General features: G+C 46.6%; 8 protein-coding genes and 2 long non-coding RNA genes across 25 annotated transcripts in view; 5 read left to right on the top strand and 5 right to left on the bottom strand.

The window, feature by feature from the left end:
- The window catches only part of IMPDH2 (inosine monophosphate dehydrogenase 2), a 20,440-nt gene extending 15,572 nt beyond the window's left edge, over nt 1-4,868 (top strand). For all 4 annotated transcript variants that reach the window (XM_083492501.1, XM_083492499.1, XM_083492500.1 and 1 more), the window contains 5 exons: nt 949-1,092; nt 2,222-2,366; nt 2,725-2,868; nt 3,118-3,201; nt 4,552-4,868. In XM_083492501.1, the coding sequence (XP_083348627.1) occupies nt 949-1,092; nt 2,222-2,366; nt 2,725-2,868; nt 3,118-3,201; nt 4,552-4,573 (539 nt within the window). In that variant the 3' untranslated portion in view covers nt 4,574-4,868. The remainder of the gene's footprint in view (nt 1-948; nt 1,093-2,221; nt 2,367-2,724; nt 2,869-3,117; nt 3,202-4,551) is intronic.
- Nucleotides 4,869-6,696: 1,828 nt separating this feature from the next.
- On the bottom strand, nt 6,697-18,445 carry NDUFAF3 (NADH:ubiquinone oxidoreductase complex assembly factor 3). Of its 2 annotated transcripts, none has more exons than XM_083493573.1 (6): nt 18,337-18,445; nt 12,794-12,990; nt 11,176-11,368; nt 10,859-10,925; nt 9,446-9,546; nt 6,697-8,254 (listed from the first exon to the last, which is right to left on the bottom strand). In XM_083493573.1, the coding sequence occupies exons 2-6, from the start codon at nt 12,868-12,870 to the stop codon at nt 8,162-8,164; spliced, it is 531 nt and encodes a 176-aa protein (XP_083349699.1). In that variant the 5' UTR covers nt 12,871-12,990; nt 18,337-18,445; the 3' UTR covers nt 6,697-8,161. The 2 variants fall into 2 exon arrangements, with proteins under 2 accessions (XP_083349699.1, XP_083349700.1); XM_083493574.1 differs by lacking the exon at nt 18,337-18,445 and having other exon boundaries at nt 6,697-6,885; nt 8,152-8,254; nt 12,794-12,963.
- A 3,706-nt stretch (nt 18,446-22,151) lies between these two features.
- On the top strand, nt 22,152-35,486 carry LOC310702124. Of its 2 annotated transcripts, XR_014523269.1 has the most exons (4): nt 22,152-22,375; nt 29,613-33,065; nt 34,156-34,263; nt 34,697-35,486. It is a non-coding gene; the product is annotated as an uncharacterized lncRNA (long non-coding RNA). The 2 variants fall into 2 exon arrangements; XR_014523270.1 differs by having other exon boundaries at nt 34,156-35,486.
- Nucleotides 35,487-42,439: 6,953 nt separating this feature from the next.
- Nucleotides 42,440-52,287, top strand: DALRD3 (DALR anticodon binding domain containing 3). Its single transcript, XM_083492531.1, has 13 exons — nt 42,440-42,887; nt 43,836-44,134; nt 44,853-45,121; nt 46,065-46,123; nt 46,218-46,340; nt 46,621-46,691; nt 47,121-47,179; nt 47,748-47,830; nt 47,907-48,030; nt 48,986-49,044; nt 50,018-50,131; nt 50,253-50,321; nt 51,696-52,287. Exons 1-13 carry the CDS (start codon nt 42,699-42,701, stop codon nt 51,813-51,815), a joined length of 1,638 nt encoding a protein of 545 aa, XP_083348657.1. The 5' UTR covers nt 42,440-42,698; the 3' UTR covers nt 51,816-52,287.
- On the bottom strand, nt 52,288-55,312 carry LOC310701875 (uncharacterized protein). Its single transcript, XM_083493357.1, has 3 exons — nt 55,046-55,312; nt 53,761-53,869; nt 52,288-53,338 (listed from the first exon to the last, which is right to left on the bottom strand). The coding sequence occupies exons 1-3, from the start codon at nt 55,307-55,309 to the stop codon at nt 52,860-52,862; spliced, it is 852 nt and encodes a 283-aa protein (XP_083349483.1). The 5' UTR covers nt 55,310-55,312; the 3' UTR covers nt 52,288-52,859.
- Nucleotides 55,313-55,506: 194 nt separating this feature from the next.
- WDR6 (WD repeat domain 6) lies at nt 55,507-66,741 on the bottom strand (the record flags this gene model as incomplete). 6 transcript variants are annotated; one of them, XM_083491194.1, is made up of 8 exons in its annotated part: nt 66,640-66,741; nt 65,209-65,335; nt 61,823-64,232; nt 60,830-60,925; nt 60,155-60,271; nt 59,914-60,032; nt 57,910-58,374; nt 55,507-55,817 (listed from the first exon to the last, which is right to left on the bottom strand). In XM_083491194.1, exons 2-8 carry the CDS (start codon nt 65,333-65,335, stop codon nt 55,507-55,509), a joined length of 3,645 nt encoding a protein of 1,214 aa, XP_083347320.1. In that variant the 5' UTR covers nt 66,640-66,741. The 6 variants fall into 6 exon arrangements, with proteins under 6 accessions (XP_083347320.1, XP_083347319.1, XP_083347318.1 ...); XM_083491193.1 differs by lacking the exon at nt 66,640-66,741 and adding an exon at nt 66,017-66,620; XM_083491192.1 differs by lacking the exon at nt 66,640-66,741 and having other exon boundaries at nt 65,209-66,619.
- Nucleotides 66,742-69,606: 2,865 nt separating this feature from the next.
- On the bottom strand, nt 69,607-100,740 carry P4HTM (prolyl 4-hydroxylase, transmembrane). 2 transcript variants are annotated; one of them, XR_014523038.1, is made up of 10 exons: nt 99,513-100,740; nt 97,536-97,617; nt 85,639-85,829; nt 83,996-84,092; nt 79,487-79,649; nt 77,581-77,766; nt 76,785-76,875; nt 74,470-74,593; nt 73,262-74,030; nt 69,607-72,861 (listed from the first exon to the last, which is right to left on the bottom strand). XR_014523038.1 is itself a non-coding variant. In XM_083492202.1 (9 exons), exons 1-9 carry the CDS (start codon nt 100,224-100,226, stop codon nt 73,813-73,815), a joined length of 1,866 nt encoding a protein of 621 aa, XP_083348328.1. In that variant the 5' UTR covers nt 100,227-100,740; the 3' UTR covers nt 69,607-73,812. The 2 variants fall into 2 exon arrangements, 1 of the variants encoding a protein (XP_083348328.1); XM_083492202.1 differs by having other exon boundaries at nt 69,607-74,030.
- Nucleotides 89,385-95,923, top strand: LOC310702035 (secreted frizzled-related protein 5-like). Its single transcript, XM_083493662.1, has 4 exons — nt 89,385-89,813; nt 92,860-93,029; nt 93,806-93,892; nt 95,327-95,923. The coding sequence occupies exons 1-4, from the start codon at nt 89,494-89,496 to the stop codon at nt 95,641-95,643; spliced, it is 894 nt and encodes a 297-aa protein (XP_083349788.1). The 5' UTR covers nt 89,385-89,493; the 3' UTR covers nt 95,644-95,923.
- A 649-nt stretch (nt 100,741-101,389) lies between the features above and the next one.
- Nucleotides 101,390-137,948, bottom strand: ARIH2 (ariadne RBR E3 ubiquitin protein ligase 2). 5 transcript variants are annotated; one of them, XM_083492751.1, is made up of 15 exons: nt 137,858-137,948; nt 127,988-128,334; nt 121,022-121,089; nt 119,162-119,225; nt 117,054-117,201; nt 116,247-116,368; nt 115,185-115,294; nt 113,093-113,210; nt 111,537-111,587; nt 111,396-111,417; nt 111,049-111,200; nt 110,050-110,193; nt 108,565-108,633; nt 106,747-106,830; nt 101,390-105,606 (listed from the first exon to the last, which is right to left on the bottom strand). In XM_083492751.1, the coding sequence occupies exons 2-15, from the start codon at nt 128,234-128,236 to the stop codon at nt 105,535-105,537; spliced, it is 1,473 nt and encodes a 490-aa protein (XP_083348877.1). In that variant the 5' UTR covers nt 128,237-128,334; nt 137,858-137,948; the 3' UTR covers nt 101,390-105,534. The 5 variants fall into 5 exon arrangements, with proteins under 5 accessions (XP_083348877.1, XP_083348878.1, XP_083348881.1 ...); XM_083492752.1 differs by having other exon boundaries at nt 137,703-137,918; XM_083492755.1 differs by having other exon boundaries at nt 127,896-128,334; nt 137,858-137,911.
- Nucleotides 106,837-108,657, top strand: LOC310702265. Its single transcript, XR_014523417.1, has 2 exons — nt 106,837-107,073; nt 108,365-108,657. It is a non-coding gene; the product is annotated as an uncharacterized lncRNA (long non-coding RNA).
- Nucleotides 137,949-139,328: the final 1,380 nt, after the last annotated feature.

Below are 139,328 nucleotides of genomic sequence, written 5' to 3'. Positions count from 1 at the left end.
TTTCTTGGTGAAGCACTGAGAGTTAGCTTTGGCGGTGCAGATAGCAACCCTGAAACCCTGCATTTAACAGGAAGTTTGCACTCTTTGACTAATCTTGCATGGTCACAATCTCATCTGGTACACTCTTCTAATCGTGGCAGAGAAAAGCCTCCCGGTTATTTGTGAAGTGTGGGGGAAAGAAAGCCCTCTTTGGAAGAAAGGGCGGTACACTTCTGGCAAGAGTTTTTGCATGTCCTTGGCTGTGCAGTATGCATCGCTTCCAGAACGCACATCCCAAGTGGCACGTGGGTGGAAACAGCTAGCAAATCCGGGACAAATTGATGAAATTGAGCACAGAAGAGCTCCTATTGACACATGGGGTGTGTTCTGCAGGAATCCTTCATTTGAGGAATGTTCACTTCCTGTGCCATCTTGTGCTTTAGATGGAAACAGTGAGGCCTATACACAGCCGCCCTGTGTGCCAGGAGATAGCTGGCTTGATAATAGCTCCCATGTGAGCCCTCATGTCCCCTCCACCAAGCATAAACAGGGCTTTTGTTATATTCCGAAAGTCTCTAGTATTCCGGTTGGATGCCAGATGCAAGCAAGGTCAGTGGGTCTCAAGACTGCATGGATTTTTATCTGCTCTATGGGCCATTCCAAAAGCCTTCCTTAGCCATTGGAGCAGCACACAGGTGCTCCATAGGTTAGTTACGTCAGGTTCCCCCCCCCCCCCCGTGCCTTCGCATCTCAATTTTAGTTGCATTCTGGGATGAAGATCTGGAGGGTGCTTCCCCTGCAGGCTGACTTTGCTTTACTCTGCCTCCTACTTAAAGGCAGTAGCTGAAAGAAGCCATGTGCCTTTCTAAAACTTTGCGTGCTGAAGACGGGGATTCCGTCAAAGGGCCTGCCTCGGACCAGACTCTGATTGTTCTTCTGCTTCTTCTTTTTCTGTCTCTCTGGATTTAGTCCTGGCATGTGGAAGGCCTCAGGCCACAGCAGTCTACAAAGTGTCTGAGTACGCCCGGAGGTTTGGCGTGCCAGTGATTGCGGATGGCGGCATCCAGACTGTTGGGCATATTGCCAAGGCTCTGGCGCTTGGCGCTTCCACAGGTGAGATGGCAATGGTGGTCAACTTGGATTTCACTGAGAGCTTGCAACGCTTGGTTGTGCACCAGGGAACTCTGCCACAGTAGTATCTCCAGATGTGCTGTACCAGACACATCTGCCCTGCATGGGGCAAGTGGTTACTAGGTGGAGCAGGTGAAACAGCTATAGGTTGTGTTAACACTGCTGTTAAACCTGTGTGTACCTCTGGGAAACCAGATTGGGCAAGATTTCCCGGTACTTGGAGGTGTGTGAATGCCCGTATAAGGTCTGCCCGGGATAATAGAGTGAAGGGCAGGTGATAAATGAAATTTTTAAAAAACATTTTCACTGAGAGAGAGGCTTGTGCGACACGTAAAAGTTTCCTCCAGTGATTGTAATGCCTTACGGCAGTGTTTCTCAACCTTGGGTCCTCAGATGTTGTTGGACTACAACTCCCATCATTCCAGAGCTCTGGCCTGCTAGCTAGGGGTGATGGGAGTTGTAGTTCAACAACATGTGGAGACCCAAGGTTGGGAAAGGCTGCCTTAAGGAATGTGTTTCCCTCCAGATTACAGGATTACAGCTGCTGTCACCCCTGATCGTTAGGCTGCCAGAAACATCTGGAGGGCCATAGGTTCCCAGCCCTGCTTAATAAAGCTGTAGAAAGATTTCAAAAATGGCAATAGAACAGGCAGCAGCAGCCATGCAGTTCACACACACAGCTTCAGTTCAGAGCTCTAATACTCTAAATAGCACAGGTACCTGCCGTGCAGATGTGTCCTAGGCAGCAGCAGTGTTTCAACATTGCTCAGAGTGGGCTTTCCTCGGTGAAGGAAGCCCCATTCCAGACTGGTGGCACACGAACCCTTGGGAGCTAGTGGGAGGCTGGATCGGGGCCAGGTTGGCTTGTGGTGCATGTAGCATCTCCTTAAGTACATAAAGGAAGTGGAGGTGGTTCTGTTGGATCCCAGCTCTAACCAAAACCACACACACACACACACGTGCGAAGGGGCTAGATCACATGAATGTTTTACCTAGCCAGCATCAAAGTTTACCCCTCTAGAGCGGACTGGAAGTGCAAGCCCAGTTCCCCGTTGCTTTGCTTTCCCTAGAACGTCACACCACTTGTTCTTGCTCTCTTCGTTGGCTTTAGTGATGATGGGCTCGCTCCTGGCCGCCACAACCGAAGCCCCCGGGGAGTATTTCTTTTCTGATGGGATCAGGCTGAAGAAGTACCGGGGCATGGGGTCACTTGATGCCATGGACAAGAACCTGGGCAGTCAGAATAGATACTTCAGGTAGGAGATGTGTATCCTTAACAGAGGGACTGCTTGAATGGTACCAGGCTGGGCTGCATAAACAAAATAATGCATGCAGATTGTGGAAGATAATAAAACTGACATTCGCCGCTGCCGCTTCACCTCCATGGAATATTCTCCCACTGGAGGCTTTTCAGAATCTTGCTTCGATGGCGTTTCAGAAGCAAGCCCAGATTTTTCTATCTGGGGCGGGCATCTGGTGACTTAGGCGGAAGACTTGCAGTGCGCCCTTCCTTGTTTTCACCATAAACACTTGTTTCTTGCCATCTCTGGAAAAAGCTTGCAAGCCCAGTTCTGCGTTTCTCACAAGCCTTTTCTTGTTCTTTGTGATTCTCAGCGAGACAGATAAAATTAAAGTGGCACAGGGGGTCTCCGGCGCTGTGCAAGACAAGGGCTCCATTCACAAGTTCATGCCGTACCTGATTGCTGGCATCCAGCACTCCTGCCAGGATATCGGAGCCAAGAGTCTAACGCAAGTGAGGTGAGAGCTTTCTGCGCCCCGCACCCTCCCCCAGCCAGTCTTGTATACTTTGGGATAACGTATGCTGAAGGCATGTGAGCAAGCCACACACAATCTACCAGGCAGACCATGCCTGCCCCTCACTTCCATGATTGGCCCACATGGGTTGGTCAGCCCACACCATGGTTCCCATCCTGTATTATTGCAAGAATGTGGCTCTTAGTAGGGGGACAGGAACACACTCTCACTCTCTTGACTTTTTATCGCCAGGGCCATGATGTATTCTGGAGAGCTGAAATTTGAAAAGAGGACAGCATCTGCCCAAGTGGAAGGAGGGATTCATGGCCTCCATTCGTAAGTTTTTATGTGCAACTGATCCATCTTGAGTAAGCAGAGCACTTAGCAAACAGGGAAATTAAAAAAGAAAAGAAAAGTGTGTCTCCTGCCTGCCAGCGTGAAAGCAGCCTGTGGCCAGAACCAATTAGGACCCCAAAGGATCCTGAGTGCAGGGAAGTAGCTGAGGCGCTTTAGACACTTCCAAGAAGGAACCAGCCCAGCAATTACTTTCAATTCTGCTGCTTCTTAATACCTTCTGAAGCAGAATTAGCACAAGGCCGTGTTTGCATCTATGGACAAATATCAAAGCAGAAAGGGGCAGTGTTTGTTAGAAAACACCCTGAACTGATCAGAGAGGGCGAGATAGTTTCTTTCCTGTTGAGGCTAGGTCCTTCTTATGTTTAGATTTTTTTAGAATTGTGGAGTATAGTGGTACCTTGGTTCATGAATGGCTTAGTTGTTGAACAAATCGGCTCCCGGACACTGCAAACCCAGAAATAAGTGTTCCGGTTAGCAAACGTTTTTTGGAAGCTGAATGTCCGACGTGGCTTCCGCTTGAGCACAGGAAGCTCCTGCAGCCAATCAGAAACCGTGCCTTGGTTTTCGAACGGTTTCAGGAGTCGGAAGAGACTCTTGGAACAAATTAAGTTCAAGAACCAACTTCTAACTGTAATATACAGTGGTACCTTGGTTTACAACCATAATACATTCCGGAGGTCTGGTTGTAAACCAAAACAGGTTGTAACCCAAGGTGCGCTTTCGCCAATGGGGCCTCCAAAAAAAGGGGGGGTAATCCCAAAAAAATGGGTTGTAGTCCAAAAAATGGGCCACGCACTTCCGGGTTTGACGTTGTAATCCAAAACGGTTGAAAACCAAGGTACCACTGTAAGTGGTTTACAGGTCTTGAGGGTGTTCTTCTTACACCCAGTACTAGTACGTAATTGGAGGTGGAGACCGTGTGAAGATACAGTCAAGGTTCATTGCACTGAAACAAGCCTACGGTCATGCTGCGACCATGCAAATGTATGGTAGTAAAAACAGTGGGGTTGTTTCTTTTGCTGCAGCAGCTGCTGCAGGGTCTGAATCTGGTGCATGCTTCTGCTCTCGATTGGAGCCCGTAGCAGGAGAAGAAAATATATTTAAAAATCATTGGGTTTGAGCAGACATTGTGAATGGAGAGTCGAGGACAAGGGCCAAGACTGCCATCCACTTCTTCCTTTACTTTAAAACGGCTCCTGAGGTTGTGAGCAGGGGAGTGGAATTAAGCAGGAGACCCCTATCTGATTCCATTTGGTAAAAGAGAGCAATAATTTGCTACTTCCGGTGAACAGTGCGCAACTTCAGCTTTCTTTTCCTTCTCTTGCCTAGGTATGAAAAACGCCTTTTCTGATGAAAGTCCCTTGCGCTTTCCTTGAGCCTCATTTTTGCCCTGTGGTGCCTGACCTTTGCTGCCATGATCATGAACTGCTCCCTTCACAGAAGTGCCATTTTGCCGGAGGGGAGGAGCTGCCTGCTGCTCCCCCTTCGCATTATCAGCCGCTTTGACCAAGGGGCTGAAGGTAAAACACATCAGCCTATTCCAGAAGTGTCAGCTGAACGAGGCTCTGGAGAGGGGTCCTGTGTCTCTGTCTCTGTATTTCTTTTTTACAATAAAACAAAGAGGCAAGAAGGCCTCTTCCAACTTCTTCCTTGTGCAATTACAGCTATCAGTGTCTTTTCTTTTGGCAGTCGTGGATTAGAGTATATAGCCTTCCAACTGTGTGCTGCTGGGCCTCTACATAGGTACATCCAGACATACCTTTTTATTTTTAGAAGCCCACCCCAGCCTGTGCTGTGCCACACATTATTTCTCTGCTAAAGTCACATTCCACTTGCTGCTTCTACCCAGATGAACAGGTCAGAAGACAATCGCTTTAATACATTCCTCAAACTATAGTTTCAGAATTATGGCTTAAGGGTCTCCATTCCGGCCCCAAACGTAGCTGGTATTTAAAACAGGTGTGGCTAACCTTTGCCCATCCTCCAACTGTTCTTGTACTCCTGCCCAGCAGGGCAATAATCAGAGATGATGGGAGTTGTAGTTCAATAACTGCTGAATGGACGCGGGTGGCGCTGTGGTCTAAACCACAGAGCCTAGGGCTTGCCGGTCAGAAGGTCGGCGGTTCGAATCCCTGCAACAGGGTGAGCTCCCGTCGTTCGGCCCTTCTCCTACCAACCTAGCAATTCAAAAGCATGTCAAGTGCAAGTAGATAAATAGGTACCACTTCGGTGGGAAGGTAAACAGTGTTTCTGTGCGCTGTTCTGGTTTGCCAGAAGCGGCTTAGTCATGCTGGCCACATGACCTGGAAGCTGTACACCGTCTCCCTAGACCAGTAAAGTGAGATGAGTGCTGCAACCCTAGAGTTGTCCGCGACTGGACCTAATGGTCAGGGGTCCCTTTACCCTACTGCTGAATGACCACCCCCACTGTAAAGGGGGCAAGTAAAGTTGGACTTGTGTGCCTTTGCCAAGAGCATGCAGTCTGACCTTTTAGGAGAACCAGGCTGCTCTTGCCAGAACTTGTGGAAAGATCTGCGGCTTGTTAAAAGGGGCCACCTGTTCAGAGGCAATGATGCTTAGATGTCAAGCCTTTTAAGGAAGCACAGGCACTCCAATCTTTCCGGGAAGGTCCCTTCCAGAGAAGCAGGTTCAAGGAGGTTAAACTTCTTTCCCCTCCATTCATAACAGTAGCGAGGATCTGCAGTTTCTGGTGAATTGCAAAGGGCCCTCATATTCAGAGAATGCATCATTGAGAGAAGGAATTTCTGCTCCTCTTGCCTGCTGCTACTGCAAGCTGCCAAGTGGGTTTGCATGTTTCATGGGGGGGGGGGAGAATTGCAACATTCAGGGGAGCTGCTGGGACTAAGACATGACATATCAAGAGCGCCAGCTCTGCAGAGAACAGCTCACATAAGTGTTTCCTTTCCCCTTTGTGACATATTTGAACTTCGAGAGGTGTGTGTGCCTGAAATGGCCCCAAGATCTCCTTTGAGTAGTCTAATGGTCACACCATTTGCCTTCCTTCCCCTGGCTTCCACACTCCCTCCCTCCCTCCCTCCCTCTCTCTCTCTCTCTCACACACACACACACACACGTGCAAGGTTGTTGGGCTTACACTTTTTCAGTTTCCTTCATAAAATTTGAGTGGTTCAGAAATGGGGGGGGGGGTATTGGAGAAAACCCAGGTTCAAATAATCTATCTGCCCCACCTCATAAGGTTGTTGTGAGAATAGTTTTTTAAAAGCACGCCTGCCAGTTCTGTGGCATCTTGGAAGGTGGGCTACAGAAATGCAATTCGCTGCTGGTTCCACACAAAATGCTTCTTAAAGCACACAATGTGAGGAGAGGCTGGATGGCTGGCTCAAAGCCTACACACCAGGGCTTCAAGGTCCCCACTACTTCTTCCCTTTGCGCAGAAATTTCCAACCCATAAAAGACAGTAGAAGGAGCTTCTTAAAAGAGCCACGTAACAGCTGGGTCCTTAACCCCTTTATACAGACTGGGAAAACACACACATATAGTTCCACGTTATTCTGTTTCAAGTATATTCTGGATCTTCGCCACTCTGGGCTAGTCCACGCTCAAATGCTAAGATTACACACTTTGCTCAAGGATGCCATCCATATCGCCAAAGGTCGGTCATTGGCTTGTCCTGTCTTCATTCTTAATTGATTTTTATTGCAAGATTATTAAGGGGGGAGACAAAAAGGAGGAGGAACACCTGTCAGCTTACATCAATTACATCTGTGATTTATATAGAGAGATTGAATATCCACTTGGGTGGCTGGGTAGAATATATCAAATGAAATTGATGTTTCTAGGAAAGTACGTTCAGATGCAGCAAGGGATTTAAGGTCTTTAGACAACTCTGTAATAGGTGGTGAATATTTACCCTTCCAGGCTTGAAGTATAAATCACTCGGTGACTCTCTAAAGGCTTGCAAAATCAATTTTTGTTGTCCTGCCATCAATCCCATACAACTGGAACATAATTTAAAAGCACACGAACATCCATGAATATCAAGGATTTTGCTCATGCAAAGTTGTTACATACAACAACTTCAGAAAGTCCAGTTGCATTGGACAATCCCACATCATATGCCTTAAGCAGATATTTCCAGCATTACACTTCAAATGTCCATCCGAGTTTGACAGCACCTTCTTGTAGAGTAGTTGTGGAGGCCAGTATATCCAAAAAGCCAATTTTTGCTGAATCAATCTCAAATCTAAATAAGTATTCTGTAGTATATTCCAATATATTTTCTATTGTTTAGGTTGTACAATACATTCTAACTCCCAGTTTCCATTCTTTCCTAAGTTCCTGAACCTTTTCAATAATTACAGGTTTTGTTTTTTTGTGAATATCCAATTATTCCTTCCAACTATTTGGGGGTGGTCTGCAGCCCTCAAAGCAGGCAGACCATAAACAGACACTGAGGAGTGCTATAACTGAAAATATTGCTATATCCAGCACTCATTGGTAGTATAGTATCTAGATCACAACACAGGAAACTAACAATCTCCATCGATCAGCTGATCTAATGTGCAAACTCCACAGTTCTAGATTTTTTTCCACAAGAAAGACTGCCTCTCTATCCTCAAATCCAGGTTGCCGCATGAAGTTAATTTAGCACGTGGATCAAACTGAAGGCGGTTCTTTCTTTTTTACATTTCTAGACCCCAGGGCCTCATCCCAAAAGTGGGTGTTAAGTAAGCTGTCTCTAGAATTAGCCATGCTGGGGTTCTTGTATTTAAAAAAAAGACTTGTCACTCATTCATACAGGTTGACAGATACGCCTTGGGGCACAAAGGCTTGTGTTGCTTTCAAACAGGAGCGTCCCTCAAACGCAGCAACGAAGAACATGGCAGGCGTGACAACAGCATCTCTTTCTTCGCCCTGCCAAAGACTCTTCCTTCCCCTGGGTCTTACCCTCAGAGATTCAGCCACGTGTTACACCGGGAGGTGGGATAAGGCCGGCAGCAGCCATACGCCGCTCACTTGTCAAGAAGTTGAACGTTGCACAGGCATTGGGCTGCGAAAGCAATGAGATGAAACAAGAATCAGAATTGTAGACCTGGGAAGGGACTGTGAGGGTCATCCAATCTGCTGCAATTCAGGAATCTTCTGCCCAATGTGGGACTCCAACCCACAACCCTGCAATTAGGAGTCTCATGCTCTACTGACTGAGCTAGAAGTTTGGGTTGGGGAAGGCATGGATCAAGGCAGAGTGCAAATCTAACGATAAGAGTGCATCTCAGCAAAAACAGCCAGTATGAACAGAGGGAAATCTTAGGGAAATCAGCCCTGAGTGCTCACTGGAAGGACAGATCGTGAAGCTGAGACTCCAATACTTTGGCCACCTCATGAGAAGAGAAGACTCCCTGGAAAAGACCCTGATGTTGGGAAAGATGGAGGGCACAAGGAGAAGGGGACGACAGAGGACGAGATGGCTGGAGGCAGTGGAAGACAGGAGTGCCTGGCGTGCTCTGGTCCATGGGGTCACGAAGAGTCGGACACGACTAAATGACTAAACAACAACAATGAACAGAGTGTATCTCACTGCAGCAAACGGCTCATGTTACCAGTGTAGTGATCAATACCTAGAAGTTCCTACTCTTTAAGGGATGAAAAATACCCACACCAATATACCAGAGGCCTCGCAGCCAGAAACCTGGTGTTGGAAAGAACAAATAGCCAAGGAGCTCTGGAGATAAGATTTGCCCCAAATAAAGTACATCTCCATACAATTTCAGTGTGGCGTAGTGGTTAAGAGCAGTAGACTCGTAATCTGGTGAACCGGGTTCGCTTCCCCGCTCCTCCACATGCAGCTGCTGGGTGACCTTGGGCAAGTCACACTTCTCTGAAGTCTCTCAGCCTCACAGAGTGTTTGTTGTGGGGGAGGAAGGGAAAGGAGCATGTTAGCCGCTTTGAGACCCCTTAGGGTAGTGATAAAGCGGGATATCGAATCCAAACTCCTCCTCTTCTTCTTCCTTAAGTTGTGGGCAGATATTGCCAACATTTCTTTGCCAGCAGGACTGGGAGCATTAGGCCCAAATCTGATTCCTAAGCCTATGACACCATGCTGCTAGCATGTCCCGTCCAGCTCCAGATTCTAAATGCTGAGGCTTCAAATACAGAGGTGAGAGATCCAAAGGAAGCAAGCACTAGTACTGAGGGAGAAGATTGTCTCCTTTGCTTCTCGTCCCCATTTTGGGCCTCTTACCGTATCTTGTACCTCCACAGAAATCCCACACTGACGCATTAACTTCAGGACAGCGGGATCCAGCCGCTCCACCTTGCTTCCCGTCCCCAGGACCAGGATTTCTAGGACAGCCAACAGATGAAACCACAGAAAGCGATTAGAATGGACACCAGTTCAACCTTCCTCCTGAGCATTCTTCAGTGGTATGGGCTGCGAGAGGCAAAGATGATCAGTTTGTGACTGGCATGCCAGCCGCTTCATTTGGCTCCGGTCAGCTGCTAGGAATCCTATTTGCAGCCTCAATTCCATTTCCCTTTTTAAAAAAAACTATTTCCCTGAAATAATTTAATGCAGCCCCCCCCCCCCCAGTAATAAAAGCTAACACAAAAACACTTTAAAAAATAATAATTATACAAGTCAAAGCAGCAAGATGCTCTCAGTTTCTTAGAGAGGGATGGGAAATTCCGTCTGCCACTCTTAAGTTTAATTTCATCATTTAATAAAAACACAATGGGGTTTTTTCCCCCAGTGAAGTTGTCCCATTATGGCAGCATAGGAAGAATGGATACAAAAACTTACAGAATATGCAGAAATGGCGAAACATACTGGAAGAATAAGAAATCAAGATAACAAACTTCTTTTTATAAAAGAATGGAAATGGTTTGTTGAATATTTACAGACAAACTGTAAACAGATAAAAACACTGGTAGGATTATTGTTATAACCTACAGCTGTGTGTGTGTGTGTGTGTGTGTGTGTGTGTGTGTGTGTGTGTGTGTGTGTAATATATATTATAAATAAATGAGCAAGTTAATTTGGATATGCAGAAGGTAATAAAAATAAATTTAAGGAACCGCAGAAAGAGGGGGAAGGAAGTCAAGTTTTAAAATGTCAAAATGAATGTAAAATCAGTGAAATGTATATCTCTGAAAAGTATAAATGAAATTTAAAAAAGAAGTCCCATTAGTGCAAGGACTTCCATCTGTGCAATGAAACTTCATTTTCCTGCACAACTGAACTTCCTCTCCCTGAAGGAGTCCCACCATCTCCCCTGGGGTTCCCAGGGGTCTACTGCTCAAGGCAAGTCAGGCGGACTGTGTACATCGCCTGGGAACCCGAGGCAAGCTGTTATTCAGAGGAAGAGCAGGCGACAAGCTTGAAGCACGTTTTGGGGCAATATCCAGGTGTAAAACTGGATGGTTACAACCAGGTTGCTCACAAACCGTCTTCCCAGCGATTTGCTTCCTTCCCGTCCCACAGTAAGTGTGGGTTGGCTGACCTATGGCTGTCTAGATATTGCTGGACCAGAAGAACTCCCCACCAGCTCCAGCCAGCATAGCTAAAAGTCGGGGATGATCGGATATAAAATCCAACAACATCTGGCAGGCCAGAGGTTCCCCATGCCAGGCGCAAGGGAAATTAGAGCACTTGTACCTATTCGAGGCTCCAGCAGGCGGAACAGGACGAGGCTCTCAGTGGTGATGTCCTTATGTGTGCCAACCTGGAAAGGACGGGTGGAAAAAGGAAGTCCTGTAATTAGTTTATAAGAGAAAAAATGCGCTACACAGCTCAGGATATGGTTGTGAGATCAATGATCTAACAAAGGATCTCAGGACTTGGAAAGATGTCTTCCAGGGTTGACAGTCCTGTCTGCAGATGAGGGAATCTCCTTCCTAGCACCACGGTCCGCATTTCCAAGCATCGGGGTGGATGTGGAGGAGTCGAAAGGCCCCACCCCGCCCCAAACTCACGTTCCACTGCAGGATGGCTCGTGGCAAGACTGCGCAAGGCCCCACCACCTTGTTCCCGCTGATGCTGAAGCCTCGTTCACTGTAGCCTTCTATGTACATGATGTCTTGGGATTCCTTCTCCAGGTGCTGGATCGTGGTCTTCTGGTAGAGCTCATCATCTGAAGGTGTCAGGCGGTGGCCTCGCTGGGGTGGCCTGGCGGTGGAGGTATGGAGAAGAAGACACTTGAGACTGTATCTAAATCACAGTGTGCTCAGGATCACTACTGTGAGGCGAGAGCTCAGAGGGTCCACCTCCTGTGCAATATAAGGGTTAAGGTCTACCCCTGATAGAGCTCTCTCTCTCTCTCATATCTCACTTTCTCATTTTCTTTCTTTTTTGTTTCCGGTTTTCCTCTTTATTTTTATTTAGATTAGTTTGGTTTTCATAACCTGCTGGAAGGTTTCAATAAAATTATGTTTCCGAGCACAATTCAAAGGGTTGGCGTTGACTTTTAAAGCCTTAAACGGCCTCAGCCCTGTTGTAAATGCATCTCCACTCCCATCGCTCAGCCTGGACACTGAGGTCCAGCTCCGAGGGTCTTCTGGCAGTTCCCTCACTGCGAGAAGTGAGGTTACAGGGAACCAGGCAGAGGGCCTTCTTGGCAATGGCACCTTCTATGTGGAACGCCCTCCCATCAGATGTCAAGGAGATAAAGAACGACACAACTTTTAGAAGACACTTGAAGGCAGCACTGTATCGGGAAGATTTAAATGTTTGACGTTTTATTATGTTTTTATATACATTGGAAGCCACCCAGAGTGGCTGGGGCTAACCAGTCAGATGGGTGGGGTACAAATAAATTAATAATAATAATAATAATAATAATAATAATAATAATAATAATAAATGTTCTGAGTCCCTCTCCGCTTTTTTATTAACTTGAAAAGCATATACCCCACCTTTTTTCACCAAAGGAACTCAAGAAGGCTTACAAAATACAAGATCATAACAATACAGAAGTCATCCCATTTCAAAAGCTTGGTTAAAAGCAGCTGCTTTATAGTATTTGTACTGTTAAAAAGGAAAGGGGTCAAACCATCACAAGAGGTGTTGAAATTTTGGGAGGTTGGATGGAGTGGTGTGGGGGTGGGGTGCACACTTTTATATATTATAATTAGTTTGAAATATATTTTTTAAAAATAAAATATATGGAAGGCACCAGGGTGGTGTAAGCTGACATCGTGCAGGGCGGGCAAGTGGCGACTCCAAGTCCCATCAGCCCCGACCTGCACTGCCAATGGTCAGAGATGGCGAGGGCTGCGTCCCAATGGCACCTGGAGGGCAAAAAAGTTAGACACCCCGCTTCAAGGCTCAGTCACTAACATAAAACATTAAGAAGCAGGGCTTGCTTCCTTGCTCCGTTTTTTCTTACTGGCAGAAAAGCTTCACGCCAGGCGGAAATTCAGCAGCGTTAGTTCCTCCCCCGCCCGGAGATGCTGTGAAGGGGTAGGCTTGACCAGTTGGGTTTCTGCCTGGCACGAAACCCAAGTCACGGGAATCCTTGACGGCGAGGGAGGCGGGCGGCCCCGAGCCATAGGGCACTGTCAGTTTCCTCCGCGGGGTGTAGATCCCGCTTACCTGCTGAGATAAACGGGCCTTGCCGCAGCAGCGAGCCTCCAGCCCAGGGCTGGCCCGAGCAGCCTGAGCGGAGCCATTCGTGGAGGAAGCGGCGCAAAACGCGGCGCCCTTTGCAAAGCAAGAAATCGCGCGCCTGACCCGGAGCGGCGCCAGCGGAACTTGCAGGCGGAGCCAGAAGAGGAGGAACCGGAGGTTGCCTGGTGGCGGGAGAAAGAGAGAGCGCGCAGCCGGTGATATAAAACTGCACCGAGAAAAATCACCACTAGATGGTGACAAGTGTATGACAGGCTCACATTTTTTTTTCCTTTCCACATGGGAGGCTCAATGAACAGGAGGCATCGTGCAACTTCTGTTGGGCAAAAGATTCCGGGATTGCAGCGGGTTGGACTAGATGACCCGCGGTACCCCTTCCGACTTTACGATTCTATGATGCCGCAGTCTTTGCGAGCGAGTTGATAGTCACTTTATTAGACGGAAAGCACACTCCTATGCAGATGTAAGGCCCATGGGGTTTACTCTGAGTAAGGGGTTTCGGCTTTACCATACATAAAATTTGTCTTGGTTTTTTTTTTAAATTTTAGTTGTGATGCTTTAGTTGAGATTCCTGCATTGCAGGGGGTTGGGCTGGATGGCCCTTGTGGCATGGCTGTCAACTTTTCCCTTTTCTTGCGAGGAATCCTATTCGGAATAAGGGAATTTCCTTTACAAAAGGAAAAGTTGACAGCTATGCCTTGCAGTTCCTTCCATCTCCGTGATTCTGTTACATATTTAGTCTTTGAGGATTCAAGTCTGCATTACAAGCCAAAGCATGACACTTCTAAGAAAAACCAGCTTTCTGTTTCCTCCCTATAAAATAGAGGATAAGACCCAGGGACCTTCTATTGCTGGGCTCCAACGCCTATCACTCATGACCATGCTGACCGGCGGCTGGTTTTATTTTGCACTATTTAAAACCAATTGTATGCCGCCTTCCATTCCAAATAACGTCAGAGGCACTTCACAGATCAATAAAGCAACATGAAACACTACAATAGAAACAGTCTGCAAAGCTCCCCAACAAACAGCTGGTTTGCAAGGAACGTTCAAAGCACTGCAGGAACAGGCGCTAAGCAGAATCATTCCCCCTTCACATATGAAGGGAGAGGAAACTCTTTCGCGAGCTCTGGGGGTGCACCCGAACTCAGCACTAAAAAGGAAGCGGCGAAGTCTCTCTCCTTCCCTTTTAAGCCCCATTTTGCTGCGATCTTAAGAGATGGAGACTCCCCAAGGCTTGTGTGAGTTTCCCTGCTTTAAGATTGCAGCAAGATAAGAGGGAGGTGGGGATTTTAAACCCAGTCTTGCTGTGGTCTTTAAAGACTTCCAAATGCATATTTTGGAATAATATATATGAAGAACTTAAAAAAATATTCAAATTTACATTTTAAAAAAGGCCAGAAATATTTCTATTAAGTATATTGCCAAAAGAAATAGGGAATTCAAAAAGAACATTGTTCATGTATGGGATAACAGCGGCCAGAATCTTAGTAGCAAGAAATTTGAAAAATACAGCAATACCTAACACGGCGGATTGGCAAATCTTAATGGTAGAATACCTGCAGCCAGCAAAGACGACAGGAAGGATAAGAAGCCAAACAAAATAAATAGTCTATAAGGATTGGAGAATTTTTAAAGAATACTTGAAAAATTATGATATAAAAGGAAACTTCTTGGGAGAATTACACTGAACTTTGCATTGTATAAATATAAGTTTGTAGGGAAGTTAACAGAAACTATATAAGAAATTTGTAACTGTGCGGTATAAGATAATCAACAGATAAAGTACAGTGAGACTAATTGGAAGTAATTTTTAATTTCTTGTTTTATAATCGTTCACATCATTGGTAGTACAAATGATGTTAGTTATAAGAATTGTGCTGTTTCATATATTGCTATTGTCTGTTTGTCAATTTATAGTTTATTTGTTTGTATGTCTGTTGGTCTGTTTGTTTGCTTTCCTGGCATAAATGTATCTATTTTAAAACAATAAAGATATATCACATTTAAAAAAAGACTTCCAAATGCTCAAAAAAGTCTTTGGGAGGCTTTCCCCACCTCCACTTTAGAATCACAACGGGACTAGCTTAAAAAGGGACAGGGAGCCTTCTCCCCCTCTTCCCTTATAAGCCTGATTTCCCTCCGATGAGAGCAAAAGGGATGTTGGCCACCTGTCACATTTGGTCTGTGATGGAGATCCTGATCAGGAAGTGGTCCTTAAGAGTCAGAAAGCTTCCTCTTGCCTGTTCTATGTAAACCCACCTAGTCAGCCTAGCTAAGGAGAGGCAGTCTGGATGGGCATGTTTCTTATGCATCTGAGAGGACGCTGGAAGGAGTTTCTACTGCTCATGCTTCAAGAAAAAGTGGGGCCTAGTCAGTGCCAGATTTACATATAAACTGTAGCTTAGGGCCCCACTCTCTTGGGGGGTCGCAACAAATTTAAAGGGAAAAAAACACTGGATGTACATTTCCAAAATATAATATAAAAAACAAAGAAAATAAAACCTACACACAGGAGCAGTGTTTTGTGTTGCGTAGGTTCCTATGATGTAAGAAATGGGTCCCACTTGCTAGCCTGATCCCTAAAATATCACTGGTTTGCTCATTTCTAGATATAGGGTGCCTACATTCTGCATGTGCAAATGGCTTTAGATACCTATTAGGTCCATAAATTACCATATAGCTTATTTTCAACACAAAAAACAGTGACAATTTGTTGGGACATACAAAGGGCCCCATTACCTTCAGTAGCTTAAAAGGTAAAGGTACCCCTGCCCGTACGGGCCAGTCTTGACAGACTCTAGGGTTGTGCGCCCATCTCACTCAAGAGGCCGGGGGCCAGTGCTGTCCAGAGACACTTCCGGGTCACGTGGCCAGTGTGACATCGCTGCTCTGGCGAGCCAGAGCCGCACACAGAAACGCCGTTTACCTTCCCGCTAGTAAGCGGTCCCTATTTATCTACTTACACCCGGGAGTGCTTTCGAACTGCTAGGTTGGCAGGCGCTGGGACCGAGCAACGGGAGCGCACCCCGCCGCGGGGATTCGAACCGCTGACCTTTCGATCGGCAAGCCCTAGGCGCTGAGGCTTTTACCCACAGCGCCACCCGCGTCCCTTTCAGTAGCTTAGGGCCTCATCAAACCTTAATCCGGCTCTGGGCCTAGTGGAGAAATAGAAATTCTACACTTTTCTAAAGCATACTAAAGTAGAAGTCTACTGAGAATTAGCTGAAGGAAGGTACCTGCCAAATATATTAATATATTATATTATGTTTCTGTTAAAAGCGATAGCAAATAGCTTAGTCTGACTTGCCTTTCAGATTGTGAACTTCTGGGGAGCAGGGACCCGTCTCTTTTTGTGAAACTTTCTAATATCCCCTACATTGATCGTATAATAGGCGTAATAATTATGAAACTCTCAGGAAGAATCAGAATCGTAGAGTTGGAAGGGACCCCGAGGGTCATCTAGTCCAACCCCTGGCAATGTAGGCATCTCAGTTAAAGCATCCATGACACATGGCCACCCATCCTCTGCTTATTATTCATGCTTTTATACTGTATTTTATATTGCTTTTGCAATTAAGTGTTTTAAATTTGTTGTTAGCCGCCCTGAGCCCAGTTTTTGAACCGGGAAGGACGGGGTATAAATAATAATAATAATAATAATTATTATTATTATTATTATTATTATTATTATTATTATTATTATTACAATCCTAAAAAGAGGTTCAAATGATGTACATGACAACACATTTGTGCTACCTAAGTTGCACATTATGGAGTTACGTTGGTCACAAGAAATGTTGCGTGTTAAACACATTTTGGGTAGTGTCCAACCACATTTTCTTAATGCTAAGAAACTCAAATAAGAGAATAAAGTTAAACTACGTAGATTTTTCTTATCATTTATTTGGGTGGAGTATGTGTTTTGTGACCAATGTAACACGCACAACCGATCTTGCTCCTAGCATAAAATTGCCAGTTCAGCAAATGAGAAAGCAGAACTATCACTACAATAAAGGGTCATTAACCTTTTGTCTGTTTTCTTGGAGAGCTCTTTATCTGAATTTTAGGGAGATGGAATAGAGATGTTCTGATTATCTTGCATGTGATGCTTCTGGTTGTTTTACTCACATCTAAAATGCCATTTTGAAAAACAGATCACAAAACTTTGGGAAATTATCTTTAAAATCATATTAAATTTAACGAGATATTCGACATTGGAACGGACTACCTCCAAAGATGGTGGACTCTCTTTCACTGAAGGTCTTTAAACAAAGGTTGGATGGCCATTCTGCCAGAGATCATTTGGCTGTGATTTTTGGGATCCCTCCCAACGCTACAATTCTATGATTCCATATATAACCTGTTAACTATATGTGAAGATGAAAAATGGCTCTCTAGGTTTGATGTTTTCATAGAATCACCTGCCACACAAGCAAACAAAACTCTGGCTATTAATTTGACAGCTTTTGGGTTATATTTGGCGGGGTGCCTTTGACTAATGGCAAGACGCACGTAGCCACACACTCACACAGAGTCTGTTCTTAGCCCTAGGGTGGCAAAAGGATGCCATTCGCTTATGGTTTGGCAAATATGATCCTGCCCATCTGCCACTGGGCAGGATGGGGAAATCTGCTAGTATCTCACCTTGTCTCCAATTAACATACAGGTGCTTGTGGAAATACCCTAATGTCCCCAAAGACCGGTGTTTTCCAGCCATTCTGGCTCAAATTTGAAGGAGGGGAGGGAAAACAGGTGCCAGAGGGTATGTTTTGAGGGGCAGGGGAAGTGCCAGGTGTCAGCAAAGGGAGGGGTGGGCGAGAAATTCAAACCCGTGAACTTGTATGTGTCCTGGAGACAAGAACAGAGCCCCTCACCAGAGCCAATTCCTCCTAAAGCCTTCCTCCTCCCACCTGAATCTAGGTCGGTTCTGACTCTGAAACCCACCTCTGTGTGATCTCCTGTTTGTGGGGAAGTTCCTAGCATCAGAAGATCAAAACAGGGAGAAAACTGAAGGTTCGAGGGCCAACTGCAATCTCTCCTTGACCCCAGGGATGCTTCCTGCTTGCCCTTTGCGTGCACACACACACCCAGGCAGCTGCCACAATTATTTGTCAGAAATGCTGGATTTTTAATTTTTTTGGTAATACTAAAACACAAACAGCTGTAAGATCCAAGTACAATTTGAAGTTCTGGTTAAAGCCGTATGCAGTAGGGAACCTGTAGCTCTCCAGAAGTTGCCGGACTATCAACTCCCATCATCCCTGACCCGGGGTCATGCTGACTGGTGCTGATGGGAGTTGGAGTCCAACAATATCTAGAGCAGGCATAGGCAAACTCGGCCCTCCAGATGTTTTGGGACTACAGTTCCCATCCTCCCTGACTACTGATTCTGTTAGCTAGGGATCATGGGAGTTGTAGTCCCAAAACATCTGGAGGGCCATTCCTTCTACCCACCAGTCGCTGCCCTATGCAGTCTGAGACAGGAGAGTAATGGTAAAGGCACCTACACCTATGGAGATCACTCTACTTTTCTGTGCTTTTAAAAAACGACAGTCCAAGAAAAGACAGAAGAATCACAGGAGAGTTACAGGATGACCTGAAGTTGCTGATGTGCGGATGTCCTGTAAAAAAAAATGAGTAAATGAAGTGGAATACAAAGAAGGGAGGTATGAGGAGGTCTGGGGAAATAAGCGTAAGGAAGATATATTATGGAAAATTATTTGTTTTTTAACTGTTTTTATGTTGTATTTTGTATTTTGTTTCTTTTTATTGATTATTTTTTTCATTGTTATATTTAGAAAAAACTTTAATTAATATCTTTTTTAAAAATAAAATAAAAAATGAGTAAATGAAGCATAGCAGGTTCCACACTGAATGCCTAACGTAGAAAAAACCTTTAATCTGTTTCAGATTTGAACATGGCTCCTGCTATCTTTATACCCTGCACAGTTGGTTTGTAGTCATTATTTTTGTAATTTTTGTGTTGCTGTTTTGAAATTGTTTTCTGTGCTGTTAGACCCCCCTAGAACAGATATATCCAACGTGGTCCCCTCCAGGTGCTGTTGGACTCCAGTTCCCATCAGTCCCAGCATGATCCATGGTCTAAAATCATGGGAGTTGTAGTCTAACCGCATCAGAAAGAAGCCACCCTGTCGGCTAGAAGTTTTGCTTTAAACTGAAGGGCATGGTTATTAGGATACAGTGGTACCTCAGGTTACATACACTTCAGGTTACATACGCTTCAGGTTACAGACTCCGCTAACCCAGAAATAGTACCTCGGCTTAAGAAGTAGTACCTCGGGTTAAGAACTTTACCTCAGGATGAGAACAGAAATTGTGCTGCGGCAGCGCGGCAGCAGCGGGAGGCCCCATTAGCTAAAGTGGTGCTTCAGGTTAAGAACAGTTTCAGGTTAAGTACGGACCTCCGGAACGAATTAAGTACTTAACCCGAGGTACCACTGTACTTAGAAATAAATAATGAAATAAGGGCCTCAAAAGGGAGCAGTGCCCAGTTAAAAAAAGGAAGGCACAACATGAAACACTAATTTGGCAACATACAGTTTTAGTACCCCCACACAGTCGCAATTGTAGTATCAGCTGAAGCAACTCTGTGAACTGCCCTCAAACCCTATCATTATTATGTTATTATGTTGTGTTTGTTTTGTTTTGTTTTAAGACATCTATATGCCCAGTGGCGTAGCGTGGGTTGTCAGCACCCGGGGCAAGGCAAGTAATTTGCGCCCCCTAACCCTAACCCCCAGATGTTGCGCCCGGTGCGGCCGGGCCCCCCCCTGCACCCCCCACGCTACGCCACTGTATATGCCTCATGAGAAGAGAAGACTCCCTTGGAAAAGACCCTGATGTTGGGAAAGATTGAGGGCACAAGGAGAAGGGGAAGGCAGAGGACGAGATGGTTGGACAGTGTTCTCGAAGCTACCAGCATGAGTTTGACCAAACTGCAGGAGGCAGTGGAAGACAGGAGTGCCTGGCGTGCTCTGGTCCATGGGGTCACAAAGAGTCAGACACGACTAAACGACTAAACAACAATATGCCACTTAATTTGCCTCTCTAAGTGGTGTACATAAAAGTGGGCATTCAGGGTGTTCAGGCATCAAGACCTGAAAGGCAATCAGCTGGGAAGAACACAAGCAAGAATAATCTTTCCCAGTGGGATTTTTTGCGCAGGGAGAACGGCTCAAGTGATAACATGGTATCACTTGATGTTGATGATGAGGGCACACATCTCCCAGGTTTGCTGTTTAATCCCTCTTGTAGGCTTTAAAAAAAACAACCCCAACAACAAATCTCTGATCGGGTGGGGAGGCAGCCTGCACACCTGCATGTTGAGTCAGAGCCACAGGTGAAACCCAATCCCAATAAGCTGCTTGGAGAGGGTCTTGGGTTCCCTCCTTCTCTACGTTAATAGGGTTGGAAGGACGCGCAGGCCTTCTGTTCCCCACTTGGCAGCGTTTGAAGCCATCTGGGCTCATCTGGAGGCTGAAGTCACTTTGGCGCCTCTCGTCTCCGCCTCTTCTCCCCCCCCCCCATACAGGCTTTGTTGCTGAACTGCCCCACCTACAACCAGGAGCTGCAATTAAGCAGAGCCCCCCACCCCACCCCTCTGCTAATTTATTTGGGGTCTGCTGTATTGTATTCAGGATGGAGGTGTGTTTGCGAGAGTGGCGAGCTCTGTTTTGTTGTGGCTGCTCTGATTCCCTGCAGCTGTGATGTCTGAAACCCAGGGATGTGGAATAAGGAAACCGTTGTGTGGAATCAGGATCCTATGGCAACCCAAACAGCAACGGGATAATAACTGGGCAGCAGTGGGAGGGGGGGGACGACACACCACTAGGAGCTTGGTCACAAACTGAGGCAACCACAGCCCCATAAGCTAACACCAGCTTGAAGAAAGCAGCCGAGCCTGATATCCAGGCCAGGGCAGCCCTTGAACTTGAATTTGCCATTTGACTTTACACACTGAGTAATCAGTCACAGGCCGCCATGCATTTAAAGCACATGGCTTTCCGCAAAGAACCCTGGGAAATGTAGTTTGTTAAGGGTGCTGGGAACCATAGCTCTGTAAGGAGTGAACTACCATTCCCAGGAACAGACACTGCTCAGTGGGATGTACTTCCTGGGGTGTGGATAGGACTGTGTCTTAAATACGGCTTTTAAATACAGTGGTACCTCGGGTTACAGACGCTTCAGGTTACAGACTCCGCTAACCCAGAAATAGTACCTCAGGTTAAGAACTTTACTTCAGGATGAGAACAGAAATCGTGCGGTGGCGGCAGCAGCGGGAGGCCCCATTAGCTAAAGTGGTGTTTCAGGTTAAGAACAGTTTCAGGTTAAGAACGGACCTCTGGAACGAATTAAGTTCTTAACCTGAGGTACCACTGTACATTTATTACCATTTTCTCTGGCTCCAGCTTACTCCCACTGCATGGCAAAGTGACTAACACTGCGTATGCCTCCAGAGAAGCGAGTCCTGCTGAGTTCAATAGGGTTTACTCCCATCCAGGGGGAAATAACATTGCAGCCTGACAGACCGAGGCATAATCCTCTGGCACCAACTGTCTGGGGTTTGCACCGAAGCACGACAGGCCTTACCATTACTATTTTCAATTATTATTACAATTTATACCGTGCCCTTTCATTATTCTCCTGCTCTATTTTATATTCACAACAACCCTGTGTGGTAGGTTAGGTTGAGAAACAGACCCAACCTAGCCCCACCCATTGACCTTCCTGGCTGAGTGTGGATTTGAACCCAGGCCCTAGTCTTGACAACCACCACACAACCACAAGCAGCTGGTTTGGGGCCTGTTGAGAAGCTAGCAAATGGTTTGCGATTCCAGTTATTATTTCGGGGAGGGGGCGGGGCGCGGCGCTTCTTGGATTGGTTTGCATCAGAAGAATTTGGGCACAAGACACTTTTGACACAGGTAGGTCTGCAGGCAGTGCCAGACGTCTTGGGGACGGAGTGTGTTTGCGCTCGCACGTCTGCGTGTCCGTCCTACTCTGGAGTAGGGTGAGCACTGGAAATGGGTGAGAGAAACCAGTAGCACTTGAGGCGGAGCAAGCAGCAGGCCCGGCCCGGGAGGGATTTAGCCAGAGCATAGCAAGACCAAAAGCGAAAGTGGCTCGACGGCTGCGAGAGCAAAGGAGAAGTTCGTTTGGAGGAGGCGAGTGTGTCTTTGTATGTGTGTACGCGCGCGCGCGCGGGAGGGGGGGGATTCCAGGCTTTCCAGAGCCCTGATTGGCTGCGGCGGCCTTCCCAGGAGAGGAAGGAAGGGGGCAATTCGCTGGTCCTCTCTGCATAAAGTAGCCTCCGCGAGGAGCAGCGCAGAAAGGGCCGGGGCAAACAGGCTGGCACGCTTTTCAGAGCTGTGCCCACGCAGCCTGGCCGGGCCGTGCCTCGACTTGCCCATTAGGCGGGCGGGCAGGTTCCCTTCCGACGTGCCTGGCTCTTGTGCCGTGGTCTGGATCCGCGGCACGCAAAGCTGAGCGAGGGCACTTGGTCGCCCCGCTTCCACAGACTGGCAGGTGAGAGGTGGGTGATGCGCGCCTGGGTGGGAGAGAGGGGGCACCAGGAGGGCTGGCACCTCACACCTGTTTCTGCACAGGTATATATATATATATATATAGGAGAGAGAGAGAGGTAGGTTAAACTCCACTGGAGTGTCTCCACACATTATTCTTACCCGGAGTAACTCAAAAGACTTGCACGTTCATCACAACGTTTTAATGGTCAGGCCAGAAATACACAGGTAACAGGATGGTGTGGCTGATCGGGGGCGGGGGGGGGGGTGCGAGTGGAGGAAAGCAGTTGCGTTGAACCCCACAGACAGGGTGTGGCCTGTGCTAAGGAAGCAGTGCACACAGTGAGGCCAAAGAACTAGGAAGAGAGCAGGATCCAAGCGAAAGCAGAGGCGAAACTAGGCTTTATTTCATCCTGGCCAAAGACCCAGTTTGCTGCCAGCCCCCTTCCACCACCCCCCCCCCCGTATACTATGCTTTTAAGAAATGCAACAGGCTGAAATGCAACAGGTAGATCCTTTACCTTGTCACTGCCTCTGTTTTCATCAAGCCAGGTGTCCTCAACTGGTGGCATTGGCAAACTGGCAAAAGGAATTGGGTGTGGTGGCTAGGAAGCAAGGGGCAGTTTCCTCCCAAGAACCTTGCATTTCTCAATGCCGCAAAATACTCCCCTCCCTAACCCAAACTAGTGCCAAGAGTGGGAGAGCAGGGATCCACATCTCTGCTTGGAACAGAGAGATCCCAATTTTGCCAGAAGCTTGCTGAGTGGTCTCAGGCAGGCCACAACCTTTTGTAAACCCCCCCCCCCCAAACATCCATCTGTAAAAACTGGGGATAGTGGCAGTGGGTTTGAGGAAAAGATGACTGGAAGAAGGAAATGTTACTACAACCCCTAAGGTGTGTTTTATTCCCCCGTGGCGCAAGATGTTACAAGGTATTTAAATTAACAGGAAATATTCTGGGCCAAGTCTGAGTTTCTGCAAGAATTGAAGGTATACCCCCCTCCAAAAAAAGTCCTCTTTGTTCCATACTTTTCAGAGTTGAAGGCCAAACAATATGTTGAGAGACGAATGATCAGGTTTTCTATATTTCTTTCTCGGCATTCTTTGAGGGGTGGTGAGGAGCTGAACCAGGACTGTAGGGAAAGGGAGGTTTGCCCTTTCATAAGGATCATAATTTTAGGGGTGGGAAGGGGTGCTCCCTGGAGAAGATTAAGCCCAACTGCCTGCACAGCACAGGAATCTTGAAATTGCACCGAAGCAAAGAATAAAACAATAACTAAGTCGTCCCCCCCCCCCCGCCCTTTCATACCTCGGGCTTCATGTGGATTGTGAAACTCTTGTGCCTTCTTTAGTTTCCCCCTTTAGTTCCATGTGGCCTTCTCCTCCAAGTATTGCTGTTCCACACTTTCTCCTCCCAGATAAACAAATCCGGTGCTTCTCTGTGATTTCGATGCAGCTCTGCTTTTAGGATTTTCAGAGCATAGGGAATCTCTGGAGGAGAAAGAGTGGGACAGCAGTAGCTGAAGGAAAACGCCTGGACTGGCCCTAAAAATCCCCCTCTCTGCTGTTTTCAGGTGGAAGTCGCTTCCCCTCGAAGCTGCTGTTTGCACCCCATTTACGTAGGTAAACTTTCCAGTCCTTTTTTTAAAAAAATGCATTCAGGTCTTGGAGCTTTTCAACACCTGCATAGCAGGCAGAAATCAACAGGTGAACCTTCCCCCGCCCTGGAGTTTCCATGCCAAGAAAAGCTGTTACTGCTTCTTTGTTGTTGTTTTTAATAGCTTCGCTGTTTGAAGTTGTTGCTTATTTACTTCTTCCACTGTGGAACCCAAGGCAGCATTGCATGTGGTTCCCACATGCTCTCTCATTCAGTCACTGACCAGACTTGGACCTGCCTCTTGCACCTTTGGACCATACTATGGGAGTGCAGTGGCTAATGGCGCAGATCTTTTCAGCCATGACCCGCTGAAACTAATGAGCATGACTACGTTAGCTCTGTTAATTTCAATGTGTCTGCTCAGTGTTGAAGACCACCCTTCGTTGCCTAGTCGTTTGGACTGCTTTGCTTCCTGGGAAAGCCCCCATTGGATGAGCTGGGACCCCCACACAGAGAGATGGTTCCTCTCCCCAATTATTTTCAGCAACCCCCTTGCTAGAGAGGCTGGATTTCAAATATTGGTGAGCTGCTCCTTTTCCAAATGAGAATTCGTGGGTTCCCCCTGTTTTACTGTAATTGGATCTGTTCTGGTGTCTTCAGTGGCAGGCCGACACACAGGAATTTAGGAGGGGAAATATGTCCAGCAGAGAGAGAGAGAGAGAGAGAGAGAGAGAGAGAGAGGAAGAAGGGGAAATTCCACCTGTTAAACAATGCCTCAGTATCTGGTGGCTGTTCAGCTTACCAGAGCCCTGTAGCAAAAAGCGGCAAACCTACAGAGCAGTCAGTCCATTGTGACCCTTGTATTTGGATCACATGCTTGGTTCTCTGAATTGGAATTCAGAGGCACAACCGAGACACTTCCGATCGAGGTGGTTTATGTTTTCAGAAGTGCGGCCAACGGTTTCGATCTGTAACAACAAAATGAGGTGACCTTGTGGGTTTTGAGGACAATGGCTGCAACACGTTGGTTGTGTTTCCGCAGGTTAAAAAAGCAGTTTAGAGATCTGCTATGGATTTATTTTTTTATTTAAAAAAAGAGGAAATGGGGGGATGGGGAATCGGCATTTGCCGTTCTGCTGACATGTGTATTTTTGTCTCTCTGAAGTGTTGTTTTTTTTTTGCGCACATTTGAACACACACACAGCCAGAATTGACTTTTGACCTTGGGGGAGTTAAAGAGCTGCTTGGGCACTGTCTGAGATGGCTTTGGGTGCAAGTGGATGGTTCTGCAGGTGGAGCGATGGATGGAAAGATGAGGACTGGGTTCCTTTCTGTCCCTTATCAGTCCTTTGATCCATCCACTACTTACAGCCTAATCCTATGCACATTTACTTCAGGGGAAAGGGCTGAGGTGCTCTGTGGGACTCACTCCCAAATAACCCTGCACAGGATTGCAGCACCCTTTGTGTTCTTCGAGTTAGGCTGCCTCTGCGCCCAGCGGAAACCACGCCTCCAGCGCAGTAGGAAGCAGAAGGGAGGCTTGTGGTGTGCGGTGTAGCACTTAAATTAGGAAGGGCGTAGTTGTGAAGCAGCCCCAAATGATAGCGTATCCCCTGAAAGCACGGAAGCACCAGCACAGCAACAGATCATGCACCAGTACAGACCTGCTGTGAGTGGGCGAGGCCTGCGTTCAAATCCCTTCACTTGGCCGTGAAGTTCACCGGGCAAACCTTGGGGCCGCCACCGACCACTTGCCTCTCAGCCTAAACTACCTCACAGGGTTGTTGTGGGGATTTGACGATGAGGGAGAGATCCTTGGAGGAAAAAAGGTGGTTTATCAATGTAAAAAATATAAATCAGCAGGACAGGCTCCAGAGGTGTTAGAATCTCCTGGCGTAGAAAAGTGACAGTTGACTTACTCCAGAGACTGCCACCAGGAGATACTGTATGTAGAGCACAAAACAAACTGACTTCCTAGGGACTATGGAGGAAGGGATGGCTATTGCTCTAGTCTAAAATGGAAGAGAGAAAAGGAGGTGCTGTGAAGTTACTGTGGCCAAACTTTCCCTGAAGGTGTCAGGTCAGTTTTTGTTGAGGAACCACAAGTTGGACCTTTGGCCGGAAGAGAGTTGCCTTTCTGAGGTGGTGGAAGAGCCCGCCAACTATGCGCTGTAAGAAGCATGGCTGGCGTGCTCGGTACATTACCAGTGGTCACATGAGAATGGCATAAACGGTGCAGGTACATTTGCCCTGACTTAAAAGACCACGGGGCTGCACTGCCCCGTGAAAAAACCGTGTGTGTTTATTTTCAATGGCCACCCCATCAGCATCGATGTCCACCAGGCACCACTGCCAAGGCCAGTTGTGGTATCTTCTAAAGCCAGTTGTATAGAAGGGTCGTAGCTCAGTGGCAGAGCATCTGCTTTGCATACACAAGGTCCCAGGTTCAATCCCTGGTGTCTCCAGGTAGGACTGGGGTGGTTCCTTGCCTGAAACCCTGGAGAGCCACTCACAGTCGGGCTTAGCCATACTTTCCTTTCGTCCGCACTTTCCAGGCATGATCCATGCTTTAAGCCATGTATCTGAGTGCCACCTCCCTTTTTTGCTAGCTTTCCCCACAAAAATTTACTCTTTTAAAGTTGAATCAGAGCAAACAGCAGAAAACCCAAATTGCTGTTGGTTCCATTTCAGCTTTAAAGAACAGGTTTTCGAGGGGGAAACTCCAGAGCTCCTGGACAGAATGAGGCAAAAGCTAAGTGCAGAGAAGCCCTCAGTGTAGACAATAATAAGCTAAATGGATGAGGCAGATTCCATTTCCCTTTCTATATTATTGCCAGTCCATTATCTTGCTTGCAGAATAAAGATGCTGGATTGTTTGCAGAATGGGAAAGTTGTCATTTTGTCTGGGATTAACATCTCTTTCAGTACCTAGAGACAGGAGTGTCTTTGTGGCACAGGCTGAGGTCTGGGAAGCAGCCCTAAGGGGTAGGGCCCTTGACAGACGCAAGCTGGAACAGAGATGGGGGAATCTATGTGACCCTGTGGATATTGTTGTACTACACTTTCCACGTGGTGCTGTGGTCTAAACCACCTGCCTATTTATTTATTTAGCTAGCTAGTTCCATCCATGTGCACCGTGCTTTTACAGAGGGACAACAAGAAGAGAGGTCTCTGCCCCACGCAGCTTACATTCTAAGATTCAGCACAGAGGAGGGAGCAGAGCAGGGGAAGAAGAATGCGTTCCTTTAGCCCTAGCTGGCAGCACCAACTTTGGTCTGCCCATTTACTATTTCCCCGCTGGTCCATCTGGGCTTATTTGCCTAGATCTACAAAAAGATGGGGATTGTGGGTGATGTGGGTCTCTGTGTGCTACAACAAAGGGCAATTGGAAATGTGCATCTGTATTGCTGTTCACAAGCAACAGTTTTCTTCTTCTGTTGGGCAAGGAATACCTGCAGGGGACATTCAGCAGCAGGGAGGGCCTTCTACCCACCAACCTCTTCTCCTTCCTCTCCAGCTGGGCATGAGACTTGCAAAAAGGCCCCAGGGAGGAGAATCAGAGAAAAGTTGCTGGACAGAATTGCCAGAAGGGGTGGGAGACAGCTTCCCTCCCTCCTGCACTGCTAACTGGGTCCAGTCTAACCAGTGGGCAGTGTAGATGCTGGGTTTGTTGTGTGGCACCCTGTAGGAGGTTATAAAATAAAATTGGAGAGAAGGCAGTTTGTTCTGCGGATTATTTTAATGGCTGGCCTTTGTGTTTTCAGCATGAACAACAGGTGTTGTCTGCCCCCCCCTCTCCTATGCATTGCTTCTACCCTTTGGGGGGGGGATCAGGGCAGGTTGCAAAATCCACCCGACTCTAATGCAAGATGGTCCTTTCCTTCCACTCCTTTTCCTATGATAGTCTCTCCCCCCCCCCTTGATTCTCTCCTTCTCTAATTTTCTGCTTAGCACAATGCATGCATCTGCTCTGCAAAGGAAAGGGTTACAAGGAAGTGGAATAACAATAAAAGATTTGAAATTTGACCCTGGCAAATCTACCTCCTCTTGTTTGAGCTTTAAGCCTGGCTGCATCCCAGGGGCATAATAACAGTGGGGAGTTGTGTGGCACAACAGCCAGAAGGAAGATCAAGGAGTGGGTGGGGGTGGGGGTGGGAGTGGGAATACCACCTTTCCTTATGGAGTGTGTGTGTGCCAGCAAGGGACTAGGAAATGGGTGGAGAAATAGACACCTGCCAAGGTGGGGCATGGTAATAGGGAAAGTATTTAATGTATGCCAGGCAGAATTACCAGCGAAGCTGTTTGCACAAGTGATGTTGAAATTGGTTGGGGTTTTGTTTGTGATTTGCATTTTCCTCCCCTTGCAGAGTCCATTCACAACCGACTCCCTTCCACCTTCCTGCATTGCTTAGCAGCACTCACAAGCGAAGGTGCATTGTAGGCTGGCAGGTGTTCTCATTTCTCTCCCCCCCCCCCCCTTGCTAGTCTCACCTGGGCTAGGCTGATTCCTGAAAGGAAGTGCTTCTTCACACAACACATTAATTACTTTAAAGAAATTGCAGAGAGCAGATGTGGCAGCAACTGATTGGCATAGGATGGGGGGCTTTCAAATGATTTTTCTTTCTTTCCAGAAATCTGTGGTCTACCCATGGCCATGAGCCATGTTTCCTAAATAGAACCCCCAGGTGTTGCAGGGACAAACAGCAGCGGAGGGCTATTGCACTCAGGTACTGGCTGCGGGCTCCCTAGAGGCAGCTGGTTCACCGCTGTAGAAATGGGAGATTTGGAATAGATGGAACTTTGATCTGATCCTGCAGTGCTCTCCTTATATTATAAATGCAAATCTAGTAGTAGTAGCGTCAGCAGCAGTAATAATAGCAGTAACAATAATAAAAGTAAAAATAGTAATAATAATAATATATTGTTTATTTTATATACCAAGATCTGTTTACTGCTTAATCCAAAAATAATAATAATTCTAACCCGTCTGCATATTCTTAGTCCAAACAGAGTTGCAGGATCAGTGCAGATGACACAGGAGAAACAGCACAAAGGACAGCAAGCATTGTGCAAAACCTTCGAGCTGTTCGGCCCAATTTGTTAAACCCCCACCCACCAGAATCTCCTTAAGCAGTCTCTTCAATGAACCTAAACCTCAAGGCGGCATCCCTCTCTCGTTTATCCTCACAACAACCCTGCGAAGTAGATTAGGCTGAGAGATGGAGACTGGTCCAAGGCCACGCAGGAACCACGTGGAACCGAGGTCTCCAAAGCCCAGCATTCTTAACCAGGGCATCATTATTTGACTGAATGTGCTTAAGTTCCACTTGCAGTTAAATTAGCTTCTGTGTAAAAAGGTCAGGGTGCCCATGATTTTCCTCTGTAGACAAATACAGGAGAAAGTATAAGAACATGGATCAGCCACTCACTGGATCAGCCACTCAGTGCCTCCAACAGTGGAGGTAGTAAAGTCAGGCAAATAAAGTCTGGTAAATAAGTACAATCGGGCAGGTAGCATTTGATACCAAGTCAGGGCACAACAGCAACTTGCACTAAAGAGGGGCTTCTGGAAAAACGTGCGCTGTGTTGCTGAGGAATCTGCCGAAGGACTTATTGACCCTGGCTGGGCTTTCTCTCCTTACAGGACCTGTAGCAGCTCCTCTGCGCAGAAGCCATAGCTGCTCTTGGAACTGTCTTCGCGCTCCTTGCATAAATCTCATCTCATGGGGGTTGACAGTGTGTGACCTTCTTCCCTTCAGCGATGGAGCCTGCCTCTTTGCCCTGGCCTCAGTACCACCTTGCCTTCCTTCTGCGGCCAGCCAGCTTCTTCAGTGATGATGACGACAGCGTGTTAGCGGGCAACGGAATCCCAAAAGCAGCTGTTTTTCTCTTAGCATTCCAGCTGCGCTTGGATTTCGTTCCCTGCTCTCCTGCTCTGCTCTTCTGGAGTTGGTTTGGTCTCCTCCTTAACTTGAGACATGGGAAAAGAGGCTGCGGCTTCTGGCGGTGGGCCTATAGGAAAAGGAACAAGGGGTTTTGCATGCAGAGCAAAGATTCTGCTCTCCCTCATAATGAGAGCTAGAAATCCAAATCACAGCAAAGTTCCTCAGGGTCTTGCAGATGTCATCCGCTGTCAATTGGCTCAGCTAGCTTTTCATTTGAGCTATATAGAAGAGGAAAACGGGATGCAGATTCCATTCGCAGCCGACTCCCTAGGTGGCAACAGATGCGATTGCTGTGCAAAATGATTGTGACTGGGGGGGCGGGTTCCTTAACCGGTTAATTGTTGAGGCAACGGTGAAACTTTAATAGCCAGGTAGCAAATGAAAAACCTAAAGCAAGCGGGGCGGGGGGGGGGCGGGATCCTGGGTTGTTTAGGAAAAATAGCCAGGTGCCAATCTGAGGAGTAGCTTTAAAAAAAAAGTGTCGTGTTGGTTTTTGTTTGCGCCTTTCTTCATGTGCTGAATAATCAGCTTATGGAATTATTGACAAAGGGGTGTTGTAATGACAGCTGCTATGTATGGTTTTTTGTTTTAAAAAACATATTAAACCAATGGATGGCAAATAGGTCTATCAACGGCTATTTGCTAGAACAGCTGGGAATAGAACTTCCACATATAGGAAGCCTCTAATTGCCAGAATAAACAAGAGGGGCTGGATATACTCTGCCACGTAGGTTTCCAAAAAGCATCTAACTAGGCCACTTTGGGTTGCTGCACTATCTGGATCTTGGTGTCTCTAATAGGGGCCTTTTCCAAACAGCCGGTTCATTGAGCATTCATCCTGAATCATTTTTTGGGGGAAATAGACAGCACTGGCTGCTTCATGAGCCTTCACTCTGGTTCGTTGGTTGGGGAGGTTCTATGGCATTGCACGAAAGCAAGGGTTACCCAGCGTTTTCCACGGCATTTCTCAAATTGCTTTCCTTCTCACAAGCCCCCTATCTTCTGGAGAAAGCGGGTTTGTTATGCAGGGGCACTAAATCAGCTTCACATGCAGAATCCCATCTGGAAACTACGACGGTCTGGAAGCGTCTCGGGGGACGGGGAAGCATGTGGTTGGACTACAACTCACATCATCCCTGACCATTGGTCATACTGGCCCATCCCTGACCATTGGTCATACTGGCCCGAAGCTGATGGGAATTGGAAGTCCAACAATATCTCGAGGAGTCCAGTATGGAAAGACAATTTTCAAGTTACTGATGTATGTACCTGTAAAAAAGGAGCATTCTCACAGCATGGGAGAGGATATATTTTGACCACCAGAGGCGGCTAGAGGTTTGAGGTAGAAGTCCTTAAGGCAGCAGGCTTAAGGAGGGACTGCTGGAATGGTGTGCTGTTTTGGCAGCACCGTGGAGGTGTGAGTCGGGTGTGCCTCTGGGTTTCTTCACGTCTCTGTCCTCTAAAGATAGTGGTTTGTTTCCTGGGGAGAAAACCACCAGATCTGGATCTGTCGATGTGCTACAGTCAGCAAGCACTTCCAGCCACAAAGTGGATAAGGCCATCTGCGATCTGGGGCAGGAAGGGCCCAATCACGCGATGTGGGCATGAACTTCCTGTTCTGGGTACAGCACAGGCAGAGTTGGGATTGAGAGGCCCAGGGTTCAGCAGATCTAGAAGCAGGGAGGGTGGTTCACAGTAGGGGCAGTGGTGACTGGTAAAGTGGGAGCCCAGTAATGGGTGGAGCCACAGTTCATGGCAGTCAGAGCCAACCGATTCAGTTCTAGTTTTGTCCCAGTCTTCTCCCTCCACCCAGCGGAGTTCTGCAAGGGCAGCCTTGGCACTGAGGAGGGGGAAGCTGGCATGCATTGCCACCCGCACCACCCAGGCTGTAGGCAAGAAGGCTGGGAGGCGAGGGCTGGCTGAAGGCAGGCAGAGATTGGTGAGGCAATGCCCCATTGGCTCTGAAGGGCCAGCCTCCATTGAATATAGGCCCTTTGGTCAAGGGTGGGCAACCTTTCTTCTGTCAAGGACTGCATTCCCTCAGGGGTCATTGGTCACAAACCGAAACAGGGCTGGAACCAAAGTGGGCAGGCCTACTCCTTTTCTCTCTCTCTCTCTAACACTTCCATAAAGGACATAAGGAGAGCCTACTGGATCAGGCCAGTGCTGTATCTAGTCCAGCATCCTGTTCTCACAGTGGCCAACCAGATGCTTGTGGGAAACCGACAAGCAGGATGTCTCCCCTCCTGTGGCTTCTGTAAAACTGGTATTCAGAACATTGCTGCCTCCAGCTGTGGAGCCAGAGTAGAGCCATCGTGGCTAATAGCCATCGGTAGCCCTCTCTTCTAATTCTCTTTTAAAGCCATCTAGGTTGGGCACACCATTACTGCCTCGTTTGGGAGCGAGCTCCATATCTTGGCGGTGTGAAGAAGTAGCTTCTTTTATCTGTCTAGCTTTCAGCTTCAGTGTATGGCCACGAGTTCTAGTCTTGCGAGAGGGAGGGAGAAAAACACTTCTCTTATTCACAAGCTTTTAAACTTCTATCATGTCACCACTTAGTTGCCTTTTCTCTAAACAAAAACAGACCCCTCTCTTGTAGGGAATTTCCTTCATTGCCTTGATCATGTATCGGTTGCTGAACTGTTTCCAACTCTATAATATCCTTTTCGAGGTTCTCTCTCTCCCGCCCCCCATCTGACACCCCCTTCTCTTAACATTTCTGTAGTAGGCCACATTCCAGCCACACAAGCCAGGGGTTTCTCCGATCCATACGTAGGAGAGAGCAAGATATGTTCTCAACAGTTCAGGGAAACTTTCCAGCCAAGCAGAACCACTGGAGGAGGATGCAGAACAGGCCTGGTGAAGACTTGTCCCTTGAGGAGATTTCCACAGGCCAGGCAGAGAAGCCTGGAGGACTGAAGTTGTTCCCTGTGCATGAGATTCCCCTCACCCCCAATGACTTTGGAGTTTGTTTCCCATCCTATGTTTTCTTTATTTATACCCAGCCCTTCCTCCCCGTGGCACAGCAAACAGACATGATCTAAAAACGGAAACCAAGCAAAAACAACATTCTAAAACGGATTGAAAGCGGGTTATGCGTTTACCACAACAAAATGGGGGAGGAAACCAGCCCACCCAATAGCCACATAAAAGTATGACGTGGCTCTTAATGCTAAAAATGCACAGATGCTGCTGTTGTCTCTTGTGGTGTAAAGGGGGGGGGGATATATTCCTAAGACTGTGAGGGTTTTCAGTATGGTTGGAGGGAAGGGAAGCTGGTATAGTGGTACCTCGGGTTAAGTACTTAATTCGTTCCGGAGGTCGGTTCTTAACCTGAAGCTTCTTAACCTGAAGCACCACTTTAGCTAATGGGGCCTCCCGCTGCTGCCGCGCCACCAGAGCACGATTTCTGTTCTCATCCTGAAGCAAAGTTCTTAACCCGAGGTACTATTTCTGGGTTAGCGGAGTCTGTAACTTGAAGCGTATGTAACCCAAGGTACCACTGTACATTGAAAGATCATTGACTACTAAGGCTAAAGATATACCTTCTCAAGAGAGAAGGGTGAGGGCTTCCTTTTTCTATCATATCAGTCTTCGGCTCACGTCAGAGACAGTTATTGGTAGCTCCTCATATCCTAACATTTTAAACGGTCACGGCTTCAGTGTCGTGCTACTTTGAGCTGCCATGTCCTCCTAAGAATCATGGAAACTAGTTTGTTAGTGGCGCTGAGGGCCATTGGGAGACACCCCCCCCCCCCGACACAGAGCTATAATTATCATAGTGATTTAACAGTCAATCTCTCCTCAGGGAGCTCTGAGAGTTGTAGCTCTGGAAGTCATTTATGAACTGTAGGACACCCCTGCTCCTAACAGCAAACTTATATGGTGAAGTGCTGACAATACAGCAGCTATAAGGGGTGCCACTGAGGGAAAAGTGTGAAGTATCAACCTGCTTGTGGGAACCCTGGAGTTTGTAGCAGTACAAAAATATTTTTGAAAAAACACTTAAACGGGTAGCCCCACCCCCACTTAAAGAACAGCAGCAGCCTAATGAGAACTGAGCATGCTCAGCTGCCTTGCTGTCTGGAACCCTGAACAGGAGCACTCCTGTTAGGATGCGAGGATATGCACTGCAACATTTTGCTGCAGTCTCCCTGATCAGAACATAACTGTTATAAATAACTATCTTCAGTTTTCACCGTATACTAACCCGTGACCTAAACCGTTTCTTGATTCTGCCAGAAGTAATTTACAGCTGGGCACATACTGAAGTGACACGCTGAAGATTTGAAAGCCTTCGGAGTGACACATCTTCCCAATTGGTTGCTCTTTTGACCAGAGAGATTACAGGCAGTAAACTCTTCTTCTCCAGTGCGTTTATCCAAGGAGGAGTTGCCTTATAGTGCAATGGCTACTAGCCGTCAATGGCTGTTATCCACAATGGCTGGGCAGTAACGTTTTTGAATACCAGTTGCTGGAAACCACAGGAGGGGGAAATGCTCTTTTGCTTAGATCCTTGCATGTTTGCGATGGGAATCTGGTCAGCCACTGTGAGAACAGGATGGTGGACTAGATGGGCCTTTGGGCAGATCCAAAAGGTCCTTACTGTGTTCCTACGGAAGCTCACCCAGCTCAAGACTATGAACAGGACCCTAGGGCCAGGGGGAGGGTCTCAAGCAGGGGACTTTCCAAGCCCTTCCCTGTGAATGTTTTAACACTGCCGATGCCCTGGAATGTTCCTAGGACACCACCACCCTTAACCTGCAAATCTCTCCTCCCCAAGCTGGTGACTGGCTGGACTTGGTCATGTCAAATTGCAGAAGGCACCCACTGGAACAGAGCCAGGTTGGCTTCAAGACGATGTTCCTGTATTCAGCCAGTTTCTCTAAGAGACATTTTTCTTCCCTGCAAGAAGTTCCAAGAACAAAACAAAACAAAAATATTGGTGCCCAGGCATGAAGAGACCAGTGTGTGTGGATTGCACCTAGAGTGGATCAGATATCTTAAGCCTCACATCCACAGGGATGTTCAGGAGAAGAAATTGCTTTGGAATGACACGATCACTCCCGCTGAGCGAGCAGACACAACGGCCACGGGGATGTCGTGTCTGTCCAAAGCTCTTTCAAGGATCCCCATGAAAAAAATACAGCAGGGTGAACGAGTGAGCAGCTTTTCCAGTCCCAGACATTTCATGCAATGTCATGCGTCTTGTCTATAGCACAGACTCACTCATTCATTTCATAGCATGTCCTCCTTGCACACAGAGTAAATAGCTGCTTCTAGTTTCTCAAGGGTATATTTCCTACAGCTGCATAATCTTGCACAGGAAGTGAAAGGAGAAGTGAATGCATGAGGTTTCTACCGCACTGGATCTGGCCCTTGCAAGTTGACAGTCCTTTCATATAAATTATTGTGTGTGGTACAAGTATACATGTGAGATGTCATGTGAGTCATGCTGCGTGTAAGGAGGAAAGGAACTCACAAATTAGATGCTCGTTCTTTTATTTGCATGCCAAGCCAAAAGGACATTAATCTAAGGGCCAAACAGATAACATAATAAACCAACTCCCAAACAACAGCTTTGCATCCAAGACTCCTTCCTTATTCTGGTTGCCGTACAGGCCCAAATGGGAATGTTGATATAATTGTTTGCTAATCAAAGCACATGTTGTAAAATAAAAGATTTTAAAAAAAGAAGTTCTCGGGAACTAGAAGGGAAAGAATCAAGCACATTTCAAATGGTTGAACATGTAAATAAGTAATATAGGTCCTCTGTGTCAACCTGCAAATGGTAAGTAAACACACAAAAATGCTTAGGACTGAATATACACAATTGCTACAGTTTCTGTTATTATCTACTCTAGCCAACATGGTGCCTCCAAATGTTGAACTCCATCTCCCATCGGCCTCAGCCAGCAAATTCAGTGATCAAGGATGCTGGGAATTGTGGCCCACAAACATCTGGAGGAAGTTGAGGAAGGCTATTGGCAAGATCCCTCCAGATTGATCTTCAGGTGGAGGATTTCCCTTTAAGACTGGAGAAGTCAGTGATAGAACCCGGGTCCTTTGTACCTGCAAAACGTGCTTTACTACTGAGCTATAGCCTCTCAATATTGGCATATTTAACTCTGAGATCTTCCGCTGGATTAAAAAAGGGTCAAAACTGAAAAGCTGCCACGGAAGTGCATTTTTCCTTAGCTGGAAGCTTCCAGTGCAGCCTTGCTTGGGGCATGTCAATAGAGCCCAAGAACATTGTCTTGGCTTGCCGTATGATCCATGCCAAAAGCGATTTAGCAGTCTAGTCCAGTGACTAAGGTTCTGTCAGGTCTCCAGTTGCATCTGGAAGGACTAGATGGCTCTAGTTTGGAGATGAACTGCATAATCCCTTGTGTGTTTATTCAGAGGTAAGCAACGGGTGAGCATACATAAGACAAGATTAACAGGCCTTGAATCTCGAACTGACAAGGACATATTTCAGTGCCCAAGCTACAGAACGCCAACAGCCTTGTTGCTTACAATAGGTTTTCCAGCAGGAGCTTCAGTTCAAGGGGCTAGGCTTGCTGCTGCTGCACCCTTGATAATAGTATTCCCACATATCCATTTTCCCCCAGGCTGGACGCAAAGCATCTAATTTCTGTGGGCATGCAATGGAGTGCCAAGGCAACCGTAGTGGGGCTTTGGGGGGGGGGGAATCTTCTGCCACGGCTGACAGTCAGTAGTTGGTCTGGCGTGAGAAGGAATTCTCAGATCATCTCTTGGCTGTGGGTGGTGCAGAGAGTACGGCCCCCCTTTTTAGATTCTGCCACCTCAACAAAGAGAAGTGGATGCACCAGGGTGTCGAATGAGAACGGGTTTTGAGATGCTGATGTGAGGTGTGTTGTGCTCTCTGTTGAGAAATAAAACATGCAACTGCACCAAAAAAAGGGAAAGATTGAATTCTGACTTGTTGATTACTCAGATCCAATCAAAATTACACGTGCCCTTTGTTTGAATAATGAACACTTACAGCAGAGGGTAGGGGATCTCAGGCCAGGGAATGGTTGGATGTGACGCTCCAGGCCCCCTAGACCCTCCCCAGGCCACACTCCATTGCTGTGTCTGCTTCAAGGTCTCCTTGAGGGCTCACATGGACAAGAGGATGGAGAAATTAAGGCACAGAAGCCTCTCAAGGTTTGCATAGCTAGAAATGTAGCCTACTGCACCTCTCCATTCTTAAGGAAATCAGCCCTGAGTGCTCACTGGAAGGACAGATCGTGAAGCTGAGGCTCCAATACTTTGGCCACCTCATGAGAAGAAAAGACTCCATGGAAAAGGCCCTGATGCTGGGAAAGATGGAGGGCACAAGGAGAAGGGAACGACAGAGGACGAGATGGTTGGACAGTGTTCTCGAAGCTACCAGCATGAGTTTGACCAAACTGCGGGAGGCAGTGGAAGACAGGAGTGCCTGGCGTGCTCTGGTCCATGAGGTCACAAAGAGTCAGACACGACTAAATGACTAAACAACAACAAGCACAAATGAAAGAGTCGTATCCATTGTCCTGCCCACTTTTGCCTCTGGTGCTGCCCACCACTCGCCTGCAGCTCCCAGAAGGCTGCCCACAAAGGGATGCAGCCCTTGCGCCAGAGAAGGTCTCCTTCCCTGCTTTAATGTGTAGGACTGTAGTCTCAAGAGCTAAAATTACATTCAAAGAAAGAAAGAAGAGCAAGTAAGCAAACTCAGGTTACTGAATGCTGTGGTTTTAATGTGCTTATGCAGGGCTCAGCAAACTTTTTCGGCAGGGGGCTGGTCCACTGTCCCTCAGACCTTATGGGGGGCCGGACTATATTTTTTTGGGGGGGGAATGATGCAAGAGCCCCATGAGCCCCGGTGGCTGCTTACCTGTGTCTTGTGAGCGACGGGCTGGTGGCGGCGGGGGGACGATGAGCAATGTGCGAAAGGGCTCTGGAGAGGGGCTGCTTAAAATGGCCGCCACTCGAGCACTCCTGCTGCTGGCAACAACAAAGCCTGTCCGCCTTCCTCCTCTAGGCAGGGCGGGGAGAAGTCAGGAGGGAGGGGGAGGTGCCACCGGTGCCATGAGAGGGAGAGGGAAAGAATGTGCGTGCTGGCGATCCACGCGGCAATTCCTGGACCATCTGTGGGCCAGATCCAGGAGGCAATTGGGCCTGATCTGGCCTGTGGATCTTAGTTTGCCAACCCATATGCTTATGTGAAAGCAGGCTGAGGTATTATCGTTATCCTTTTTTCAAATAAACATAGGTTTCATAGACTCATAGGACCGAGGGCTCCTTGGAGGTCATCAAGTCCAACCCTCTCTGCACAATGCAGGAAGCAACTTATTGCTTCAGCTGGTATTGTATCAGCTGGTATTCAGCCTCTGCTTATTGTATCAGCTGGTATTCAGCCTCTGCTTAAAGCTGCCCAGCAAAGGAGAGCCTACCACCTCCTGAGGCACTTTGTTCTTCTGTCCAACAGCTCTGGCTGTTAGGAAGTTCTGCCTAATGTTGAGGTGAAATCTGTTTCCCTGTGATTTCTACCCAGTTGGTGGTATTCAGCTAAGTGGACCCACAGGCCCCAACTTAGTCGCTAAGTGCGAAAATTCATTTTGTATACATGGTTAAGTTTTTAAAGAGGAACCCCGTGTAGCCAGAACAGTGCAAGGAGGGGAAAAACAGAGAGAAAGATGTCTGTTTAGATCAAAGAGCCTTCTCTGGCATAATCTAATCTTCTTTCCCGTGTGGCTGATAATGAGGAAGGTTTAACTCAACTCTGCATCTCTCATTCACAGATGTGAAAGCAAAGTTGGAAGATATGTGGAGAATCAGGGTCCAAATAATCTCTGTGACGTTTTCACCTTGCATCCTGTTAAAGCACGACATATACACCCCCAATAAATATGTGTGTCCCAGTCACATGTTATATTCTGCATAGGACACACACAAGCCTGAATCCACTGCAATATTACACACCCTGCAACGGATAGTAAAACCTAATTTTGTAGCACAGAGAAAAGTAGGATGGAGGTGGATCCTGTTCAGTGAAGGTATTTAAGCAGAAACTGGATGGTCATGTCAAGCATGCTGCAGCTGATGTGATTTTCTTTTATGCTTTTCAATCCCCACGACGCGGTGAGCTCCTGTTGCTCGGTCCCTGCTCCTGCCAACCTAGCAGTTCAAAAGCACGTCAAACTGCAAGTAGATAAATAGGTACCACTCCGGCAGGAAGGTAAACGGCGTATCCGTGCACTGCTCTGGTTCGCCAGAAGCAGCTTAATCATGCTGGCCACATGACCTGGAAGCTGTCTGCGGACAAACGCCGGCTCCTTGGCCAGTAAAGCAAGATGAGAGCCGCAAGATGAGAGCCGCAACCCCAGAGTCGATCATGACTGGACCTAATGGTCAGGGGTCCCTTTACCCTTTACCTTATACAAGCATTGTTTACAACTAATATAAATTTTTACAATATCATAGCTAATATAAATTAACTAATATAAATAAATAAATATTCCTGTACTGAGCAGGGGGCTGAAACAGGTGACCTCAAATCCTTTCCAACACAAAATGGCCTTGGTAAGTCTGTTGAGTTGCTGACTTGCACTTTAAAACAATGGACTTCGTTTATTCTATTCTGATATTTATTTGTATTTTATCTTATTTACTATATTTTGATTTTATAACTTTTGTAAACTACTTAGGGATTATTATTATTTTGGCAAAAACATTAAGCAGTATTTTCATTCATTCATTCTCTGACGCTTGCTTCCTCCCAAAGGAGCCCAGTGCTCCTATAGACATCTTTATTATTTATTAAATATTATACACTGCTCTTCATCTGAGGAGTGAAAGGGTGGTTTACAGTACAAAAACACCACCTTCTAACTAAATAAAGGGTTCATTCATACTTTTGTTGCATGTGGGCAGCTCCCTGCCCTTCCATCCATTTTCATTGTCTGTATGATGTCCTCCTTCAAATCACTGTCTTCCTGCACTTTCCTCTCCTTCAATCCAGATTTTCTGAATGCAAAAGGGAGATGATGTGAGAAAATCTGGAGCAGAAAGTGCAGGAAGGCAGTGGAGAACATCATATGGACAACAGTGAACTAACACAGGTACAAGCAGCTTACTGTCCGCAATAAACAACAGTATGAATGAACTACCAGGCTGTAGTCTATGCTGTTGGATTATGGCTTAAATTCAGAAAGCATGAATATCAATGCCCTGGAACTTCAGTCCTTCCCGGAATAATACCTAATCGTGTTGGCATAGCTGGTTAGAAACCGCAAATGTGCTGTTTTCTAGGGAAACCTTTAGATGTTTTTAAAAAGTGCTAAATAGCCATCAGCAGCAGAGGTTGCTGTCCACTGAGACTGGTAGAGCAGAAGGCAAGGAGCCCAGACAGCAGTACACTCAATAATTAGTGGAGCCAACTCATCTTAAGCTTTGTTCCTGTTCTGTTCTCTGCTGTGTTTTATAAGGGCAACACTGAGACTACAGATGAGGGAGATGATAGGCAGTTCCACCACACTGGGCTCATTGGAAGATGGGCTGGTGGGGGCTGGCTGAGGGCAGACTAAGGTTGGTGGAGCAGTGATTCATTTGCCCATATGGACTAGCCTCCACTGGCCATTAGAAATATTACATTCAGTGTCTACATTTTGTTTGCATTTCTGTTGGCCTGGACAGGGGGAGTTGCTTGGGGATGTTTCACTTCTGCTTCTCATTTAATTTCAAACAGTTTCCATTGTTCATAGTGCCACCCAGGCTATAAATAAAAATGCAAACAGACTATAGCTTTCGACACAGTCTCTGAAAGAGAGATTCTCATACCAGGCACACTTATTATTTACAAGTGATGTGCTCTTTACCAGAGCTATGACGAGTGCCGATGACTGCTGGACAGATCACTGATTAATGCGTTCTATGTTGGCTATCAAGATACCTCAATGCAGGCTTCAAGGAAGGAAACCAAGGCGCAAGATGAACACTCAAGCCCTTCAAGATCCTATTAAGTGGGATTGCTTCCAAATTACTCTTAAGGACCACCAGTGTCGAAGCAATGATACTTCAACATCAACTTCGTTGCACTGGTCATGTTGTGCCGATGCCTGGTTATCGTCTTCCAAAGCAACCACTCTATTCCCAACTCAAGAATAGAAAGCGAAATAGTGGTGGACAACAAAAGAGGTTTAAAGACTTTCTCAAGGCAAATCTTTTAAAATGTAGGAGAAACACGGACAATTGTGAAACACTGGCCTGCGAGCGCTCCAATCGGAGAACAGCCTTTGGAGATCAGTCGTGGGCTTTGAAAACGCTCAAACTCAGGACGAAAGGGAAACCTGTTAAGAGGAAGGCACATTTGGCAAACCTTCACTGTGATCAGTTCCCGCCCAGAAACCTATGTCCCCACTGTGGAAGGACATGTGGATCCAGAATTGGCCTTCACAGTCACTTACAGACTCACTGTTAAGACTGTGTTCATGAAAGACAATCTTACTCGGGTACAACTGATCACTAAAGAAGAAGAAAATTTATCTTTCATCTTTTCCCCTGAAAGGGACTCCAGTCCTAGCGGCTTACAGATAAAACAGGACCAGCTAAAAACATAGGGATGAAAAAAACAACAAAAAATACAACAATTAAGCATTGATAGATTCAAAACTATAAATATAGTTCCCAAAAATTTATGTTACATCACAAAAAACTCCTGAGTAAGCTTGGCCCCCATGCAACAAGGGGCGAAGTACTCTTGTAGGTTAGGAAGTAGTTAAGTAGCAAAAACCAGAAAGCAGGAATAAATGTAGAAATGTAGGAGGTGGAGTTTCCCCAAGAAACTGTATTGGGACCTGTGCTTTTAACTTTTTCATATATCATTAGAGTGAGGGGTGAACAGTGAGGTAGCCAAGTTTGCTGATGACACTCAGTTGTCCAGGTCCATTATAACAGAGATTGCGAAGAGCTCCAAAGAACCTTTTCAAATAGGCAGTAAAGCAGCTAATGCAATTCATCGTGCCCACCTGTGCGTACAGACAACATGGCTAGTAACTGCCATTTTAGACTACGTTATCGTGCAAAGGCATGCAGAATTGCAAACCGCTATGTACAAAAAATGTTATGACCCATGTGTGTTTTCAAAGGCTACATATGTATATACAGCCTAGGGCTACAATCCTAGGGGGTTATTGGGTTGCTGTTTTTATTTTGATTATATATTTTGATTTTGTTCTGTGAACTGCCCTGAGACCTCTGGGCATAGGGCAGTATATAAATTCAAATAATAATAATAATAATAATAATAATAATAATAATACCCATTTGCCAGGGAGTAAACTACACTGAATTCAATAGACTTCTGAGGAATTCTAAGTAGACATGGCTATGACAATGTGTTGTAAGAAACTAATTATGGCGCAAGCCTCGGTGGACCTGATGAAAAGCTTTAATGCCATTAAAAAAATTAAAATCTGTCTTTTATTTTTATTTTTTTAAATAATTTTTTTATTAGATTTTCCACAATGATAACACAAACCACAAAGCAAAATGATACACGAAAACAGAAAAAGGAAAAAAAAAATCTGTCTTTTAAAGTGCCCAAAGACTCGACAACACCAAGGGTTGCAGAATCCCACTCCTACGATGCCCATGCCGGCTTTGGCTCCACCCGGAAGTCAGTCTATCTATAGTTCTATGTTTATTTTCCATCATGACATCATATCCTGGCAAACCGGGCGGACTTCCCCCCCCTCCCCCGCCCTCCAGGAATTCCGGAGTCGCCGGCGCCTGCGGTCGCCATGGAGACGCTCGAGAGCCGCCTGTCTGTCTCCGAGACCCTGGAGGCCTTGAACGCTACTCTCCGAGGAAAGGCCGGGGTCGGTGCTCGCGGCCCGGTCTGGTTCAAGGAGAGCAGCGCCCGGAACTTACGTAGCAGGGATTTCCTGGCTCCGCAGGCTGCCCTGATGGCGATGTTCGCGGACGGACAGGTAAGGGGGCGTGTCCTCCGCGAAAGGGGGCGGGGCTGCCTTGCCTGTATTCATTTATTGGTATGCAAATAGTTAGTTCCCCTGTGAGGTACCACCTCCAGCTGTCAGGTGGTGCTTTGTGATTTACTATAATTATTATTGCTGTATTACAGGGGGTTGGACTAGATGACCCCAGGGGACTCGTACAACTCTTACAATTCTATGGTTGTAGTAATAATAATAATAATAATAATAATAATAATAATAATAATAATAATAATAATTTATTACTTATACCCTGCCCATCTGGCCGAGCCTCCCCAGCCACTCTGGGCTGCTTCTAACAGAATATTAAAAACACAATAAAACATCAGACATTAAAAACTTCCCTAAACAGGGCTGCCTTCAGAAGTCTTCTAAAAGTCAGATAGTTGTTTATTTCCTTGTCATCTGATGGGAGGGTGTTTCACAGGGCAAGCGTCACCACCGAGAAGGCCCTCTGCCTGGTTCCCTGTAACCTCACTTCTCACAGTGAGGGAACCGCCAGAAGGCCCTCGGAGCTGGACCTCAGTGTCTGAGTTGAATGATGGGGGTGGAGATGCTCCTTCAGGTATACTAGGCCGAGGCTGTTTAGGGCTTTAAAGGTCAGCACCAACTTATTACTCCATATTTTATTTATACTCCTCTTTCCAGCTATCTTAGACATTACTTGACTGGAGAAGTCACCTACTAATTCTTTCCCTGCAGCAGATTATTTTAGTGATCTAGAGACCAGTTTTTAATACGTCACCCACAGCATTTTAGCTTAGAAAGCCCAGCCGTGATCTATTTGTGCTTGAAACTTGGGTTGCCTTAAAAAAAAACAAAAAAACCTACATGGTGAACTGCTTTGTTTCTGCTCCTGAACAGCCCAAACCAGGAGGAAGCCGACACTCCTTGACTCTTCTCCCTTTTCTTGTATCACGACAGGTTCCCGATGGCGTTGCTGAAAGTGTGTCTTCACTTAAACGCCCAGGGTTGCCACCCATCCGGAGTTGCCAAAAGAGCCCAGCTGGACTGACTGTGCAGTTAGAGAGGCCTGCTGTCTTTGAGCAGATCCTGAAAGCCATTCCTGTGTATGCGGAGCCCCCTCAGACAGCCCATGGGCACAGCATCCTCCTGAACTGTGTGCCCCTGCACGGCTGCAAGGGCCTGGACTCGCTGAGTCTGAGTCACCTGAGAGCCATCCTGGTCACTGACCACCTCGCAGGCACACTCCGAGCTCAAGGGTTAGTAGATGCAACTTGATGGACCTATTCTAATTGTCAATCCCGGATCCAGGAATATGTGTGGCATTCTTATGTGTTTATTACAACTTTACACACAATGAGAAGTACGGTAGATGCAACAATGTTCAGTGGGGCTGACTTCTAAGTAGGCATGCAGGTGATTGCAGCATTTGTCCTCCCCACAGTTCAAAGCTGCTTATATAGCTGTGAATGTGCTGTGTTTTGGAGAGAACAGTACAGTGGTACCTCGGGTTAAGTACTTAATTCGTTCTGGAGGTCCGTTCTTAGCCTGAAACTGTTCTTAACCTGAAGCACCACTTTAGCTAATGGGGCCTCCTGCTGCTGCTGCGCCGCCCGAGCACGATTTCTGTTCTCATCCTGAAGCAAAGTTCTTAACTCGAGGTACTACTTTCGGGTTAGCGGAGTCTGTAACCTGAAGCGTATGTAACCCGAGGTACCACTGTATTGTCCTTTCTAGGACTTTGGCAACATTCTGAGAATCTTACCTGCTTTTTAAGAGAGCTCTTGGTTCTAGCCTTCATTTCTGTGGAGGAGAAGTTCAGATTTGGAAAGCAGTGCTCTACCGTCAAGCGTTTAAATACAGCACTCAGGTCGTACTGGACCTTTAGCTGTTCTTTGAGTAGAATATGGAGAGTTTTTCTTCTGCTCACTTTGGCGGCTGTATGGCCAATGTTGTGTGTGGTTCTTTGCCTTTCAGGGTGGATGTACACCTGGTGCCATCTTCGGTTGATGAGGAAATCCATAGATTCCTGCATCGGCTACGAGTTGAGTGGCCTTCAGGTTTGGAAGCCTCTCAAAGCCCTGAGGATATTCAAGCCATGAAGGAAAACCTTCGCCAATGTTCTCATGCTACTTTTGACCAGACGGAGCAGAATGCAGTGGTCTGCAAAGTGCACTTGAAAGGGTTCCTTGAGGAGGAGCAGGAAGACTTGGAGGGCTATGACCCTAATGTGGACGTCTTTCTTGGTAGGCGCTTTATTTTATCATTTTTAAATAGATGCTTGCCTTATCCCTAAGACAGGGATCTTTTTGTATCTACCTTCACTACAATGTAGGTTGAGGATTGAGAAGATGACTTGCCAAGCTACTATGGGAGCCTCTGTGATGTAACGCTTAGACTTAGAGTGTTGGACTAGGGGACCTGGGAGGAAAAGGTTTTAATTTTTACTGAGTGACCTTGGGCCTGTCACTTTCTCTTAGCCTAACCTATATAAAATATAAATAAAATAATTGGAAACCCAGTCCAATGCTGTTATACCAAGTCTATGGACCTGACGGGTGTTTTTATCAAGGAAATAGCTGTGGCTGGATCATGGTTGAATTAGTTCCACTTGGTTGCACTAAGCCCTAGGAAACAGGAGCTCTGGAGCTGCAGAAGCAGACAGAGCAGAAAGTGAACGCCCTCCACACAATATTTCCTGAGAGCCAGTGTGGCATTGGGAGTTGGAGTGTTGGACGGGGACCTGAACCAGGGTTCAAGTGCTAACTCAGACATGAAGATGACTGGGTAACCTTGGGCCAGTTACTGACCCTCGCCCAACCAACCTCACAAGGTTGTTGTGAGGATATAATGGGGGGGGGCGCATGGGGACAACCATGTATCCCACCTTGAGTTGTCTGTAGGAAAGGTGGGGCTGGGGCATTGTTTGGGGAGGTTTGTTGCTGTTGGTTTTTTTTTGTATCTTCATTTTAGATTTTGTTGTGATTGGCATGGAAATTTTTCAGCTTGGTTTCGTATTTTTCAAATTTATTGGATTATGACTACTTTTGTTACGTTGTAGTTATGTATCTTTTTATATGTTGTAAGCCACCTTGAGCGTGGTTTGAACTGTGGAAAGGCATTGTGCAAATAAAACTATGTATGCATGTATACATGTAGTAATAGTAATAATAATTTATTCCTTTTCAGTGACAGAGGAAAAGCTGCGCCATGTGGCTGAGCTGCAGCGTGTGGCCCTGCAGTGCATGGTGAGTAGACGGCTGAAAGCCTTCAGCCAGGGGTGAACTGAGCAACCCTCTTGTGTGGTCTCTGCATCTCATGTGAGCTGCTGCTGTTCTGCAGGTGGCTGCACCAGAAAAACACTGCAGCATTGTGCATGTGGTGAGCAGCGAGGAGGCCTTCCAGCAGCAGAAGGTGGACTTGCTCTTGAGGCTGCTAGCCCCACAAGTGCTCACAGTTTCACAGGTGAGGAGTGCACTTTCTTTCTAGGTACAAGCTGTGTGTAAAACTCTTCCTGCTACGTTGGGTTGCTGCGGGGCCAGATTGGGACCGTGGCTCAGGGGAAGGGACTTTTACCTTTGACCTCACTCTAGCCCCATTTGGAATTTCTTCCTCCATTTTTTTCTTTTTTAAGAGGGGAGGAAAGCTCCCATTTATGTCAATTGGGGAGCTTTCTTTCTGTTGCAAAAAGCAGGCACGTGGTGGTTGCGGGTGACTAATGCTTTGTTACCTATTTATTCCCTAGAAACACCTTGTCTGTGGGCCTGTCAAAGTCACTCGCTGTGCCTCTCCCATGGGTGCTCTTCAGTATTTCCAGTAAGTTGCTTTTCTCTGCCAGGACCCTTCCCACACAGGACCCTTCTGCTTTGCTAATAACAGTGGAGCCAGGGCAAGCTGGCGATGAAAGCACGCTCTTGCTTGCACTTACCTTCTGGGTATTCTGCGCTTACCTTTCGGTCGCTCATGGAAATCGCTGCATTACAGCTGCTTAATAAGCAGCTAGTTTGTGATGCTGTCTTAAGCACTCATTATTGACTTTGAACAAACAGCTTTGTGTCCAGAGACCTGCGTGTGATGGCACTCCCAGCACTGTGATCCAGAAGAATGCATTGAGAAACTTGGCTGGTACTTAGCCTCCTTTCCCCACCAGTCCTAGTATTATTCAGCATTTGGTTTTGCACCCATGGCACTGTCGGTATGACATGTTCTCTTTTCTGAGGGGCTGCAACATCTCCTTGCTTACAGGCTGCGGAACTCCCAGATGTATGAGGCTTCAGTGCTGAAATATGGAGACCTCTCTCAAGGTAAAGGTTTGTCTCTTCATTTGTTGCGTGCTGTTCTGTCTCCTTGTTTCTGCTTCTGGGAGGTTTAGATGTGTCCTACAGCTGGCACGTTGGGGGGTGTTCTTCCTATTATTCTGGGTTTCTTGCCCACTTCAGTTGGATGCCCAACTGCTGGAAAAGGCTTTATTATGAGTCTACCAGGCTTTCCTTTCACCCTGTCAGACAGGGGAACCATAAGCATTTCCTCCTGGATGCACCCCAGCCCCCAAGGGGTCTCTTCCACTGAACACTCCAGTTCCACTGAACTCCTTTTAAATTTATTTATAAATTACTTATCCAAAAAATTTATAGCCGTGCTTTCCCCTGCCACAAAGGAGTCGGTCAGAGCAGCTTACAAAAATGAAAGCAAACATTAAAACAACGGTTAACCCAATCATTGAAACACAAATTATCAAACTAAGAAACAGCAGCAAAAAGACAAGAGCCCTTAAGTGGCAATAGAATAAAAAGCTTCTTTGAAAAAAGGAATGCTTTCAATTATCAATGGTTTTGTAACTGCTGGTCTGTTTTTCTGGCTTCCTTCCTCTAGATGACACCTGGACGGAAACAGTCGGCGTCTTGACATCAGCTGCCATCCGATTTGAGATGCTGAGCACGACCCATCGGAACCAGGTAAGTGGAGGAGTCCCTTTCTCTGCCTGCTCCCCACCCCATCCCCACCCAGCATTGATTTTTGCATCATCCTCAGGTTATCCTGGATGTGGAGGAGACCAGCATCTCCACTAAAGGGACCAAGAGTGGAGCCTTTGTGATGTACAACTGTGCTCGGCTGGCCACACTCTTTGAAACATACCAGCGGGCCGTAGAGCAAGGTGAGAGCCCTCCCATCTTCACGCAGGCTGTGCCATGGCGGCCATGATTCTGTGAATTGGTTGACAATTGACCTGGACCTTCCCTTAGAAGCTGGGGTAGTACTTAAATCGCCTGATTTAGGATTCAAGCAAACAACTTGCTTGTGGAGCTGTCATGCTTCATGTTTGTGGGGTCCTGTTGGTCCTGGGACTAGGAGCAGCCAGCCTGCCATGGTCGTTATCATAATGAATTTTCTGGAGCAGGGAGGGTCCCTTGCATTGGCCAGTGATTTGTAGCAGGTGGCCAGAAACTATGGATCCTTGGCTTGGTTAAAAGCATTCAGAAAGGTACCTGATATTAAGACATTCGCCATGTGTTGAATTGTGACACTTCACACACACACACACACACACCCTTCCTGACTACAGAGGCAGATTTTGAAACTTGCGCGCAGTGTCTCCCAGACTTAGAACCCAGAAGGGCAAAGCGGTTGAGGGATGGTGTGCCCACACACTTCCTTCAGCTCATTTCTACGCAGCGTAGACCTGCTGGAATTAGTGAACCTAGGTTAGTCAAGTCTATTCATTTCAGTGGGTTTACTCTAGAGCAGAGCTCGCATTGCCTATAACTCTTTAGGTCTTGCTCCACGGCCCAAGCTCCTTTTCGCTTTTACGCATCCTGGTTTATTGCTGCTCTCCAAAATGCCACACAGCCCTTTATTTTGCCCTTTAGAACTCCTAAATATTGCAGCTTCCCCACCCACTTTTTAGTTGCAGTTGGGATTAATTACAAAAAAAAAAAAAAACTGAGCAAATTTAGGAATGTTGATTTAATCTGCATGGCTCTCTGTAACTGGCAGGTTTGGAGTTTCGCTGCAGTAAATGTGAATCCCTCGGTCTGGCTATCATTGCATCCCCTGAAAGGCTTTTGCCTAAGATGCTCCTATGGTAACAAATTTCTCCCGCCCAATTCCAGGTCTGTACCCAGCCTTTCCTCAACCTTCGGAGCTGAACTACGCATCTCTCAGGGAAGAGGTAAACAAAAGAATACAGTCGGCGACCATTTTAGGCACATCCAATTGATGCGTGGTTTTCAGTGCGTGGATCCTTTTTTACCTGTAAGAAGGCAGAACGGGGGCAGGGCACACTTATATATGCTCCGCTGACAAGCACAGGGGCCAGAAATGGAACCCCTGTGTGAAATGGTCACCACCTGCACAACGATCCAGGCCTGCAGGGCTGCTCCTATAGGATCAGCTGGATTTGTTGGGAACACAAACATCATTTGGCAAGTTGAGCCAAGTTAGGGCAACCGCTAGAAAGCATGGAGGAGGGTCTAAAATATGCAGAGCCGGCCCACCCATGAAGCGGGGTGAAGCAACCACTTCAGGCAGCGGAAAGGCAAGAAGCAGTTCCCCTACAGATGCTCTGTGCTGCCCCCTGCAGGAGCAACCCAGGTAAGGGAGGCTTTGGCAGCAGCAGAGCAGCCGAGTATTCCATTACCCATCTTTGCTGCTCCTAGCGAATCTAAGCCCCCCAGCCTGGTGGGGTGGCAAGGCTTTGCAAGGGCTTTTCCTCGAAGGGAAGCCCTTGCAGAGCCTCACGCCCTCCCAACATTGTGGGTGCAGCAGGAAGGTGTTTTGCCTCGGGTGCCAAGATGTCTGGGGGCGCCCCTGAAAACGTTTACCTTGTCCAAACTTTCTGCTACAAAACAGGCCTCAGGACACCTGCCTTGCACAAATCAGCTCACGGAATCCAGACTGCCATGTGCTTCTATACCACAGTCAGGTGTTTGTGCTTCTTGCATCCGAAATCTCATTGCTTGGTTCCCTTCTTGCCGATTAACAAACTGGGGGATGAGTATAGGTCTAAGGATGATTTGGACTACAATCCCCATCAGCCCCAGAAATCACGGCCAGTGGCCAAGGATGATGGGAGTCGTAGTCCAAAACATATGGTTGGGGAAGGCTGGCCTACTGAGACTCCCACGTTTCTTCTCTTTCTGCAGGGCGAATGGCTTTTGTTGTTCAACAGTATCCTGCCTTTCCAGGAGATCCTGAGCCAAGTGATGCAGCTGCCCATCTCCAGCGCTGGGCTCAGAGTCACAGCCAGCATGGAGGCGGTGAGCTGAGTTTTCAGATATTGTGAGGTGGGGCTGTTGGGCTGCCTTCCCCCTCCCCTTTATCAGCTTGGCTTCCTCTTAGCCATAGGTGAATCTGGCATCACTCTGCTTTGTGTTGCAGATTTGCAAGTTCCTGATCCAGCTGAGCATGGACTTCAGTTCCTACTACAACCGGGTGCATATCCTAGGGGTAAGTGCTCTGGGAGGAGAGTCGCTGGGGTATACACATTGAGTTGCAAGTCCACACTGCATCGGCTCAGGCTATTTCCACATAATGAACATCTGGCCCGAAAGGTGCATTCGCTACAAGTCAGGTAAGCTTGTAATAGGCTCCTTTTGAAACATACTGATCTTGAATCCATAAAATCTGGATCCAAGGCTCGGCTTTGTAGAGTTGCGAAGCCTAGGGAGTGGCCAGCTTCAGGTTTGTAGGTCCCTGACTTTGTATGCCAGAAAAGGTCTTGAGCTCTGTCCACCTGCAGACTGCTCTTTGGCAGCTATTTCACTCCTCCTTTCAGCCAGGAAACTGAAATTAACGGTGGTTTCCTGTTGTGTCTGAACTTGAAACTACAGTTAATGATTTCCAAATAAGCCACAATCTGCAACCCATCTTTGAGCAGCTTCATATCTTTGCTTGCTTAGAAACCATCAATCATGGTTTCCTGGTTCGTACAGAACAGGAAACTATGGTGAACTTTGGCTTCCTTGTTTGTTTAACCATTTTCATAAAGAGTGAGGTGCAGCATGGGAATACATGGCATATTTTATTTATTTCTGAGTCAGGAGGCTGTGTTGGCATCTTCAGTCATCCATGCTAAGGCTGTACTGTACTAGTGGAAAAAAGAAGCCCCGCTCTATTTTATATCCTCTGCATATATTTTTTTGCAAGAATCGTGGTAAAGAGGAAGGTAGTTTTGGAGCAGAAGGCTCCAAAGACTTCTCTTCCCACCATGTGAAGCTCATTTCTGAATCTTTGCAAACTAGAAGCTTCCGTTTAGGATGTACTAATATTTTCAGGAAACGTTAACTAAGGTGAAGAGTTAGACAAAAGGATGGGCTTTCTGAGCCTAAAGCCACAAGTGTAATTTGCCTTCGAGTGAGAATGACAGGCATCAATTTAATAACTCAGGGTCAGCTGATGCCGTCACTGACACCGCTGTCATAGCATAGAACGCTGTCAATAACATACCGTATTTTTTGCTCTATAAGACTCACTTTTTCCCTCCTAAAAAGTAAGGGGAAATGTGTGTGTGTGTCTTATGGAGCGAATGCAGGCTGCGCAGCTATCCCAGAAGCCAGAACAGCAAGAAGTATTGCTGCTTTCACTGCGCAGTGATCCCTCTTGCTGTTCTGGCTTCTGAGATTCAGAATACTTTTTTTGTTTTCCTCCTCCAAAAAAATTCAGGTCTACACAGCGCCCTCTGCATGATGAAGGGGACCCTGTCCATGGGCACTAATGGAGAAAGGCACCTATTAAGGGAAGGCACAAACCCGCCACTCAGCCCTCAGAGCACCGGAGAGTTGCATCAGGCCCCTGTGACGATCCTATTTTTGCTCCCAACAGGAACCACGTCCCCACTTATTCGGTCAGATGTTTGCCCGGTTGCAGCTGATGAGAGCAGTGAGAGAAGTGTTCTGCAGTGCCCTGGCCACCCTCCACTTGCCTCCTCTGAGCCAGATCTGAGCAAGCCTGCAGGGGTCACTACAGGCCACCTGCCCCAGCCCTCCCATTGGCCAGCTCTGTTGCGAGGAGCAATGGACAGCGCAGTCACATGATCAAGAATGGGGAGAGTGCGTGCGGTACTGTTGCTGTTGGACAATCACCCATCACAGCTCAGCCTGGCCCGGATACATGCAATATTTTGGACTTGAAACAAAGCGACCTGATCGCGATGCTGGAGAGGAGAGAGGGCACAGACTTCGCCTACATTCCGGATGGTGGGGGGGGCCTGCTGAAATTCTTTGTGGAGCCAAAGTTGCGACATTCCAGTTAGGAACATATAGGCTAAAAACGCGCCCCCCCCCGGGGGGGAGCACACAGGTTAAGCACTGTAAGCATTGCTTTTATCCTTCCCATTTTGCTCACAGCGGATCGAAGGCACAACAAAAGCTGGCATATGAGCAATCCAAAAGAAAGCACAGATGATGGATGCAAATGGTGGTTCACTGGTTGTTTTTATTCTGTTCTGAGCTGACTGACACCCCATCTAGGCCATGTCCTACCCACATACAGAAAATCTTTGGCACCCGTATCAGAAAAGAAAGTTTGTAAACAAAGTTGCATAGCCTCACACAAACACAGATGTCTGTCTGCCCTTTGGGCAGAAGGCAAAGTTGTTGCTTGGAGCAGCAGGCGTTTGTTGTCCATGGCAGTTGCAAAGACTTGCTCTGTGCATACCACGGTGGGCAGAGGCTCGTGTCTGCAGCATCAGCTTGTGGCTTAGGACAAGGATAAGGGAGGGAAAGAGGACTCAGATGTTGCCAGCGTTGACAAACTGTCCGGCGTCTCCTGTCAGCAGCTTCATTGTGGAGCAGAGAGGCAAGCTGATTGAATGGGGGCTGTGCGTATCTTATTTCTGTGGGCCCCACTATAACCAGGAGGCCGCTTTCTCCAAGGCTCTAGGCTGAATTTAGCGTATCTTCCCGTGAGAGGCCCATTCCACCCATTGCACCTGGTGGCCGTCCCTCTTGTTTCGCACCCAGCGCCCCAGAGATAGGCCAGGCCTCGCTACTGCAGCTGCTTCATCAGGAGGCGGATGAGCTGCTGTCGCTGCAGCCAGGACTGGGGGCCCTGATGCGGAGGCAGCTCAAAGAAGGAGAAGGTGAAATTGCGGCTGAAGTTGAGGTTGGTGATGCTGGGCACGGGCGGCAGCTTCACCCCCTGCCACTTGCTCCGGAAGTGCCTAGGCGAGCCTCTGCTCCGGCTTGCCTTCTGCTTCGCCTTGCCTTGGAGCAGCAGGGTCCTCGGCCGCTGCTCCCCTTCGGCAGCCGGCCCCTTCTCTCCCAGGTGGTCTTGGAAGAAGCTGCAGGAGCTGGGAGTTCCTGCTGCCGAGAAAGGGACACTGTGCAAGAAGGACACCACAGGCTTGAAAAGGGCATGGAAGGAGGTCTCGGACTGAGAGGGCCCAGTCCAGGGCGCCATGTCGGGAGTGCCCAAAGGGGCTGCCTTGGCATGGGGGAGGCCTGGCAGCTTCTGGCCTGGTTTCTCTGAGGCAAGAGAAATGGGAGCAGAGCAAGTGTTAGTGAGGAACGAGGCAGGAGACTCAAGTACTTGGCTCAAGTGTTGCACTGGGCTGGGTGCACAGGGGATTCCTGAGGCAGGGCGATGTGGGAAAGGATCTGGCTGATACAAGGCTCCCTGGGGAATGTCAGCACCAGCCTGCGCCCCTTTCCTCTGAGGAACACCGGTGCCCCCTGCTCCCTCTGTTCTGGCTTGCATTCCCTGCAAAGCCACAGAGGCCAGGGACCCAATGGAAGCCCCAACATTAAGCAGCCCTAGAACCTGCTGCATTCCCCTCACAGCAGCCCAGCCTCCTTCCAGCTACCAGCAAGAGAGCATTAGCCCAGCGCCAGGCTCTCTGCAATCCTGCCAGTGGCAGGTGGGGCAGTGTCAGACACCAGAGCCTCACCAAAGACCTTGCCTCCTTTGGGAATCTGGGGAAGAGCCATCCTGTTTTGCCTTGGGGTTAAGGGAGTCTTGGGAGCAGTTTTATTCTGGTGCTTGTTTGCAGCTCCTACCTGGACGTGGGGGGGAAAGAGATATAGGAGGTTAGGTTTTGTAGCCCAATAAAGCAAACAGCAATCTGTGAGAGACGGGTTGTGACTCTTGGGGTATAACACCTGCACATACTAGAAGAAGAGTTTCGATTTGATATCCCGCTTTATCACTACCCTAGGGAGTCTCAAAGCAGCTAACATTCTCCTTTCCCTTCCTCCCCCACAACAAACACTCTGTGAGGTGAGTGGGGCTGAGAGACTTCAGAGAAGTGTGACTGGCCCAAGGTCACCCAGCAGCTGCATGTGGAGGAGCGGGGAAGCGAACCCGGTTCACCAAATTACGAGCCTACCGCTCTTAACCACTACACCACACTGGCTCTCTATTCAATATGCAGCTATTGGGAGTCTTGAGCAGGTGTAAACGGGACTATGTGGACCTCAAACTCTCTCTTATTGGTGGGCAACTGTTTTGATTTACAGCAGTGGAGTTTTGTACTGCTGGTCAAAAGTCTTAGCAGAACACCACGAGCAGAAAGCATGCATTGCCCTGCTGCAGGTAGGAATAATCCACAATCCTGATCATTCTATCTATTCCAGCAACTCTGTAATGGGACTTCAGTAAAGCTGGAGCATCTCCTACAGCCCTGCAAGTACATCCCAGCCTCAGCTAACACACCCCTTGTTCAGCCTTGACGATCTTTTCTTCAGCCCTGAAACCAGTAAACCAGCATGGAGAGAAGTTGCCACCAGGCAGCTTCCTTCTCCAGCACGGGCTCTGTACCAGGGCTAGCCCCAGGACCGTGTGAATTTCAAAGCCCTAAGGGGATCCCTCGTGTATCCTAATTGCCCAATGACAAGCGTAGCCAAAGTTGCTGGACTGCAGCGCCCATCACCTCTGACCATTAAGTCTGGCTGCCTGGGAGTTGCAAGGCCAACAACACCTGGAAGGCACTGTCTTACTATAAAGGAGGAGTGAACATCTGGCAAGCGGTGGCCTGGAGCCAGGTATCCACCAGCAAACAGCTGTGCTGTGAAGGCAGGAATATTCATGGATGCTTGTCCTCTGCATCAATGCCATCCTGAATTCTGACCTGCCTGAGTTTAATTCCCCACCACTGCTGCAGAGTTACATATCTATCTATCCCTGGGCAATGCACCGATATCTCCACCCTGCCCCACCAATAGGGCTTTCCCTACCTTCTCCAGCCAGCCTGCGCACTTCCTTTTGGGAGGATCTTCTCTGGTCCTTGCATGGCCCTGGCACCTCCTGAAGCCGGGGGTCACACTCATCCTCATGGAACAGCCGGGGTGGGTGGTGACACTCGCTGTGGGCAGGGCTGAACCTCGCTGAGCCACCGAAGGGAGCAGGCCTGTTGCTTCCAGGGGTGCCATCTCCTGTGGCTGCTCTGAGCCAGCCCCTCTCTGCCTGGATTTGGGGACGAAGTGCGGCTGGAACGGCATTTTTGAGTGGACCGAACTGTAGCATCCCAGGTTTGTTGGTGGCAATGACAAGGAAGCAAGGTGGTCCACACAGCGCCTGGAGAGGTCTGGAACGGCCTGGAGAGCTTGCTACTCGGCGTCCTTCTGGTACCTACACCACTGGGTGAATCCCACTATCAGTGCAGCTTGGGACAGTATCGCCCTGTTTTGCAGCAAGCTCAGCTGTTCATCCAGGAGCCAAATAGATGGAAGGCCATTGGGAATCGGCAGTGCGTGACAGCAGCGCCCACGTGCTGAACTTGCAGACAAAGGGGCCTTGGTGTGACCTCCCCGTTGCTGCAATCCGGACCATGAAATATGCATGGCGCTGCTGGGGGGCCAGAAACCCCAGCCACTCCAGGGCTCAACCGCTGAATTATTGAGTGCAGGACAGGAGCAGCATACTCCGCGCAACCGAGCAAATCCCTCTGAACAGGTGCCACAAGCTGCAGCAGCCGAAAAGTGAAAAGTCCTGACTCGGAAGAGGAATCTTGATTGGTGGAAATAGAAATTGTGTTAGGGGGGGTTAGAGAAAACTCAAAAGCATTTCCTATTGTAATTGGGACGGACGGACAGAAAGCTAACCATTTCCCTGCAAGTCTGTACCTCCAGGATATTCTCATTCCATCCCAATTCCTGCACCAAACATGGATCATATGATTGAACTTCCCACCCCAATTCTACTCCATGTGTTTTGCGTTTTTATCTTGCGTTTTTATGTTGTGAAGCACCCTGAGATCTACGGATGAAGGGCAGTACGTATACAACTCTATTTTATTATATATATATTTTTAAAAAACCACCATCTCTCACCTGGGTAGACATTCTGTGAACATCCCCACTCCTCCACGATCCTTTTCTACCAGTGATACAGTCTAAATGGACATTGGATTCTTATCTCATTATACATGACTAAGCCATTTTTCACCTTCTCACCCCTTGCCTTTTCCTGTAAGACCTATTGCAGTCGTTAAGAGTCGTCAACAGGCTCATCTCAGCTATCTGCCAATCTCCCATTCCCACCACCCTTCTGAGTAATACCCCTCCCCACCTTCACACTATATAGAAGGATCTGGCAACTTCCGTTTCAGTGTATCTGAAGAAGTGTGCATGCACACGAAAGCTCATACCAAGAACTAACTTAGTTGGTCTTTAAGGTGCTACAGGAAGGAATTTTTTATTTAGTCTAAATGGATGTCATTCAGCAGATGCACACAGGAATGTCGCTGCCCATTGAACTGACTGGCACCTGACACTCCAGTGAGTTTGTAGCAATTCTGAGCCTGTAGGCAGTGGGACAAGAAACCCTCTTCCGCAATGGGAGGATGGGTCTTTAAGTTCTGTGGGCCCAGGGCACTGCAGGCACCAGGTGATCAGCTCTTTCTCCAAATCCATGTGAATGGGATTCATCCGGCCATCCTGCAGGCTGGGATTAGGTCTCCTTAAGGAGTAGGATCACAGCTCAGAGGCAGAGAATGTTATTTGCACAGAGAAGGTTCGATCCCCGGTATCGCCAGTTAAAATGATCAAATAGGAAAGACCCTGGAGAAACCCTGGGGCAGTTGGACAAAGAAGTCTGTCCTGGTATAAAGTAGCTTCCTACGTTTCTCCGCGGTAATCAGAAGAGGAGGCTGAAATCCAGGACATATATTTGCAAGGAAAAGGCATTTTAAGCCATTTAACCAGCGGAGGCAAAGGGACTGGCATCGGGTGGGCTTGATTTATTACTGCATTTCTCATCACAGGCCTCTGTCAAAATAGGTTGGCGAAGCTCCGGTATGCCTGCCCACAAGTCAAAAGGCAAAGAAAAGCAGGCAAGCTGTATCGTATCAGGGACAGTATCTGCATGGTTATGGTGGAAGCAGTTTCTCTCTGAAGTGAGGGGCAAAGTATTTTTATTTATTTATTGTTATTCCCGTTTTATGCTGTATTTTATGCTGTTTTCTGTTGCATGAATTAAGCGTTTTAAATTTGTTGTTAGCTGCCCTGAGCCCGGTTTTCTGAACCGGGAAGGGCGGGCTATAAATAAAAAATTATTATGATTATTATTTATTATATTTCTTACGGCCCTTGCTGCTTTCGCATGACAGCCCTCTGTGCCCTGGTTGGTGTTGGTGCTGACCTTTAAAGCCCTAAAAGGCCTCGGCCCAGTATACCTGAAGGAGCATCTCCACCCCCATCTTTCTGCCCGGACACTGAGGTCCAGTGCCGAGGGCCTCCTGGCGGTTCCCTCATTGCGAGAAGTGAGGTTACAGGGAACCAGAGAGAGGGCCTTCTCGGTAGTGGCGCCCGCCCTGTGGAACACCCTCCCTTCAGATGTGAAGGAAATAAGCAGCTATCCTATCTTTAAAAGACATCTGAAGGCAGCCCTGTTTAGGGAAGTTTTTAATATTTAATGCTGTATTGTTTTTAACACTCGATTGGGAGCTGCCCAGAGTGGCTGGGGAAACTCAGCCAGATGGGCGGGGTATAAATAATAAATTATTATTATTATTATTGGTCGCTCAAACTCCTCTGCACCCCAACGGAATAAGGCACTGCACAGCCCACACGCCTTCATACACCATTTTCTGTTTCTGCACCTGGCAAATCTAGGCTGCAGCGGAGGATCTCCAGCCCCTGCCCACAGATCACGCTGTGGCACCCGTCACGGGCCCCAGCCTCCCAACACTCCAGGCCAGCCACATCGGCCACATGGCAGAATTTGCTGCTGACGAAAGACAGGCTGTCCTCGCGAAGGTGCCAGAGCGTCATCCGCTGGTCCACCGAAACAGAGAGGAGGAAGTCCGGCTGCAGGAGCCTCACCCCCGTCACGTGAGCTGCGTGGGCACAGAGCCTCGAAGAGTTTCTGAGAAGGCGGATGCTGGGCCCAGCGATGGCTTCCTGCTCGGTGTCGCTTCCAGCATCCACCTCAACAGCGCTGAGAGAGATGGAGCCGTCATCGCTGCCACTGGCTACCAGGAAATGCCCGTCGGCTGCTTGTTGGATGTGGAGGCTGTTCACTCCACAGCTGTGAGCCCGGATGGTCAGGACTGGGGTGCCCAGGTCTGGAAAACACACACAGGCAAAGGAAGTGTACAAGGCTGGGAGGAAGCGCAAAGGGTGGTATGCACTTGAAAAAGAAGGTATACCTAGGAGGGTCACAAACAGGGTGGGCAGGTACAGAGGACTCCCTGGTTCTGAACTGTGCCCCTGAAGGACCAGGTGAGTAGCCTGGGAGTCATTTTGGACTCACAGCTGTCCATGGAGGCACAGGTCAACTCTGTGTCTTGGGCGGCTGTCTAGCTGCTCCATCTGTTACGTCGGCTGAAACCCTATCTGCCTGCAGACTGTCTCCCCAGAGTGGTGCATGCTCTGGTTATCTCCCGCTTGAATTACTGTAATGTGCTCTACATGGGGCTATCTTTGAAGGCGACCCAGAAATGACAACTAATCCAGAATGCGGGTGCTGGGACCATACAACACCAGTCCTAAAAGATCTAAATTGGCTCCCAGTACACATTTCTGAGCACAGTTCAAAGTGCTGGTGTTGACCTTTAAATCCCTAAACGGCCTCAGCCCAGTATACCTGAAGGAGCGTCTCCACCCCCATCGTTCAGCCGGGACACTGAGATCCAGCACCGAGGGCCTTCTGGTGGTTCCCTCATTGTGTAAAGTGGAATGCTCTCCCGGCAGATGTCAAAGAGTTAAGCAAATATATAAATTTAAACATCTGAAGGCAGCCCTGGTTCGGGAAGGCTTTAAGATTTGAATTGTATTTATTTTTGCTTTATTCATTCTCTCATTGGGCGCTGCATCCCCATAGTGGCTGAGCAACCCAATCACATGGGCTGAGTATAAGAAATAGAATCATGCTATCACAGAGTTGGAAGGGACCACAAGGATCATCTAGAGAGCCAGTGTGGTGTAGTAGTCAAGAGCGGTAGTCTCGTAATCTGGTGAACCGGGTTCGCTTCCCCGCTCCTCCACCTGCAGCTGCTGGGTGACCTTGGGCCAGTCACACTTCTCTGAAGTCTCTCAGCCTCCCTCATCTGTGTTTGTTGTAGGGGAGGAAGGGAAAGGAGATTGTTAGCTGCTTTGAGACTCCTTAGGGTAGTGAAAAAGGGGGATATCAAATCCAAACTGTTGTTGTTGTTGTTGTTGTTGTTGTTGTTGTTGTTGTTCTTCTTCTTCTTCTTCTTCTTCTTCTTCTTCTTCTTCTTCTTCTTCTTCTTCTTCTTCTTCTTCTTCTTCTTCTTCTTCTTCTTCTTCTTCTTCTTCTTCTTCTTCTTCTTCTTGTCCTACCCCCTGCAATGCAGAAATCTTCGGCCCAACATGGGGCTCAAACCCACAGCCCTGAGATTGAGTCTCATGCTCTACCCCAGGCTTCCTCAACCTCGGCCCTCCAGATGTTTTTGGCCTACAACTCCCATGATCCCTAGCTAGCAGGACCAGTGGTCAGGGATTATGGAAACTGTAGTCTCAAAACATCTGGAGGGCCGAGGTTGAGGAAGCCTGCTCTACCCACTGAGCTGTCCCGGTTATACAATAAACAACAACAACAACTTTAAGGGTGCACGAACAGGGCAGTCAACACAACCACCTACCCAGAAGCTTCATTTCTGTGCCTTCCGCCTTCAAGGCCTCTGCAGCACGCTTAAGGGTAGGGGCAAGATCCCAGAATGCAATGCTCCCGTCGGTGGCAGCGCTGCTCAACAAGTGCCTTCTATAAAAGAAAGATGAATGGGTAAAATTAGCTTTCTAGGGCCTGATGGGTCAGCAGTAGTAAACTCAGGGGAGGTGCATCTCAAGCACACTGGGGGTGGGGTGTAGCCACTCCATTCTCACCTTTCTCCATCTGCTGTCTTACATGCAAACGCCTGGACCTTCAGGACGCAGTGCTGATGGTGAAAGGATTCTGCCACAAGCTGCAGCTTCTGGGCATGCTCAAGCAGCAGGAAGAGGCTATGCAAACATGAGAGCAGTGAAGTCAGTCCAAGGAAAAGAGTCTCCGACTTTAAAGAGGGGGAAAGGGCCACATCCTTTGTACCAAGCGCTACAGTTTTCTTTCTGTTCATGTTCCCTTCTCTAGTTTGGGGAAAGTGCTGCTCCGGGAAACGTAAAAAGGTAAAGGGACCCCTGACCATTACGTTCAGTCGTGACCGACTCGGGTTGCGGCGCTCATCTCGCGTTATTGGCCGAGGGAGCCGGCGTACAGCTTCCGGGTCATGTGGCCAGCATGACTAAGCCGCTTCTGGCAAACCAGAGCAGCACACGGAAACGCCGTTTACCTCCCCGCTGGAGTGGTACCTATTTATCTACTTGCACTTTGACGTGCTTTCAAACTGCTAGGTTGACAGGAGCAGGGACTAAGCAACGGGTGCTCACCCCATAGCAGGGATTCGAACCGCCGACCTTCTGATTGGCAAGTCCTAGGCTCTGTGGTTTAACCCACAGACCCACCCGCGTTCCTACCCCAGCTATACAGGCCCCTAAAAGGGAGAGCCCAACTATCTTCCTTACCGGACAGAGCCATCACTGCAAGCAGCGGCTAGGAAGAGCAAGGGACCAGGAAGCTCTGGGTACTCCACAACAGCCAGGACCTCAATAGACATGTACCTGGAACACAGAAGTTATCAGTTACCTTCTCTGGGACACACTATCCATACCCAGAGCAGTGAAAAAGTAACACACACACAAGCTGGAAAATGGCATGTGTTGCCTACTATGGACTCGGCGCCCAAAGTCCTCCCTATTCTCTCTGTACTAATGTATTCTTAAGCATGAGTGCAGCAGAACAGGGTAGGGGGGGGGAATTCTGAGACTGGAAAATTAAGCAAACAGACCTTTATATTTTTTTGCTGCTGTTATTCACATTGTTTTATCCTACTGGTTTTGTTTTTAATCTCCTGCTGCTACAATATCATTAGACCCGGTTGTGTATTTTAGATTATTTATTTGATTTCTCACCCGCCTGTCATCATCTGATTTTGTGCTTTTTAATAATACTGTGAACCACCCTGAGATCTGTGGATGAAGGGCAGTATACAAATCCGATAAATAAAATAAATTCCATAAATAAAATAATAAAATAAAATAAACAAGATCTCAGGGTGGGTTACAGCCATTTAAAAATACGTTAAAATAAGTTTAAAACAAATTACAGCCAAAATAATAGGGTAGAGTCCAGTCCAGTCTGTCTGTCTGTCATCTATCTATCTATCTATCTATCTATCTATCTATCTATCTATCTATCTAAAGTCTTCCAGGCTGGATGTGAATATTGTGCCCACTTGTGTGACAATAGGAAAAGCCTGTGTGTGTGTGTGTGTGTGTGTGTGTGTGCTTGTGGGGGGGGGGCGTGTTTGGTGGTTAAAAGAGTTAGGAAGAAAGGGTGCAGATTTTACATTCCCTATATGAGCATCAATAACATCCCCTGTGCAGGTTGTCTGCTTTTTGAGAACCCATGACCCTGCCTAAGAATACAAATTCCTGGGAAAGGCCCACAGCTACTACCTGGTCTCTGGGTCCATTTTGACGAGCTTGTGCCTGTTCTTCCTGCGGTCCCACTGCTCATCCAGCCGGTGAGAAGCCACGTGGACTAGCTGATGGATCACATCGCCACTAGAGCCATGGCTGGGGCTGAGCAGCATCCGGTAACACTCAATCTGGGCCCGTCCTCCAGCTGAGAAGAGGACGGCAGAGATACTTCCTGCCTTGGGCGGAGTGTCCTTGGCCACAGCCAGAGCTCTCACACTCGAGATGTGGTCGCCCAGAGCCGCAAGCTGGGTCACCGTACGAGACTGCGCCCTGTAGCTCAGAATATTGACCGTGCCGTCCTCGCTGCCGGTGGCAAGGGTGCTCAGCGGCTCCTGCCCAGGCGCCAGCAAAACCCCAATGTGGCAAACGCATGTCAGTTCCATCCCGTGCAGGGACTCCTTCAGGATGCGCTGCCCGTCGTGTGCGCCTTGACTCTGGTGCACCACCACATCCCCGGATTTGACGTAAGCAAAGGTTCCTGCCTGGAGGCGGTGGGCGTAGCTCCAGGAGCGGTGGCCGCCACCGCAGGGGACAGACAGCAGCATCTCGTTGCTGCTGGCGCTCCAGAGAACAAAGCAGTCAGCGTGGAAGCCCAGCACCCACATGCTCCCATCGGGGCCGAAGCGCAGCTCCTCCAGCCACTCCAGGCCCTTGCATGGCCTGTGCTTCCTCAGCACGCGCAGCTGGCGGCCTTGCACCTGCAGCTGGCGGTAGCAGCTGTCCCGGCCGGTGCTGTAGACAAAGTCCTGGTGGCAGGTGATGGAGGTGACGCCGAGCTTTCCGTGTAGGCCGAAGAGCAGAGAGACAGGGCCCTCAGCGAGCGGCTCTTCCCCTGCGAGAGGAAAGGCCGGGCCGGGCAAACTGGAGGCCCCCTCTGGGTCCGAGGAGCCGACTCCTGCTCCTCTGCTCAAGGCCTGAGCTGGCTTGCACTCAAACAGCATGAGGGAGCCTCTGCGGTCGCCGCAGAGCAGCAGCTCTCCCTGGGGTGTGAAGGCGGCGCACGTGTGCCATCGCTGCTTGCAGAGCGGCAGGCGGAAGCATCGCTTCACCACGACGGCAACTCCTTCGGGTGGGCCAAGAGAGACCTCCAGCCACAGCAGGGAACCGGCTGCTCCGGAAACGAAGAGGCTGCAAGCGCCGGGATCCTGCCCTGCGTAGGAGGCCCAACTCAGGCTGTGCACTTTCCCCTCGTACAGCTTCAGCTCCTTGCTTTCTGCGGGGCTGCAGAGAGGGAAGACTTTAACCTGTCCCAACAGGTTGCCCATGGCACACGCCACCACGCCACTGATGAGCACGGAGACTTCCAGGAGGCTGTAGGACCGATACGCAGCATCTTCGAGGACCAACGCCCAGGCTTTGGAGGTCAAGTCATAGGCGTAGACGGCCCCAGCGTCCGTCATCACAAGGAGGTGGTTTACATCCACCAGCTTCACCGCTCTGGGAGATCCTTTTCGGCGAGGTGAGGGGAAGTCCAGCCGCACGAGGCTGTTCCCGCCGTCGCTCTGCCCTTTAAGGAGCCACTGCCTGATGCCAGAATCGGCCCCGCCTGTGAACACCCAGCCCCGCCTCTCGTGGGCGGCGACTGCCCGGAGGCCGCGCCCCTTGTGCCCTTTGAAACGGTGAACGATCTCGCCCTGGTAGTTCCACACGAGGCAAGCGGCGTCTTCTCCAATGCTGAGGACGTACTTGCTCAGCAGGCGCACCGACCAGACCCGAGACTGGTGCCCGTAGCACACCAGCAAGCATGGGACAGGGTCAGGGGGCAACCTGAGGTCGCCGACGCCCCACAGCCGCAGGCTCCTGTCATCTGAGGCCGAGGCCAAGATGCTTTTGCTCTCTGAGAAACAGATGCTGAAGATGACGCCCTTGTGCCCGTTGATCCTGCTTCGGGGCTTCACCCTGCCTGTGTCGTCCGGCGGGTCGGCTGCGCACCAGACCACCAGCTGGTTAAAGACTGTGCCAGCCACCAGCACCAGCGTCTCCCAGCTGCTCCCAACCAGGTGGGCTGAGTAGAGGATGCACTTCTCCTGGCAGTGCACTTCTCGAAGGGTCCTCTGGCCAGCACAGTCATACAGTGCCAAGGAGTTGTGGCCCAGGGCCAACGCCACACAGCCGGGTGCCTCCAACCACTGCAGGTCCCAGATCCAGTCGTGCAGCTCGCGGAAAGGAAAGAGTTCGGCTAGTTTTGCCCTGCCGCCCTGGAAGCTGAGCTCTAAAACGACGAGGCCTTTGCCTCCAAAGACAGCTAGGGCGGTTGGTCCTGGGGCTGCATCCTGCTGCTCCTTGATACCATGGACATTATGGTTTCGAAGGACCTTCTTATAGCATCTTGCTGACTGGCTGGCATCAGGCTCCAGGGAGTAGATGGCAATGTAGGGTCCTTCACCTGGAGGAAAAGAGGCTAGAATCACCTCATTTGATAGATAGATAGATAGATAGATAGATAGATAGATAGATAGATAGATGATAGATGAGAGAGAGAGAGAGAGAGAGAGAGAGAGACATAGATAGATAGATAGATAGATAGATAGATAGATAGATAGATAGATAGATAGATATAGATAGATAGATAGATAGATAGATGATAGATAGATAGAAGAGATAGATAGGTGATAGTGTACTCTTTCCAGTAGCATCCATCCTCACAAACATGATCCACACACAACCTCCATACCAGCCCAGGTACACCCTGAGCAGCACCTGGCATAGCTGTCAACGTTTCCCTTTTTCTAAAGGGAAATTCCCTTATTCCGAATTGGATTCCTCACAAGAAAAGGGAAAAGTTGACAGCTATGGCTCCTGGTCCCAATATGAAAGACACACCACAGCCAAATCTGGTATTGCTTCTGATGCAGCTTTCGCACGGCCTCTTGTCAAACTGTCCCTGTGGAATCACATTACCCACAACTTTTGCCTTGCTTGAAATGGGAACCGGTTTCTGACAGGTCCCCCACTTCCTATCACCTCTAGGAGCATCATTTCCCCAGCAACAGGACTTATGAAATCCAAGAAACCAGCTTGCAGGAGCTCTGGGCTCCCTCCCCTGACTTGGTGCCTGCCTGTCCCACTATAATGCACCGTCTTGCTGCGATTCCTGCTTTGCTTGGCTATTCAGCTGGGTAGAACCTGGTTTTGAAATAAGCCCTCCATTGTCATGTTTCGTTTCATCAAGTGTTCAGTGCCATGGCTTGGTATCTGACACACTTGACATAAATGTTACCTGTTGCCCACCGGAAAGGACTCTGCTCACCAGATGTTGCAACTCACACCACCCCTGACCACAGCTGTTGGGACTCCAGCAACATGGGAAGGCTACCTTGTGGGCTGCCACTGCCCCAGGATATTCTGGCCCTACCACATACCTGCAACAAGGTGATCATCCACAATCTCCAGAGCTGTGATAGGAGCCAGCAGCAGCTCTGTTTCCATTGCTGAACAAGGATCGGAAGTGAGGGCTCCTGTTGATTCTCTTCCTCTTACACAAGACATCTGAGGAAGAAGGGGGTGGGAAGAGTAATAAATGCTGCAGATATTCCATAGCTTGAGGTGATGGATACAGAAGTAGGCTGGAAAGTATAAATTGTTTGGCGCTGCAGCAGGGCTACTCCAGATAAAAGTCAGCATGGTCTCGCTAGCAGGTAACTCACATCACTGAGCACTAGGGATGGGGTGGGAAACCTCGTTCCCTAGCCTAATTTCATGCAGATAGGAAGGAAGGAAAAATGGAAGAAAAAGGGGTAGCCAAAAAGGAGGAAGTGAACTGGGTGAGAGAGAAGGGAGTGCACTGTCCTCTTTTTGTTCCAATCTTACCTACCACCACCAGCCATGTGCCCCCCCCCCCAACTACCCCTGAGGGAATGCAGCCCTCGACAATAAAAAACGTCCCCACCCCTGGCATGCAGGGATGAGATGCCGCCTGCTAGAGAGAGCGCAAATGTAAATGCTGTTCTCGGTTTAGACCCGAGAGGCCTCTGTTCAAATCCCACCTCAGCCAAAGTCTCGGAGGAAAGATGCTTTGCTGGTTCTAACCACAATCTGTACAATGGGAACAAGCTACCATAACTTGGCTCAGTTCTTAGAACAATGAAATGATCTAATCCCCGAAGCACTTGGTAAACGACGGGGCTTTTTATTTGGTAATAAAAGTGGTCTGAACAGGAGTGTACTCGCCCTTTCTGAGAAGCCCCTGGATGCCATTGCGCGACAGTATTTTTGTGTGTGGCGAACTTTTGGTCAGCTTCTTATATGGGCAGATACGAAACAAAACCAGGGAGGGCCGTTGAGTATATAAACGGGAGAGACTGGATAAAAGAGCGCGATCCCCGTGGAGGAACAGCAGGCACAGAACGAACGGGATGCTTAAGCCGGAGAAACTGCGGGTTTGTTGGGACACATTGCTGCCTGAAGTGGAAAGGGCAACACACTTATTGTGGCAGAAGCTTCCACAGACCAGGGCTTGCAGGAGGGAAAGTGGGCGTGCATGCGGCAGTGCGGAGGGAGGGTACCTATAGTCGGCAGCTGCATGAGGTTCAAGTCAGGGATGGGGGGGGGGGAGTCTTGACCCAGCAACACCTGGGCGCCCCCCAGGCCCCGTCCTGGTTTAAGCCACAGAATGCTTCTAGCCTAATGCTTAGCGAAGCGGGGGCGCTGCAGCCAGAGCTTCGTGCACAGCCTGGGGAAGAGGCAAGGGAGGCGCGCGCACACGCTCGCAGAAGCAAGACCCGCGTGGCAGCGCCGGGAGGGAGAGAAGCAAAGCAGGGGCCACCATATCGCGAGAAACCAGGTCGCCCTACCTCGCTCTCTCTCGCGCGCGGGCGCAGACCCCATGAACCAATTAGGAGGCTTCTTCCGAGCTCCCAAGACACGGAGGGATGCTATTGGCCAGCGGAAGTTCTCTCCCAGGCCGCCGAGACTGATTGGTAGTTAAAGGCCGGCAAAGGCAGGAAGATAATTTCTTAAAGCCACAGCTCTATCTAAATAGATACAGTAAATACTGTATATACATAGCTATATTAAGGCAAAAGGTAAATAGAAAACCTTTATAGCTATACACACAGTACACATAATATGTACACACACACACACACACACACACACACACACACAGAGTATGTGCATATATGTGCCAAAACAAGAAGAAAATAAAATTTAAAATAAAATAAAAGTAAGGTTACCAGCTGACATTAACAGTGATAATTTCCCATCAGTTAGTGGGGGGGGGGGATTTAAGTTACTTGAAAGAACACTGTAAACAACTGAAAACATTGGCAGGCTTTTAAAAACACTTGCAATGAAGCGAGAATTATGATAAAAATTGAGATTTAAGAAAATATGGGAAATATGATACGATGCAGTTTGAAAAGAATATCTGGGGAAACTATGGATGGGGTGGAGGGAAGTTTGGGGATTCTGAGAATCCTATTTGTAAAATTATTATGATTTGTGTATGATGATAAATGTTAAAAGTTAATGATTTTTTTAAAAAAAATCCCATCAGTTAGGGTTGCCAAAAATCCAGAACAAGCTGCTGCCTTCCTGAAATTCCCCTTGGATGTCCCTTCCACCCTTAAAATCCTGGTAATGTATGGATGTATGGCAGCCCTACCATCCATCCCAGTTTAAACATATAGGTAGGCAATCCATGTGTCCAAATAGCTATCTAAATGAGATTGACAATGGCAAGCCATGCATTCAAATGTATAAAGGGCGCTGAGATATTGAGACCACTGAGTAGATGATGATAGGGTTTTTTTTTTTTTGTCCTTCCAGCATTCTGGTATATCTCAGCCACCACCGCAGGGTTCCCCTCCCCCAAAGTTCTTATTCAGGCAATGCCTTTATTAGGCCAACCAAAAGGTCCATAAGATAGCAAGTTTTTGAGTTCTCCAAAACTCTACAGAAACTCCCAGAGAGTTCATCCAGCTCAACCACCAGCCTATGCAAGAAAATCAACAGCTCTAGCATGCCTCAAAAGTGGGCAACTATTCCCTGCTTAAAAACCTCTTAAGGACGCAGTGTTACCTTCCAAGATATTCTCGTCCACTGTTGAACAGCTCATACGATCCCATTCATAGTGTAGAACCATTGAAATTAATCAACACACCTAATTTAGGTCCATTCATTTAAACGGATCTTCCTCTGAGTGGAACTTAGGCTATCTGGGAACCAGGTGCAGCAGGGTTCTTGCTGGGTCATCACATCACATGCGATGAAGCGGTAGCTACCACAGCCACATCTCCAATACCTTGAGTTCATTAACTCCCTCTACATGTGAGCGGCGTGTTGATGTTGCTTTCAGTAGTCCCTGATTTGTACTGAAGGAGTTTCCAGGGACACGTGGGGCTGATTTAAGTTTTCTTACCTGTATGTGTTTTCCTCTCCTGTTCTGGGTGGAACACACATTGGATATAGTGCAGAGACAGTATCTTTCTGATACTGGCATAATATAAATACAGGATTTATCTGGCCGTTACTTATCAAAAAGGTGACCTAGTTGACTGTGTAAAAAGCCATAAAAACATTCCCCATGCAGTTTTCATATCAAGACATGCATTCGCAGAATATAACCAAGATTGTGACTAGATTGGAGCTAATAAAAGTGGGACCAGGGTTGAAAAACTGTCAACCTGTCATCTCCACAATATAATCAAAGGCTATTTTTTTTATTTACAGCCTGCTTTAACTTTGTGTTTGAAGCACTAGGAAATGGCTCACAATAAAGGTCTACAAATGGAGCATTTGCTCCTAAAAGTGGATCATGGTGTAAGAGACAGACAAGAGATTTTATCCTTCATGAGTATAATAATAATAATAATAATAATAATAATAATAATAATAATAACAACTTTATTGTCAATGTACAACCTGTGTACAATGAAATTAACCAAGCCTCCCACACCACACCAACCCCGAAAGTCAGTTGCACTATATTATTTTCTGTTCAGCAGCCTAACAGCCCATAGATAGACACTGTTTTTTAGCCTGTTGGTATGACTGATTATACTTCTATATTTCCTGCCCGAGGATAGAAGATTAAAGAGGTGCTGGCCGGGGTGTGAATTGTCCCTGAGAATTTTTCTCGCTCTCCTAAGGCAACAATCCCTTGCTATGTCATCTAGCGGGCTCAGGGGACAGCCCATGATATCATGTGCTGTGTTCACCACCCTCTGTAAAGACTTTCTGTCTGTGGCTGTCAAGCTAACGTACCACACCGTGATACGATATGTGAGAACACTTTCTATTGTGGACCGGTAGAAGGAGGTCATCCATTGTTCTTTAACATCGTTCTTTTGCAAGACCCTGAGAAAATGGAGTCTCTCTTGGGCCTTCCTGAGCTATATTGTTTTTCCAAGTGAGGTCTTCACTAAGAAAAAGCTGCTTCTGGCTTTATCTTACTTTTGTAATTTAAATGCTTTAGGAATAACACCACTGGATATAAAGGAAAACGGGCAAGAACATCATCACTTTTTTTTTAAAAAAAACCTCTTATGCTTATAGAAAAAGCATTTTAATCACTTACAGTTAGAGAGAGAGAGCAGAAAATAAATAGATGAGTGGGGTGGGGGGATTGTTTGCAGTTTAACGCCAAGCCTGGAAATTCTAGGCACTGAGAGACTAATGAACAGAGACTTGCTTTGGGCCCCACTACAAAATTAGATGGTGCCCCAGTTCTTAAGAGTAGAAAATAGTAATCTGTGGAATGCATAACTTCATACCCCAATGAGGAATGGGAGGTGCAAAGAAAATGTACAGATAACAGCTAGGTTTCAAACTTTTATTTGCAGGATAGACAAGCTACCTGACATCTGTGTGTGGAAAACAATAAATAAAATAAATATTAAATAATAAGGAAAAAAACCAACTTTTTGCAAAACACACAAGTGTAGGGAACACACAGAAATAAAAAATCCAACGCTGACCAGTTACCTATCAATGCAACCGGCAACATCAAGTCACTTATATTAGCTAAGGTTAGCAAAGGGTTCAGCTGTGGGCTTGGATACGCATGTCATGCCTTTGGGGCAATTAAGTACATGATTCACAAAGCAAACCTCTCTGCTAACACCACCCTCCCCCCACTCCAGTACAGGTACCTGAGCCCAGGCAAACATCCATGCGGTCCTGGGTGTGGGATACTGCACAATCCACAGGCCATGCAACTGCTTGCAGCGCTTCCCCATTCGTGGCCCAGGGGTTTTTGGTTTTGTAGATTGCAAACTGGAAAAAGGTGGCATCACATCCTCATCCAATTCATGGCTTCTTATACCTCAATCAAAGCCCTACATTCTTCTACACTTCAAGTCTCTGCTAGTAAAATATAAATATCTCAAGCTAGAGGTGAATAGCCTCTCTAGCACACGCATGAACACACTCAAAACAAGATTGCAAAGTCCTAGTTTGGAATGAACAGCAAAATAGGAGGTCTATTTCCTGTCCAGCCTTTTGGCATTTCATAAGTACTAAATGAGACAGGACCTTTGAGCTGAGTCTAGACTCTTCTTATTAAACAGTTCCTAAAGGGGACCGCTAAGAACTTTAAATTGGCTTGTAAACTATCTGCTATGCGGTTAAATTTCCAAAGTCATACCAGGGAAAGCAAGACGCTTCAGGGATACTGAATCCTCGTTGTATCCTATCAGAAGAACACCTACTTCACTCTCCTCACCCCACAAAACCTTGCAGCGGGACTGCAGAAAAGTCGCAACCTTAGGCCTATTTCATTAAAATAACCTGCACCAAAATCAATGAAGCTTACAAGGATATTGTGGAGGACTGGGGTGACATTTTTTCATCTGGCAGGGCCATGTAGTGGTCACAAGCCTTAACCTTTCTGCGTTATAAAGCACACTACTAAGGCTGATCTACACAACTCGTGACCCACCAAGCTGACTACAAGCAACCGGGACCTGCCTGGGACTACAAAAATAAGGTGGCAGAGTGGGGAAGTTTTTAAGCATGTGCCAGGTTGGTGGGCTGTGTTTGGCTTGGAAGGTCACAGGCTGCACAGGTCTCTAACTAAGGCAATCGACAAGGACCCCAGCAAAAAGGGATGCATGGGATGCACTCATTCCTTGGAATGGAAATTCACTTGCTGCCGACATAAACTGATTCAATATATACAACAATCAACATTCCACAATAACATCAGTTTCTGTCTTCAGGGAGAGCTACCGTGTAGGAATGGCAACTTATCAAAGCAAGGAAAATGCCATACAACTTAGCATCCTTTGGACAGCAATGGAGGCACCCGGCTAGATAACTAGCTGCAAGATGGCCACCTTAAAGGCAGCTTTGTCTACTTCAGAACCTCAAGGCATCAGGAGGAAACAATCATGTCAAAATAAAAATATTTGTGTGGGCGGGGGGATGAGACAATTATATATTTGCTCATCAGGATGGAGCAGCCAGTCTGGGATTTCCAACACCAGCATTGAGAGCTACATGGCAGATAGATCCATATATTTTGGGTTAAATGTGGATAGCTTTCCTAAAGGATACAACTTATTACAAATTATGAGCTGCAAGGCCAAAGCCTCTACAGTGATGGCTACAACCAAACCCTGCATTTTGCCTTATCTCAAGATGTTGAACAGTGAGGGATTTTGTAATTGTAAATTATCTTTGTAAATTATCTTTCAATTATATATTAAAAACGCCACGCAATTAACCCCAGCTTTCCTAACAGCGATGAAAGTGTTTGTCTACAGTTGCAAGCTTCCTGTGGTCTCATTGAATGCTACAGGAATCTTCTCTGTATCTTACTGAAGTTCCACTGTATCTTTCCAATTCATCTCCTTTTCCAACACCACTTCCTTTTTATTACAGACACCTATTAGAAAGAAATATATCCTCAGGCCAACACAGAAGGGAAAAGGGCCAACTCTGGCTTACGCTTCAAGTTCAATTACAGGGGGAAAGCCTCTCTGATTAGCCTCATCTCAAAAAAGATATTGTAGAGCTGGAACAGGGGCAGAAAAGGACTGTTGCTTGGGTTTTGTTTTTTTTTTTAGTTTGGGGAGCAGGGAATTGAGTAAGGGGAAACATGAAAGAGGTTTGTAAAATTATGCATGGTGCAGAAGAGATTCTGGACAAACTGAAGGGAAGTACTTCTGGACACAATGAATAATACATTTATGGCATTCAAGATGATGGCCACTGGTTTAGATAGTTTTATAAGGGGATTAGACAAATTCATGCAGGATAAGGCAATCAACAACTACCCATGATGGCTATATGAAAGCTAAGGGAGGAATTCAACATTGCACTTAGGTGATTACTCCATCAAGGCAAGAATTTTGGGTTGCCTTGTGGAATAATCCCTCCTTTTCTCCCTCCGCATGCTGTTCCAGGGGTTCTCCCAATTCCCCCAAAACTAATTTCAGAGGGTGCAAAGCGGCAGGCCTTGCACAGGGCTTCCCTTGATAGGACTCATTAGCTGAATCCCGCTCTCCATGTTCAGATGCCATGTGTCTCCTGAGCAAAAAGGTTAAGGTGAAATATCCCTGGATAGTTAAGTCCAGTCAAAGGCGACTATGGGGTTATGGCGCTCATCTCACTTTCTGGCGTTTGTCCACAGACAGCTTTCTGGGTCATGTGGCCAGCAGGACTAAACTGCTTCTGGCACATTGGAACGCCATGACGGAAACCAGAGCACACGGAAACGCCGTTTACCCTCCCGCTGCAGCGGTACCTATTTATCTACTTGCACTGGGCATGCTTTCGAACTGCTAAGTTGGCAGGAGCTGGGACAGAGCAATAAGAGCTCACCCCGTTGTGGGGATTCAAACCGCTGACCTTCAGATTGGCAAGCCCAAGAGGCTCATTGGTTTAGACCACAGCGCCACTCACGTCTCTACTGTCTCTTGAGCAGCAACAATGGAAAAGGACCATCAGTTTCATGTCCTGCTTTTCAGAGGAATCTGATTGGCCCCTGTGGAAAGCAGGCTGCTGGTACACAGGGGCCTTTAGTTTGATCCAACAGGAATCTTCTTACGTTCATGATTGTATATATCCATCTGCAAGAAGGAACATGATGTGAGTATGCTGTTGGCCCAAAGCAGATTCTAAATGGAGTGGTCCATGTCTGGGGCTGGGAGAGAACTCCTTCCAAACAGACTCACAGAGGGGGAAAACCCAACTGAGCACACAAATCAAGTTACTGAAATGAAAAACTCAACAAACACAGCACACCAGCTGCTATTGCACACTTGAACACTTCCCTCCCCCCGATAATCAACACAATAAATATTTCAGAACCATGTCCTTATTCAGAACCAAGTCTGACCCTGAGAAAAATTCTCCATGATGAGCATTAGAAATCATCCGGAATGACTCCAGCACCTTCAACCCCTGCATCTTCCTTAACATACAGCTGCTCAAGACCCCCTTACATAACGTTTACCTATTATTATGTACTTATGATGACCTGTGCCTGTGAGTGCGAGGAGCGACAGCTCTGCCCCATAGAGAACCACCTAGAATGAGAAGAGACACTTTCTGAGATCAGTTTTGCTGCTTTACGAGGAGATCTTGTGACAGCAGGTGGGAAGGGGCCAGGAACAGAGCTGCAAACCCAGCTCAAGGAGAAGAACTGCATTCCAGCGGGGGGAAATGGCTCAGGATGAAGAAGAGCAACAAACTTGGAGGCTGACTGACTGCACATGCCATGGGGAAGGCTCGCTCAGAGACCTAGAACCAAATCCAGACATTAAAAAAAAGATGCAGGTGAGAACTGCACCCTAACAACCCAGCCACGGTCATTTCTCCTGCCTCACCAGTTCTCTTTCACAGTGCATTCCAGACCATACCTCCCTATCCAGTCTCTTGTTTTCTCCAGTCTAGGCTGGAGCGCAGCTAGCAATCTCTGCTGAGATATGCGGGGATGGGGGGAAAGTGGGAGAAAGAGGGCTGAAAATGGCTAGTGCAAAAAAGTTTCGTCCAAGTCCACGAAAAGGCATCTCCAAGCACTACAGCTCCACATGTACGTTGCTGTAGGATTTGTCCACAGTCCACTCGCTTTGGTCCTCGTCCGCACTGTTTGTATATCGAGCCATCTCCTCTTGGAACTGGAACTGTCGCCTCTTGTTGGGATCAACGTTGATCCAGTTGTTGGCAATCCACTTGGTTCCTTCAGTGACCAAGCAGCCTCCGTGCAAAGAATATTCATCTAGGTCGCCAACCCAGCCTGCAAGGAAATAAGAACCCATGAACCACTCCTGAGAGAAGCCAGGTATCACACGACAACAGCTCAACCCCCGGGATTCCTCCAATTATTGACCCTTGGCTGGCAAATCGGCATGAAGAAGAAGAAGAAGAAGAAGAAGAAGAAGAGGAGAAGAGTTTGGATTTGATATCCCGCTTTATCACTACCCGAAGGAGTCTCAAAGTGGCTAACATTCTCCTTTCCCTTCCTCCCCCACAACAAACACTCTGTGAGGTGAGTGAGGCTGAGAGACTTCAGAGAAGTGTGACTTGCCCAAGGTCACCCAGCAGCTGCAGGTGGAGGAGCAGGGAAGCGAACCCGGTTCACCAGATTACGAGTCTACTGCTCTTAACCACTACACCCCACTGGGCAATGCAGCTCAGACATCCTGGCAGACGATTGCCACGAGAGGACAGATTACCTTCTCCATCTGACAGGTAATTGTACCAGAAAACAGCAGTGCCTTGCAGGGGTTTTACACGTAGGTTTCCCTTATCACAGTGTTTACGAGTGTCACGTAGGTCAATATCATTCTGGATGAGAGACTGGAAGGGAAAAAGGGAAATAATCCTTATTGTGCTGCATGCCAGGAACTCAACAAATCAACCACAAATAAATAAATCAAGGCACAGGACCTCCTATACTAGCATTACATATGTTCCCATTTACATAGAACAGTTCCATATTTTTTCAAGCCGTCTTGATTCTAAGGGGAGGTGGGATTAAAAAAACAAACAAACCTCAGAAATGAAACAAACCATATGGTACATTTTATAGCTATAGGATGTTTGCATACTTCACCTGTCATGCTCAAGTACATATATTTTGAAGTATGTTCCACTGAAATTAACGGGGAGGTGTGCATTGCAGGTGAAATAAGAAATAAAGCATCTGGCCTTAAAAAGTGTGTGTGTGTGTGTGTGTGTGTGTGTGTGTGTGTGTGTATTTCACAGTGCTAAGACACAGTGCTTGGTGGTGTTCAGCAGTTGAAGCGCTACTTCAGTGCTCTCATGTTTGCATGGTATAGTAAGGGAGCATTCACCTCAACTTCTAGAGAATAAAAAAGGGGTGGGAATCTTTTAGGAGTTCAGAAAATAACATGGACTGGTGGGGAGGAGGGTGGAGCAAGGATTTGATTTGCACATCCAAAATCTGTAGCACAAAATAGCCAGTACATTCATGCAACCATATGCCATATAATAAGCTGCATTTTTTCTAGAAACAAAATGTTGTTAACGGAACGCTGAGAGGAAGGGATTTCCTTGTAACGGGGTGTTATCTTGAATAAAACCATCTGGATCCCCACCCACCTACAACATATTAGTACAGCACAATGATTTGTGCCATGAACTGACACACCTGGAGGCATCCTTGGACTTCCCCTATCAGACTAAACACTTCCAATAATCTTGAACTAACTAAAAAGGTGCCCTATATCTAATAGCAGAGCTTTCCAAACTGTTCATGTTAGTGACACACTTTTCAGACATGCATCATTTCACAACACAGTAATTCAGTTTTACATCATTTTGCGACACAGTAATTCAGTTTTAATAGCAAACCGGAGGTTAAACTAACCCCTTTCCAGCCCTGGAATGAGCGTGGGGAGCGTTTATGCGACATGCCTACACACTGCAGCCGACACACTAACGTGTCACGACACACAGTTTGGAAAGCTCTGATCTTTATCTATGGGCAATGCTAAAAATATACCATAAAACCATTAAAACAGCAGCAAAAGTGCAACAAGCATTGTAGTATCAAAAAGACAGGATCCAATTTAACAAACAGGGGAACCCGGGAGTGGGGAAACATCTTTAAAAGATGTCTGAAGCAGTTAACTGCTGATGTTTCCTATATGGTATCAGGGAGAGCATTGAAAAAACAGGGGCAACAGCAGAAGATGCCATGCATGCATCTGTAACACAGTCACTAGCAAAAGGTCTGCAGATTCCCGTACTTTTCCATGTATAAGAGTAGGTTTTTTTCTTTAAAAATGATGCTAAAAAGTGGGGGTCGTCTTATACATGGGTAGTGCATAGGGTGGATGTTTGATTGGTTGCTGCCGCGGCTGTCAGTGACTATTGGGCGTGTTATTGGTTGCTGTATCAAGGGCTGGTGTTGATTGGCTGACGCTGCGGCAATTGGGCAATCCCCCCCCAAAAAGCTCAACAACTCTGAGCCATCTTAAATTTGAGTCCCACAAAATAGGGGGCGTTTTTTTACATGGGGGTGTATTATACATGGAAAGGTACGGTTTCTCAGCCATCTACCAGGTGTTCATGTTTAACACAAGTACTCAAAGAAAACATAGTTTTCCAAGAATCATAGAATCATAGAGTTGGAAGAGACCACAAGGGCCATCGAGTCCAACCCCCTGCCAAGCAGGAAACACCATCAGAGCACTCCTGACATATGGTTGTCAAGCCTCTGCTTAAAGACCTCCAGAGAAGGAGACTCCACCACACTCCTTGGCAGCAAATTCCACTGTCAAACAGCTCTTACTGTCAGGAAGTTCTTCCTAATGTTTAGGTGGAATCTTCTTTCTTGTAGTTTGGATCCATTGCTCCGTGTCCGCTTCTCTGGAGCAGCAGAAAACAACCTTTCTCCCTCCTCTATGTGACATCCTTTTATATATTTGAACATGGCTATCATATCACCCCTTAACCTCCTCTTCTCCAGGCTAAACATGCCCAGCTAAACATGCCCAGGCCACAAAGAAGGACAGAACCTTACCAGCTCTTCATAGGTCCTATTGTCAGCTATCGGAAAAGTGGTCTCTCCTCCTCCGGTCACGTTATTTAGGTAGAACAGAACTGTCACGTAGCTGTGAAAGGCAGGGGCCATTAGCACAGGTTAGGCTTCAAAGTTATTGAAATTGCTTAGCCCTCCCCTTCAGGTTTGCAATGCAACAGTAAAATACTATGCACATCTACTTGGAATTTACAATTTTATGCCCATCTACTCACAAATTAATCCCCCATTTTTGTGACCTAGGCTGCAATCCTATATGAATTCAGTGGGACTGACATCCCATAATTCCTACATCAGTTTCTCGGGCCAACTCACAGGTCAGAAAGTAAAAACATGCTCTGTTCTGTGCCCCCACCCTGAGCAAATGTATACAACAAACAGCAAAGCAAAACAAACCTCAGGTTTAGAGCAGAACCATGGTTATGGTTATAGCTATAGACTCAAATAATAACGTCACACGCAGAGTAGGACTCAGAGAAATTTTGCCCCTGCCTATTGCCAACAGTCTTCAGGTGCATAAAAAGCCTCCACATAGAGAAGCATGATGTTCTGGAGGAATATTTGACTGAGCATTCGTCTTCATTAACTTATAACTGGAAAGCACACATGCAAGCTTTGTTCTTTGACCTCTCCATGGTTAAGGGAGGCCAGCTGATTTGCACTTGAATGTTTATGTCCCTAATAACATGATGGAGTCTCTGTTTCAGAACAAAACATGGAGTAACAGGGAAAGAACAGATTACAGACGGGTAGTTTTCTCTTCAGGCTCTAGACTAACCGGCACGAGGTCTCGAATGGAGCAGTTTCATTGGCAATCAGTTTGGTGTGACTGCAGGCAGTCTCAGGGAACACCGGTCCACTGTCCATGTGGGCATGGTAGTGCCCGCCTTGGTCATATCGCACCACCTGCAGGGGTTCACTGTGCTCCACAATCTCAGAGGGCAGACGGGTTAAGTGAATCACCCTAAAGGAGGAGAAGCAGAGACATGCCCATTGAATTATTAAACTATACTTGCTACTCAACCAATGTCCCCACATGCCGCTGTCATCCCCTTTGCCCTGGGATAGGGTACCTGTTCACACATTACACTGAACGTAGGTATAAGCTGTCTTCACACATGTAAGTGTAAGAGTGTGCGCTTGTGGGTTTGTACGGCTGTCACTGTGCACTTAAGTACACAGACTGTATACGTGTTGAATGTTACCAACTGTACAAATGCACAGCTCAACACAGATCATACACTTGTTGAATGTAACATGTGAACACCTCTAGGGACAGAAATGTTTTACTCGACAAGTTCAAGATGGTAAGCAACTGACATTCACAGCAGCTATCTAAGTCAATGATATAGAATATAATTATGCTTTTTATTATGTTCTTATTATTGTGCTCCCAAAAATGTGTTCTTAATGTTGGACACTGCCCTGGGATCTTGTGATAAAGGGCAGTACAGTGGTACCTTGGGTTACATACGCTTCAGGTTACAGACTCCGCTAACCCAGAAATAGTGCTTCAGGTTAAGAACTTTGCTTCAGGATGAGAACAGAAATCGTGCTCTGGTGGTGCGGCGGCAGCAGGAGGCCCCATTAGCTAAAGTGGTCTTCAGGTTAAGAACAGTTTCAGGTTAAGAACGGACCTCCAGAACGAATTAAGTACTTAACCCGAGGTACCACTGTATATAAATTGAATTAACCATCATCATCGTATTTACATTTGCTCCTCCTGTGGCGTGTGTGTGTGTGTAAACATACACAGAGAGATATTTTCAATGTTTATTTACAAAACATAATTGAGATTCTTTTTTATAAGAACTGCCAGTTGACAATGGATTTGATCACTTGTATGATCAAATGGAAGAGAAGCATTTTTCTTTTGAATGCAGAAAACCCTGCCTCACACATAAAGAAGCATGGAAGTTAACCTCAGGAAGGACAGTCACTTTCACTATCATCTAAGCATTTTTTGCAAAAAAAAAAAAAACACCCAAAAAAAACCACACCAAAAAAACCCCAAAAGGAGCAGGTGCTTTCAGGTTCCAGTCCTAAGCAGGCTTTCTAGGCAGTCTCAATGAAGTCAATGGGACTCACTTTAGAATAAAGATGCTTAGGACTGCACTCCCAGTTCCATAGGATGAGGGTTCTACTGGTGTTAGTGCCAATTTTCTTCCCAGGGCAAATGCCTACTGGGCAGGGGTGGGGGTAGATTTGCACTGGAACTGCAGCACAGGAGGAAAGGGTTAAAACCTTACCTGTGCACCACCGCCCTCCTACATTGGTTTATCTTAAAGTAAAGACAAGACCTGTTGAATGCACATACACATTTAACACACCGTCTCGTAGTCTGGCGCTGAGCTGCCTCACTGCCTCGCTTTGGCTGCATCACCGTGTGGTTACGTGGTCAGGGAATGAGATTTTTTTAAAAAAGCCTTTTCAAAGTGTAACTGAGCATTTTCAAGTTACTATGCCCTTATCAGTAATCACATTCTTTTAGCACCTTTAAAGGAGCCCATGCGTGTTTAAATTTTAATTGATAACTTAAAAACAACAACAGGCAATTCATAATACAGAAATGCTTTTTAATCAGCTGAGAACTCTCTAATATAATAAAACTGAGTGGGATCCAAGTATGGCTGCAAGGAATGGCGAACCTCTCTCTGTTTTAAATATCTGTGAGTCCCTCTTACCTTTGCTGTATGGAGCGCATGACGTGGTGGGCTCCCTCGCCTTGATACAGCCATGTGTGCTGGCTGTTCCGCACCAGGTCAGTCATCTTCACTTTTTGGCTGCCCATATACTTGTGGAAATCCCGAATGTTCAGCTGCTTAAACTCCTCCAAACTCAGCACACCTAATGGAAGAATGAGAAGAAAGCACAGGCTTAGATTAGCCTCAACCAGAGCCAGGGCCTTCTCAACACTGGCTCCGGCTTGGTGGAACGCTCTGTCTCATGAGACCAGGGCCCTGCGGGATCTGATTTCTTTCCGCAGGGCATGTAAGACAGAGTTATTCCGCCTGGCCCTTGGCTTAGAATCAGGTTGATTCCCTCTCCCTCTTTCTTTTTCCTTTCTCCTCCTGTGAAGAGGCTGCATCTTAATGTTTTAATGTTGTATTTTAATCTTGTTTTTTAAGTTGTATTTTAATCAACTTGTTTTTATTATTGGTTGTTAGCCACCCTGAGCCCGGTCTTGGCTGGGGAGGGTGGGGTATAAATAAAATTGACTGCAGAAAGACCACCGAAGGAGAAGACTGCCCTTCCAAATGAAGAGGCTGGCACCTAGTTCACAGCTTCCAGGTTACAAATACTACAGGTGAGCACAGAGGGACCGAAAACACAACTGAAGATCAGCAGTGCATGCCCAGGAGTCATTTTCATTATGACCGCTCCCAAAATCACGACGACACCAAGACGTACACATAAGGCACTGAACCATGCTGGCTCTCCATTGCGTATTGCAAGGTAATGGAACTAAGCCATGCTTCTGATATGAAAAATATATGAAGGACAGAAAAGGTTTGCCTGTTCCAATGTTCGCTTGTGGTACCTCTGAAAATGATCTCTTTCAGCTTCTGCCTTCTGGAAGAAGGTACAGGGTTATAAAGACTAGGACTAGCTGCCTGAGAAACAGTTTCTTCCCAAATGCGATTTTGGTTTTAAACACATTGTAAGGAGTCTGTATGGGAGTATATTGTATTTAAAAATGGAGTATAAGAGTTTTTAGGGGGTTAACCAGGTTGGGATAGCTGGGATAGCAGGATTGTTGGTTTTTGCATGTCTTATGTAGATTTTTCAATTTCGTTGTTCTGTATGGGACAATGACAATAAAGATTATTGTATTGTAAATATATTTTAAAACTGGCAAAACACTCATTTGGGAAAACTGTTTACAGTGGTACCTCAGGTTAAGTACTTAATTCGTTCCAGAGGTCCGTACTTAACCTGAAACTGTTCTTAACCTGAAGCACCACTAATGGGGCCTCCTGCTGCCGCTGGAGCACGATTTCTGTTCTCATCCTGAAGCAAAGTTCTTAACCTGAAGCACTATTTCTGGGTTAGCGGAGTCTGTAACCTGAAGCGTATGTAACCTGAGGTACCACTGCACCAATACTTGAATTTAAAATAGCACATGGTTGAAAGGAATTTTTTTGTCTGTCTATCTATCTATCTATCTATCTGATGGTCCTTCAGAGACTGATGATCTTAAAAGTTTCAGCTGATTGCTTCTGTCAGCCAAACAGGGAGAGAAGCAGTTTTCAATCGTTCCCCCTTCTGGTCAGCAACCTCTCATACACTCCCCAAATGTGCTCCTGGGGGACGGGGGACCCTTCAGAATGGATTGGGGAGGCAGGGGGCTCACCACTGCTTGTTGTCCACTCAAGCAAAAGCTGCCAGTGTGCATGAGTCACATAAGGAGAGACATGTGCTCTCCTGCTGGAGTGCATGGCCTTGACAGTTTGCCTCTTTGCCTGTTTTCTCACTGTCTGTGACACATCAGGAAAAGGTGACTAGGTGGGAGAGCCAGCTAGCACAGGCTGGCATCATAGGTGGCTTCCTCAGTCACTCTGGTAGAGCTGCCCCTTTCCCTTCTCAGTGCACTGTGACTGAACGCGTCCTGGATTAAGTAACCATAATGAGCCATTGCATCCAAACCAGGAACTATGGTTATAGGGCTCAAAACAAACCGGGATCATAAACCAACCAGGCTGTTTCTACCTCTATAGTCAGAGGCAGCATCCCTTTGAATGTCAGCTGCTGGGAATCACAAGTGGGCAGGCAGAGTGCTGCTGCACTCAGGTCCTGCCTTCAGATTTCTCAAAGACATGTGTTTGGCCACCGTGCAAACAGGATGGAGGGCCCAGATGGGGCACTGACCTCATCCAGAAAGCTCTTCTGATGTTCTTAAGTTTCTGGTTATTCTGAACCTGGTAACCATCGTTTCCTGGTTCAGATATAATAGGAAAATATGGCTAATCAATCTGTGTGTGTGTGTGTGTGTGTGTGTGTGTTCAACCACAGCACATGAAGAAGGGAGGCGAGAAGGGACTCTGCAAGGACAGAGTCCTCAGGCACAAGACTTGTGCGTATCTCGGCATAATAAGCTAGATATCTGAATTGGTCCTATACTTCAGTACTGCAAGTTTGGCATTGGTGGCTCAAATGCTGTGCACACATGAGTAACTAATATAGGAAACTGGCAAGTCTAACAATGAATGAGAAATACTGAAAGCTTCAACTCCGGCTAACTAACTACCATTGCATGTGCATTATAATTGGAGCATCATATATAGGGAGCACCCAAATGCTTTCTCTGTGTACTGGGCAAACAAATATGCCTCTCTAGGGAGTACTGGGGGCACAATAGATATTTTGGAGAAAAATGGATATGATTAGAGGTTTAGATGACAGGACAGCAATGTAGGTTATAGCAGCACTGCCCTTGAGCGCTGGAGTCCTACAGACACTTCCATGTTTCTGTTCCAGCTTCCTCCCCACCAGAAAGGCTAAAGGTTTTAAAAACAAACATAAACCCCAATTTTGTTCTAGACGCTAAACTCTAAGCAAATTGCCATGTACACACAAACACTAACAGAACAACAGTCCTAGTCTACACTTAATTCCCTTAAGCAAAGGGAATAGATTTGGGAGGAGAGGTCAGCTTAGGATAGCCATGATCATCCTTTATTTCCAGTGCACGCACACATTTTCTACCCACTATTCCATCATCAGCTTCAGCCTTCCATGATCTATCACCACATCCAGGTTATGACCCTTGGCTTTCTTGCTGCCACGTTGCTTACAATGGAAACAGCAGCCCTCAGAAAGTGAGGACACCCTAGACGGGGCACCGAGACCTTAATTGAAGCTCTTTAGTTCAGTGGTGTTTACAGTGCTGAAAAAACCAAACAGTGCATCCTCCCTGGTCTCTGCCAAAGACGTCACAAGCCCAGAGGGCACCAGGGCGAGGGCTTACACACCGGATTTGGAGCCCCGTCCTCCATTCACCAAAGTGCTCTTTCCCACTCCAAAGCAACCTCTCCAGGGCCGTGCAGATCATCAGGCAACCTGGCAGTGAGTGGGTGCACTCTGCCCGCTGACTTAATTTGATTAGGAAACGGAGAGGCGTTCAACTTGAAGGCACTCTAATTAGAGCAGGAGAGATCGCAGCGCACATCCGGGCAGCAGGAGGTCTGAAGAGGCCAGCGGGATGCTTGGAAGGCTCCTGGAACCACCGAACCACTAGCCTAAAGCTGAGGGGCTGGAGGGCAATCTGATGGAGAAAACTGACCTCTGCTTCCAACTGCCCAGCAAGAAGCAGACAAAAAGGCACTGTCTCAAAAGAGTGGACCTTCTGTGCTGGTGGAGTGCATGCTGAGAAGCATACTACATCTCCAGGCAACTCTTTTACTATTGAAGCAAAACAAATATATGGTTTTGTACGCACACTGTACACATTACCGCTGCATTTATACCTTGCCCAGCCTGCCTCAGGCAATGCCTTTCTCCCTCCATATGAAGCTTCTTTCGATTTGTGGTGTGTTATGGGGCGGGGTGGCACTGTGGGTTAAACCACATAGCCTAGGACTTGCCAATCGGAAGGTCAGCGGTTCGAATCCCCGCGACGGGGTCAGCTCCCGTTGCTCTGTCCTTGCTCCTGCCAACCTAGCAGTTCGAAAGCACATCCAAGTGCAAGTAGATAAATAGGTACCGCTCCGGCGGGAAGGTAAACGGCATTTCCGTGTGCTGCTCTGGTTCACCAGGCTTAGTCATGCTGGCCACATGACCTGGAAGCTGTACGCCGGCTCCCTCAGCCAATAAAGTGAGATGAGCGCCGCAACCCCAGAGTTGGCCACGCCTGGAGCTAATAGTCAGGGGTCCCTTTACCTTGACCTTTATGGGGCAGGGTGGAAAGATGCAGCAGGGCCTTCTTGGTCACAATTCCAATGACATGGAATCCCCCTTCATGCAGAAACCAAAGCCCCGATCTGCACATGCCTATAATCATTTATTAATTTATATACTGCTTAGATGCCCAAATGGCTTCTAAGTGGCCTATAACTATACAATCAACACATCATTAAAATACACAGCAACACATCCATTGGGGCATTTAAGCATCCTTAATATACAAAACAAAACAAACAAACAATTAGGACAGCTACAATGCACAGTCTATCAGAAGGAAGCATTAATCTCACCATTGCCATCTGGGTCTGCTTTCACGGCAGAGTACATCTCCCGGATACTCTCAGGCGTCATCCACCTGCCGTTTCCTAGACGGGTGTGTGTCAGTACCTGAAATTACAAAGAGTTTGCTTTCTTGGCAACTATGGGTGAGAATGTAAAACTGAATCCAGTGTATATCCACACACACAAATAGTGTACTTGGGAGAACTTGTACTGTGTTGCAGGGTAGGTGGGTGAAAGTCCAGGGGAAGCCTATGCTTATTCTCATAGAACTTATACTATGGTTTAGCGCTACATCTGGCCATATGCGGTGGGCTTCCAGAAGGACAATAAAGTACAGTGGTACACCGCATGACGAATGCCTCGCAAGACGGAAAACCCGCAAGACGAAAGGGTTTTCTGTTTTGGAGGCGCTTCGCAAGACGAATTTCCCTATGGGCTTGCTTTGCAAGACGAAAGCCCATAGGGAAATCTCCAGGGACCTGTTTTAAATGCTGGTGGTGGGGACCAAAGCCTTTCCCCCCCTCCGGCCTTCAGAAGAGGTCCAGGAAGGCCGGCGGGGGCCGAAAGGCTTTGCTCCCCACCGCCAGCATTTTAAAAGCAGTCTGGCATAGCAGGGAAGCGCTTCCCGCTATCGCGGACGGCTTTTGAAGGCAGGCGGGGGGAGCAAAGACTTTCGCCCCCCGCCTGCCTTCAGAAGAGGTCCTGGACCTCTTCTGAAGGCCGGCGGGGGGTGAAAGACTTTGCTCCCCCCTGCCTGCCTTCCCGGGAGAGCGGAGAAAGGCAGCGCCTTTCTCCGCTGTCGCCGACGGCTTTTGAAGGCAGGCGGGGGCGGAGACTTTCGCCCCCCGCCGGCCTTCAGAAGAGGTCCTGGACCTCTTCTGAAGGCTGGCGGGGGGCAAAAGTCTTTGTCCCCCCTGCCTGCCTTCCCAGGGGCTTTTAAATCGCCCCGGACAGCGGAGAAGTCCTCCGCTGTCCCGGGGCGATTTTAAAATGCCGCCCGCCAGCATTTTAAGATCGCCCCGGACAGCGGAGAAGTCTTCCGCTGTCCCGGGGTTTTTTAAAATGCTGGGGGTGGGAAGAAAAGCCCTTGTCCCCCCCCCCCCCCGCCTTCAGAAGAGGTCGGGGACAGACTGTCACCGGACCTGGTCTGAAGGCGGTTTCCCTAGGAACGCATTAATTGATTTTCAATGCATTCCTATGGGAAACCGTGCATCGCAAGACGAAAAACTCGCAAGACGAAGAGACTTGCGGAACGAATTAATTTCGTCTTGCGAGGCACCACTGTACTGGAGAATGGTAAGGGCGCAGATAATTATTTTTTTTCAGCCTGATTTGGCAATCAATCCAGCTGTGTTTAATTAAATGTTGTTAAAGGTTTAAGATCCACATATAAGTGAGCGTAAGTTTTATATATTCTAACAATTGTCCAACTTTAATATTCAAAAACTTGGAAAAGTAACTGAAAACCAAGAAAGCTGGCAAAGAAATGACGGGAGCAAGAAGTTAATAGCGCATTTAAGAAACCTAAACAAACAAGAACAGATGCTGAAAAGCTGGGATTCAATGATATGACAGCTAAGACTTTCCCAATAAGGAAAATAAATGTTAGGCGTTATGAATCAAGAATATCAACCCGTGCTCTTCTCAATACCTCCTTGAGCTGCAGCTGTCCATCCTGGTTGTGGTCCAGTAGATTAAATATATCCATCTGGCTGATATCTATCATTTCGATTGCTTCCTCATAGTCGTCTGTGGGCAGAATCTGACTTTTCTGCAGCCCTTTCAGCTGAGCCAAGTGGATAATTAACTTGCATTCATCCTCACTCAGGAAGTCTGGAATTTCTACCAGGAGAGAAAAGTGAATTTGTTTATCAAAAGGTGAACACCAAAAAACACAAGCAGCTTTCTTAACATTTTCGCATTGCAAGGGAAAAATATTAACAAGAAACTAATACACATATAGCCACCATCTTTGATAGAATCAATGAAAAATTTAAAAACAGACACAGGGAACTAAACCACATGCTTGCCAAACCAAAAACGTTTTCAATTCATAAGGAGGAGGCCTGCCTAAAGATTATTTCCCTGATTTGAGCCTGGGACCTCTGCACATGAAATGTAAGCTGTTCCACCTGGCTAGATCCCCTCCTGGTATCTATACTGGGCTGGGGAATATGACTGCTCCATGATTTGTCCAACTGCTTGCTGCTTGAGGGGATGGGGAAGGGAAGTGCTCTGTGGTGATTATACTGCCTGTGGGTTTGGAGTCTCAACCTCTCTTGCCCCTAACACAATTGCTTTTGACCGAGCATGTGAATGGAGCTACATTTGCTTCTCCTGATGGGGCTCAAACTTCCTTCTCCTGCTTCCCTACTTCTTGCCCTACTGAGTGAGCCCCTGGAGGTGGCTGCTGTCAATGTCTCCACTTGCTGCGTGTGCTGCTCCTTCAGTTCATTGGCAAAAGTCTATTGTCCTTGTCCCAAGAGAATCATAGAATCATAGAGTTGGAAGAGACCACAAGGGCCATCGAGTCCAACCCCCTGCCAAGCAGGAAACACCATCAGAGCACTCCTGACATATGGTTGTCAAGCCTCTGCTTAAAGACCTCCAAAGAAGGAGACTCCACCACACTCCTCGGCAGCAAATTCCACTGTCGAACAGCTCTTACTGTCAGGAAGTTCTTCCTAATGTTTAGGTGGAATCTTCTTAGGTTGCGTTCCTTCTCTGCAGGCCTCCTGCCCAGGGTGCTCTGTGGGTGGGTCTCAACACAAGGATGTCATAAAAACCAGAGATGTTATAAAACATTCTACTGGTCCGTTGACTGCAAATAAATGTTGGCTGATAATGCAGGGATGGGGATCCTCAGGTCCAGGGTGGTCCACCAGGCCTGCCTGCCTAGCCCATGGGATTTCCCCCAGGCCACAGGCCCCCATCTTCAAGTTGCACACATCCCCAGCTGTGCTCAGCATCCTCTTCTAGGGGTCTGGCATGGCTGGAATGTGTTCTTGAACTCTGATGCCTTTTGCTTGCCTGGATGGAGGAAGGAGAGATAACAGAACCTTCTAACTACTGTATGGCTGGAAGAATGCAACTTGCTGTACAGAGAACAGCCACACCCAGTGGTCTGCCCAGTGTTTTGCCTCTGGCCATGTGCGTCATTGGCAGGCTGCTCCCACTCCACACATGAAGGAATGCAGCACCACGCTGGAAAAGGTTCGTCATCCCAGCCTTGCCTTGTGCCCCCAAGCTGTTGCTGTAAGCAGCACGAGAGGACTCCGACTCCTCTCCAGAAGGGATGCCTGGGGACTGGCAGTGGAAAGGGCTGCTGCTGCCTGAGTCACAGGGCTGGTGGATTCTGGGTGCTGCACTGTGGGTGGCATTCAGCTATGTTTTACTCAAGAGAGAACCTCTGAAATTAATGAACATGGCTAAGTTAGGGGCATTAATTTCAAAAGGTCTGGGTGAATACCACTCCGTAATGCAGGAGTATGTTAAGAGGTTCTCTGCCCTTCCCCCTGTGTAGGCAGCATGTGGGCATCATCACTAGCTCACTGATGAACTTTGGCAGCATTTCCAAGAACACTGGGGGCTTGCTTGGATTTTTAAAGCCATTTTTGGATATCCTGTGTTTTGTATTTTCCCCTCTCACACTGAGCAAGACACACCGCATGCTCCAAGAGGGGGGAGGTGGCGTTTCTCTCCCCAACCCCCACCCCATGATTGGCATATACAAAATTCTTCTGCCTGGTATTAAGATTTAAACAAAAGGCACTATTAAAATTTGGCACTTTTTATTGCTTTGCTGTTTTTATTTTGTCCATCCTCAAGACTATCCCATGAAATGCATCTTAACCAAGGGTAGGCAACCTGTGGCCCACGGGGGTCATTTAACCGGCCCACGAGCCGCCCCTGATCTGAGCTGGCCGCTCGGCAAGTCCCCGCATGTTGCACTAAACCGGCGCCCCATGGTGCAGGGACTCACTTCTACAATGCCAGAAATTGCATCTGTGGAGACGCAGACGCCTGAAATCGCAGTCGTGCGCACATGCGCGCACAATCCAGCCCACAGAGGGATCTCTGCTGGAGTAAACCAGCCCAGGCGAGGTAAACCTTGCTGACCCCTGATCGTAACTACAGTGGTACCTTGGGATGTGAACGGGATCCGTTCCGGAGCCCCAATCGCATCCTGAACACGTAAGACATGGCAGTGGGTCGCGTCTCACGGCTTCCGCGCATGCGTGTGACGTCATTTTGACCATCTGCACATGTGCAAGTGGCGAAACCCGGAAGTAACGCACTCCATTACTTCCGGGTCGCTGCGGAGCGCAACCTGAACACACTCAACCTGAAGTGTATTTATCCCGAGGTGTGACTGTATTCCCACTTGGTGAGTGGGGCTTGCGGGTGGCAACTTCTGCAATTCCTTGATGGATGCAGAAATTGAACTCAGATCTAAACCAAGCATTTTATCTCCTAATCTACATTCGAAGAAGTGAGATGCACAAAGATGAATTCCTCGTGCATCTTGATAAAAATTTTAACTGAGATTTTACTTGGCACCGAGCTAGGAAAGTTGAAAGACTGCTACCTACCTCATGGGAAACAGAAAAGCAGAGCGCGCAACTGGCTATGGCCACGTTAACCCTTAACAGAGAACGCGTGTAATCCTCTCCTCAGCTACCCCCAGCTATTAGTCAGAGTGGCATAAAACAAATTAACAATGAGCCAACACAACAAGCAATGCCCCCTAAGGCTCTAGGAGACCTACATTAAACTCCAATGAGATGACAATAAACGTTTTCGACAATTACCCAGGAATAGAGCTATCCACTCGTGTTTCACAGCAGCTCACTTCATGCCAAAATAAGAAGTACACCACCATCCACAATTAATTTCCTGTGGCATGGTTAGAAGATAAAAAAGTTTGCCAATTACATCCTGTGTGTAAACAATGACCCCCAATGTTAAAACTACCCAAACTGGGGGGAAATGCCTCCTAAACAGCTAACAACCAGAATCCGTGGGGCTGGCACTGCCCACCCCCCTTGCCTCTTTAAACAATGGCTGGAGCTCAACAAATGTCTCTTAATTAACTTTGTGATTGCTTTGCCACAAAACACAATAGAGAGGGAAACAAGTGGTGTTTAGAAAATAATGACTAATCCCTGGGTAGGGACAAGGGGGTGGGCCTGAGGGAGTCTCAAACAATGATTCAATCAGAACTCCAAGATATTGGTAGGGGGGAACCATTCAAGCTGATTTGACTGCCCTCATTTCAACACCTGCTAGCCTAAGCCAAAACCTCTGAAAAAAGGCAAACAATCGGGGCCACTGGCAAAGAGAAGAAAACAAAAACCCAGTGACACGGGAGCTTAATGAGAATGCACAAATACAGGGGTGGCCTCTCTGCTATAATAAACCACAACCCGACCAGGAAACCCCTCAGTCTAGATTCCCCTTTGGGAAGGCAGAATTTTAATCGGTCACATTTTGCTGGGGAGGGGCAATGTTCGGAGAGATGAGGAAAACAGCACATCACCACCATCCGCTTCTTGTCCTTTTGGGTTATCTGCTAATCTGGGACTTCCCGGGGGTTTTTGGAAACTACAGAAGAAGCTCTTCCAGATGCACATCGATTCCAAGAAGCATGGCTTTGTGTTATGACATTGGGTACACCGAGATGAGACTCCCCAACTTGCTGGACCATGAGACTATGGCTGAAGCAATCCAGCAATCCACCAGCTGGCTGCCCTTGTTAGCCAGAGAGTGCCATCCGGATGCCAGGATCTTCCTCTGCTCCCTCTTTGCCCCAATCTGCCTGGACAGGTAAGGGCATTTCAGAGTTTACTGTTAAGTTTCATTTGCTCTTGTTCTATCTTGTCCCTCTACCCCAACCAGCTTCTGACCTTGAGATAGCTGCATGGACATCCCATCTCCCACATCCCCAATCCTGGATCTCCCTTTTGCCCTTTGCTTTATATGCTCCAGAGACGCAGGTGGTGCTGTGGGTTAAACCACAGAGCCTAGGACTTGCCGATCAGAAGGTCGGCGGTTCGAATCCCTGCAACGGGGTGAGATCCCGTTGCTCGGTCCCTGCTCCTGCCAACCTAGTAGTTCAAAAGCATGTCAAAGTGCAAGTAGATAAATAGGTACTGCTCCGGTGGGAAGGTAAACGGCGTTTCCGTGCACTGCTCTGGTTTGCCAGAAGCGGCTTAGTCATGCTGCCCACATGACTTGGAAGCTGTACACTGGCTCCCTCGCCAACAAAGTGAGATGAGTGCCGCAACCCCAGAGTCGGTCACGACTGGACCTAATGGTCAGGGGTCCCTTTACCTTTACCTTATATGCTCTGGCTATTTTCCCATACACTGACTTCAATCAGTTTTGGCTTTAAGCAATCTGCAATGACACTGTAAATGCAGCATTAGCTACATTTGATACCTCTTCCACATTTGCAGTATTTGGCATAATAAGTCATGGATAATGATAAGCGCATTTAAGCCTTGTGTAAAAATGCTTGTGTGTAATTTATATGTAAACACTTCAGCCACTCTGTGAATAGAGCCAGCAACTGCCTTGCTGATGACTCAGCTCCTCTCGAAATCACAGTGTGATTTGCAATCAGCTAACTCAATAAATCTAAGACAAGCACAAGACATTGCTGTCTGCTCTACAATAGATTACTACTTGAAGAATGCCCAAAGTGCAATTTGCACCAACATTTTTATTGTTTTGGCACTAAGACAAGACCGATCAGTTTGCCCAGGATTCGATCATTCAATTGATCAATCAGTCAAATCTGGAATGGTGTTAGATGAGCAAGCTTTTCTGACAAGAGAAAAATGTGTTTTGAAAAAACAGATCCCAAAGATCCATGCACATGCAGCTGGAAATTCTGAAACCCTGCCGGTCATTGCAGACAACACTGAGCTAGATTTGTTTGTTTGTTTGTTTGTTTGTTAAGTAAGTAAGTAAAGGACTTAAAAGCCCCACTAAGGACACATTGCTCTAACAAGGTGGTGTACAAGAGATTCAAAACAAAACATCTTTATATAACACCAGGATGGGGGGCATTTTTCGAAAGCGGTTTGCTCCTTTTAAAATGAGGAAAAGCAAGGATTTAAAACATAGTCAAAATAAAACAAAAATCTTAAGAGTTCTCTCAAAGGTAAACAAAGATGGGGATGTACCTATTTCCTGAGAGAGAGAATTCCATAAATGTGACGCCACCGGCAACTTTATGCATCTTACCAACAGGCCAAAGAGCAGGGCCTCAGATGCTGATCCTTCAATTCAGAAATGCTTATACAGATGCAGACGGACTGCCACGCAGTGCACAGTGCTGAGCTATATGGATCAATGGTATGACTGGACATAAGGCACCTTCCTAAAGGTTCAAGCACTACAGCAGCAAAACCAAGCTAAAACTCTGTAATACTTAATTGCTCTGTTTCTCTGCCTGCACGAGGATGACAGTCACAAAAACTAGAACAATGTGCTCCTCTTTGGAAGAAAATGAACATTTATCAACTCAGTAACAATATTGCATTGGAATACGTAATGTAACATAACACATAATGCCGGAAGATAGGGGAAAGAATTATCCCCATCTACTATAGAATTTGGCTTCATCCTTCAATACACTAAGCAAGATGCTTGCTCCTTAAATTTCTAAGCTTGAGGGCATCTGATATGTCCCAAGTGTTTCCATTCAGTGCAAATTGGTTCAAGGGTAATCACAATGAGGATCACGGGGATGGTCTACAAAACATATGGGGAACCTGAGTAACCCTTAACTCAAATCTCAGCGTACCTGATTGCTGTTAGTAAACAACAGAACGTTGCTATCAGAATGAACAACAATGACACCACATTGCAGTGGGTCAAGCAATCAATGCTAATTTTAGAAAATACAGGTAGGTAGCTGTGTTGGTCTGACGCAGTCAATTTTTTTTTTTTTGAAATTGTCCAGTAGCACCTTAGAGACCAACTAAGTAGTTCTGGATATAAGCTTTCGTGTGCACTTCTTCAGATCCAGAACTACTTAGTTGGTCTCTAAGGTACTACTGGTCAATTTTTTAAATTTTTTAAAAAATGCAAAACTATTCAAGTCTTCAACTGATTTTGGAATCATGGAGTAAGATGGGGCCTGCTCTCATCTCTGCTCCATTATGCAGAACATCCAGAGCTAGAGCATCCCCAAGAGGTGGCTGTCCAGCCTCTGCTTGAGGGCCTCCAGCAAGGGAGAACCCCTCCCCACCTGCTGTAGGTAACTGGATCCAGTGTTGGCCTACTGTTAATCATGAATAAACTTATCCTAATGTTCAAACCTGTTTTATTAAAATGATGCTTTGCTCTCCGAAACAAACCCACCAAGACTGACACTGAAATACCCTCTAACTAATGCAAACAATTTTGTTCTTGTTTTATATACTATAAACGCGGGCACGGTTGTGTTACCAACCTAGCTTCCCAAAGCCACACGTCACAGCAGGTTACCGAGAGGGAGAAGGGAAGGCAGCGGGGAGCTTGGTATGAGCGCAGTGGAAGAAGCATCAGACTGTCTCCACTGCTGCATCCACACTGCACTCTCTGTTGCCTCCCTGTCCCTAGTAAGTGGCAGCGACACAAGTGTCGGGAAGCCAGGTCAGCAACTCAGCCCTGCCTACACTACTGCGGAAGCAGTGATGGTAAACAGAGACTAAGGCAGGGTGGGGAACCTCTGGCTTGCCCTTAGCTGCTCGTGGTTGCTCTGGGATAGCTTAACAGGCACTTGGAATCATAGAACTGTAGAACTGGATGGCACCCCGAGGGTCTTCTCGTCCAACTTTGCTCACAAAGTTTTGAAATGAGTTCATCTTTCTCTCTCTAGGCTCATCTACCCGTGCCAAAGTTTGTGCAAAGCTGTCAGGAATAGCTGTGCCCCAGTCATGGCTTGCTACGGCTACCCTTGGCCTGAAATCCTGAACTGTAACAAATTCCCTGAAGATCATGAGCTGTGCATCTCCTCAATCACTGATGAAAGTGCTCCCAGCAGGAGAAGTAAGGCTCTTTGCTGTTTGTACTTGTCATGGAACACCTATACCCTGACACAACCGCACAATCTGGACAGAAATCCACAAAGCTGAGAAGGTGGGAGGGTGTTTGGAGTCTATGTGATAAAGCTTAAGTTTGGCTTTTTCTCAATTCAGAGGAACCCATAAGAGCCAAAAAGCGTATGAAGTACCAACATCTTTTAATCAGGAAACAGAAAAAAACCATTCAAAACCGTACTGAGGTTTTGTACATAGATTTTACAGTTAGAGCTGTAAAAGTAACCTCTGAAGTTAGTTCTTCATAGCCTCCCCTATTACAAATGCTCTTGGCAGATACCTGAGGGAGTTTAATAATTACATCTATTTTTTTTAAAAAAAATTGTGCCTATTTAAAGTTGAGAGATAAAGACTTACCCAAAGTCACACTAATTATTTCACATCAGAGTTGAACACGATGTATGAAGCCACCAAGATATCAAGCAACTGACCCATTTTCTAGAACAGGCATAGGCAAACTCGGCCCTCCAGATGTTTTGAGACAACAATTCCCATCATCCCTGACCACTGGTCCTGTTAGCTAGGGATGGTGGGAGCTGCAGTCCCAAAACATCTGGAGAACCGAGTTTGCCTATGTCTGTTCTAGAATCATAGAATGGCAGAGATGGAAGGGACCACAAGGGTCATCTAGTCCAACCCCACAAAATCTGCAACCCTGAGAACCCAAAATTCTCTGGGTTACATTAGGCTCAAATGAATTCAGTAACTTACTATGTGTTCCAGCAGTGCCCCAGGCCAGCTGCAGGGACTGTGAACTTGAAGAACCCAACTCTCCCAAGGAGATCCTGGAAAACCTTTGCACCAATGATTTTGGTGAGTAAACCACTGCTCTCTGCCTCTTAACCACTCGGTCTGAGAAAACAGTCCTCTAGTCTCAGAATACAAGTCCATTGGATCACCACATTTTCAGCTACAGAAGAAAGGGCAAAACAGGATGAGAGAACAAAGATCCATGACTGGTTCTCCTCTCTCGATAAATTTTGGCAAATACCAGTTGCTAGGGGAGAGGGGATTACAACAGTGGAAGCAGATGAGGGCGAGAATCAAGTCTCTGGCCCCATGTCATTTTCCTAATGGAAATGTGCACTCCTCACAAGCTAAAATTTTCTCCATTAGGGAGAAGCTATGGGAACAGGCTGTGTACACACACATTTTATCTAATAGGAGAAATAGCAGCTGGAGGGGGACTTTCAGTGGGAACATGGGGTGGGGAGAGTTAGCTCTCACAGCATCACAATCTGAGCATGGATCACTCCCCCGATTCCTGACTTCTACTTTCTAAAATTTGAAGATGTGGGGAGTATGATTCTGGATCTCTAGCATGTTGTCTAGCATGGCTCTGAAATTTGCAGGAACTATTTGGAAGTATGAGTTCCTTCGTACTTGTTCAAACCCGTTCTCCACCTACCCCCTGTCATTTGCACACACTCTTCTCTTAAAGCAGGAGTAGACTGCTGGACTACAGCTTCCATCAGCGCAAGCCAACATAGTCAAGGATGATGGGAGCTGGAGTCCGGTAACATCTTAAGGGCAACACACTGGCTACCCCTACCTTAAAGCTATGGAGAAATGGCAAGCTGGTCAGAGGGAGTTAACCTTCTCCTTTATGCAGACTAAAGCAAAGGACAACCAGAAAACCTTCACAAAATTAGCAGGCTCCTTAAATTTCAGCAGAACACCCACCTGCTTCCTATTAAAACATGTTAAAGTTAAAGGTTGAAGTTAAAAGTGCATTGTGTCTAGCACTATTTTAACACACAGAAAACACAGGGCGATCATACATAGGACTTTAAAAAAGAAAGCAAATTATCAAAGTATATGTGTGTGTGTGTGTGTGTGAGAGAGAGAAGATGATTGGACATCTTTGTTATCAGTGATCATCAGCTAAACTAATCTTCCTAAAATGAATTTGTTTTTGTAACAGAAACTGGGTAATAAATTCTGGAGATATGAGAATTTCACTGGACTAGAACCGTTGTCTAAGCTTGCTACATGAAGTACGGAACAAAGGTGTACATCACCAGGAGTGGGGAACCTTTGGCTCTCCAGCGGTTGCTGAACTACAGTTCCCATTATCCCTGGTCATTAGCCATGCTTGCTGGTGGGTCAAAAGTTTTCTACCCCTAGTGAAGGTTGCAAGACAGTGAAGAGCATCCATTCTTTGCATCACTAAAACAGTGATAAAGCAGCTAGTTACCTATTTTATTGGCAGTTTGATGTCTCTAGTCTAATGTGCATTTGTTCCAGCTGTGAAAATAAGGATTTCCAGAAAGAACAAGACCTCCACCATTGCTGACTTTGACCTTGACTCCAGGCTGGAAGTTCTGAAGCATGGCCCCCTTCTGAAGACTGAAACCCACTCCAAACTCCAGCAGTGGCTGAACTTAGATGCTACCTGTGTACACAACATTATGAGAGGCACAAACACAGGCGTCTATCTGATCTGTGGTGAGGTGCAGAATGACAAAGTTGTGGTGGTGAACAAGGCCTATGCATGGCACAAGAGGAACCGAAATCTACAGGCTGCTGTGCGGCGATGGAAACATTACAAGTGCCGGGCCTGAACTGCTTATAGCTCTGGTATGAAATGATAGAAAGATGCTCTCTTGTTTGTATCTGAAAGGTCTTCAGCATATCTGCAGCAGAGTTTAAAAAGTAATAGATATAGTCTACATAGTAAAAATCATACACCACTGCACCAAGAAAGTAGTTTTCAAACGGCTCTGAGGAGCCCTGGAGTTTTCTACAAGCCTAACTGGGGCTTCTCAACGAGAAAGTCAGTAATGGTTCACAAGCTTCTTTGAAAGATAGTTTGTCCACCATTGCAGATATTCTGCAGTGCTGGATTCTTTGCTGCATGGGAAGCACAGCAACCAGGAAACAAATCACAAGTATTTATAGTAATAGGCTGGTTTGTTCACTTCATCTCCTGCAAACCTACTTTCCTGGCCACTTCTTTCATCCATACCATGCAGGAATGGCTCACCCGGTGGAACCAGAGCTTCAACAATAATCTTGTGGCAGCAGTATTGCAATGGCTTCCTGGGAGAGCTGAAGTGGCAGCTAGGCTGGGGCTGAATGGGTACACTGATGGGTGCACGATTGGCTTTAGCAGTCTGCCTGCACAGCCCTGACCTTGCTGCTACCTCACCTCCTCCCACTACTGGTAAGTGGCAATAACTAGGCTCAGCTGCCACAGGCTAAGCTACTGTGGCAGCTCCACCTGACCTGTCAAGCTGCTCCTGACTCCTCTTCATCTTCTACCCATCAGGCTTTTGCCGTCACCCATCCTTCCCTCACTCCAGGACATTTTATTTTGCAGTTTTACACAAAATATGTAAAAAAAAAAAAAAACCCACACACTGCCTGAGGGACACCCTTGCGATCTGCAAACTATGAATACTATGTATTTAGAAACTAATGACAGCAGTGTGTGTTCCTTAAAAATGCTGGTTGCATTAAAAGGATTTAACAAGAAAGTTGTTTAGTTTCTCATTAAGACTTTCCTTTGAAAAAACACAATTAACAACATGGGGATCTTTTACACGGATTTTTTAAAAAACAAAAACAAAACCTGTCGCATATAACTGTGCTTGCTAGGAGCTCCCGCTTCAAGTTAAACGTGTGTTTGTGGAGTGTCTGTCATATTGCTGCTGGTTGTTTCTGAACCTCAGGCAATGCTGAGGTTCAGAAAATACAAATTCCTCAGAAAATGCTGACAACAGCTGACAACAGCAGAGCTTCTAAGAGGTGGATGAAAAATGTGTGTGTGTGTGTGTGTGTGTGTGTGTATTTTCTTGCTGGCTACAGAAATTATTGTTGCCTATCAAGCTCAACTGCAATTTGGAAATCCTCAATTAATACTATTCCCTGGCGTAACCAGTTCAATCCAGTAAAGATTGATCTACAACTGGTGGAAACGGATTAGTCAGGCACCAATGTAAGAGGAGTCAAGCATGTGTCACACCACCGTTTTCTATCTTTGTACCCACCCCCATCCACCCACTTTCTCTTAAGGAGCAAAGAAGGGAGGGGCAATGAGAACTGTGGAGTTTTTACGAAATTTCAGCTGTTGACACTGCACGAGAAAGAGGCAAAATCTGCTCTTCTACACAGCGGTTAAAGGCAAAGGAATCTTGTCTTCTTTTGCACCTGGTTACTTTAGAGAGAGTAGGTGAAAGACCATAGTACATAGTAAAAAAAATTCAGTATCAGTTAGGGTTAAGAAATAGATCCTGGGTCTGAAAAATTAACAGACTACTGCTATAAAGGATGTTCACATGTGCTCGGGAGCCACAGTAATAATTACTGTCATGAACGGGACAGAGTTTCCATGCCCAAAGGCAACTAAAGATGAGGCAATAAGAAGCCGCCAAACTTAGATATATGGTACATCTCATTCCCTCTTCTACCAATAGGTCATCTGGATATATCTCCAGTAGCCTCTTTTTCTTACCAAAAAGGAGTGGTTTCAAGCTGAGAGTTTTCATGACATGGATTTTGTTAGGAATCAGCTCCACCTTCTGTTTATGGCCCACCTTGAAAAGAAAGTAAAATAAATTAATTTTAACTGCTATACACCAAATATAGTTAGCTCCAGTATATGGTATCATTGGAGGCCTGTGGTCAGTATCTTTACATACACAATGGCCTGCTAAATCATGACATGGCAAATTCTGAAATACAAAACATCACAAAGCTCATCTACATGGTTCAAAACTATATGGCATCAGCTACTAGCAAATACAGGATACAGTTCTAGGCTCAGTGTGGAAGCAGCACTCATCACAGAAGGTTTAGGGTTCTTCTGCATCATCACTTCTCTGCACAATAAATGCACAGTTTACTCATCCGCCGTCACAGTGTGTGCACGAGAGAATAACAATCTTGCTAGCACTCAAAATTCATTAACTGACACTCTGTTCCCTGGCATCTAACTGAAAATTCCACAAGGTGCTACAAGAGAATGGTTACTGCTGACCCACCTGCACAGTTTTGACTACGATTTTTAAAAGTATTTTTTTAAACTTTTACTTTTTAAATTACTGAAATTCTTTTGCTGTGCAAATTGAATATAGCCGCTTTATTTCTTTAAAGAATGGATATTGGCAGCAAAATTAACCTCCATTGCAACAGCATAGGGAACGTGTCCATCGATAAATTCTAGCTGTTGCTGCTGGTGGTGCTTTTTGTTTTAAAAGGCAGGCAATCCCAATCTGGACCAAGGAACAGAGAAAGTTGCAGCCTAGTGAATTTACAATAAAGTCATATTGATGTTGCTCATATTAGATCCTACTATACCACTCTAGAATTTAGTATACTGTGCTAAATTTTATTAGGCCAACCCAACATCAATACAGACCACATCAATCAGGCCAGTCTATAGTACATCACATTATGTGTCAAGATGTACCAATGTAGATCAATCCTAGCCGTCACAAATAGACAAACTCAACCCACAGTTTAAGTACTTCTCTCAATAATGCACGGTTGCTCAAATTATTTAAAGGCAAAGGCAATAAAAAGTTTTTAAAAATAAAATAACTCCATTATAAAATAAAATGCGGGGGGGGCAACTGTCCCCCTCGCTATGCCTATTATCCCTAAATGACTTGTGCAATGATGTCCCTTGAGACTGGAGGGGGGGTAAGTAACAGCGATGGGGCGGGGGACAGAGGCGAAAACTTTCCTTTCCCTGACACAGTTAAGAGCCGCATAAAAATCAGAAACTCAGCAAGTGCAAAAAGTTTTCATATCACTGCATCAGCGTGCTGGGGAAAGCATCACCATGGAGGGGCTAGACGGCACTTAGCCCATTATGCTTCTTTTAAAGATCCACGAGGGCTTGCCACTTATCAGAACTAGCAGCCTCCGAAGAAGGAGCCGGCCCCTGTCGGGGCTGCAGCAGCAGTGGACAGGGATATTATATAAAATAATGTATATTTCCAGACCCCCCCCCCTTTGTAGGGGAACATTTTCTACAGGAACAGAGTTGACTTGACACCCCTCGGTCGATTTCCTGAAAAAATCCCCCTGCAGCCCCATTACAAACAGAAACACAACAACACCACCCTATGGGGCAACTCTAGAAAAAAGCCAAGGAGGCAAAAAGATTGTAATAATCACCATGAGACGAGGATGTTGCTGCACACCTCCAAATACGGATATATGGCAGCTGAAAGCTGGGAGGGCAAGAAATAATTTGGGGGTAATCGCCCCCCGAAACTGCTGTTTTTTGCACAGAAGCCTTGGGAGGAGGGAAGTTTTTTCTTCTCTTTTGAAGGGTCGAGGAAAGGGGGAAACTCGCCCCGACCCTTGAAACTTTAAAAACAGCCGCCAAACGGAGAACTGCCCTCTTGAATGACCCCCCCCCGAGAACAGCAGTGCTTGTTTCCATCCTCGCGCAAAAAGGAGATTTCGGGACGCTACTTGCCTTGATGCCCTCGAGGCGAGGCAGGCTGTGAGGGCGAGAGCCTCCTCCCGGGGAGGAGAAGGGCGGCGCGGGCGGGTCCTGTGCGGGGCCCGGGGGTCCCTCCTTGCCGGGCTCCGTCTCCCCGTCGTCGGAGCTGATGTGCACGAAGAGCAGCAAGCCCAGCACGTTGAGCACGTAGAGGTGCGCGAACACCATCAGCACCACGAAGTAGGGTCGGGAGCACACGGCCCTCCGCCCGAAGGAAGGCCCCGGCAGCGGGCGGCAGTCTTCGTCCGGCGTCGCCGTCGCCGCCGCCACAGCTGCCCCCGCCGCAGCAGCCATGGCTAGGCCCGGCCCGCTCCGGCCTGGGAGCTGGGCACCGTTACCACGGCAACCACCCCGCGAACAGCTGAACGGCTTCTCCGGGCGGGCTCCCCTTACGTCATCACGCACGGGGAAAGAGCGCGCGGCCGGGCCCGTTAGTTTGGCCTGGAGGTGGTGGGGGGGAGGAGAGCGGAGGGAAGGCGACCGGACGGCGCCGGCCAGGACGAAGTCCGAGAGGGTGCTGGCCCGTATAAGGGATTTTTTAAAAAGTGTTTTGGCTTCAGCAGCTCTGCCGGCCATTTTAGGTCCTGGCAACTTTGCCTCTCCTCCCCTAGCAGTGATGGGAAGCCATTTTGAGGAAGGGCACCGGCTTTCCCCCCCCCTTACGGATGAATATGAAACTGCAGCCATTTTTGATAAGGGCAGAACGTCCAGCGCTGTCCTGACGTAGTTTTTTTTGTTGACAGAGCAGTGGCTGGTTTGAAGGCTTATTTTAAGCGAAGTGAATTAGCTAGTTCTACTAATACTTTTTTTATTAAAAAACGCACATGACATTTTAACCTGAGCTTCCCCCCGCTTTTTTGAAACTCGAGTAAAGTGCTCCTAGACATGTACAGAGTGCCTTTTTCAGTCGTAATGAATCATCGTAGGTCTAGGGTGTTTTGCTAAAGAAGCTGGTAGGCTAAGGCCACCACCTGGTTCTTGAGACACACAAAGGTTTAAAAGCTCCTGCCTTTCAATTATATGTATAAAATAGAATATAGAACAGCTGCTCTCAATTTCAGTAATGAAAAGCAGTTGAACAGCATGTAAAGCCCGTGTTGAGTATGTAAAACCAACATTTGATATCATTCCCACACCTTATGCAACCAGTGCCTGGGAGCTACTGGTAGCTTTTGCATAATCCTCTACCTGTGAGATTTACTTCTTAACTTCAGGATTATGAAGTAGATTCCACAGTACACATTCAGGTTTTGTTTTAAAGAGGAAGGGCAACACCTTTGCCCAGATTATTATTTTTTTAATTATTAAAGATTTTCTTGTTTTACAGAAGTAAGTGTAATGTGTCTCATATTTTTTCCATGTAGATTATTTCCTCAAAAACATGTACATCTTGAAGGAGATCCAACTTCACAGGGTTTTTTTTTTTTTTAATGAGAGAACATGGCAGCTGGTAAAGAACTTCCCTCTCCATTCCCTTTTCCTTTTGTACCAGTGTCTTTTTTTACAGAGCACATTCCATGCCTTCAGGTTTGCTATTTTGACATGTAAGCCACTCTACGAACCTTTTTAAGTTAGTGAGCAGGCTATAAATGTTTTGAATAAATAAATGAGGAAGTTGAACACAAAACCATGTTTTGGAGAGAACAAAAAACTGGATTGAGGGACTGACTTGTTTGCATGTGAAAGGCTGAACCTATTTTAATAGGTTGCTGGAAATCGGTGGTACTGTTCAAGCAGCTCCCAGTTTATACTAAAACTCTAAATGTTTCTCTTCCTCTTTCCCCTTTCTCACTGTATAATGGGAAATGCTGCATCAGCAAGGGAGGGAGGAAAAAAAGACACTACGCACATTTAAAATTAGAAATTCACAATTTATTTCAAATAAACAATTTCAGGAGAGGGAAACTGCAAGGGCTCTTTCCTTTGCCCCTTCCCCTCCTAATGCCGGAAAAGTGTTGGCAGTTTCTTGAGGTTGCTTCCCCCCCACCCATACCTCAGTGAGGGACAGAGCAAAGGCAGCCATGATAATGTCGCACTCTGCATAATAATAAAAAGCTCCCATAGCAGAAGCTACTACCTGAAAACTTGGAACAGTCCAGACTTGAGTGAGCACACATAAGAACTTTCCTAGAAAAAGCTATTGAGAAATGAAATCTGGTTTTTGAAACAAAAACAAGTTTTGAATGAACTGAGACAGTGCAATAATAAGAGAACTCTCCAGTTCTTCCTGAAGAAGTCGCATGGCACACAGCTGGCATAAATTTAGGTTGTCAACAGAAAACTGGTCGCTGCTGCAGAGGAAGGAGTGCTATAGGAGAGAGCAAGTATAAAACTTGATTAGAACAGGGATAGAGAACTTTTGGCCATCCAGAAGCTATTGGACTCCCAACTCCCATCAGTCTCAGCCAGCACAGCCAATGGTCAGGGATGGTGTGAGCAGCAACATCTGCAAGGCCAAATGTTTCTCATCTCTGGATTAGAGGATCTCTCTTCTACTAAACAGCCTCTTTTGGTGTATGTATGCAAGCTTTTGAATTACAGAGACTTCTGTTTGCCAGGAGATGTGGTGTAACTTGAGAGCTCGGTTTGTTCAGTATCAGAAGTTGTGCAAAGACAGTTTTGTATCTCTTTTATATAGAAAACTGTGGCAGGTAATACTAAATGTAAGCGAAAACCAAAACAAAGTCAGCATTGAAGGTGAATCAAGCCAAGTTTTAAAAAGTAAGAGTAATAGGATGACAACAGCTGCCAGGCTGGCTGAGAGTCAAGCCTTACAGAAAGAGACAAAGAGCTCCCAGTTTAGGATGTTCGCCTGGTATGAGGGAAATGCACCTATACTCTGAGCTCAGATGCCGCTAATTCTTAATTGCTGTCTTGCTATTGCTACCAGCTTGTTGCAGAACGGCAAGGATTTTCTGAGGCAACAAACCGTGTTGAGTTCTGCTTCAAAACCATTAGCTTCTTTTTCCAGAGTGAAGAGGATACTTTCCTATAGCACAGCCTATTCTTATCAGTGGCAAAACCTCTCTGGCAAAGTCTGAACATGATGGAATTCTAATACAGGGAAGCCTGTATCGGGGGAAGAATAAAAATGCTGATCTGTCAACTGTCTGCGACTTAAAAGTGTTAGTTTATACATACATGAATGCTACCTGCTCTAAACTGGGAGGCAGCTATTAATATGTGATGCAATACTGGCTTAATATAGCACATCTAAAAGCACTGTACGGGGTTGGTGCCAGCCATGTGGAGGCTACAAGTTTAGAAAACATGACTTTTTAACATTGAAAGTTGTCAATGTGCTACCATCAAGTTGACCAGCTACAACTGGATGTCAGATGTAAGTGCAAACCACACATCACTTCCCTTTTGCACTGGACAGTTCTGAGCTACAGAAAACATGTGTGACTTAACTTCTCTGATTCAATGAGACCGACCGGCTCAGTCTGAATGCAAAGTTTAAAGATAAAAAGATCCTCGTGTCCTTCAAAGGCTGAACACTGTGTTAAGCTAGCAAGGAGATCAGGTCAGCATTTCACAGGAATAAGTCGTAAACCATACCTTCCCACAGCTCTTCTGGCCACAAGGCTTATCTTTATCCAACTGCAGCTGGGTTAATGAAATAATCCCGTGCTAGCACTTTACGCACCACACCTCATCAAAACAATAACAAAATGAAGGCTAACATACTGTGCAATTAAAATCACACACACGCTGAACTTCTTGCACTTTGCTAAAAGGTTTTCGTCTGTTTCTATATATCAAGGCCCAGAGTGGACTTCATGCAGAGAAATGGAAAACATCTACAGCCAAGAGAACACAATCACATGATCTCCGCTTACAGCAGGTAAGACATGGGTTAAAAGGAGCAAGCCTGATGAAGTCATCGTGCCGCATCAGCTACAAGAGACCTATAAAATGGCCAATGGAAGAGAAAAGGTGAACAGAGCAGGAAATGGGGGGGGGGGGGAGAGAGAAGAGTTTCTCTTCACGGTACTTTTTCTTAGCCTAGTACACCCCCCCAAGGTCCTGCTTGCGCAATCTGTGGTTAACTGGCAATGGGGTAGGAAGAGAGTAATATTAAAAAGGTCCTGGGTCATTTACTAAGGAAGCAAGCAGGTAGTGGGTATAATCATTTTCCTTGGAGTGCTTGAGGTAGTATTAGCAGCACGTGAAGGGCGAAAGGGTGGCATGGCTGATTGCCTCCCCAAGAGTTAGGTCAACATCCAGAAATGCTAATAAAATAGCTCCCGCTGAAAGGCCAGAAAGGTAGGTGCATGAAGCACAGAATAATGATCCTAGCTTGCCAGTCCTCCCTTGTCCAAACCAAAAAGATCATCAATGTACAAACAAAAGTTCAGTGCAACATTTATTTTTTTTTGTAAACAGGTAGCAAGGTTTTCTTATTTCAAATCGAATCAGAGTAACTTCAGGAGAGGGCCAGCTGTTCCGTCTTCTTTTCTAGGTGGATAATCAACTTAAGCAAGCATGTTGACCATGCACTGTACATACCCTACGCTGCAGTTTTTTTTACTGTTTCGAAGCTGGCCTCCCACATAAATGGAGGGGGGGAAATTGACCTTTTACACATTCAAGTGTTCAGAGTCCCCCTAATAATAAGAAGCCACCTGTGAACAAAGGTTTGTATCTGACCAAGTTCTACTGAAATTAATGGGACTAAATCAGGCCCATCAATTTGAACGGTCAACTTCAAGCAGGACTAGTGGTGGATACAACTCCTTAATATTCATTAAGCTTCATTCTCACCAGTTTTGCTGGCTGTTTTTCAGCTAGCTGTAGTTTCTAGGACAGTGGTGTAAGTTTACCATTGGCACATGTTTCTCAGGACTTGTCTTAGGCTGCCAATATATTTTTTTACCCCACCCCCCTCCACCCCACCCCCTTACCAAGCATCATGTTAAGTGTAACAGCTTTCCCTCGATACACAGTGAGGAAGTCTGGTCTTGTCAGGGCAAGACGGGGCCAGACTTGACGTATCACCTTACAGCCGTGTCAAGGATCAGGTTGTGTATGACTGGACTGCACAGATACGCAAGGCATGGATGGAACGTGGCTTGTCCTTTTGCCTCCAAGCAAAGCCAGTGCCTGCTACAATGCTATCGAGAGGCAAGGTTGTGTGTTCCCATAGCCCCTCAAATGATTTTAGTTTTGGCAGATGAGATCAGTCCAGAGAAACAAAGCGACTAATCCACGCAGGAGACAACCTAAAGCTGATGGGACAGCAGGACCACGACTGTTTCCCATGCTGGCCTGAACTTTGCCTGACTGCCCCTGCATAGCCAGGGAAGAATGGGAGAGCTACTCAACCATACGCTGACCTCTGGCCGCTGCTGTTGTCTCCTAGGCTAGCACGGTTCACCTCATGTAGTCACAGGGCAAGCAGCAGAGCACACATAAGAGGTGCCAAACAGACAGCTGGACTATTTCATAGCTTTCAGCGCAAAAGAGGATTTGGAGGGAAAAGAAGAAAAGCAGCCATTTAGTTTACAAGCAGCTTATTAAAAAGGAAACACTCCAATTCCAATTTATTTTTTAAAAAGGGTTGTGTGTTATTCTAGGGTTTGTTTTGTATAATTGTACAACCGTTTGAAAATTACATATGCTTGTAATGATCTAACACTATTAACAGCCATTCGGGGGGAGGAAGAAGAAGAAGAAGAAGAAAAATAAAATAAAAGAATTCCTTCCCAGAATAATCCAAGAGACGGGGAGGAAAACGTCCCAGAAAAAAAGGTGCCAAATCTGAACTCCAGCCTCTAGCCTGGCAAAAAAGAAAAGCTGAAAGAGAAGAGAAAACAGAAGACTAAGCTGTGGTGCTAGCTCGTGTCTGGCTTGCAAGGGGAGGCAGCAGTGTTGTCCTCAGCCCTTCTCTGTGGTGGGGGCGGGGGCCAGCTTCTCGTGTTGCTTCTGCTGCTGCTCTCACCGCCACCTCGCTCTTTGCGCTCACCCCTGCGCCCTGACATCTCCTGCTACTTTATGTGTCGTGGAAGTCTTTCAGCAGGGTCCTTCTCCTCTGCTCGGCTATGTGCATCTGATTTTCCAAGTCCTGGGTGGGGAGAGAAAGAGGGCGTAAAATCAGGTTTGTTTCTAGTTTGTGGTGGCAGGGAAACGGACCCACAGACTTGAATGATCAGCAGAAAGGAGGGAAGGAACACCAGCCATCCCTTTTGGTCCCAGTCTCCTCACAGAAACGAGCCCTCTTCAGGTATTCAAGTCTAGATCAGGAATAGTGTGGTAGTTTGATAGATAAGCAAAAGTCAGGAGTCAGGGGGGCATATCCAGGATGAACACCTGAATAGGGCTAAGGTTGTGAGAAAAATGTGTGTGGTTTAGAATAGGAACTCAAAACTTCCTGGTCCCAGTGCCTCGCTCCATTAATTACATCAAGTAGTTAAGAAAATAACACCTAACTGGTGGTTCTTATAGAAGCCAAAAATTAGTATCACATGCGCCAGCTTGGATCTAGAATTCCAACAACTGGAACTCCGCCAAGAAGATACAGAAGGAGTCTGCCTACTGAACAGCTGGTCTAGATAGTTGGGGGAGCCCCCCAGTGCACTTGGGAAGGTAGTGGGGGGGGGGACTGGTGAAAACTGCCTCCCCTCTTTTTCCTCAGAACGGAAGTTGCACTGGATCTCAGTCTCTAAACAGAAAGTGGCCTCGCATTCATGGAAGGAGCACTCTAGGTCATGGGTAGGCAAACTAAGGCCCGGGGGCCGGATCCGGCCCAACCGCCTTCTCAATCCGGCCCGCAGACAGTCCGGGAATCAGCGTGTTTTTACATGAGTGGAATGTGTCCTTTTATTTAAAATGCATCTCTGGGTTATTTGTGGGGCATAGGAATTTGTTCATTCCCCCCAAAAAATATATAGTCCAGCCCCCCACAAGGTCTGAGGGACAGTGGACTGGCCCCCTGCTGAAAAAGTTTGCTGACCCCTGCTCTAGGTTGTGCCTATCTCAGTTGCAGAGATCGATCCAAAAATATGTGGCCATTTTCCGCTAACTGTACAGAACCTCCAGGTGGCAAGAAAAATGACGTCAAGGGATCTGGAGTGCCATCTCCTCCAGTCCAATGCCAATTCCTCTACTTGCTTATAGGATTTCTTTAAGCCCTTCTGTGCACGTAATGAGCTCCTGGGATGAGAAGATGAGGTGGCAGGCGGTTGAACAAGGCTTGTTTACTCACCCCTCTGTCATAACTATCTGCTCTCTCCACCTTCCATGAGAGGTTTTCTATTTCCGCTTCCAGCTGAGCCTGTTGGTATTCAAACTGAAAACATGAAACAGATTGTTGAGGAAAAGAGATACAGGAAGAGCAGCTTCTCACCATCCTCATTCTACCCTACATCTGCTGTTACCATTCACGCCAGAAGGCGCTTCTGAAAAGCATGAAATGCAACAAGCAAAAACCGAAGCACGTTCAATAGATGCAAAGTCACAACTACACAGTATTTCGCACTTTCTGATGTGCAGCAGTACAAGAGCACCAGAAAGCTTATGGATTCAAAGCTGGGCAAGTGTCCAGTTCAGAGCTTCCTATGTATAATCTGAGGGATATTAATCAATGGTTACATAGATGACAGAATCCAGGAACAACAACAACAATTTATTTATGCCCCGCCCATTTGGCTGGGTTTCCCCAGCCACTCTGTGCGGCTTCCAACAAAAGATTAAAAATACATTAAAATATCAGTCATTAAAAACTTCCCTAAACAGGGCTGCCTTCACATGTCTTCTAAACATCAGATAGTAGTTTATTTCTTTGACACCTGATGGGAAGGCATTCCGCAGGGTGGCTGCCACTACTGAGAAGGCCCTCTGCCTGGTTCCCTGAAACCTCACATCTCGCAGTGAGTGAACTGTCAAAAGGCCCTCAGAGCTGGACCTCAGTGTCCGGGCAGAACACTCCTTCAGGTATACTGGGCCGAGGCCATTTAGGGCTTTAAAGGTCAGCACCAACACTTTGAACTGTGCTCGGAAACGCACTGGGAGCCAGTGTAGGTCTTTCAAGATCGGTGTTATATGGCCCCGGCGGCCACTCCCATTCACCAGTCTAGCTGCCGCATTCTGGATTAGTTGTAGTTTCCGGGTCACCTTCAAAGGTAGCCCCACACAGAGGGTGTAAGACTTTTGTAAGTTAAGACTGCAATGATGTAAGAACCAATCAAGCGCTGAAGGCTGTTCAAAATGAGGACGGCTCTTATTCGACAGCTACATAAGATGTGCTAGTAATTTAAGGTTTCCTATAGGGCTGTGGCAGCGGTGCTTTGATGGAGCTGCGGAGTGGCAGCTACTGGGGCTGCCACTGCCACCAACCTGGAGCTCCCCTGACCTTGCTGCCACCTTTCCCCATCCCCATTCTGAAGTGGCACAGCATCTCCACCAGCACAGAACACCCTGCCCCCTTTAGAAGTCTCCGTTGCTTTTCCAAATTGGTAAAATTGGGAAGATTAACAAACAAAGCTTAAATAGCACATTGACTCATCTTTTACTTGCCGAATGCGGTTTGTTTTGCATCCCCCTCCTTACAAAACAAAAGCAAAGCAGCTGACAGAAGCAGCTATGCAACTCTGAAGAGGAGGAGAATACAAAACTAGGAAGCTTAAACAGTGACTAGGAAGAATATGAATTAGCGAGTCATCTCTGTAAACAAAAATAACCATAGAAAGCGGGTTTGATCTATATAGTTTTAAAACTGTATATCCCACCACTGCTGTCAAAAGCATACGGTAGCTAACAACTCACTAAGTAATTAAGCATAAACTACTTAATCTATTACATTCTGTACTGTTCTTCCTCTGTAGAACTCAACAGTGGTTTACATGTGGTACCCAGGTGGTCTTCCATGCCAGCCCTGCAGTCAGAACGTGCTGAGCTACTGCAGTTGCAGTTCCCATAACGTGACTCTGGACTGTTTCCAGCTATCGGCAGGAGGCCTGACATTTCCCAGCTCAGTCCTGCAAGAAATTTAGGTGACCATTAAACACAGAGCCACAGGTCTTACCAGTTTCTTTCTGGGGCCAGACTCCATGTAGTAGGCATATGGATATGTGTACTGCAGCGTGTAACGACACTACAATGAAAAGAGAATGAAAGGCAGATTTTTTTTTAATGTCGTGTGCCTGCACAAAAGTTGTCCGTGTGTCTTCCAAATGTCGGAGACGCCCGTTTGTCAGTTCTGTGGAGACTGTGCCCACCTTCAGCAGCTAAACCCGCCCAATGTGCGATATACAGTGCCATCATGCAACACGGCGAACAGACAGTAGTAATAGTAGTAGTAGTAGTAGTAGTAGTAGTAGTAGTAGTAATAATAATAATAATAATAATATATTTATACCCCGCCCATCTGGCTGGGTTTCCCGAGCCACTCTGGGCGGTTTCCAACAGAATATTAAAATACAACAGTCTATTATACATTAAAAGGGACGCGGGTGGCGCTGTGGGTAAAAGCCTCAGCGCCTAGGACTTGCCGATCGAAAGGTCGGCGGTTCGAATCCCCGCAGCGGGGTGTGCTCCCGTCGCTCGGTCCCAGCGCCTGCCAACCTAGCAGTTCGAAAGCACCCCCGGGTGCAAGTAGATAAATAGGGACCGCTTACTAGCGGGAAGGTAAATGGCGTTCCGTGTGCTGTGCTGGCTCGCCAGATGCAGCTTGTCACACTGGCCATGTGACCCGGAAGTGTCTGCGGACAGCACTGGCTCCCGGCCTCTAGAGTGAGATGAGCGCACAACCCTAGAGTCTGTCAAGACTGGCCCGTACGGGCAGGGGTACCTTTACCTTTATTATACATTAAAAGCTTCCCTAAACAGGGCTGTTTCAGATGTCTTCTAAAAGTTTGGTAGTTGTTTTTCTCTTTGACATCTGGTGGGAGGGCATTCCACAGGGTGGGAGCCACTACCGAGAAGGCCCTCTGCCTGGTTCCCTGTAACTTGGGTTCTCGCAGTGAGGGAACCACCCAAAGGCCCTCAGGGCTGGATCTCAGTGTCCCGGCAGAACGATGGGGGTGGAGACGCTCCTTCAGGTATACTGGGCCGAGGCCGTTTGGGGCTTTAAAGGTCAGCACCAACACTTTGAAATAAAATACACTCTATACACAAAATGAACGGCATGCCAGAGTGGAGCTTCCCAAGGGATGCAGTAGCCACAGAGCTTCAGCAGGCTGTGTGAAAAAAGGGAAAGGTCCAGAATACGCTCCCCCACCCTAACCTCCCCACCAAGCAGCTCCAAGTGGTGTTAAGCAGGGTAAAAACAACCCACCCCCTGATCTATAATCCAGCAAAGATCAACCGAGAGTGCTAAGACAATCTGGCACCTTCCTTGGCAATAGCTTGCAGTTGATGCCAGGCACCTGATTACTATTTAAGCCCTCACAATCAACACAGTTTAAGACCGGCAGGTTCCATTGCCCACCCTCCCCACCCCAAATCTCACCCCATCGTCTTTCTGCACACAGTAGAAAGCATCTTACAATTAACAGCTAGGCACACCCACCTTAGCTAGCAGCTTTGCTGCATTCTGTAGATACTGCCAGTCTATCCACGTTCCCAAGTTGTTCATCACCCTTTCTTGTATCTTCTCTTGAATTCGCTGGTATGTCTGTGCCTCCAGCTGTAAGCTCTTGTTGTGGTTTTCCCACTGTGAAAATGGTGTAAGGTGTAAGACGATGAAGGAGAAGAAAGCGGAGGAAAAGACAGGCTGGGAAACAGCAGGCCACAGCAACGCATTGGAAAAGACCGCACAGAAGCACCTTAGAATGCAAAGCCCCTCCTTCGGAAAAGGCAAGATGTACCAGAAAGCAAACATATCCTTGCTGCTTTCTAAAAAAATATTACCACATTATCTTTCGGTAAGTGACTCCAGAAGAGCCAAGACAATTCCATTCACATTAGCATTCCCACTTCAAATCTGCAGCAATATCAAACTGGAGCAAGGTTTTGCCATGTTTTAAATAGGAAAGCTTCCTGAAGCATTGTCTGAAGAAAGCAAGGTTTTTCATATATGCTCTTTTTTTAATATGTTATGTGGAACACACACATATATGCAAAAATCTTATTTCCATAATGTATTTTGGAGGGGACAATCTAGGTGTTTACACAATGCAGATAGTTTATTATATAGGGATTAAGAATTACAAGCTAAGAAGCAGCTTTAAGCAGTTTTGGTGCAGAGTTACGCAGATTTACAGAAGGCAAACTGTACACTCGTAGGAAGATTCGACTGCAGAGCACAGTTCAGCACCAGAAAATTTAAAGCAGCCTATTGCTCTTGGCTTCAAGGAAAGAGCACTCTCATTACAGGACTGGCAGAGATTATCACTGAAAAGGAGCTTGCTTCTGGAAGAATAACCGTGAGGAATGATCTTGATCTGTGGCTACAGAATGTTTTGTTCAATGAGGACTTTCTCACAATCATCATCAGCATTGCCCTTTGCAGAAGGTGGGGCTCATGAAAAAGGCTACGGTTAGCTCCAGCCAAGGAGATGTCTCCTACCCTTTCAAAATAGAACAAGTACTTCTTAAGGGCCTCCCTGGCCTGTGCTTGCTGACTCTGGTTTACAATATCAGGATTCTCTTTGTACCGACTGCATTCGTAGTACTCGCTGCCGTGAGTCTTCCAATCCCCTAGACACATCCAGCAGAAGTCTGCAGAGGACAGGAGAGGAAACGTTATTGCCCAAGGCAATAGATAAAGCAATGCTTCTTTGAGGAACAAGATCGACACCTCTCCCTCTAAGGGGCAAAGATGCTACCAAAGAGCTAGTGTGGGATAGTATCCAAATCAGAAGGATACACATTTTCCCCGACTTTAACACAAAATACCTGGTGCTGTCTACTTACCATGTTTGCATTTGGAGCATTGCTGGAGGAGAGAGAGAGGTGGGGGGGGGGGGAGAGAGAAGGCATTAATAAGAAGCAGGCAAAGATTTCGCCTAAAATTAAGCAGTATAGGATTTCTGATCTTGTCCACAATCTACTCACCATGTGATTGCAGCCTCCGTTCTTTTCAATACAGATATTGCACTTGGGACACTGGAGGGAGAGAGGAAAAGAGAGAACACACCTTAGATTGTCCCATGTGTTTCAACAATCAGGAGTTTGGTCTTTGACAACTCTTCATATTCCTCTCTCGCGCAAGAATTCTTAGGCCTGCCTATGTCGTCAATCCCTTTCCCCTCTCTTTGCTTGGACGCTATCATATTTCAGTCTTGTTCTTCTTGAGAACATAGGAAGCTGCCTTACACCAAGCTTTGCATGTAGGTATTAGGGTTTGAGGGACGCGGGTGGCGCTGTGGGTTAAACCACAGAGCTTAGGAATTGCCGATCAGAAGGTCGGCGGTTCGAATCCCCGCGACGGGGTGAGCTCCCGTTGCTTGGTCCCTGTTCCTGCCAACCTAGCAGTTCAAAAGCACGTCCAAGTGCAAGTAGATAAATAGGTACCACTCTGGCGGGAAGGTAAACGGCGTTTCCGTGCGCTGCTCTGGTTCGCCAGAAGCGGCTTAGTCATGCTGGCCACATGACCTGGAAGCTGTACGCCAGCTCCCTCGGCCAGTAAAGCGAGATGAGCGCCGCAACCCCAGAGTCAGCCACGACTGGACCTAATGGTCAGGGGTCCCTTTACCTTTACTAGGGTTTGAGCCTTGGAATCTCCAGTTAAAGAAGCCACAGATCCATGCTAGGGAAAACTTCCACCTGAGACTTTGGAGACCTACTGACAGTTATGTTATATGCTACATGGCTAGATGGAGCAATGGATAGACTATAAAACATCTCTTTACTTTCCAGCTCTTCACTGCTATCCCATGCTGCCCAATATTTCTTCATTAGTTTCTCCTTACATTCGATTCACTTTGCACATTCTTCACCAACACTAAAATTAAAATGCCTTCAGATTACTTTTACCTTCTGCTCACACTTCCTTTCTTCTAGGGTTCAGGGTTTCTCAAACCTGGGTCTCCAGCTGTTGCTGGACTACAACTCCCATCATCCCTAGCTAGCAGGACCAGTGATCTGGGATGGTGGGAACTGTAGTCCAAAAATAGGTGGCGACCCAAGTTTGGAAAACCCTGTTCTAACTTGTCTAACTCCTCTCTGGTGTGATCTGAAAAACATAAATAAGATCTGGTTCTCCTTTCTGGGAGATCGAAGTGATAGGCATCAGGTAGGCCAAGAGGAAGCTTAGACCAATACTTCCCACCCACCCCTTTCACCTTCTTTCCATTTTGTGTAACTGTGCCTTTAGTCTGCTTGGTGGGCACTGGTGAGTCATGGATTAGGAGGAGATGGAGATGAGAATGAAAGAAGGGACAGCACTAGATAGGGGGCAAAATGTTCTATACTCAACATTCTCTGTTTAGAACACAGTGAACATTAGCTATAGAAACTGGTTTGAAAACAGAGAAAACTATAAACAAACATCTAGCATGTAAGAGCAGCTTGCTGCAACCCCCCACCGAAAAAACCTCAAAAGGAGCAAAGTTATAAACGGAAAGGTCACTCCCACACACACACACACACACACACACACACACACTTACATCTTTAGTGTGAGCACTGATATAGTTGGCTGTTTCAGAGTCATCTGCACACTTGGTGAGCCATTTTCGAATGGTGGCACAATCTGTGGGAGCATGGTACATCTGCCGACACTTGAAACTTAAAACAAAGAGAAAGGCATGTCCACTTTCCAGAAATCATATTGCATGCAACCAAAAAAAAAAAAAAGGAGCAGAGAAGGGACTCGTAACTCGTACACAGTGTTATGTTTTCTCTGTAATGCTGCATAAGCACTGTTCAGACTCCTGGTAGGGTGCATGCAAACACATCCCATGAAAGACCTGTATTTGGTACTGCAACAAAACTTAGTATCTTGCAAATCTCAGTTTAAAAAAATGAAGCAATCCAAACTCAAAATACATTTTTAGCTCTTGTTTATGCCAAGGTAAGCTTGGGGCAGGTTATGTGAGCAGTATCATGTAAGCTCTGGGGAAGGGCTGAGTGAAATTTCCAGGAGACAGACAACAGGGCTACAATGACCCTCCTCACTCCACGTACACACTCCACCCTGACCAATCAGAAAAAAAACAGTGGGAGGAATTCATTGCAGCGCTATGGCAATTATATAGTCTGTGCAAGCATTTCAGCTTGCCAGATGGAACAATTCCACCTCGCTTCACTCTGTGCACTGTTCAAGGGTTTCACCTGCAGCCCCCATCAAGGAATTTTTTTTTGGGGGGGGGAGGGAAGCCCTGTCGCACTAGTAGAAGTCCTTTCACCCCTACTCCATCTTCTGACGGCAGTGTTCTGGTTTTTTTCTGCAGTGTATTCACAGCCTTACCTATTTGTCACTACGTACAGTCGTAACTTGGAAGTCAAACAGAACCCGTTCTGGAAGTCCGTTCGACTTCCAAAACGTTCGGAAACCAAAGCGCTGCTTCTGATTGGCTGCAGGAAGCTCCTGCAGCCAATCAGAAGCCACAGAAGCCCCGTCAGACATTTGGGTTCCAAAGAACGTTCTCAAACCGGAACACTCACTTCCAGGTTTGCGGCGCTCGGGAGCCAAAACGTCCAAGAAACAAGGCATTTGGGATCCAAGGTACGACTGTATTGTAGTAAAGTACTGCTGTCTTCCTCAAACTCCTTATAAGCACTTCTTCTCCCTACTCTTCTTCCATCCCTCTGGGGACAGTTCACTCAGGATAGGTTATTTGAAGACTGTGCCATCCAATCAGGGAGGCTTGATTGTGAATAGCCAATAGGCACTCCTGGCAAATTATTTCTACTGTAGCAGAGGGGTGGGGAAGCTCAGACCTGGAGAACCAAACACAGCCCTGCCTGGTCCTCAAGACTCTCCCAGGTTACACCCCTCAGCAGCCCTGCTCCATGGCTTCTCCGAGTGCTTTTGCCTGCGTACAGTGTGTTACTGAGCTGCCATAATGCCTCCCGCTTGTCTGGATGGAGGCTGACAAGATGTGTGGACTTTTAGGGGCTGGAACGTAGTCAATGTGGTACAAAAGACGGGAGACACACCCACTTTTGCTCCTGGCCCTGCCCAAGAGGTTTACCATGAGGGAATGTGGCCCTCGAGCTGAGAAAAGGTCCATACACCTGTTGTAGCATCTCCTTTGGATGTTCATTCAACGCTCACAACTTTAATGGGGATTGTCTGTAGCTCAGTGGCAGAGCACGTACTTGGCATGAAAAAGGATCCAGGTTCGATCCACGGATCTCCAGGGAGGGCTGAGGAGGGCTCCATTCTGGAGAGCCGCTGCCGGTCAGTGTCAACAATAACAGAGTTAGAAGGACCACTGGTCCAACTTGGTGTAAGGCAGTTTCCCGTATCCCTAATACATCAATCTGGCCAGCCATTGAGAATTCTGCCTTAGAGGTAGCTGTGTATAGCTGTGTTTGCAAGCTTCTTCAGCCACGAGGGACACTTCCGAAGCTCGACTGGAGAAGCAATTTGGCATGGGTAATTTGATCTCACCAAGTTTTATTTTCATATACTTTGCATTGGATGGCCTAAGCAGCTTTTTTCAACTCTCCCTCTCTGGACTATTCCGGTCCCTTGACTAAGGAAAACTCATGCCTTGCTGTCCTCTGCTCACAACTCAAGTTTAATTTTCTTACCAGAAAACTTCATTGCATCGATTGCACTGCACTCTGCGAGCTTTGGGCTCCTGTACCTGTATGACCATAGGGCAGTCTGCGCCGGGACAGAGCTGCAGCTGGAAATGGCTCTGCAAAGAAACCAACCACAGTCATGTATTAGAAACTGGCCCAGCTGAGAGGGAAAGAACCATTACTTCTGGTTTATCATGTGTAAAAAGGTCAATCATATCATATTGGAAATCTAACCTATGGAACACCCAATGTAGGTCCTTGTTATCCTTGTGGAAAAAAAGGATGGAAGTCCTGCAGACTTCCAAGAAAGATAAAAAGCTTTTTAATGTGCCCTGGCAGCCAGTCTGATCCATACATTATATTTACACTGTTTTCTTCTAACTGCTTTATGAAACTGATATTATGCCCATATTTCTTGCTACAGTTGTTTATATAGCATCCCTTCAGGTCAGTTGTAAATTCATTCAAGAAATTAAACTGATTTAAACAACTGCAATGCTTCTCTTTATCAAGCGGAAGAAATAATCAAGAAATAGTATTTAAATCTCTTGTAGGGGTATAGATCCACTGTATTTGCTTTTTTCATGTACATCAGTGGCTTGTTTTTTTTAAAAGAAAAAAAACAAGGATTTTTTTTAAAATATAAGGAAGCCTTGATAAAATAAAGAGATTGGATAACTTTATATTTTATAGTGATTGAGTAAAAATGGAGCATTTGGCAGCTAAGTGAATCTGTCAGGATAGAGGACAATGAGTTTTAATGAAATGATGCTAATTCACAGAAATGTATTACAGTGATACCTCGGGTTACAATGCTTCAGGTTACACACTCTGCTAACCCAGAAATAGTACCTCAGGTTACGAACTTTGCTTCAGGATGAGAACAGAAATTGTGCAGCTGTGGTGTGGCGGCAGCAGCAGGAGGCCCCATTAGCTAAAGTGGTACCTCAGGTTAAGAACGGACCTCCAGAACGAATTAAGTTCTTAACCCAAGGTACCACTGTATGTGCATTTCCATGGCAATGAAGCACACACAGAACACCCTGATGGTAAAACAACAAACAATACCTCAATGTAATCCCTGAAGAGGTAGCGTCTGTATTTGTCTTTCAGCTCCTCGCTAGGTAGCAATGGAAACACAAAATCTTCTGGAGTCCGGAGCAGGCAGTCCTGAGCCATGCAGGAGACACCTGTTTAAAAAGCCAGAGGAGCTATTGCATGTGACAACCTCATTACTGTGTCACCAGCGACAAAGAAGATGATGATGAAGAAGAGGAGTTTGGATTTCATATCCCGCTTTATCACTAGCCGAAGGAGTCTCAAAGTGACTAACATTCTCCTTTTCCTTCCTCCCCCACAACAAACACTCTGTGAGGTGAGTGGGGCTGAGAGACTTCAGAGAAGTGTGACTAGCCCAAGGTCACCCAGCAGCTGCATGTGGAGAAGTGGGGAAGCAAACCCGGTTCACCAGATTACGAGACTACCACTCTTAACCACTACACCATACTGGCTTATGTTTATATTCTCTCTCTCTATCTCTCTCTCTCTGTCACCAGAAGTATTGAACCAAGAGAACAGAGAAGACTGAGACAGTTGACTGTATGACTGAATCTGTGGGTGGAGATCAGGAAGTTACAGAAAAGGCTGCGTGGGACTGACCGATGTCCCACAACAAGTTCTGTAACTGATGGGGTGAAAAACATAAATGCAACTTAAGGCCTTGGATCAACCCCGCTCCATGTATCGGGGATTGGAGGGTCACAGGCTCCCCACCTCTGCTCACGTAAGATTATGAAAAGATTTTAAAGGTGAAAGAAGATAGGTGGTAAGGGATACGTGAAGGGGTACTGGAGGGGTACATTGCTCTGAACTCACCAACTCCGACTCCATCCTTGACGAGAACTGTACAGTGCTGCTCCCAGCAGCTGCGGCAGAACTGGTGCTGACAAGCCAGAGACAACAAGTTTTCCTTTCGGACAAACTGCATACACACCGCACAGTGCTGGGAGGAATGTACCATGGCCTGGGATTTGAAAAGGGGGAGGGAGGGAGGGAGAGAAAGCTAAAATTACTGACAAGAGCCCAAACTGCAGTTTGCACAAACAGTCTGGATGAGTTGCGACTCTCGTTTCATCCTACGTGGGAACTGGTAGCAAGAATAGAATGCAATGCAACACATTGTAGTTTCTTGGGATGCATTCACACTTCGCTGGCTTGTAGATTACTGCACCCATTTAATTTATGCTGTTCACAAGTCACTTTGAGCTTCTGACAACTGCTTCTCGCTGTTCTTTTCAGAATCAATTTAACAGCTATCCCCCAAGGGCTTGGCCAAATGGGAGGATGGATTAAAATCAGGGAGGAGGACAAACTAGGTTTCACTCTGTGGTCAGATCAAAGAGGGAGCCATTTCTTTACGTTGCTCATATTACAGAATAAATCAGCAGCAAGAATGACTAGAAGGGGGTATTCCTTTATTAGCTAATCCTCAAACTCAGACTTGATCATCAAAGAGTGCATATTGCAGCAGTGATAATTGGATCAGATAAAAACAGTGGAGAAACAGTTGTAAACAAGCATATCAACAGAGCCACCAACTCATTCATTTGACAACTCATTCATTAAAGTTATGTGGCCTATATTAAATGCATGTTTATTAGCCACACATCTCCAGCTCAAGTTTGAGACACTTTGTGCCCAGTTATATTTTGTTGTTAACAAGTCTCCAGCATTGGATAATATACATGGGGTTCTACATATTGATACACTTTTATTGACAGCAATGTATGTTAAGTGAGCTTAAGTACATAGAATCTAATTGTGATCTGTGGAGACACTTGTACAAGTTAGGCCCACTTATCTGCCAATGGCAAAAGAAGCTGTTCCTCTGGAGTCTCTGGATTTGCAGTTTTCAGCAGTTACCTTAACTACATCAATACTGCAGGGTAGCAGGTGGACAATAGATCAGCTATTGCAATAACTATATACCACCCTGTTCTTAAATATATATATATTGCTCTACATCAGGGTTGGGGAACCTTTGGCCCTCCCTGATTTTGGACTTCAGCTCCCATCGACTCCAGCCAGCACAGACAATGTTCAGGGATGATGGGAGTTGTAGTCCAGCAATCTATGCAGGTTCACAGGTCCCCCCCCCCATCTCTACAGGGTAAGACATGTTGAGAGCAACTAAATATATTTCAAGTAAAAGGAGAAAAGCAATACAAGGCCTGATCTTTTGGATAGTGAAGAGCTGAGCAAGCTGCTCAGCACAGTATTGGGTACTTTCTGTGAGACAGTAGGGCAGCGAGGCTGGTTTTGATCTCAGGGCAATTATATACATTGCCAACAAACGCATTTATGGTTTGGAATGTAGCTCAAAAGAACCCTCCAACTTGCACATCCTGTTTAGAGCACAAGAGAGCTACCTTTCTGCTCACAGAATTCCCCAAGAGGTGCAAATGTCCCAACCGCACTTGTAAAAAAGGTTAAATCTACGAACCAGAAGCTTATCTAATCCATTTTCCAAGTCAACTAGGCCAGGTTTTTCCTAATCACAGAGAGCTTTCTGGATACACAAGACCTTTCTGCTTGAAAGTGAAAAGCAACCTCTTTCCAGAGCTAGTAGCTTGGTTAGCCATACTCTTAAAACAACACAGTTCAGGGTAACTTTCAAGAACTGATGATGATAACAGAGAACTAATCCTTTACTATGCAGATTAAACCCTACAGATCCTGGCCACCACTGCTGTACAACAACCGGCAGATGAAGTGCATTTGACTGTTTTCTGCGGCAAAATCTGACAGATCAGACCAGATCCAAAAGGTCAGGATCATAGCTTTACGCCAGAATTTTATTACTGAACCCACAAGAGCAGCACTGCATGAGCCAGCAGAGAGCAGGCAAGGAGGCAAGAGCTAGTCTCTGGGGAACTATACAAGGAGTTTTAGCATCAAGCATGCCGGAACAGTCCGTTACTCACGTGTTTGGATGAGGCAGGCTGAACTCGTGCTTCCACTAGCAACTGGACAGAATTGGACTTGTGCCTGAAGGAAGAGTTAAAACTTCAGATCAGCACAGAACCGTAGCTGCAGAGCTGATGAAACAAGAGCTACAGATTTCAGCAGAATGCCGCAGCCAGGCTCCTTACGGGGTCCTTGCCGCGGGATCACGTTCATCCAATGCTTTACCAACTGCACTGGCTCCCGGTGGAGTACAGGGTCAGGTTTAAGGTGCTGGTTTTGACCTTTAAAGCCCTATGCGGCCTAGGACCCACGTACCTATGGGACCGCCTCTCCTGTTTTGCCCCGCGGAGGGCCTTAAGGTCTACAAATGACAACATTTTGGAGGTCCCAGGTCACAAGGTGGTTAGCTTGGTCTCAACTAGGGCCAGGGCCTTTTCAGTACTGGCCCCGACTTGGTGGAACGCTCTGTCACAAGAGACTAGGGCCCTGCAGGACTTGACATCTTTCCGCAGGGCCTGCAGGACAGAGCTGTTCCACCTGGCTTCGTTTGGACTCAGTCTGACTCTTATGTTTCCCTCCCCTTATGGTCTTGATTTATCGGCTACTTTTAAAATGAGGCTGCATTTTAAATTGTATTTTAACTTGTATTTTAAATTGGTTTTTTTTCCCCTTATTGTTTTTACTGTGATTTTATTGGAGTTAGCTGCCCTGAGCCCGGCTCTGGCTGGGGAGGGCGGGGTATAAATACATTTTTTTATTATTATTATTACATTCATAATTTTATTCAGCATCACAGCCACCAAGGAAGGCAGGTCATTATGATAAACAAAGTATAAGGTTGGGGGGAAATCCTGTCCCAAACCAAGGCTATGCACGAAAAGGCTGATTTGAAAAATTTAATTTATGTGAATACAGTGGTACCTCGGGTTACATACGCTTCAGGTTACATACGCTTCAGGTTACAGACTCCGCTAACCCAGAAATAGTGCTTCAGGTTGAGAACAGAAATCGTGCTCCGGCAGCGCGAGGCCCCATTAACTAAAGTGGTGCTTCAGGTTAAGAACAGTTTCAGGTTAAGTACAGACCTCCGGAACGAATTAAGTACTTAACCCAAGGTACCACTGTAGTAGTGTATTCAGCATCAAATGCTAATGCACAAAAACAGACAGAGTTGCAACCAATTAAATTTGTGTAGAAGTATAGCTTGAGATACAAAAGGATTTGGCATTAAGATCAGGGCACCAGGAAAGTTTTTTTTTGTTTCAGTGAGGCTTGTATGATCATAAGATTGGTATGCAACAATTATTTATGTGCTTTATTAGCTGAAGTGATTATATTATGGCTGTAGTAGCTTTTGGAGTATTTTTATATAACTTTTATTGTATTAATGAAATTTATTATTTATATCAGCAGGGCCTTATGGTTTTAAAATGTTTATAGGCGGTATATTGAACAGATGTTAATTGTTTTGTGTGTTTGGCCTTACAGCAAAATGTATATACACTGATGAAGGATATATTTGGAAATGGGTGTTTTATGCTAGATACTACTATTCACATAAAATTTTCAAATCAGCGTTTTTGTGCACATTTTTTATTTTTTTTGCTTCAGCCTACACATGTACCCCTTGTTTTTTGTCCAAACCAAGGCCGGCCAATGAACCATATTCTTCATCAGCCATGGACCATTATTCCTTTTGTCAATTTTCAAAGTAGCCAACATCTGCTTGCTTGAAAATTAAACCCCAGTGTGCAATACCAAGTGTTCATAGGATTGCAACTCTGGAAACAGCTCAAAGAAAAAGAAAATATGATACTCCAAGGGCAGTGAAAGGAAAACCACAGTAATGATGCTCCACAGCTTGAAGACGTGCTTACCTTTCCAAAATTTCTGAGATTTGCCAGTGGAAGCTAACTAATACAAGCTTAGCAACTGCATGGGACACCTAAAGAAGGAAAGGAAGGGGAGAAACCAGATTAAATTAACGTGTCAAACATCCCTGTGAAAGGACATATCTACCTCCCATATCTACAAAACAAGGCCAATTTGTATTTTCACAATGGTACCAACATTCCCGAGGAAAAGCAAATATCTACCCCTCTCAAATGTTCTTCCCCTTAGCCACCATGTTACTTAGTTTTCCACTTATGTCTCAAGACCAAGAACAAAAGCATGGGCAGGATTCAACTAACGGGTCCCATTAGCACAAGGTTTCCCAAACTTGGGTCTCCAGCTGATTGTGGACTACAGTTCCCATCATTCCTGACAACCGATCCTGCTAGCTAGGGATGATGGGAGTTGTAGTCCAAAAACAGCTGGAAACCCAAGTTTGGGAAATCCTGCACTAGTGAAAGCCCCTTACTCCAGATTTGATAACTGAAATATTGGAAGAATTATGCAAGCTGAAGAAAGCATTTCGTAAGGTTGACCGTGCCAAGCTAACTTAATAGCTCTGCCCGAGACTCCATTATTCAAGTGACATTCAAGGGAGAATTAAGTACTCTGCAATGGGTGTTTTTAAACAGGCTTCATATCAAAGTGTACCTGCAGGGTTGCATCTGCACAGATTTGGGAACCAGCTCCTCTCATAGGAGGCAGGTGCCTGCAAAACTGATTAGCAGGAATTAATAGGCAATGGACGAAGTTTTTGCTTCTTCAGGTTCTTCCTCATGCGCTGAAACAGGAACAGGGCCCTGAGAAACATCACTGTGGTGTCTTTTAGTTCCTCAGTCTCCTTACAGAAAAGCACCCCACAACTTGCACCTCAATTTCACGCTCAAAGCCATTCCGCCCGGTTTCTCCGGATGTTGTGACATTCAGAAGAATGAGTAACTAAAAATTACTCCATTTAATACAACCCATTGGTATGAAAATACTTTTTTAAATTGTAACCACTATCAACAGCGATTCACAATTCAAAACTAGAGATTAACTTGCAAACTGTTGACTATGTGGGAAAAGGGCAGCAATAAAGATGAGCAACTGGACATGCGTTGGTTTATTATTATTATTATTATTATTATTATTATTATTATTATTATTACCACTACTACTATCACCATTTGTCAGTTGCTTTATACAAAATAAAGGCTCAAAGCAACTTAAGATCAAATGCAAATAGATAAAATCAGTTAAAAGCTGGAAATGTTTAAACACAATGTCCAATAACAAAACTCCTAAAATGCTCAAGCAACAGCACAATAAGTTAGAACAGGTCCTACCCCACCCTAGAGGCTACCTTAACTACCAAAAGTCTGGGTACATAGAAATGTCTTAGTCTGGTGGTTTGGGTGCTGTTGTGCAGAGACAGGTTCCATAGGGCAGGATTCAGAAGTTGCACTTTTTGCATGGCTTCCGTGGCATTTGTGCATGATATTTTTGCTGAGGTTGTCTTGGGTTTCTTGCAGTTGACAGCAGGTGGCTTTGTTTTCTTGTTAGAGGATAAAAATCAACAAAATATATGCAAATACTATTTATAAGTGAATGACAAAAAAAATTTAGCTTGTTTTTAGATTGATTCTGAATTGTTAAAAAAGATGGCAACATCTGTATTATGTATTTTATTATGCAGGGTTACTTATTTACCTGCTTTTAAACATTTATATTTCTTGCATGTTTTTAGTTGTGCCTGGTTTTAAACTAATGTATGCTGTGAGCTGCCTTGCTTTTGAGTCCTGCCCTGGAAGAAAGGTGGGATATTAAACAAACAAATAAAATGCAATTTTATAATGTTAACTTATGGAAGTATTTACACCACCCTCTCACAAAACATCACAACAGTATTAAAAAAACTTTAAAGGCAGTACAGCCTATTTCTATGGGTTGTAAACCATATTTGAGTATAGTACTATAGTAAAAATGCAAAAAATGAAGTGACCACTTGGTCTCAACAAACAGGGGTGGAGATGCTTTTACTCCAGCTGCTGCTTACACTCCTTCTGAGCCCAAGTCCATACGTCATGGAACAAATTAAATGTCAGCGTGACAACCATTTCTGCAGTTTGACCACTTGTGCACAAATGCTCATCAGCCTATTAATTCAGAGTAGAGATGGGTTCTCATTTCAGTTTCATCGGCATTCAATCATAGGTCCATTCTGTCCTGTTTTGCTTCATGCACAAAAGGTCTTCTGCCTTTGAAGTGTATGTATTTAATGTAATTGTACGCCTTAACTTGACACACAGCAGGAAAAATATGTGTTTGTTTCAGAATGCTTTAGTTTTTTAATTGTGGATCTGTTTACTGCCCTGGGCTTCTTCGGGAGGAAGGGCAGAATATAAATTTAATAAATAAAATTAAAATGACATGAAATATGTCAACTGCCGACAATGCCCCTCTGCATTCTACGTAGGGCAACCGGGCCACTTTATGTAAAAGCATGAATGGGCACAAATCTTTAAACAGAAATGGATTAAATTTTTTTAAAACCCAGCGGCGGAACATTTCCCTGGATGCTATAATGTCACCAACTTTAAGGTGACCAGCCTTGAACAAAGGAACTTCAGAAGGAAACTGCAATGTGAGACTACTGAATTCAATACATCAAGAGGTTCAGCCCTGTCACTTGTGGACTGAAACCACACTGCATGTGTTAATTGGCTTACCAATGCCAAGATGCCTGTTGTTAAACGCTGCTTTCTGTGAATGGCGGCTATTAATCACATAATTAACACAGTCTGTCATTTTCTGCATTCCACTACAAAAAACCCCAGCCGCGCGTGTGTGTGTGTGTGTGTGTGTGTGTGTGTGTAAGAAAGCTTGTGCCATAACAAAAGATAGGGCAATACAGTCTAAGACTGGAATTCTGCTTGTGCATGGAGGACTTCCCCTTCCTTTTCCTCCTGCAGCTCCCCAAACATGCTCTGTAGAGATGCTCAGAGCCAGTTGTGGAAGCTACAGGGGAAGAACTTGCATCCACTGCCTTCTGATCTCCCCCCTAGACTTTAAAGGTGCCATAAGACTGTTATGGTAGTGATGCAAGATACAGAAATAGCTACCCCGCTGGAAACACAGTTATCAATACTCCATTACCTAGCCTAGCCATAAAATCAAGTTAAATTCCCAGGTTTGTCAAAAAATATGTTCCTGTGCTTCCCCCGCTCGCCACATGTTGCCAAGATCCAACTGCTGTGAGACAAGATTTTTACTTCTTGCAAATCCACAAGCCTTAGGGTTCCATAAATCAAAAGTAGGATGGATTTTGAACTGCCTCTGTACACTTGTGGCTCATTTCCCCAGTCAAACAAGAAGGAAGTGAAAGGTATCAAAGTAGCCTTTGTGCAAATATAGCTACGCCAAGATTGCCGGGTAAGTGGTGACCCCCCAGGAAGAGGCTCAGGTCTTCCCGATAGCACTATATTCAGGCTTGCCAAGGAAACAGACCAGACATCCTGATACTTTGCCTTACGAGACATTATTTTTTTCTTTATGCAGAGTGACGACAGCATACCAAAACAAGGACTAAGATAATGGAAAAAGGAAAGAACAGATCTCTTTTAAATGTTAGAACAAGGATAATTGTTGACCTTGAGGGACGCGGGTGGCGCTGTGGGTTAAACCACAGAGCCTAGGACTTGCCAATCAGAAGGTCTGCGGTTTGAATCCCCGTGACGGGGTGAGCTCCCATTGCTCGGTCCCTGCTCCTGCCAACCTAGCAGTTCGAAAGCACGTCAAAGTGCAAGTAGATTGATAGGTACCGCTCTGGCAGGAAGGTAAATGGTGTTTCCGTGCACTGCTCTGGTTCGCCAGAAGCAGCTTAGTCATGGTGGCCACATGAACCGGAAGCTGTACGCCAGCTCCCTTGGCCAATAAAGCGAGATGAACGCCGCAACCCCAGGGTCGGTCATGACTGGACCTAATGGTCAGGGGTCCCTTTACCTTAATTGTTGACCTTAGGGGAGGCCAACTCAACAAGGACCCTTAAGCAAGTTTATCTAACTTGATTTCTGCCTCAAAGGTATAGTGAAACACAGTGTCTCCAGCTCCAACGTGTGCTCACTGCTTGTGAGGGAAGCCTGGCTCTCGTGTGCAGAGCTTGGGTGACCATCGACCTTCTCTCCTGCTGCCTTCCCTGGGCTCTGCATTCTGCGTTTTAAAAGTTCCAGGTTAAAAAGTCTTCCTAGTCCCCAAGTAAACATTCTGGTGGTCACCTATCCCAGAACACCTCACTTATTTGGCCTTTTCTCAGAGTCCATGTTATGAGGAAGAGGCAGAAAAAGCTTTAAGTAAGGGGGGGGGAAGCAAAAGGAATTGGGATGCAGTGTTGGGGGGGAATAATGAGCTGGCTCTGTTGCTGCAAAGAGAAAGATAGGGAGGGCATTGAGCAGCAGCAGCAAAGCATTGGTGGTAGCTGTTGGCCAGACCTGCCAAGATGCTGATGCAGACCCTGTATCCAACGTGACAAATAAAGCAGCCAACCAAGGCAGGTCTCTGAAGGACCAATTTGGCAGCACAACACACTAGAAGCAGTCACAAAAGGATTAGCTCAGGATTATCAAAGCTGTTTAGGTGGCCATAATCACAGCACGGTTTAAGCACTGCTAAGAATAATTGCTCAAGGTATCTAAGGTGACATAGCGGTAATTGCAAAACATGACACGTTTGTAATTAGAAGGCTCCCGGGGTTCAGTGGAGGCTGCTCATATAATGATATCCAGAATATCATTTAGCCAAATGGGAAGTGAGCCTGGCTAAAAAGCACCAACTCCAATTAATAGAGGCTTTGCCTTCACCTCTTTTTGGCAGGCTGGAGAAAAGCAAGGCAGCACACTAAAACCATTCCCAGAGTTACAACTGCTTGATTTCTTCGCCGTGAATTGCCTCAAACTTGGCTTAGCCGAGAAATATATCCTCTTTCCTGCCGAAGGGAATGCAGCTTGACAAAGAGCACAATGCCAATTAAGAATCTAGGATATTTCCGCTGTCAAATCTAGATGGCAGTTCAAAAGTTGAGGAAGGAGACCCCTGAAAAAAACAGCTTCTAAAGAGCAAGTAAGATTCCACAATGAAGCTATGAACTTTTAAGTGTGGAAGTGGGCCATGCATCTATTAGCACACCTTCAGAGAATTCAGAGCTCCACCGTCCTTTCCAGGAACATCAGGCACTTAATGTGCGCATACAGAACAAGACTGCCGTTCTCAATTATGTCTTGATGGCTCCCTCGGCCTATAGAGCGAGATGAGTGCCGCAACCCCAGAGTTGTCCGCGACTGGACCTAATGGCAGGGGTACCTTTACCTTTAAGCTTCACAGAATTTATTGTGTCCAGAGTTTCATTTGGTTCATAACTCTTAGCCTGGTGAATATTAGGCAAGGTTTCAAGTGTCTATAGTGCTGTTAAAAGATGAGCAACAGAAACCTATTCTGTGCATTACTTTCTTGGTGATAAGATTTGTTAGTGGTTTAAGTTCATGGCAGTTCATTACTATGTGTCACGATTATGCCAGATGCCTTGCACCAAGTGTCAAATGCTGGCTTCTGCTCAGAAATTGAACTTGTCTCTGAGCATCTGCAAAAGGGCTTGAAAGCTTCTAGATTAAGGCTACTGCCCAAGCAGTATTAACCAAATACTTACAGATTATTGTTCTCTTCCCTTCAACACACATAGAAATTGTCTCCCCCCCCCCCCCCCCGCCGAGGAGCAATTAGTCACTGGTACAGCAGCAGGCAACAGCGCCTACCTCTAACAATCCATTTGTCATGGTAATTATAGGATTTCAGGAGACCCAGTCTGCTTCTCCTGAAGTCTATGATTATTTCTCCTTAAGATGCACAACATATTATCAAATTGCTGAACTGGAACTTTTAATGTGTCTTTTCTCCATGTACTCACTTGGAATCTATTTTAGCTCCTCAGTTATTTGCATATCATCTTGGGCTCCCTCTTTTGCAATAACTTCTGGGGCCAAATGTGCATTGCAGAAGTAAGACCCAATTATGATGCAACAAAGAATTACAAATACAGTGCTTTCCAGTTGCACTGAGAAGTCTTAAGCAACCCAAAACGAAGCTCAGATCAAGAGCTACCATTTTGCTTAATGCAAGCTAGCACAGCAGAACACTTTGCCTTATTTATTCTAGATTTCATCCTCTTAGGACAGGTGCAATTGACTTTCTCCTTTGAGATGCTTTGCAAAAGAAAGGGGTCTATGAAAGAGATAATTATGTCAGCAGTTCACCAGAGTTTATACCAACTGCAATACTGCATTTTACAGCAGTCATTTTAGAAAGGACTTAAACGGCAGTGGCAAGTGCAGAGGAGATGCATTTGCAAAGATGTTACTACACATAAGGAGATTAGCATTGAAAGACCATGGGAAGAAAGGGGAGCCACAGTATGAACAGTGATTAAAAGGGAGAGAACTCCTACCCCAAATCCCATTTGACCTTAAGCCTGGAACAGACACCACCACAAAAATATACAGCACTGAGCACTAGAAACTTTTTTAAACAAGAAGTGTTAAGTCAGGCATAGGCAAACTCCAGATGTTTTGGGACTACAACTCCCATCATCCCTAGCTAACAGGACCAGTGGTCAGGGATGATGGGAATTGTAGTCCCAAAACACCTGGAGGGCCGAGTTTGCCTATGCCTGTGTTAAGTACTAGGAAGTCAGTAAAGGAGAGTTCAGCCATATTTGGTGCCCACGGGTATTAAAGTACTTGTGCTCTGTGAAAAGGGGCACACACACAAAGCGAAACTGGAAACACAGCCACCCCAGATCCACAGCAGTTTTGGTCATGTTTCACTTACAGCTCTGATGGCAGACCAAGCGGTTCAAGTTTTCCTTGTCCGTTTTGCAGCCTTAAAGGTGCACCTTCATCGCATGCCACAGTGCTGCTCACCTTTAATGCAGAGGCCAAGCTGACCATGTGCTCATTCAGGGTACTCTCCGATTCCTTGTAAGTCAGGCAGGTAAACTGATATTCCTCAGGGTCAAAGGCATCTGCTCCCTGTTGCTCCACGTCATTTGCCACCCCCTCATAGTAATCCTCAATGTCCCCAGGTTCTTCATCTTCTTCCTCCTCATCACAGTTTGGATCATAGTCCTCTTCATTGCTGTCTGAGCCCTGGCTGTTCATGTCCACAGACATCTTAGTGCTCAGCCAAACTGCGGAGCAGGAGAGTAACGTCCGTTTTCTTTTTCAACAACTCTTATCGCTCTTTTGACTTCATTTGACTTCTCTGCCTCCTAAATTTGGGGCAGGGGAAGGGGTGGGGGAAAGGAAAATATATGAGTAAGTTTAATGCCCACAAAATGCCTGCAAATAGCCTGGCAAGAACAACAGAATTCATATGGGGGGCAGGGCGGGAATTCAAGAAAGTTAAAACAGTAAGTAGTGATGTTCATATGCAATGAAGGCGGACCACTTTTTTTGTAAGACACTGAATGCTTATTATTCCTATGCCCAGGTCGCTTCAGGAGTCATGTTCAGATTCCTGCTCCATGCCTCACTCCCCCTATTCAGTCTACCTCACAGGGCTCCAGCTGCTGCAAATCTGAGTGGGAAAAGAACTGCAACAAACTTTGTACTCTGAAAAGTGCCACAGAAATATATCCATCTTCTGTTTTAATTGTGCTAATTTCTATTTGTTTCAGTCGGTTCCTTGTTTTCTAACAGAGGGAGAAAATCAGCTTACGAAAATTAAAAACCGTACACTACACCATACAGATGCAAAGAGCCCAATTTAAAATAATCAAAACATAACAAATCTTAACAGCAGACATTCAAATTGCCCACCTAGAAGTGTTAAGGGTTTCCAGTATTCCAGCTCTCATTAAAGTATTTCACAAAGGACAAAAAGTCCTTCTAAAGGTCTTCTAAACCTAACTCCACTTCTGATCCTTCTAAAGGAGTGGAGAGGGCTGACCAGAGGCACAGTGGGGGCCATGCGTCTGATGGTAGCAGCAACCTCAACTGTCTCTCATCAAAAGGCCTGCAAAAATGGGGCGAGAAAACAACGGAGAAAGCATTCCTTCAGGCCATGTACGCATAACTTTATGGATCAAAATTAACACTTTGAGTAAAGGTAAAAGGGCCCCTGACCATTAGGTCCAGTCGTGACCGACTCTGGGGTTGCGGCGCTCATCCCACTTTATTGGCCGAGGGAGCCGGCGTACAGCTTCCGGGTCATGTGGCCAGCATGACTAAGGCGCTTCTGGCGAACCAGAGCAGCGCACAGAAACGCCGTTTACCTTCCCGTCGGAGTGGTACCTATTTATCTACTTGCACTTTGACGTGCTTTCGAACTGCTAGGTTGGCAGGAGCAGGGACCGAGCAACGGGAGCTCACCCTGTCGCGGGGATTCGAACCGCAGACCTTCTGATCGGCAAGTCCTAGGCTCTGTGGTTTAACCCACAGCGCCACCCGCGTCCCTTAACACTTTTGAGTAGTGCTTCAAAAATAAGTGGTGCAGCTCACTGACGATCAGTGCAATATGGCACGTTTGGCCCAATCTCGTTAACAAACTAGCCACTGCATGCTGGAGTCCTCGAAGTTCCTCAACAGCCTTCAAAGACAGCCCTGTGTCAAGTCCATTACAGTTTGCCAGGCTGACTCTTCCTAGGGGGCAGAGCTGGTGTAGCTGAATAAGGAAATCCTGATGACAGCTGCCAAGTGTGCATCAAGTAGAAACGCAGACTCCAAGGAGCTCCTCCAAGCTGAAAACCTGTTGATGCCTACTTGAGAGGAGATAAGGCAACCAGTCAAAGATGGCTTGTACTTTAGGAGGAAGGCAACTCTACCCAGGACAGGTTGTCCACATGCTTCCAAGTCGACTGGTTACACCCGTATCCCTAAGGCCTGAACTTCAGTTTGATGCAGCATTGGGAAACTGAATCTGACCACAGGGCTGGACCCAGGATTTATTTTTCATTTTTTAGATTTCACTTTTAATTTGTATACCACCTTTCTATATTGCTATACGTAAGGATTCCAGTATCTCACAACTGTTCAAATAAAATTCATTTTACTTTCTTTGCATCTCCTCTCCATGGTGTTCTGTACACATACGACTGTTCTCTACCGCCTGCTTCCAAAAGTCACTTTTCTGCAAAGTACCACCCCTTTTCACACTGCCCACTACCAGTTTACCCTCCTTTCGCATCTGCCATTTACTTGCCTCATCCGGATGATAACCTTTCTTGGCAAACATTGCACCTCTGTATAACTAATGGTACTAAATTCTATGCAGAAGCAGTGACAGTGCATAACTCAGGTTCCCATGACCTTTTAAAGTGTCACCATCCCCTTGCTTCACAGCTGAAAAGCAAGCTGGCTGAATTAATAGCTGAATGGTGAAATGGAGAGATATGCCTGCCTCTTGCCCAAGGACTGAAAGATAAGCACACCAAAAGTTATCACATTAACACATCAAATATTCCAAGCTCAGAAGGCAGGAAATTATTAGCAAAGCAACTAACGAAGACCTAGACTTAGCCCCTAATATTATCTATTTAAAAGCACACTAATCCTTAGGAGATATCAGAATAGCTAACGGCAGAATTCTATCTACACCGACATTTACTTACTTACTTATTTACTTACTTACTTGTCTATTTACATTTGATTTCTGCTAGCAACCATGACTAGAAGCATTCTCTAAAGAGCTCATCAGCAAAATAAGCAAATCACGGCTTTAGCAAGCTGCAACTTACATCTTCTGATCAACACAATAAGTAAATCAGAATTACTGATTAAGGTGCATAAAATAGGCCAGAATTAAATACTACACTTCTCTCAGACTGGTCTAGTGGAGTATACACTCAGCTCCAGCCTCAGAGTTGGTTTACATCCATAAAAAAATTACCTGTTTAGCTGCAGGAAACACAGTCAAATATCAAACACAATCTGATTCTATGCATCTTTACTTGGAAATAAATATCAGCTATTTCAATTAGACCAGGAAAATGTCCTTATGATTGCTTCCAGAGACTCTCTAAACTCGAATTACTTCTTGGCTTCTGATCCCCAATAATCCTCAAGGCAACTTAACAAGTTACACTGGAGAACATAATGCACCCATCTGACTATCAAACCATAGCAGGGACTTTCCTATACAAGGCAGTAATATTCTATTATATTTGCCTAAATAAAAGCTAGTCCATCACACACACATTAGAACCTGCACCTCTATTTTAATGATTCTTTTAAATTCACAACTGTAAATTAGCCAGTAACAGTGAGAAATATAACTATAAAATTCCAGAATGCAAATCATGGGGAGAAAAATCTCAGTTAACTCATAGTATTTCCCATCCCTTAATTTTATAGTACCGGTATGTTAGGTAGGTATTGCGGTCACTCCAACATGCATTTTGATTTGCCCTGTCCTGAGCTCCGCCAGCTTCCTTCAGCTTAAGAGAATGAAGATCAAAAGATAAATGCTAAACGACCACAAATTTGTTCAAGTACCCTCAAAATGTGCCACAGCCAAATCCTTTATATCAGTCTTGCAAACAGTACTAAGGAGATTATCAGTCCCCTTCCTCACTCCCACTCATCCAAGTTCCTTCTCTTTTCCACCCCATTATTACAACCACCATTAATCAATTCCCCATGGCAGGAGTCAGCAAACTTTGTCAGCAGGGGGCCAGTCCACTGTCCCTCAGACCTTGGGGGGGGGGGGGCTGGACTATATTTTGGGAAAAAATATGAACAAATTCCTACGCCCCACAAATAACCCAGAGATGCATTTTAAATAAAAGGACACATTCTACTCACGTAAAAACACACTGATTCCTGGAGCATCCGGGAGCCGGATTTAGAAGGCGACTGGGCTGCATCCAGCCCCCGGGCCTTAGTTCGCCTACCCATGCCCTATGGGGTTATCCCCATATACCTGCCTAGGAATAAAACTGTGGACTTACTCCATGTGAGAAAGGTGAAGAGGGAAAAGTCCACACACATACCCTATAACGACCTAAGAACAGCCTCGGAGGGTTAAGTCAAAAGGCCCATCTAGCCTAGCTTTGTTCTCAGCATGACCAGCCAGGCACCTATGGGAAGCTCATAGGCAGCACATTAATGCAAAAGCACTCCACTGCTTGTGACCCCAGCAAATGGTGTTCAAAGGCATAGAATGGTACCTCGGGTCACATACGCTTCAGGTTACAGACTCCGCTAACCCAGAAATAGTACCTCAGGTTAAGAACTTTGTTTCAGGATGAGAACAGAAATCGTGCTCCGGTGGCAGTGGCGGCAGCGAGAGGCCCCATTAGCTAAAGTGGTGCTTCAGGTTAGGAACAGTTTCAGGTTAAGAACGGACCTCTGGAACGAATGAAGTACTTAACCCGAGGTACCACTGTACTGCCTTCAAGACTGGAGGCAGTGCACCGCCATCATCCTTAGTAGCCACAAATAGCCTTATCTTCCATAAATTTGTTGAATCCCCCTTTAAAGCTTTCCCCCTTTCACTACATCTTGTGGCAGCTGATTCCACAGTTCAACTGCGTGGTGTGAGGTCGTTTTTCCTTTTGCCTGCCTGGAATCTTCCACCATTTAGCTGCCGAGATTAATCTGGGGACTCTAGCGTAATGAAAGACACTACGCATTGTGTCTGATTTGTACACCTCTTTCCTAAAGCCGCCCCAAAGGTTGTATGTAACCTTTCATTATAGTAGCGTTGCGCCAGCCCCTTGATCTTGGTTGTCCTCTTCTGAACTTCCCCAGCTCTACAATATTCTTTTTTAAAAGCACAGATCTGTTTCTCGCCTAGCCTTTAAGGAATAACTAGTTCTGTTTAAAGGCAGGGGTGGGAACCTCAGGCTCAGGGAACAAATGCAGCCCTCCAAGCCTCCCTATCTGGTCCTCAGGACTCCCCCCAGGCAGAGGGAGAGCATGGCCTACCGGTCAGACCTAACATTGACACTTGTTGTTCTACCCACTGCTAGCTCCCCACCCGTGGCTTAAGGCTAAAGAACTACACATAGGTAAGAACTACACATAGGAGAGCAGCATTATATCAAGCGCATATGTTACTCTTTCTCTGTGGCAGTAGATATTTGCCAGAAAGCAGAAGAAAATGGATAATTACTAGCTTTTAGTATCACTCGCAATCATTAGTTACAGCAGTGGTTTTCAACCAGTGTGTTGTGGCACCCAGGGGTGCCTTGCATGATGGCCAGGGGTGCCGCAGGCAACACTGGCCTCCATCCCTCTTTCCTCCCATCCCTCCTCTGATGCCCTCTCGCATCTCTGCCTTCCAAAGGCTGGAGTGGCTGTTTGTTGCAGCAGCCCTGGCTACAAGGCCCCCAGACAAATGGTGCCCCTGGGGCTGGCCAAGGGTGAGGAGAGATGGGGAGGCTGAGGGAACACTCCACAAGGGGAAGTGTTTGAAAATGGGTATGGGGCTGCCAGCTCTGCAAGCAAGGGGTGACATAACTGGGCTTCTGAGGCTCGGAGCACATTTCCCCAGAGTGGAGCCACAGAAAGAATATACAGTGGTACCTCGAGTTAAGAACTTAATTCGTTCCGGAGGTCCGTTCGTAACCTGAAACTGTTCTTAACCTGAAGCACCACTTTAGCTAATGGGGCTTCCTGCTGCCGCCACGCCGCCAGAGCACGATTTCTGTTCTCATCCTGAAGCAAAGTTATTAACCCGAGGTACTATTTCTGGGTTAGCTGAGTCTGTAACCTGAAGCGTATGTAACCCAAGGTACCACTGTACTCCCAAGCGATCCGTTGGCGAGTGGCTGTTCCTCTTTCTTTCTCCAAAAAACACGGGGCTTTCTTCCTTCCTAAAAAAAAAAAAGCTCAACAACTTCGCCCTGATCACTGCCAGTTTTTAATCCTGCGAGTAGATCGCAGTCTCTTGGGAGTTGGCCACCCCTGGTATAAATTAATGGAATATAAAGGGGAAACATGAGAGAAATTTCTATTCAGGCTTCATGCTGTCGTAGAATTATTTTATTTTATTTTTGTCTAGAGCATACAACAACGGCAATACTATACCTGAAATTTTAACACACTACTAAAAAGGCCAACTTACATATGCTTTCCAGAGGCAGGCACTCTGAAAAAAATTAGAGCAACTGCCAGAGGAACTAGTCAACATGGAAACATTATGTGGGAAGGTCAGTTACATGGGAGAACAAGTATTTAATACAATCCTCAACAATCCTCATTTTCTAGTAAAAGAATATTTGGATGCTTTCTCCCTTCAGAATCCAAGCCTCTTTCAATCCTTTGTTAGTGAATAAAATTCTGTTGTATAAAAACTCATTATGCCATACTCTTTAGTTCACATAGTGCCCTGATCCTTGGAATGGTAATACATTTAAGATGCCTGAAGTACTGCAAAGTGCTACCCATACACGACTACAGCAACCACATTGTCTTTGTAGTCTTTGGGATGGTGTGGCAGGAACAGCCCCCGTCCTCTTGGCCTGGACACTGTCTCCTGCTGCTCTGCTTCCAGATCTGATCTGGGAGACAGGTACTGCCAAGGTGGGATTGTTGTTTGTTGAGGCCAAGACAGCTAGAACTGCCACCGCCTTTGGCAAGAGAGGATGGTGGCTCCATCAAGCCCTCTCATGTGAAGATTCCAATGCCATTAAGTCAGCTGCTTGAGGAACTGTGCTCCATCCATATCTTTTGGCGTGGACACTGTCGCCTGCTCTGCTCCCACATCTGAGCTGGGTGAGGAAGAGTGCTTCCTGGGGAAGGACTTCTCTTTGTCAAGGGCAAGACAGCTGGCATAGGCAAGAAGTTGCTGCTCTTCTGGACATCCAGAATCTTCACAGACAGAACCATGTAAGTGCATTATAAGAGCTTGTACCTGAGTTTGCTTTCCCTGCTCTCTCACATTCTTTTTTCCTCCTATGCCATGTCTTTTTAGATTGCAAGCCTTAGGGAAGGCATCATCTTATCATTGGTTAAGTCAGTTGCTCTAAGAGCCTTTGTGGCTAAAGGGAAGTGAATAAATGTCTTAAGTAAATAAAATAAGAATTAATTGGTCAATTTCCAGGATTCTACAGATTTTGTAGATTCCACAGGATTCTACTAAAAATCACACCCAATGTTTATTTACATGAGAGACAGTCAACACAGTGTAAGGGGACACAGATGCCCAATACAGGTGGCAACTATTTAGCACACATTCAATTGATGTGTGACCACTGGCAGAGGGGTTGTTTTGGACCCAGAAGAGGGCAGAACAGGCTTATGTGCACTCCCCTGATGCACACAGGGGCCAGGAACACAACTCCCACTCAAATCAGGGGTTGCTTGTACCAGCATTCTCCAACCTGATGTAATACTAAACATCTGGCAGGCACCAGATTGGAGAAGGATGCCCAGTACATTCACATCTGAATTCTGGGATCAAGCACTTCCCCCTGCTCCAAATCAGTCTCTTGTCCTGCACCTGCTTGTTTTCATTACTGTCAACAGTAGCCGCTAGGAACTGATTAACTCTGTACTAGATTCAGTTGTCTTAGGCAAACTGTAGTGTGACATGAATTGGACCAAGGAATTCTATTATCCACATGGGTAACAGTAGTTCAATATCTGTTCCCAAACCTAGGTATGCCAGATTAGGACATTAAGACTACTGCAATTATTTTGCTACAACAACTTGACTCGGATAGTGAAACAACTACAGAGAAACTTCGTTTTTTGAAAGGTGATTGGTCCTTTGGATGCTTTGACACAGCTCTGACGTACAAGATCAGCTCAATGTATCTTGGAGAATGTAAGAAATTTGTGTTGAGCACTTATCTACAGTATGAAATGCCCAGTTTTAAAAGAAGATTATACAATGCCTTCAGGAGACAGAACTACCCATGAATACGATATATATCCAGAAATAATTTGCTACAATTATGAGCCTTAGTCCAAAGCTACTTTAAGTAATAGCCACACACAAGGGAAAATTTCAATCAGAAGCAAATAATTACATCACTCTTGAGAAGAAACAGTGAACCTGTGACTCTCCAAATGATGTTGGACTTCAGCTCCCATCATTTCCAGCCAGCATGGCCAATGGCCAGGGATTATGGGAGTAGCAGACCAGTAACACCTGGAAACCCACAGATTCTCCGCCCCCCTCTGTAAAATAACTCCTCACCAAATGAAGAGTATTCCTTTCAGAATAGGGACCACCTAACATAACAAAAGCAAAGTGGCCTGCTCTGTAGCAACCTATCCCTTAACTACCCAAGTCCCAGCAAATTATGCAAATGTGGCTGGGACCACAGACTTAGTTGAAGTTGACAAAGATGTCTGTATGGCAGTTAACTATGCTCAAGAAGCGAAGCTCACACATTCAAACCTGCCTAGGCAAAGGCTTCCACTTAGAAGTGCCTTCTGTACCACATTGCAAATGCTACCTGTACACACAAAACATAAAAGTTAAATAATTTTCCGCACAGACCTCATCTGCTGCTAAATACTCTGTGGTGATACCCTTCCCCCATCTTATGAACAGTTAAATGTAGACTGTATATCTACTGCAATACACACATTTTGCTTCCTTCCAAAAGATATTACAGTGGTACCTCGGGTTACATACATTTCAGGTTACATACACTTTAGGTTACAGACTCCGCTAACCCAGAAATATTACCTCAGGTTAAGAACTTTGCTTCAGGATGAGAACAGAAATCGTGCTCCGGCGGCGCGGCAGCAGCAGGAGGCCCCATTAGCTAAAGTGGTGCTTCAGGTTAAGAACAGTTTCAGGTTAACAATGGACCTCCGGAACGAATTAATTACTTAACCCGAGGTACCACTGTATTTGCACAACCTGTACGCAGACTCACACGCAGGTGGCACTACTTAAGCTTCAGCCTACTCCAGCCTGCTGCCATCCCAGATGTTTGGACACACGTGGGTGACTACGGTAGGTTGAGGGAAGCCAACTTAAAACGTTTAGCACCCACTTGCAGTAATACCTAACGCTAGAGCAGCCACTCTGATGCCGAGGAAGGTGCAGGGAGGGGGGGGTGTAAATCAATTCGCATGCGAGTGGTGGTGGTGGGAAGGAACACAGTGCATGGACAAAGAGGCAGCTCCGGCACCAATAGCCTACAACGGACCTCTCCCACCATCCCCCTCCCCATTTTCTCTTTCTCTAGGGAGGCTCAGGAAGCGCCCGAGCGCATAGCCGACATTCTTTGGATAATAATATTAATAATTTTGATTTATAGCCCGACCCTCCCCAGCCAAGGCCGGGCTCAGAGCGGCTAAGAAGCAATAATAAAAAGTTGAATGAATACCACTTAAAAACAAGATTAAAATACAACATTAAAATATGATGAAGCTGGCAGGGCCAAGTGGGCTGGTCCCAAAGATTTCGCCCACAACATTGCCCCCCAACCACCCACCCGCCTGCCTGTGGGAGTGGGGAGAGCGCCGGGACCCCCTCGCTGGTTCCCACCCCTTGTGGATCTAACGGGAAAGGACCCCCCAAAAAAACCCCGCACCCCAAGCCCTGAAACTCACCCTCAGTCCCCCCCCCCGCCCAAAGGAAGGCGGAACCTCTCCCCGCTCGCCCTCCCCTTCCATGTAAACAAGGCCCGGCTCACCCCCCCCCCCGCTCCTCCTCCTCCTCTGCGCTCACCCAGAGTGCGGGGAGGGCCGCGTAGAGGCCGCAGCGGCCGCGGACTCGGGGGAAAGCAGCTCCCGCAGCGGCAGCGAGCGAGGCGGGGGGGGCGCCGGAAGCGAGCCGGGGAGGGAGAGGGAAATGGGGAGGAGAAGCAGAAGAAGGAAAATCACCTCCCCGCGGGCTCCTCCATTGGTAGCCGGGCCACTGTGGCCTGTGCACCGGAAGCCCCGGCCTCCGGCGTGGCGTCACTTCCGACGCCGGGGAAGAAGGGGGCGGGGGCGGAGCCGAGCGTCCGTGACGTAGGAGCGCCCCTCAGGGCTATTTAAAAAACACTAAAGGCGGGAACGAGCCGTTGTGCGAAGTCAGGAGGGGGGTGTCCGTGGGCCGAACCATTAGCGTGGGTGGTTGAGGGGGAGGGAGGGCGCTTTCTCCACTCTCGCCCAATTTTTCTTCGTGATAAATTGCTCTCAGGCTCCACGAATTGCAAACATGGGAGAGTCACCAGTTCTGCAATTCCTACCGCTGCCATTTCCCTTGTAGTGATTTGTAAGCTGCTCCGGGGAGACTCTTTTGGCTGAAGAACAGGATTTTAATAATAATAATAATAATAATATCCTAAATCCCTGAAATTTATGCATCTTTATTTGACTGGCGTGGGAGGGGGATGGCCAGCTCAATGGCTAAGGATCTGTTTCGTGTGCAGACGGTCCCAGGAAGGACTAGATTATAACTCCGTGTCTGAAATTCTGGAGAGCCACCGCTAGTCAAGGTAGACCGGGGCAGCTAACTTGGTGCCTTCCTCTCACTGGACGACAACACATATCATTCCTGGCCATTGGCTGGCTGGGATTGATGGGAATTGTAGTCCAGCAACATCTGGAGCACGCACAATGTTGGCTGCCACTAGTTTATAATAATAATAATAACTTTTATTTATATCCTGCCCTCCCCAGCCAAAACCAGGCTCAGGACGGCTAACATCAAATATATAACATTGGTATATGACGCTGAGCGAGATGGATCGATGGCCTGGCTCAGTATAAGGCAGCTTCCTATGTTCTTAATACCTGCAGAGATCAAGCTGCCTTTACTGGCACAGCGACAGGGGCTGTTAGGGGGGAAAGTTGTCAACCCCTCTCCCAAGAACGCGTGCAGAGGACTGTATCCCATGCCTGTCCCCCCAGATCTCACCCTAGATACTTCCCCAGCAACCCAGAACATTATAATATCCACACTGTACTTCTGCAGCACATTGAAAAGGTTTAATTTGATTCAGACCTCAATAGAACCTGTTAACTGCCTTAAAGGCCCTTTGGGAATACAGTGGGACCTTGGTTTAAGAACAGCTTAGTTTATGAACAACTTGGATTAAGAATGCTGCAAACCCTGAAGTAGGTGTTTTGATTTGTGAACTTTGCCTTGGAAGCAGTACATGTTCCACTTCCTGTTGAGTGTGTAAATTGAGTCCCCCGCTGTTGTGGGAAAGTACGTGTGCTGGTCCCGGGGGTAAGGTACCGTGAGTGTAGCAGAGTCCACACGAAGAGGGGCGAGGTCCGATGCAGAGAGCCGGGCGGGGAACAGGAACGCTGGAACAGAAGGCGGAGCAGGTAACAGGAACGCCGGATGGTCGGGAACAGGAGG

The sequence above is a fragment of the Podarcis liolepis genome (assembly GCF_965112155.1).
Source record: "Podarcis liolepis genome assembly, chromosome: 2".
NCBI lineage: Eukaryota > Metazoa > Chordata > Lepidosauria > Squamata > Lacertidae > Podarcis > Podarcis liolepis.
The sequence above is the reverse complement of the archived record's forward strand: the minus strand, read 5'-3'. Positions and strand labels throughout refer to the sequence as shown.

Bases quoted from the DNA above. Each gene is read 5' to 3' on its own strand.
- P4HTM (XM_083492202.1), bottom strand. From the start codon at position 100,226: ATGGCTGCAGTTTCATATTCATCCGTAAGGGGGGGGGAAAGCCGGTGC. The intron at 84,093-85,638 runs GTATTGAGAAGA...TTGTAATTTCAG, and splicing joins GACAGCTGCAGCTCAAGGAG to GTACTGACACACACCCGTCT. The intron at 77,767-79,486 runs GTAAGAGGGACT...CTCCTCCTTTAG, and splicing joins ATGCGCTCCATACAGCAAAG to GGTGATTCACTTAACCCGTC.
- NDUFAF3 (XM_083493573.1), bottom strand. From the start codon at position 12,870: ATGGCTCCGCTCAGGCTGCTCGGGCCAGCCCTGGGCTGGAGGCTCGCT. The intron at 10,926-11,175 runs GTGAGTTTGGGG...CGTCCTTTCCAG, and splicing joins GAGCCATCCTGCAGTGGAAC to GTTGGCACACATAAGGACAT. The intron at 9,547-10,858 runs GTACAAGTGCTC...TGGCTGTCCTAG, and splicing joins CCTGCTGGAGCCTCGAATAG to AAATCCTGGTCCTGGGGACG.
- ARIH2 (XM_083492751.1), bottom strand. From the start codon at position 128,236: ATGTCTGTGGACATGAACAGCCAGGGCTCAGACAGCAATGAAGAGGAC. The intron at 111,418-111,536 runs GTGAGTAGATTG...TCTCTCCTCCAG, and splicing joins ACGGAGGCTGCAATCACATG to CAATGCTCCAAATGCAAACA. The intron at 105,607-106,746 runs GTGAGTAAACAA...CTCCCCACCCAG, and splicing joins CAGATAGTTATGACAGAGGG to GACTTGGAAAATCAGATGCA.
- LOC310701875 (XM_083493357.1), bottom strand. From the start codon at position 55,309: ATGCCGTTCCAGCCGCACTTCGTCCCCAAATCCAGGCAGAGAGGGGCT. The intron at 53,870-55,045 runs GTAGGGAAAGCC...CCCCACGTCCAG, and splicing joins GCGCAGGCTGGCTGGAGAAG to GTAGGAGCTGCAAACAAGCA. The intron at 53,339-53,760 runs GTGAGGCTCTGG...CTCTTGCCTCAG, and splicing joins CAAAGGAGGCAAGGTCTTTG to AGAAACCAGGCCAGAAGCTG.
- DALRD3 (XM_083492531.1), top strand. From the start codon at position 42,699: ATGGAGACGCTCGAGAGCCGCCTGTCTGTCTCCGAGACCCTGGAGGCC. The intron at 42,888-43,835 runs GTAAGGGGGCGT...GTATCACGACAG, and splicing joins CGATGTTCGCGGACGGACAG to GTTCCCGATGGCGTTGCTGA. The intron at 50,322-51,695 runs GTAAGTGCTCTG...TGCTCCCAACAG, and splicing joins ACCGGGTGCATATCCTAGGG to GAACCACGTCCCCACTTATT.
- LOC310702035 (XM_083493662.1), top strand. From the start codon at position 89,494: ATGTTCGGAGAGATGAGGAAAACAGCACATCACCACCATCCGCTTCTT. The intron at 89,814-92,859 runs GTAAGGGCATTT...TTCTCTCTCTAG, and splicing joins GCCCCAATCTGCCTGGACAG to GCTCATCTACCCGTGCCAAA. The intron at 93,030-93,805 runs GTAAGGCTCTTT...GTGTTCCAGCAG, and splicing joins AAGTGCTCCCAGCAGGAGAA to TGCCCCAGGCCAGCTGCAGG.